The sequence below is a fragment of the Siniperca chuatsi genome, linkage group LG1 (genome assembly GCF_020085105.1).
Source record: "Siniperca chuatsi isolate FFG_IHB_CAS linkage group LG1, ASM2008510v1, whole genome shotgun sequence".
NCBI lineage: Eukaryota > Metazoa > Chordata > Actinopteri > Centrarchiformes > Sinipercidae > Siniperca > Siniperca chuatsi.
This window is the reverse complement of record NC_058042.1, coordinates 28,327,495-28,440,086: the sequence shown is the minus strand read 5'-3', so window position 1 is coordinate 28,440,086 and position 112,592 is coordinate 28,327,495. Positions and strand designations below refer to the sequence as shown.

Here is a 112,592-nt window from a genome sequence, read left to right as displayed (position 1 = left end):
GGTTGTTTATCAAAAGTGTAGTGTCCAGTGTTTTGGGGACATGACTCATACTAGGTGCTAAAAGTCAGTATATTATGCCGTCTGCTGCTTTGATGAACTATATTCTGACACAAATACACAAACCAACATTTTGGAGTACCAATAATAAGCTAATTAAGGTCAAGGCCTATAGTTTGACCCCAAATCATGATCAGTGCTTTTAAGACTCAGACAGACTGACCATAGCACAGTGTTGATGTTTTAGTAAAAATACTGACTTTCCATTTTATTCCTTCATAGAATCGACTATATTTACTTTACATTAATGTAAATACGCATTTGTGGTACTTCTGTGAATTAGGTAAAACGCACTGTTGTAAATAAAAGAGTTAGAAAACAAATATTTAAAATGATCTTAATAAGATTATAATTGTAATTTGTCAAATCCAAAACACTTACTCGCTTACACTTGCAGTATGGTAGTATGTCTAGATGAGGACCTATCAGCAGATTAGATTTAGAAGCATTCGGCTATCTCCGTCAGTCACGTGACCCGCATCGTCCTCCTCGTGTTTGTCCGTCCAGGGTCTCTCTTTAGCAGTGCACACAGGACAGTTAGCACCTACTGCGGTACCATGTTCCGAGCCGTGTTCCGACTGTCAGCCACAGGAGCCCGGAGTCTGGCTCGGTCACGACCCTGTTACTCAGGTAGGACTGTCTGCTTTACACCTACCGTGAAATTAAATAACCTCTGTAATAAAGATGACTACAATAGCTTGCTCGGTTAGCTGCCTAGCTTAGCTACTGCTGTGTGTGAATGTGAAAGCTAACCTAGGGTGACATTGAATTATTTTTCTGGCTAGCTGTCCTTGTGGTCTTGAATTGAATATTTTCCTATATTTCCACCTTTCATGGAGAATTTAAAATGAAGAGGCGCGAAATGAATTTTAGTAAAAAAGTCACGACCTTGTGATGACCCTCCTTAGTTAGTTCAAGAGTGTCAGTGACCGCAGTTTATACGCAGCTGATATCAACAGGATGTAATGACCAACTCAAACCATATAATTTATTATGTATATAGCTATATATTTATAATCTACACATAGTTTACGATGGAAGTCTAGCATAATTTAGTTTGTGACCTGTTTTGATGATAATATTCTCCCAAATGAACTGTCCTGAACTCCCCTTGTTAGCTCACAGAATATGGGTATCAATGCAGACTATGTTACAGCTGATAAGGTAAAACCCACGCTTGTTAGTTCCAAGACATTGTATGTATATTTTTTTTATTTTAAAAATGTGATTCGAATAAGATGAGTTGTCAGCGTCAATGTGATGTGTTGTGGAGATGAGATAGAAATGAACTTGGACATATGCTGCACAGAGTATGAAATTAGTTTAAAATTTTAGTACCTACAGAAATGTGACTGAAGCGCAGAATATCGAAAACAGTATTGAAGATTGAAGGGTTAGCACAGAATGCCTGGCCAAATTCATTATCTTGTTTAATAAGATATTTACTCATTTAAATCAAAAGCTGGCTAATTTAGACAGGCAAACTTCTTGTATTGCTGCTTGTGTTTGGCTTTTGTTTTTAGTTTTAAAAAAAATTTTTTTAGCAAGGCATTTATTTATTTTTTTTACATTACATGTACTCACATTTTTATATAAGGTGATGTAAGTTCTTGAAACTTAGGTATTGTATTGTCACTAGTATTTAAAAAAAAAAAAAAAAAAAAAAGAAGAAGAAGAAAAGAACAAAAAAAGACATGTCAAGACTATGTCTTCCTCCTCATGTTTTCCAGCTCCATTGGCCTCCAGATGTTACTCCCATGGCAAGGTGGAGACAGACGAGGAGTTTGATGCCCGTTGGGTCACTTACTTCAGCAAGCCTGACATAGATGCCTGGGAACTGAGGAAAGGTGAGTTGTTGACAGTTTATGCTTTTCATATTCTGACAATGTGTCTTCGTCCCGTTCCTAGTTCGGTCGTTGTTATGATTCCGGTTTGGATTCATTTGGAAATCATGACCATAACATTCAGTCAAATCTCTATAACAGACCTACGTAAAGTAAAGTTGGCCTAATTATTTGATCATTATAATTTCCCATGTTGTTCAGCAGTGGTGGTAGTGGGGTTTGATTTCCACTGGAACAACCTTTAGCAAAACTGCAAGTATTGTAGAGGTTTAACGGTCCATCAAATATTGCTTTTTCTCTCTGTTATTATTTGCATTTGCTCTTGTTATTATTGCTGATTCTTTGAAGTAATAGGGCTTTTTCCATTAATTTTAACCTAAAGGCATGAACACGCTGATTGGGTATGACCTGGTACCCGAGGCCAAAATCCTGGATTCGGCCCTAAGGGCATGCCGAAGACTGAACGACTTGGCCAGCGCCATCCGCATCCTTGAGGCCGTTAAGGTGAGCGACCGTCCCTTCATAGGTTCACTTTGGGTCTGCCATAAACCTTTTTGCTGAATTTTGTTTCACTGGGGAAGTGTGACTCCCAGAGCTTAATTTACCAGAAGTCAAGAATTTGTCTTTCACTGTAGTCATCAAATCAAAAATGTTTTAACATATACAAACATATAATACAACACCCCTAATAGCAAATTAATAGTAGTACACTAGTTTATATTATTCAAGACTAATCATTACTTAACTGCTCGCAGCCAAGTTTGCAAGGATTGCCTATGACAAAATTCTCTTCATTTGTTGTTGACATTTTTTTGGTGTTTTGCAGGACAAAGCAGGCCCCCACAAAGATATCTATCCCTACCTGATCGAAGAGCTGAAGCCCACCCTGTCAGAACTCGGCATCTCAACACCAGAGGAGCTGGGCATTGACAAGTTATAGACTGTCAAGGTGAGACTGCACTATACCATACTACTAAATGTCACTTGGGAAGGCAGTGTGGCTTTAGAAAGAGAATTGCTTCAGTCATAAGTACTGATGATGTCCAGCGCTGCCTCAAGGTTTGAGGCATACCTCAAACCCTGTATGTGTATGCTGGCCTACTCTATGAATATACAGTAGATCATGAATTATATTGCATATTACTTGCACCTTAGTATATTTTGTTCCTCTTTCCTCAGGTCATAAAGAGATGAGCTCTCCTGATTGTCTCCTGTCAAATATGTCTATATTGTTGATTAAATCCATGCTGTCCTATTGTGTACAAAATGGTGGACCTAATAAAGAAAACCAATAATTGAAGAATGTGTGTTAGGCTTTTTTTCCCCAGGTAAATTATTGAATATTTTTATATCAATAATAGACCATTTTAACAGCAAATGTGATGCTGGTTGCAATCCATTTAGGAGTTCTAATATGTATGCTTCTTCACTGGCATAGCTTGCTGGGCTACTTGAATGGAGTGGAGCCATCTTCAATGTTATTAGTTAGACCTTTGCTTTTCCGGCAATAACAAGTCAAAATGTCTGTTGTGAAAAGGTCTATTGTGCATGTGCAGGTGAGTTAAAGACTATAAACAAACTACAACCAATTCAATTCTATTTCAGTGAATAGAAATAGTAGCACTGCTCTGATTGATGGCCAAACTATGAACGCCAAAATGTCAACCAGTGCTGCAGATTTTACATTTTTACATTATCCTCATTTAACCCTTTTTAATAAATGCAAAATATATATTTTTTTCCACAAAGAAGTACATAGTGTTTGAGGTTATAATTTAAACACTACAGAGTGGTAGACCCCATACCAGGGCTGCTGCTCTTCTGTTGGTGCTGACCTCTGACCCTGTGGAGGTTCACAAGCTAGGTACACGAGAAGATTTACCTCTGAGCATCTTTAGTCTCAAAAAAACTGTTCTTAGCAGTAGTTACGGCCCAAACATTTCAGTTTGAGTTACGTGAAGACAGACCCTTCCTAAAGCATTAGCCACAGATTTTCAGAAAATCTATTTTTTTTTTTTTGTTTTTTTTCAAAATTGGTGTTGTTATTTTATTTAGTCTAACATTACAGAAAGTGAGACGGTCGAGTTTTTGTCCTCTGAGCTCTTCTCTCACCCACCAGATGGAGACAGGAGGCCGGAAATCTTTCTCCTGGATTTAACATGTAGCATAGCAGCACTGGTCTGCCATTCAATACTAGAAGCAATTAAAGCATAATACGGTAGTAATTGCACCATTTGTATATTTTGGAAATGCAGTATCACATCTACTATGGAAAATGGAAGCAAGAGACCATTCTTCACAGTGTTTAATAATTATCGTTATTATTTGCTACTAACTATTAAGTTCTATTTTTTAAACTTGTTATTATAATCACAGTTTAATCATTTCCCAGTTTTTTTTTTTTACTTAATTATTCTAGTATAACGTTACTTGGATAACTTTTCTGTCGTCTATGTTGAACTGCAGACTGAAATGTACGCTAGTAAGCCTGACGGACTTTTGTCACGATGGATTGGTTACAAGAAACTGCAAAAATGCTACTGCACAAAACCAAACACTGCAGTTGAATGATTTTACTTCTTGGGTAACATACTGTGTAACACATACCTTTTGCAAAACATGTTAGCGACGCAGGATTTTATTTTGGAATTTTCACCGGAAGTAGTATAAAACCTGTCACTGATAGCATAATAGCATAGCTAGCTAACAGAAGTGCCTACCTGCTCCTGAAGAAAACAGCGAAGTCCCGCGCTGGTGGGACGCCTCTCATTATGGCTGTGTTGTGGTGTAAATTGTGACAACTAACGCCATCATGATGAACGACATCATAGAGGAACCAGAGAAGGACACTCTGCTGGAAGCGCAGCCGGAGCCACAAGTTTTGTCGGTAATGTCAGCTAAGCTAGCTAGTCCGACTAACGCTAGCTTGCTAACTGACTAGGCTAGCCTGTGATTTTTGACAGTTGTTTAGATGAGCCATGCTTACAAATTAGTGTTGACAGGGTAAGCTTTCTGTCGTTAGACATTGCTAAGTTTGACTGTAAATGATATCGCGTGACATGATTAATGGGCTTATAAACACGTAAAAAATTGATTATTGCTTCCTATAACCCGAAGGACTGCTGGGAAAATTTGGAGGAGCTTGCGGTTTCGAAAATTCCATCTGGCTTGTGAAATTTTGGGGTTTACCACTGGAGACAGACTTTAGCTAACTTATAAATAGATGAGTTACGCTATAAGTGACATACGTAAACTAATTTGTTTCATGACGATTATCACATTGGAGTAGGTTTAATGACTTATTAAGAAACCCCAAAAAACTTTTTCTTGTCATTTATCTATCACATGATGTCATTTAGTTACCACATTAGCGTCTTGTCATTTACTTGGTTACCATACATGAATATGAAATACAGATAATCCTTCTTTTCTGCAACCTCAGGGGCCCAGTAGTGGCACAAGACCTAAGACCGCTGATGGTGGGATCAGACCTGTGGAGAAAAGAGGACCTTACATCATGTCCAGAGCTCCTGCAATCCACCTCAAACTGCGTAAGCATTTTCATGACTTGGCATAACAGAATGACATAAACAGGTCATTATTATGCCAGTCTGTAGGTCAGGAGTCTTTTCATAATTGTTGCTTTTATGAGATCAGCTGTGGTTCATACTGTTGTATGCAGCACAAAATGGGACAGCTTAAGAGTGTTGAATGTGCAGCTAGCAGGGCATCAGAGCCTGAGTCATATGACACTGATGAGCTAAATTGCTCACAGCTTCACACAGACTGTGTGTGAAGAATTCAGTCCATATAGTCAAACTTTTCATAATTAAGTTCACTGCCTACATCCATCACATCTAAGAACCTGATATCTTTGTTATGTAGACCAAAATGTTCTGCTTAACTGTAAGCGGTCATGGTCTCTGCAAACAAACGTTTATGCACTTAATACCTCTGCTGACTGACTGGCGATTCTATTTCTGATATTCATTTGACATCTACAAAACAGTCTTTGTGTAGCTGCGCATTCCTGCATAAAGCGAGACAAATGTCATGGACAGGAGGATTTCCGCACAGAGAAGAGGTGATGTTGGGTTTCATGCACAGTTAAGTGACGGTAGTGTGATGTGAAGCTGTCATGTGAGATTGGAGAGATGCATTGCAAATTGACATATTTCACAGACTGTTTTGTCTCGGTTTTACATATGTTCACACACAGTAAATAGGAAAGGGAAACTGAACAATTAGTGGGACTTAGTTTATCTGGTGGATTCCTAAAACATTATTGACTTTTGGCATCTAATTTATTAAACCCAACTTGAACAAATGTATTTTAATGTGCATTAAATAAACATATTTATTACAACAACAAAAAAAATCACTGATCAACTTTCTGAAGCTAGGAAAGTCATCCTACCTCCTCCAGTGTTTAGGACAGCTGCAGAGCTGCTTTAACCTGTTGTTATTCCTAGTAGGGGGCAACTGGTAGGATCAACACGCACACACATTCTTCTTCATGTTTTAAAATAACAACAGGCTTCTACAAAGGTATTGATTGGACTTAAACTTCTAGTAACAAATTCTGTCAGCTCAGGTCTACTTGGACCGTGAGAACAGAACAATAAAAGAGCAGTGAAAAAAGAAACAAATGCGCATACCAGCATTTTAGCTAGTAACTCAACTGGTGTAAGCCATTAGAAAAAGCAAATGAAATCCAGTTAATTATATTTTGTTTTCCTAAATCAAATACTTGTCTTGATCAGCCTGTCAGTCTTTGAAATGTGTTGAAGCTATGCCATAACTGCTAAAAAAAAACAACCCTATAAGATATGATGATTGATTTTATTTGATAGGTCTGATTATCATAACACAGAGATGTCAGTCATTCTCAAAGAACTTCCACTTGCCTGCAGTGTGTGTAGGAAGATAAGCTAAGATATTTTTCAAGATATGGTGTTATTAGCACAATAAACGTCTTACGTGACCTTTGCTTTGACCGTCATCCAGTCAGTCCTAGTCAACAAAAAAATTATTATTCACAGAGAAACACAGGGAGATGGCGAGGAAAGCACTGAAGAAGAAAGCCCTCTCACTAGGACCTCCAGTGATACATCAGCCCAGACAAGGCTCTAAGAGGTAAGGAGAGGAGGCATGATGAGGAAAGAGGAAGCTGCTTTTTGTGACGTCACCATAATGCAGGGGAGACGTTGTTTGTTTTGCACAATCTTTACAGTTTCTAGTTCTCCTTTTAGGATGGTGAAGTATAACAAGGGCTACGCTGCTTTGAGTCAGCACGCTGAGGACTCTTTGGTTGCGGTGGACTCAGACAGGTAAGGTTACACCACATATATACAGGTGATAACTATGTTGAATTCCCACTATATGCAGTCAACTCAGCACTGAAAAGTGGTTTCCTGTTGACAGATTTAAATTGTTTACCTCAGAATGACCTGACCTGTCTTACTTGTCCTTACAGTGATGAAGAGATTGATTTTGAGCAGTATTCCTCAGGATACTCTTCAGCTGAGGTGAGTTTGCCCCACGGGACCTTCTTCAGATGCTCTCAGAATCTCAGCTACCACACAGTCTTAACTGGCTGGGTGACTATAGCTGTGTGGGTGTGCATTTTTTGACAACAACATATGTTGTTCAAAGATCATTTGTGTTATCAACCTGGGCTTTATTTTTCCATTTTGTCCTTTCATCTTTGTGACTTCTGTGCGATCTTTCACTAACACATCGGTCCGGCTTGTCAGGCCAGCATGCACAGTTGAAAACCTTGCCCTTCACCTTCCAAAACCTTCACAATGCAAATATTTAGTACCTGTGGAGAAAATAAAATCTATCTGCGGGACAGAAAACTGGCCATTTATTTGAGGGTTTTTGTAAGATAGTTGCACCACCAAATTATATTAGTAAACAGGTAAGGGGTTAAAAGCTGTAAGTACATCAAACCTTTGGAATTGGAGCCAGATCTTGTCTGTGTATGAATGCATTTATACATATTGTAGGAACAGTATATACTGACTGCCTGTGCATGAGGAAATGTGAGAGCAAAGGATGTGTTTTATTTTTGACATTGCCATTGTTGTTCTTCAGTCACACACATTGAGCCTCTGGCTTTTTCTTGACTTCAGATATGTAGTCAGGGTTGTTTATGCCGCCTTTTAGCTTAAATTCAGTCTCTTGTTTTCTCGCATTGCTATTGAGTAACTAGAATTTTCATCATAGCTAAGATACATACAAAAATATATTTAAACTTAAACAGTTAGTTCATGGGTGGGACCCCATCCCAGCTAAATATTTATATACTGTATTTGAACGGGACTGGGTTTGGGTGATTCAAAAGTAAATGTAAAAGCAAAAGGTTTACTGCCACTTTAACATGACTTTGTAGTTGCTAACAGTGATTAACGGAGGACTGTTGGCATCACTGGCAACCTAACTTGAACCCAAAAGCCAGTTGGATCTTTCAATAATTAATGTCCATTTACAGATTATATTTTTCTTTGCCTGGCTACTCAAGGAACTTTGTTTCATTAAAGTGCCTTAGAACAATTTAGGTGAGCTCATAACACAATTATGAGAATCCTTATTGACTTCTGTAGCTTATTTCCATTGTAAACTACATAGCTGCTGTGGCTTGTTTGACTTGTTTCTCGTTTGAATATCACATTATAAACTGTATTGTGTTAGTGAGGTCTTTTCTCTTTGCTCTCCAGGTCCATCCTGATTTAAGCAGGCAGCTGCTTCAGGACGGCTACCGTCTGGATGAGATCCCAGATGACGAGGACCTGGACTTGATTCCGCCCAAAGCCATGGGCTCCTCTGTGTGCTGCTGCTCCGAGGGCCCGTCCTGCTCCATGCAGTGATGCCGGTGCAGTGACTCGAACCTTACAAAGGCTTGGCTCCAGTTCATGTCCCTGACTTTAGTTACTGGTGTCTGAGGCCTTCTTTCTAACTAAGCTCCACTGCTGTGCTGCCTGAGGACTTCCAGCTCTGAAGCCAAATTTTCCAGTTCATGCAGGACTGCGTGCACAGAGATCACTCAACCTACATGAAAACGCGGATGGACGTAAGAACCAGCCTTATCCACTGTGACCCCAAAGCTTAACGCATTTTTCTTTTTATAGAACTACATGAAATGCTAACTATGCCACTGCTCCAAATAGAGTGGCAGAGTAATTCATTGTTTAGAATATGTCCTCCTTGACCCAAAGGAGAGCGGGTTTCTGTCTTTTCTGCTCTGGTGAACAGGTCTGCAGCCCTCTAAGCACAACATGCTTAGATGTATGAGGTATTGTTGTTTTAATGTTCCAGGTGAATTAGAATTTTTCAGTTATTAACTAACTGCTATATGAAGGCACCTCACTTGACCATTGACATTCCCTACTACTGTTGCATTAACTGCCTGTTTTTTTTTTGTTTTGTTTTGTTGTTTTTTTTTCTTCCTCAAAAATGACATTTGAGTTTGATTCCAAAATGACATTGCCACCACTGGGAAAAAATATGACACCTATTCCAACATAAATAACATGTTAAAAGATATGTTTTTTTACTATGAAACAGAGCACTGAATTGAAACAAGTGTTTTTCAGAAGAGAGTCATTACATTTTAGTGTAGTTAATTTAAGTTGTCATTGAGGAAACTGCTATATACCAAGAAGGACTCACCCTCTGCCTGTAGAAGATATACTGTACTGACAGAAAAGCATAATGAAAAGTTGTCCTACAAAGTTACCCACTGTTTGGAAGAGTAACACCGACACTTACCAAATGTTACACTACTGTATATGGAACAAAATGTAAGCAGAGGAGTTAAGTGCTTTGGTAGACGAACCAATGACATTTGATGGACTTTACAATCTCTGTATTGTAGAAATAAGTTTCATTCCAGAAACCAATATCTGTCACTTTTAAAAAAGCTATTACAAAAAGATTGTAGGCATAAAAACAAAATAAATTACAGATTCCCATATAAGTGATCTTATATGTCTTAAACATTTATTTATGTGGTTAGATATGTATACGTTTATAATTTAAATCCTCTGTTCTTATTGATATGCTTCAAAAAACAATTTGGGATGGATAGGAATAATTCAAAAATAGATTTACAAAATGCCAAAAATGTATATGTAGCATTTTGGATTAGAACCCTGTCCAGGATCTAATACAACACTTAAAAGGGATATTTCATCCATAACACATCAGAGTGTGTGGACGGCAGATTTGAGTTACATTATTTTATTTATTTATTTATTAGTATATTAGGGACACTAAAAATAGTTGTTACAGGTTAAAAGCAGTAAACTGGATTTGCATTAAGATTGAGGCATTTGTCTACCCTTGTTATTTGTAAACCATATATCAGTTTAAACTGTGTATTTTCTGTTTGTGTTATGATGTGTCTGTTGTTTCCTACACAATAGACACATGGATGTGCTGAAAATGGAAATTGTTAATTTAAAAAAAACAACATATATATTATTTTCTTTTTCCACTTTTAAAAAATGTATCTGTTCACTCATGTTACAGTCTGGTTCATATTTTACTATAAATTGTTGGTGTTCATTTTGAAACTGTGCATTAACAAAAATGTTTCAATATCAGAGCAAGTGACAGTGATCACTTTCTCAGGAGATGTGTTTGTGTGTGTGAGTGAGTGTGCAACTAGAAAGTAATTTGCCTTTCACATACATTTGTAAAATACAATAAAATTGCACAACTGTTTAAGTGCATAGAGGTTTCAAGTCAGGATAAATGTATGGCTGCTGTTTTACTTAACTGCAGACCACACTGTTATTTCTCATGCTGTGACGTTGGTTGTTACAAGGCGTAACTCTCAGTCATAAATAAATGGTATAGCAGACCACTTAACCACCATAAAGAAGTTAAGGACTGGAAAGAGTATGACATTGTTTTCCAAGAAAAAGGAGGAACCTTGATTTGTACTTCACAGAGTCGGGATCAATTCACTAATTCAAATTCAGAAAGTGGATTTTGTTAAAACCTTTGCAATGATAATGCTAGGTGTTGAAAATGAGTAATGTACACTCAGTCTCCTCACAGCACTCCAGGTTTGTAATGTGGGTGATTTAGGAATAAAAGCTGATTCTACTTTTACACTAAGTGTGAGTCACTTGATGCAAGTGTGAGGTAAATGCTTTAGATGTAACAGCTGAATTTAAAGTGGATTGACTCCGGCCCTGGCTCTGCACGATGTTTTTATGTACACTAATATTGCACTTAACACCAGTGGTCAGTAGCAAGTACACTTGACTCACCTGTACTATGCAACTATTGGGACAATCTGCTTGTTATACAACATTGTGACAATATAGTGTTATTGAGTGCTAAATGCAATAACTTAAATAGTTGTTGTATAATGGTAAACACTAGCCCTTTTTTTATTTGATTGTACCGTTTATGGGTTTACATTATTAAATACAACTATTATCTATACTTTCATGTGTATGACTGTGATTGCAGTTATTAAGAATTATTTCCGGTAGTGCTTGTTTAAGGAGGTAGTATGCCAATGAAGCGTTTTAATTATGGGATGTAAAAGAGTTATAGACAGTAAACAGCATGTGGTTGATAAAAAGAACCAACCATTATGGTAGTCGTTGTTTCCGCAAGGGGGCAGCATGGAGCTATGCTGTTCACGATGCAACACCTATTGCACTTCACTGTCAGGCACCTGACCATGAGGTTTTTGTAGTATGTTTTGTAGTCATTTAAACATTGCTTCATTGTCATGTTATATAGCATTCAGAGAAAGGTGATAAATAGGCCATGTGTAACTTGTCCACGCAAGTGTTTGGAATACTTAGCGAGAGACCAATTGGCAAAAATATACATTTCCAACCATACAATTGGGCTTTTAATGTATTCAGTGATAGTATCAGTGTCAATCATACATGTATATTTGTATTTGCAGATCAATAGATTGTGTTGATAAATGCGTTTGTCAGTTTATGACTAGTTCGCAAGTTGAACGTTTTTAAACGTAAATGTACTTTTGCTTGAAGCTATTTATTGAGATTATGTGGCGTAGAAGGCTACCCACAGGTACTTGCATAGACCCATCTACATTACAATGCAACTAAATGCTATACTATACAAATGAAGAAATGTCATGATAAAGACAGGAAAAAATTATAGGTAAAACTACTTAATAAGAGTGTCATGAAACTGAAAAGGCTGTGAGACTTGTTGCTGTCGCTGGGCGGGCCTAATGCAGTTGTGCGCACAGTCTGTGGTTGTGCGCCATGCTGACGGGGAGGGAAAAAAACGACTGAAGGGAGTTACCTCAGCGCACTCTGAGATATGAGATCGGGCCATTTTCCAGTCGGTGCCTTTTACTATTAAAGAAGAAAATCTCGAAAATCAGTGGAGGGGAAGCAAGAAAGAAAGGAACACAGTCACACTTGGAGAGGTCGCCCAGAAGAGAGCATATTGCACCTTTCGGGTAGGCGGATCAGTCGGAATCTACGGTGCGTGCACAGTATATCGCCCCCTGTGCGCGCGCGCGTGTGTTTACAAGTGTTTGAACGAGTGCCACTGCCACAGACGAGGGAAGGAGGATAAAGACAAGAAAGGAGGGATGGTGGACAATTCAGGCAGTAGTAAGGCACAAATGGTGAGTCGTGGCCCCGGTCGAGGTCCCTCTACATTCTTCTAGTCTGTAACGAGCTAAAATCCTCCAAAAGACGCTGTTTGTCCGTCTTTCATTTACGAAAAAGTCTAGCTAACTTTACGTTACGTTTTCCAAAAGAAAAAGAAGAAAACACTTTCAGAGCTAATTGACCTTTATGGTAGGTTACTATTCAACTTATTTTACAATCATAAGACAACACTGTATTACATTTTTAGAAAATGTCACAACGTTAGTAGGCTAACGTTAGTTTTGCTTGTTTGAACGGTAACTTCTCCTAAAACCTATTACGCATAACGTTAAGTTATCCACGTAATTCGATGTGGCAGCTAGTTGAATGCGGAAAAGGTGTACATTTTTGGAAAGTTTTAACAGATTTTTTTTCACTCGGGTGGCTGCTTGCCTCATTAAGATGACTGGAGGTCCTCCTTTTTAATTTAACACTGAAGTTTTTTTTTTTTTTTACTGGAGACAATTTTCAAGCAGTTTACCTCCCTCTCGGCTTTGATAAAGGTGTTTAAAGGTATAATAGGATTTCGTTAGTAGAAATCATTGTGCTACTCCTACAAGAACTCATAGTAATTCTTAAAATTAATTACTAATATTTTCAATTGTTTGTCTTCTGATTTTTTTCGTGGTTGGCAGCTGTAACTTAGTGTCTGTGTTTTCACGTTTAGCTGTGATATCAGTGTTCACTCCCTAAAACCTTAAAAGTGCTCTTTAGAATTGCTTTAGTCCTTTTTGCAAAACTACTTTGTAATGAGCCGGTTACATTACGATGGTTACAGTGATTTTCTTGCTTCCTTGTTTCTGGTTTTACACATGCTTTTCTTTTTTCATATTAGCATATATAGTTCAGATTTATTGCTATGATGCTGAGGATTTTCCAACTTTTGACTCGGTGGCACTCAGCTCAGGCCCCCGGTTCAAACATTGACAAAAGTGACTGAGTGCAAGGAGTTACAGCATAGCACGTTTTTACTACATGAACCTGATGAAGAGAAGAGGAAGAGGGATCCCTCCTCTGTTGCTCTTCCTGAGGTTTCTTCCACTTTTTCCATTAAAAGTTCTTTTGGGGGGAGTTTTTCCTTATCCAAATTGAATGTCTAAGGATAGCGGGTGTCTTATGCTGTACATATTGTAAAGCCCACCGGAGGCAAATTTGTGATATTGGCTATATAAATAAAATGGACATAAAAATAATGTGGTTGGATTGTCAGTGTTGTTGTGTGTGAGTTTATGTTCAAATCAGGCTCCTTTGTTTCCATTGTAGCTTTGATTATTTGCAGGGGATGCATGTGCCTTCTCATTTCATCCTGTATAATGAGATAAAGGGGTCATTTGATTTCAGTATTTGGTAGGTCATCCCTGACTCCTTCTCTTCCTCCCACAGCCCAGCATGTCTCAGGAGCCTGGTGTGGCCTTTCCTCAGAGCACCTCTACAGGGGGGATGAAGCTGGAGGCAGTAATGGAGCAGCTCCAGCGGCAGCAGCAGGCCCGACTGGAAATGGAGCGCAAGGAGAGGAAGCTGCGAGAGGCCCACATCATGTATGCTCAGCAGGTTGCTGCCCAGCAGGCTATCCTGGCAGCTGCCCGGGCTTCTGGGGCCAGCTTCATGGGCAAAGGCCTGGCTGGAGTGGTCCCTGGTGGCGGGTTGCCTCTCCGGGTGTCCAATCAGAGCAGTGTGGACTCGGAAAGAGAGGATGATGAGGACAGAGGCCGGGATTCTGGGGATGAGGATGATGACAATGAGATGATGGAGGGGGATGAGGGCAGTGATGAGGATGAGGGAAGTGCCAGTGGTCTGGAGTTCCTCCGCAAGCAGACCCTCGCTTTACAGCAGAGCGCCTCCCGCGTCCCGGTCCGTCCGTTTGGTAGTTACTCTGTGTCGGCCCCTCAGAGGGCTGCATCCCCACCTATCAGAGTGAAGCAGGAACCTGACGAGGGCCTGTCTCCTGCAGGGCCACACTCTGCTACCTCTCCTAACGGACAGGCAGACTGGGGCTTTGATGATCACTTCAGACAGGTCAGTGCCCTGCCTTAGCTCCTAGCCACACCGTTTCCTCCTTATTACATAAATTCCTGTTTTGGTCTTTTCCCAGTTATGTCTCCCAAACATTGCCCCTCAAACCAAAGCTTGCATGCATATAAATCTGAATCAGAAATACAAAAACCAGGATTACTCTATCTTGATTTTTGGACATCACTAAAGATTTTCAAAAAGTCCTAAAAATTGTCCTGTCTTTCCTTAAATTCAGTGAATCAGCACAGAGCTGCATAATCAAAACACTATTGTTCATTATGACCCAAAAGCATAAGGTCTTTCACTGTTCACCACCCTCCCGTTGAGTGTTTTGTTTGATTTCTCTGTCCAGCCCCCTGCTGTGAGCAACTGCTTAATCTTGACTGTGGGACAAACCTCTCCAGCAGTATCTTTGTGAGACACTTCAAATCTCTGTAGATGGTTGTCTGCCGATTGTCTTTTGTGGCTAAAAATCCTCCTAAGTGAGTCCTGGCAGAGGGCCAGGCTGGAGCGCAATGTGTTCACATTCACTAGTTCTCTCTCTCTGCGCTCACATTCTGTGTGTGTGTCTCTCTCATTCTCTGTCCCTCTTGGCACTTTGCTCAGGCTCTGGTTTGGCTCTGATCCAGCTAGAGGCGTAAGGCAGGGCAGGGGGCTGCTTTGAGGCTGTGGGTGGTTGGCCAGGTCAGCATGAGGATTTTGGGTGGGTGGGAAGGTTTGATGTAGTACACAGTAGCAACCCATCTCACACCCCCATCCACACACACACACACACACACACACACAATTTCGGCTGTGTGCCAAGTACACTTTCCCTTGAAGTAAATATTGCCTCAGCACAGTGTTACAGAATGCTGGAATGCCAACTAGGAGCCACACCGAGCTACATGTGGTTAAGCATCTTAGCTTGGGACATAACAGGTTAAAGAGAGCTCAGCAGCCTGTGGGTGATATAAAAAGCCTTAGTTGCACAAGAGTGGCTAGTGTCAGAGGACCTATCTGAGATTGATCAGTGGGCTGAGGGTGCTGGACTATCATGTGTCTGGATTTTATTACTGTCTATTTAAAGGCAAATGTCTTTGAATGGTGCTTCTCTAGACCACATTTCCAAATTTGGGGAAGGCAGTAGTATAGAGGTGGGAGGAAGAGCAGTAGTAGTTGCATTTTTTTATTGTATATCAAGTAGAGCCTCTGCCCTCACAGGGATCGACTGGAGATGATTAAACACATCACACTATTGGATCTGAGCATTTTATGAAATTGAGTTTCACTGCATTGTTTGGGCTGCTTATTGTTTCCAGAGGTGTCAGGAAGAGTGGAGTAGTATTATTCTGTGAGGTGGCCAGGCTTTGTGTGAACATTGTCAGAACAGAAGATCACAGCAGCAAAGTTGTAGCTGACCAGTGCCCTATCTGTGGCCTGGTGTCTTTTATTAGGAGAGGCGGGCTGAGCCTGGGGGTTGGGGGAGGCATTATGGGACGAGAATTAGTCTGGCCTTTTTTTGTTTCCTCTCTTTTATCTTTCCTGTCATTATGTCAGCTCTGCAGTATTTAATGACGGCTCATCTCTTCAGGCAGTTTCAGGTTGCACCACTGTAGGGGGGAGGGGGACAGTGGAGGCAGGGGAACAGTTTTTTTTTTTGTTGTTGTTTTGTTTGTTTTTTTTTGATGTCATTGTCTACGAGAGGCCAGAGACAAGCCTGGCAGATACCGACCCCTGTAATAATGCGGGGAGCACATTTATTATGTTCTAAAAGCAGTGACAGAGGGGCGATGGGATGACTAGCTAAAAGTGACAAATGTATGGAAGACAATTTACATTTCATGTTGCCAGTCACATTGGGTGGAGGCTTTTACCCAAAGCACCCTTTGTGCGAATGCTGTGACCACTCTGACAGAGATGCTGCCATGCTCTTGAGCCATAGCAGACCATATTTAAATAGTGTGGCTCTTACAGAGAGACAAGCAGGATAATAATGTCCATTTGCTAGTTCACCAACATTTCAAGTAATAGTGATGATTGCAAAGGTCAGACGTAGCTCCTAGACAGTCGGTGGAGCCTAACGTGCCAGAATAAGAACAATCAACCAGTGCATATCCCTGTTGTAACAAAGTAATGTTTAGTTGTATTTGCCTCACCCAGCAGCAACACTTGAATGACAACCATTTGATTAGTCCATCTTGTAGTCTTGTAATCCTGAGTGTATGTGAGTGGTGAGGGCCTATACAGGTCAAAAAGGGGTGGAGGGACATGGGTAGCCAATGTTTTCATGTCAGTGATGTATGTGTAGTGACCTCAGCCCTGTCCTAAACAGCAGAGTAAATAATTGTCAAACAAGGGGATGGACAAAGGCGTTGCGTAGGGAGAGAGCCAGGGCGGGCAGCCGGCCGGCCTCAGCACTCTGGCCTCTACCGCAGTGGGACAGAGGCTGCATGACCCCTGTAATCTACTCCCCAACCCCTCCTGCTCACATACACACACACACACACACACGCCATAGACTCCTCTGCTCCTTGTGATAATCCCTCTGTGATTAATAGAGTTTTAATCATGCCTGCAGAACACAGCTTGTGTATCATGTGCCACTATATTGGTGGGGACATCGCTTCAGTTAGATTAATTAACTGAGCAATGTTGTGTGGTATGCTACAGGTGGTATGTAAGTGCAGTGGGTTTTCGTTCCACAGGTTTACAAGTTTTATGTTTACATGCTGTTCATTCCTGTGCAACTCCACCAACTGACAAATGAGACAAAGTGGAGACAGTGAGCAGAGCATGTCTACATTTGCACTGCTGTGATCACAGAGGGAGAGAGATGACAAAGCTACAAGACATAGAAACCGATATGAGTACTTCTCTCGTCACATCACAGAGCTGAATAGTACGTTTTAGGAGTGTTTGCCAGGCATGAAACTAGGCATCAAGTTGACAGATTGCTGGCAACATTTTAACTGTTTTCTAATTGAGGTGTTTTCTGCTCTTGTTTAATGGTATCTCATGGTTCAATGAAGAAAATCATATTAAGAATACTTAACATTACACAATTTGGTTCTCTTTCATTGTGTCACATAGACTAATAACCAAGAACGTTGGCCTAGTAAATTTTGATTGTACATTTGCAAGGTCATGTATTTAGCAGGCTCAATTACTAGAGGCTGGATAATTACCCCCTGCACACCCTGATTAGATTTGTAGTTTGCCATTTGGGTCAGATCAGAGACATTTTTAATCTGGAAATGCTGCAAACCAGGAAAAGCTGGAGAACTTGGTTGTTTCATCATTTGAGAGTAAGTAAATCAGTGCAAAAGTAGAACTCTCATTTGCCTTGGCAGAACAAAAGAAGGTAGAACTAGTCTACCACTTGGGTGAGGGATACATTTGACACAGGAAAAGTGGTGGCCAACAAGGGCACCCAGCCCACAGTGGTCCAAATCTGGTTTCTGCGGATAACTGGTCATCTGTTGCTGCTGAGCCCTGCTATCATTGAGTCCTTCATCTGCTGCTCAGGCAGTGAAGCTTGTCTGAGCCAGCGCTGTTGCATAATTTAGCTGTTGCCCTAGCAACACATCAGCCAGGAAGTGGGGAGCTGCACGACTGCAGCGCAGAGATCAATAAGGACTGTGTGTGAGCTTTTAGAGTCAGGAATATTTGGCCTCGTTTATGGTTCATTTATGATAAATGAGGAGGACGTTGTATTAGCAGATGGACTCAAGTGTAATGTGGAACAACTCAATCCTGGTGCTTCAGCTCACCGCTGCAGTGTTGTTGGGAAGGCCGCTGGATGTGTGAAAAACGTACAACAGTATCACCATGTCTGTCAGCTGTGTTGCGGTGGGAGCCAGGAGGCCTCACTGCCTGGTGTGCATGATCTATACGCCAACCTGACCTGGTTTCTGCTTTCTGAATGTTATTTGGTGTCTTGCATGCCATAACTGTCACTGGGTTTTAAATGGGGTACTTAGTCTTATTCTGTTTACTGGACTTCCTGTTATGCTGATGTAATGAGGCTGGAATTACCGTCTGACCCCTGTTTGTACAAACTGCCTGCAAATGGAGGTCATTCACATGGGAAATAATGAGGAAGGCTGAGGTCCATTAAAACATGTTGCAGTGCTTGTTCAGAACAAGAAGCGTGACTAATGTGTGAGACCTGTATTGTCTCTGCCATGCTCAAACTGTTGAGCTACACATTGAATTGAAAACCTCAACCCTGACTGTTAACTTCTGCTGTAACTAATTAATCCACTGTAATCAAAGAAAATGAATGACTTGTAAATCATCAGAAATACGGTTACTTGACCTTATGTGTCAAGGAATATGTAACTTTAATTTAAATGGAATATTTCTTCTTGTGAGAATGCCTTTAATTCCTCACCAGGCTGTTTGTCATCTGGATGACTTCATGCCTACAAAATTTAATTAATAATGGCATTTGTGATGAATGGTCTGGACACTAAATGGTTAACCTCATTTCTAAATGTGCCCCCTTAGCTACCACACTTATCTCAATCCAGATTAGGCTGGCTAAAGGTGTCTGATCGACGCAGCTGCGCCGTGATTGCCGGAGGTTCGGTCTGAATTTTCACGTGTTTTGGATGCTGCACAGAGGAGGTAAATGTCACTTCCTGTGTCTGCTATGTGGTGTTCAAGAACACCCACTAATTACTCGTTAAGTTCCAATATATGTGTGGACCACACCCTGAAAATTTCATGTAAATCAAATGATGCTCAGTTGACTGCGCAATTACTAAAACTCCTAATTGGCATGAAGATGTGCTCAGGCCAGGACTCTTATCAAACATGTGAAATTTGGGGCAGATTGGACAATGTACACTCAAGTTACAACAACTTCCTGTTTCACAGCGAATAATGCGTCGGTGTTTGATGGAAATTCACAATCTTCACATTGAAACAATATCAGGGTCTTTGCTGATGCAAACGCCATGCCACAAATATGCAGTTCAACAAAAACTCAAGCTTTTGAAAACTTTTCTTCGCCAAATTTTGTACATTTGGTGAAACGCGCCGCAGGGGCTGCTCTCTAGGGGGTGCTATGGAACCATTTTGCCACACCCATGCGCAAGACCCATAAAACATCAACGTTATCGCCACGTCTAACATGTGCAAAGTTTCATGAGTTTTCATGCACATTTAGGCCTTGAAAAATGCAAATGAATGCAGCAAATAAAAATAATTCCTTCAGTTTCAATAGGGACCTCGCAGCAGTCGCTGCAAGGGGCCTAAAAATATATTATTTTTAACAGACTGAGGTGTTGTGTGGTGTTTACACATTCATGTATATGGTGCGTTGCTTTGGGTTTTTTCAGTTTATGTTTGTAGTTGCTGTATAAACCTTGCTTTGCCTTATTAACAGCAGGTCTTGGCTGGTTGGGTTGGATAGAGGCGACTGGGCTTTTGACACTACTCTGCTTAATGTGGCCCAACTGTAATGGCTATGGTTGAATTTGTGTCACGATGGAAACAAATAAGGATGTACAACTGCACGATTAGTGATGTGTAATTATATGTTGCACTTCCAGTTTCTAGTAGAGTTGGTGTATAGACAATAGTGGAACATTTAAACTAATTTAAATTATTCTGTTGTATTTAAAAATAGTTACATATGAAAGGTCAACAGTGATTAATACAATTCTGTTCTTAATTCATTATCACAATATCTATCCTGTGAGCTGTTTATGCCAATAACCACATTATGATAGATTCATTTGAAAACTTGCACGTTTCTGCTACTTTTAACCTCCCATCCCCACTAAGCTGGTGACATTTTTGGCAGCCACTTAATATTAACTTGGATAAACTTAAAATCTCCAGCATCACCTAATAGTGTGGCAATGCTTACTACTTTTTATGCCAATTTGTCATGTGCTAAAGTGCAACACTGCTGGCTCAAGTGACCTGATCTTGCTCAACTGAGAAACAATTTTCTATGGTTTTTGGTACATTAGTGTGGATGGCAAACATCTATTAAAGGACCCTAAAATGTCTGGGTGGGAAATTTTTCACATGCAAATGACAGTTTCAGATTAATCTGAATTACTGTGTAAGGTGTAATCATGCTGGCATAGACCAAGCTTTATTTTGTGCTGACCTGCTCTTAACAGCCAAGTGTGGACGATTCCCCTTGCCCAGAAATAGAGGTATTGAATTTAGTAGGGAGATGAAGGGGGAGGGAGAGGGTGGAGGAGATGCTGTGGAAGGAGAAGAGGGGTTAGTGGTCTGGCTCAACACACTACACTGCCCCACCCAGAGGAAACATTCCAGACGGAATTAAGAGTTAACTCTTCAAACAGTGAACATTCCCACTGGGGGCTCCCAACAAGAGACAGGGGGTTTGATGGGGGTGGGTGGGTGGGTAGGTGGGTGCATGTCCGTGTTGTAGTCGGGTCCCTGATTGGTGATCTTTCAATTGATTTCACTCATTGTCGCAGGGGCTGTAAAAGAAAAAAGCCAAAGGGCCTGAATGGGAGGAGCTGGATGGGAGGGCCCGCTGGTGCAGGCAGAAACACTTTTTTTATTTGTCTGAGTCCCAAAGGGCACATCTGCTGCTGGCAGGCGGGGGGAGGCTTCTCATGGTGTGTCCAGTCCCCTCACCTCAGCCACACCATGGCTTGGTCAAACACAGCACTGACAGACTAGACACTAATTGGCAGTGTCTAGTCTATCATGATGATTCTGCCATCCACACACAAGACTACTGGATCTAGAGTGTGTTAGGTTATTCATTCATGGATTCGCTGTCCTGCATGCTTGAGGGGATCCTACGGTGTTCTCCATCGAAATGAGGAATGGTTTACACTAATAGTTACATTTTCACCCTACACCGGTAATGTGGGTGAAATATAAGCCACACAAACATCCTAGATGGAGAATACTTGGACCAAACTTCTTTCAAATTGAGCTCTGTGGTCCCATGGTTTGAAAACATTTGGCAACCTGTGTTTCAAAGTATCTGTAACACATCACATAAGCGCTATGTGTTGTCAACTAAACAGTTTTTCTGGCATCATATCCGTTCAAAGGCATGTTACATATCCAAACTTGGATATCAAATAAAAACTTTCACTGCTCTTAATTGTATTACTTTACAAGTGGCAATTCTGTTGTGTATCATATTTGGACTTTCCCCGTTCCTCATGTCTATACCTCCTTCAGAGAGATAGAAGATGCAGCTGTTGCGACGTTGAAGTGCTCATTTCCTTTTGTGGTTTTATAATCTGTATGCTCTAGTGATTTGCATTGTGGACATGTTTGCGTAAAGTTGTGCCCCTTGAAGTCTGAGTGTTCTGTACTCCCGTTCAGATCCCACTTCACATGAAGTGATGGGAGGTGCAGCATGAGCAAGAAGTATGTTGTGGTCCTCTCAAAAGACCCATTTCATTTAACTTTGCCAAGTGTACCTGCTAAGAGCACATGTTTTCTTGCCTTTGTATTTGATGTGTCTGCCTTTCAGCTAAAGTAATCGCTCCTGCAACATCATGCAAATTACTTTATGGTTGACCCCTCATGCGCATTGTCACTGAGGGCCACACTGCTCGTCTCCATTTAATTGAATTGAAATGCAAAAAGGTCTCACATTTAAATGCAAATGGTGCATGTCCATTAGAGTTGTCACACTTTTCGCCCAACTCGACCCTGGAGGATTGACTTCCTTGCTTCTAATGGAAACTGAGCTACTGGTGCCTGCTGTAATTTGATCAGTTGGTAGTGAAACCACAAGCCCCCCTCCCCACACCATTGCTAGTTCTGTTCGTCCTTTACAACCACTCCCACTCAGCATATCTCAACACCTGCTCTTTAATGAAGGCAAACAGAGAAAGGGGAATAGCCAAATGAAACAAAGACATCCACCAATCCCTTTGGCAGCTGTAGGGAAATAGAACCAAAGTCATATGACACTGTTGAGCAAAGTCTCCTTGAGTTTTATATAGGCTGACTGCATATAGTGATATATACAGTACACATGTATATAGACTACTGTTCACACTGTTTGTTGCAGTGACCCTTGGCACAGTATGTGAGGTACTGTTGTCCTTGTACCATGTATAGTCTCTTATATACTTGTTGGTCTGTCTTTGCAGTGCTGCTCACATGATTCATTCTTTGCATGTACTTGGTATTTAAAGGGATTTTGATGATCTATTTAAAATGTAAAAAACACAGCTTAGCTGAGTTTTCGAGCATGAAACCTTGTCACACTAAACATATTTCTGTGTAACCATCCTCTTACATTATCTGCCTCTCAAATATTTTACAACAATATAATCATTAAAGGTATTCTCATACTGTCATCACCTCTGATTTCGATTTTGACCTAGTGTCAATGCGATACCTGCATTTCGGTACTGATACTAAATGACACTTATACTGTGATACTTTGAGGAGTGTAAACAAACCCTTTTTTCACTTTGAAAAATAAGCCAAAATTCTCCAATGTTGTATAAAACCAAGCAGCGCTAGAAAAACTTTGCCTAAATAAAATTGGCTAAATAATTATTTAAATCAGAAATCAGCTTTTGTTACTTGACAGTTGGTTTTCGGTTTTTACCAAAACTATTGAGGTTCGATACACTGATTCCATGTAAAGTGACTTCACTAACATAACCATTTACAGTGGTTTGTGTTAATGGCATGCCAATCCAAAGACCTACCAGACAGCAGACAGTAGGCTGTGTCATATCAGGGACATAAAGCAACGTGACATTTATCAGAATGTCTGTGTTGCAGACAAAAGATATGGTCTCTTTGGGTTCTGGCCTCTGCTTGTAGAAAAGGCCAGGCTGTGAGGGGGTGTGGAGGTGATGAGTGAGAGTCGTCTATTGTTAGTGGCTTTCTTGGCTGTCCTCTGCCACTGCTTTGCGCTGAGCTCCAGGCTGATGTCAGGGGCCCGTAGGTGCTAACTGGGCCACTGTGTCAAGGCCCTTGGGTAAACACAGCAGCTGACTGGGACCTTCCACAATGCAATGCAGAGGAGAAGGAAGCTTTCCTTTCACTATAGCCTGCCTGCTATTCAGTCTGCACACTCATTGCACCGCCTGCCAAAATCCCATGCAGTTTATAGTAGCATGTGGCCAGGTTGTTTTTCTGCCAAGTCTTCAAACACAAGCTGAGCGTAATCATGTGCTTGTAGGAGGGAGCTACCAGCAGAGGAGGAAGGAAGAAAAAGCTCCTGGCTGCTGCCCAGGAAACGTCACATTACACTAAAAGCAATGTGTTCACAGCTCAGCTTCCAACATTTACATTCTACATTCAGGGCTGTACATCCTCCAAAGCTGCTCACTTCGTGATTCACAGTGTGTCTGTCAAAGCCACTGGCTAGTAATCCAAATGTTGTGCTCATGTATGCACATCTTTATATAGGGGGGGAAAAAACATTCCCACTAGCATGAGCAAAGTCCTGTTGGTAATATAGTGATTCATTGACACAGTATATTGGAGAGGGGAGGTATGTTGAGAGTATATGAAGATAATACGATTTTCTTTTGGATAAAATCTGTTTTGCAGATCAAGTGCTCAGAGCTTAGATGGCTGTGCTTTTCTGGATAATGTTCTGAACATTTCTTAAATATGTGACATTTGTTGGTATATTTACATAAAGTAATGCAATTAAACAAGCTAAACTAATAGATGTTGATCACATTGTCATATTTGAGGGGTTGAAATAATAATCAGGCTTCGCTGTTAATACAGCATGCTGCTGCACGTTATGAACAAAGAAGAAATACCGCAGACTGTGTACTTCATTTCTGTTATCAGTTTATGTATTTAGCATTATAGAAGTAAAATATTTGAGAGTTTGTAATGAGAAAGTGGAACATTTGATCCTTTTTAGATAAATGTTTGCATTTGTGTCAGCAGCACACAAATTGTTTGATTCACCACTTGTATTGAATTGAAAGGCTTGTATTGAATCATTTCAGATGAAAAAAACACATTAGGCTCTAACCTGTAGCTGATCTGGTTAATAGACAATCACACTGTGAATAGTACTATGGACCATGTCAGCTGCAGTCAATAATTTCAAAAGCCACGTTAGTAAATGATTAAAGAGTGACACAGAAAATTGAATTACTAACAGCAGGGACTACCGTGAATGTAGGTTATTTTTAAAACTATATTTTGTAGCTTGAGGAGGTTGTAAGAAATGTTACTCCGTTGTTTGGTATCCTTCCATGTGATGGAGATGTAGTGTAGAATGTTTCCTTTGCACTTCATTATTTGACAACAGAAATACAACCTTGCCTTGCATCGTTAATCTTAAGCAGATACTGAGTGTGGTTCTCTGTGTCTGAAATTTACACAGTGTGTATTGGACCACAAGGGTTTTTCTAACAAACATCAGCATATTAATGTGGAACATGGTTCAATAATGTTTGTGGCAGATTTGGGATGCCCCAACCCCCAGCGGAGCCAGCCTTGATTAGCCAGCCATCTGGTCAAACAAAGACATCTCAGGTTTTCCTGCTTAAATAAATGTGATTAGAAAACCTGAGGAAGCTCCACGCTTTCAGCACAGGGAGAATGTGTTGTCATATCATTTGTTTAAAAAAAAAAGTAGTAGTCTAATGCATTTGGAGGGAGTGATGTTGATCAGTTGATCACTAGTACTTTGGAATCTGACATTAAGTAATGCATGTGCACTTTGCATGAGTTTGCAAGGCAAATCGTCAAATAGTTGTTGTGCTTTATGGAGTTAGCATGGTTGAAAAACATTCTTTATAGTGTTTGGTTGAAACAATAATGGCATATAGGCTAGCTGCGCACCATAGGAACTGAATTCAGTTTAAATAAGGGTGAGTGAATGTGAACTATGTACTGTAAAAACATCTGCTTACCTGTAAATCTGTCATTGGAAACGCTGTGTGTGTCTGCATTTATTAGCCTTACTATTCTCAGTATGGGCTTTTGGTGCTGTTGTATTACATTCAGTATGGTCTGTTTGCTCTGTTATCTGTATCTCATTCCCTGCTGCTGTAATAACCCAATTTCCCCATGAGAATCAGTTTTATCTAATCTGATCATATATACCAGACTTCTGTGATGTCTGTTTATGGACTGAATTGCAGCATAGAGTAGTATTAAGCAAGCATTTAAGTGGGTTCTCTATCTTGAGGCTGTCAACAATTTAAATATCTAGTTTGACTAAGCATAATAATTTACCTGCCAAATATCATTTCCTCTTAAACAAGCTTATGCAGAAAGGAGACTTACAGAGTATATAACATGATCTGTGTTTGTATACTTAGGTTAGGTTGGCTAAAGGTAGGCTATATATATCAATTGATATGTCAATGATTGATTAATCACTGTTAAGAATTTGATTGACAAAAAGGGGTTGGTTTTTTTTCTTGTGCAAACGACTCACCCCTGACCATGCTCATATTCTTGTAATAAAAACCAGTAAGACTTGAGATCAGCTCATTTTATTTTTCTTCTTCATTAATACATTTATGAGCTATAGCTTTTTTTCCCCGTCATACTAAAATGGGTTGAGCTTTGTTTTAAGTGGCCTGTCAGGTGAAACGAATATAGCTGACAGACAATTACTCACAGTGATATCTAGTACCAGTGCATATGGATGGTTAACACTATTCAGGGCCGGTTTGCAAATATAGAATGCCTAGACGCTGTGCGTTTTGTCTGTTGTAATGATGAATAGTGCTTATTAGCTCTGCTGATTAGCTACGATTAGCTTCCGATGTGATGCAGACATAATTTATCGTTCATATTACCATGGCACATAATAACTACTTTGCTGGTCACATACAAGTACAGTGTTGAGTTACAAAAACTGTTTTCTCATTTTCAAACCTGTCAAAAATTGTAAATGACCAATGAAAAAAGTTCTAAGGTATTATTCCACAGGATGGCTAACATGTTAAACTCGTGAGATTGATAGCTTCTGGCTAATAATAGTTGCATAATGATTGCATGACTTCTACAGCAATGACAGTGAAATAACGCTCTGAAAGTTTGTTTTCTTAAGTTTTGGTTCAATGGTTCCCACACTAACCATGCGTTTGGCATAGTTTGGATGTTCTTTTCAAGTTTTTGGGTGTCTCTGCTGTCTTTTGAGCATCCAGTAGAGATGTAGTGGTTTGTCATCCCCTGGAGATGAGCTCCAGATGCGTGACGGGCTGCACCATCCCAGCCTGGGTCCCTGGGGGGTACTGGCCTGTCAGAGGAGGAATGCCCCTGCACACTTAACACTAGCTGAGAGAAAACAGATACCTCTGGCTCTGAACAGGGAAATCGCTCCCTATCGATTAGACACTACAGAAAGCTGCGCTTATGGTTTGAACATTTGATACTGCTGATTCAGAGAGATAGTCATAACACTAACTCAAGAAACCATGAGAATAACAGGACTGATTCCTAGTCCTCCCATACCTCTCTGCCCCACCATCATACACCAGACAAAGAAGTCATTTACCCATCTGACTGCAGGCGTTGTGACCTCTGTCATTTCATATGTAATTAGATGTGATGTGTCCTAATAGTAGTGAAGGTTTTTTGTTGATTGTGAATGTATCAAGTTCCTGGTGCTGTCAGTATAACGAGAATGTATATAAAGGCCTATCAGGTCTGTGTGATGTCTCCAGCTGCCATTAGCATGGGGGTGAAGTGGATGCTTGCTCTTTGAAAGATGTGAGATATGCAAGGTATTTTTAGCTAAAGCTTTTAACCCAGAAGAAACAGCTAATAGCAGCTTTGGCCTGAATGCAGCAGTATAGCTTCTTGCTCAAAGCGGCGTTGATTACAAAATGTAGTTTTATTGTACAATTCTTTTAGCCTTAATGCGCTGTAAGGATGTGTATTTGCGTGTTTGTGAAATGATAAGTGCTTTGAATAATGGAGACAACTTAATATATGTCACTGTACACTTTACAGAGCAAAACTAATAGCTTCCAATCAAATTATCAGTGAGGGGGCCCCATGCAAGTCTGTGCATAGTTAAGTTGGAAAATCTAATCTCTGAGGTCTAGTTTCTTATGGGCCTGAAACACTATGGGAAAGGGTTAACTCATGGAGTACTGTATGTGGTGGCACAGATGTGATTCACTAAAATGTTTGCTCTGCCTGTGAAAGAGTCTTTGAACCAATGAGTGTGAACTTCTGGCCACACCAGCCTATAAATGTTTCATTTGTGTGAGGCAGTGAAAGGGGCCAGCTAGTGTAATGGGGGATGGGGCCTCTGCCTGTGGAATGTGGTGTCTTGGTGAAAGGGCTGGAACTGAACAAATGCAGTCAGTTTATTTGGCAAACCAGACTTGCTGGTCACCAACAAACGTGTTTACCCAGGAACTAAATATGCAGATCCACCCCTTTCTTTCTTTTACAGCTCTGTCTCTGTCTCTGGGTATGAAATTGGACGAGGTGAAAATATGTGTGTGTGTGTGTTCTGTGTGTAGGTTTTTCTTCTACATGCGTCTGTCTGCCTGCCTATTTTCATTCTGTCTTTCTATCTTTGACCCCCGTCTCTTTTTTCCTCTGTTTCTCTTTTCAGCTTTGTAATTGGAGTGATTAATGGAGGGAGGGGTGGTCTTGCCTGGAGGCCTGTTTTTCAGTGGCCTTTTTAGAGGTGCAGCACCGCGGAGGCTGGGGCAGGTAGCAACACGTTCTCCCCCTGGACGTTTAGCCACTTGTCCATGCCACTTTGTCTGTTCCCTCAAAAGCCAGAAATCTCTTCCAGCTACAAACATGACCGGACACTCAGAGGCAAGAATGTCCATGGGTCCTGTTCTCTGTTGCCAGCCTGCTCTCATGTCATATGTGACCTTTTTTATGCTACATAATAATTCTTAATGAGAGCAGAGAATCAGTAGTGGATCTGTTTGTAAGTAGGAACTCTACCATATGCTCCCGAGTGGCAGTGAGATTTACTTCCCTCTTGTCGCACATGGGATCACGATTAGCCAGAGCCTTTGTTGGCGGTAGCGTATGGGCAGCTCACCATGAGATCCTTTACAGTAGTTTGCAGATAAAGGACGCCATCCGCTCAGCCCAACTCCCAACACACCCGCCCCTCACCCATCACCCCCTCCCCACGGCAAGAGGCACTATAAATGATTCCTGGAGTCCCGCTGTGGGATTAAGGCCCCAATTATTTGATTTGGATTAGAGATTGCTACCCCCCACAATGCTCGTTTTTACAGGCATGCTGAGAGGAAGCAGACTCGCTTTCTTTGAAAGCACGAAGGCGACTTTGCAGATGGACTTAAAGTAAAGGCATCAGGGCTCTTGTTCTCCAGTAGATGAGTAAACAGGCTTACTATTGTTTATGTAATCTGCTTTAATCACAGATCCAGTTCTTTTTACAAATAGGTGTACAAAGCGAGTACCTATAAAGTTGTCTTTATATCTAGCTCAAGTCTCTACAATACATTTTTAGAAAAAGAGGATCCTGCACCCTGAGTAGTTTTGTAGTTTTCATGGCTTTTTAGTCAAATGTACAAAATATGCAGGTTTAACTACTAAGCATGTGTGTAGCCTCTTTTCTGGTTATTTGCCATTTGTCACTATTGTTGGCTGCAATCCAGTCTGCTGCTGGAGGCCTTGATTGTGATTAAATTACTGCCGCTGTGTCTGTTTAAAAGATTTCCCTCGCTGAACTGTTTTGACAGGCAGCAATTTGGCTAAAAAAGATTAGTCCGGGAATGAGATGTTAAGAGTACCTGTGGGATGAGAGGGGCTCTCCTGTTATTGTGAGGTCCTGTTACTGGTGTACAGGAATGTTGGTGAATTTCACTAAAGTTACCCTCCCTCCTGTGTCTATTCTGGCAAGCTCGCACTGAGAGCACAGTTACATTTTGTTACCCTTGAGTTACTGGCCATGGTTGCTATAGGGATTTGCCTTGTATGTGCATGTATTTTGTTTTCATTGAGGATACGTGTGGCTGTTTACACTGTTTTTTTTTGTAGATAACTGCAATTTGATGAGGGTTTCCCATGGAAACCTTCACTGTGTTAGTCAAAGTTAGGGTGTCTTGTTGGAGGTGGAGGGGTTAGGTCACCCTGGGAGCTGTGATCCTGTCCTCATCTCAGTTTCCCTGGCATGTGTTCCCGTGCTGTGAGATTGCGTCCGGAGGGGGCTGGGGACTTCCCTGTGTTTGCACATCCAGGGCTATTGATTTGGACCTCTTGTTCAATGTCTGTGGCCCAGGGGACTTGGTCTGTAGTGTGGAGCTGTGTAGGGTGGGAGACAGAGAGCCATGACAGTAGCTCACAAACAGGGCTCTAATATGGCAGAATATAGTGCGCAGGATCATATTTGCAGGAACTGTTTTCAGGTCTACTCCACATTTCAGATGAGCCATGGTGTCACTTTTTTTTTCTGCCATCCCACCAGCCTGTTATCTAGCCTTTAGTATGAATATGACCTACTTCACACACGCTGCCTACACAGTATGCAAGTGGCTGCTGACCTTTTTCAAAGCATGTGTGGAAATTTACTAGATCCAGTTTTTCCCCTGCTTTTATTATCTTGAGATGATTCCCAAAGTGAGTCTAACACAATGAATATTCCAATAGCTCAATGGTTGCTATTTGAGCCCGCCCAACCTCCTACTTGAAGAGTGAAGGCAAATCACATGATGCTTTTATTAAGAACAAGCCTCTTCATCTAATAACAGCTCCACTATCAAATTGGAGAAGTGCTGTCAACATCCTGAGCAATCAATGCCATCCATCCCCCACTCTGCAGCAGCCATTAACCCTTCTTGTTCTGGCATGCCTGGCCTCACTAAAATGGTGGCTCTACTCCAGACATCTTTCTATAATGGCTGCGTAGAATTACCCCCAAGCTATGCATGGACTTGTGTTGTGTAGTTTGTCCGATGCAGATGGAGGGTTTTGCAAAGAATGTCAACTTGTTGCAGACAGAATTGTCCATTTGTAATATGTGACAATAATGTCACATGAATACACAATCCAAATGCATGGATTTCACAACTCGTGCACTCAAAATTGAGTGATTTAGAGAAAGGAGTCACAGTGAAATATAAAATAAGCCAAATCTTCCCCTTTTGAAAAATGACAAGAATGTTTTGATACATCATAGAACTGCACAAATTCATTTAATGTCAGCACTAGAATAATAGTGGAGGGTGACTTATGACCCATTTGAACAAACTCTACAGAATAATACTAAATTGAAACATATGAATATTATGTGGTGCCACCTAGGCACCTCACATGAAACTCAGAGGACCCCCACTCAAAAACCATTTCCATAGAGAGAACCCCCAGCGATGACCAGCTACAGCTCACTCCTGGTTATCGACCTTATTCTTATCCCTGATTTGGCACTGCGCCAGTCAGTCATGTATGGCCATAATGTGATTAGGACACTGCCGGGCCAGTAAGCCTGCTAACAGCATGAGAGAGACGGACAGGAAACATGGCATGTTTAAACATATGATGGCTTCTGTTCATCCTACACCCAATACACACTAGCATGCGCAGGCAAAGATACAGAGATATGTTCAATGCTTTATTTGAATATTATAATTTCATTTGACCTAATTGTTTGGATCAATATACTCTTAAATGTCTGGCTAAAAATGTAAAAGTCAAAAATCTGTACTGCAGTAACAAAGGTACTTATAATACACATATATAAACATAAAGACGCACGCTTAATTTGAAACCAGCCAAGCCCTGTACGTCCCTGTCATGAGTGTAGTTAGGCTGTGGGAATTTCTTTTTTTAAAGGAGTCATTTCTGGGTGGAGTGCTGGATGTGATGAAGGGGCTGAGGTGACTGATCATAAGGAGTGGTCCCAAAACATCAGTATCCACTCTAACTTGACAAAAAGCAACATAGAGTTAACATTCCTCAGCTGACCAAGGTCCCAATTCAAGAGCCAACATGTCTATTCACGGTTAACGGCTCCCATGTTCCAATTACTATGCTTTTTTTAACCAACTAGGGAAGCAGACCATTTTTCTATAGATGCAACTGAACTTATTTGCGTTATGACAAGTGACAGCAGAATTTACACTCCCAGACCCAATCGCAAGGAATCATTGGCAGTTGTCCCAACAGTCCCATTGGTTTTGAGACCAAATGTTTAATAGCAACAGCATCAGCATCCCATCAGCCACATGGTGCAGACATGTCTTTGTTGCAGTCACCTTTTTGGTTGTTGTTGCTTTGGTTAAGACTGTCGGTTAAAATAATTGATAATAGCTTGTAAAGTTTATCCCTGTTTCATACTTTGTGCTCACATAGCAGTTAGTGCGACAGTAGTTTGGTTTTATCTTTACCGCCATCTGTCCTTTTCATCATACCAGCCTTTCAGCCTCAGCTTGCCCTCTATACTTTACTGCAGTTGAAGAGGATAAACTGACAGTCCTTGTTCAGTACAAGAGGGCACTCCACAGTTAAGTCAAAGTGATGCTACAGTAGTCAGTCGTCTGTCTGTTGGATCAAACTTGAGTGGATATGTTGTTTTGTTTAAATGGATGGCAACAGATAGTTGCTGGGAGAGTAAGCTATCACAGTAGTAAAACAATTTGACATTTTGCTATGTGATTTTGAAAATTGTAGTACATTTTCCAACATATATCAAGATAATGCGTTGATAATTACCACATTATTAATTTTGTCTTCATTTCCCACCTCTATCTACAAACACCCAAATTTTAAAGCAACATCTCAGATTTGCTGTAATAGACCTGTGTAGCATCATGTGACTTTTGGCTGAACCTTGGAGTACTTTTTGCACTGAACAAGGATTAAAGATTTGGTCCCTGTAACTGCGATGACTGCACCATGAAGAAAAGCATGGCAACCGTCAAAATGAAATTGCTGTATGTTCTACATGATCAGTGAGAGGAAATGTTCTGAATTACAGTATTCCTCTAAATCTGTGTAAAATCTGTGGTAATTTCATTTATTTGAAAATAGGACAGAAAATCTTGTTTATTACAGGCACTTCAGAAAATGCTGTTAAAGCAGAGGAGAGGATGGAGCAGGAAGCCAAAGTCTGTCTGACACTGTCAAACGTCTGACACTGACTGGACAGCGGTGTTCTGTCACTTTCGACCTTTGTTCTCGGTTGATGTCAGGAACACCTTGACCCCTGCACTGCCATAGCAGAGTGTCCCTCAGGGAGGCAGGAGTTTTCTGTGTGTGTGTTTGTGTGTGTGGGTGGGTGTGTAGATGTGCATATGGTTTGTGTTTGTGTGTGTGGTGAACACATTTTTGTTCACCAAACAAATCCAAGGCCATTAACCCAGCAGCCACTACCTGCTTTTGTAGTTACATCTGATTCTGGTGAGTTAATTCTAGTGTTGGTCACTAGTGAGTGCCGAATGCAAAGTTTTATCATGCAAGAGCAAGCATGTGAGATATCTTTTGCTATAATCATTTATAATGGTTAAAGGTTATCATATTGTCATATTGTGTGCAAAGGTCTATAAGGCCTCCAAATGTACCTTACTGTATATTTACCTTCACATGATGATCCTGTTGTAATATCTATATCTATGACATACTATATATATTCAATTCAATTCAAACTTTATTTCAGACTCACAAGAGGGTCCATAGCAAGAAAAATAAAATACACAAGATAAAACCACAACAGTTCATCATTCAATTTAAGAAAGACTTCATATGTAGGCTATCTTGCCAATGTTTTCTGAGCCCGGATGAGTACCAAGAGCAGCTCTTCCTAGGGCTGGTTAAAGCCTTTATGATGCTGTTCTCCTGCGACTCATTCAAGCGACACATGAAATTGTACATCAGATGTCTCAGAAATGCTTCACATGAAGGGACACCAGATAACACAAACAGTTGACTATACCATCTAGGAACCTGAAGCAGCAACCTCATTGCATCATTCTAAGCCAATATAAGCCTCCGCATACCACTTTTCCTGTAGCTGCACCAAAGATGAGCTGTATACATAGGTGTGCAGAAAGCTCTAAATAATGAACATTTTACATTGACAGAGCACATATTAAACTTGCAAAGCAACATATTAGCCTTAGCATAAAGTTTACAACACTGTAGATAAATATCTGTCATCATTCAAATCATCAGTGAGAAAATGGCCAAGGTATTTTATTTCTTTGCATGTTGTGAGAGGAAGATCACTGAAGTGATCACTGAACTAATTTCCTGTCCTCTCTAGTTCTGACATTTAATTTAATGTCAGTCATTGCCATACTGTGAGCACACCTTCAGTAATTGCTGCAGCCCTGCACTATATGGACTAAAAATCACCAGGTCATCAGCATACATAAGATGATTGATAACAGAGTTTCCAACAAGACAGCCAGTGTTACACCCATTAAATCTTTTCGATACGTCATCCATATACACACTGAACAAAATAGGAGACCATGGCGAACACCATTATTTACATGAAATGGGGCAAACATTGTTCCATATAACCCACAGTGTCTGATGGGCATACCAGAATACCAGTATTCTAAGTATATACTTTGGAGCACCTCTAGCAAACAATTTCAGAAACTATTTTTCTAGACTAATTTTGTCAAAGGCCTTGGATGCATCAATAAAACACAAATACAGTGGAATGACAGGCACTAACAATACAGAGGTGATAGAATCTGGAAGGACACCATGAACTATGAAACCAGTCAGAGGACAAAGCCTATAACTGGAATTCTTTTAGATGTTCTGCAGTAATATAATCCATACCACAAGCCTTGTTATCATCTAGCATCATAATGGCATCATAAACATCATTTGACCTGATTGTCAAGGTTTCAGAAAGATCAACATTTTCAACTACAACTCGAATAAGTTACAGTAATGCTCACGCCACACCTGAGCTACTTTGTCTGGGCCACATGCACCCTCAATTTTGGATGGTAAGGGAGTTTTACAGTAATTCATAACTCTGATCTCCTTCCAGAAGTCATAATGGTTATTATTCTGCAGCTTCCTGGTAAGTGATTTAGCTCTCATTGTATTCTTGCTTTTAATTAAAAGAAGAGCATGTTTAAATATTGCATTATTTAGTTTAGTTTAGTTAATTTAGTAGAGTTTAAAAGCTTCTCTAGCTGCAGCATGTTGCTCAGCCATCCAGGTTTAATGTTATGCACCTTGTTTTATGTTTACAAAACGGCTTACTAGAGGCAATATGTTCATACAAGGCACAAATTTCAATATCATGATGTGGGTTTTTACAGTTTATATTAAAACACATCAGAGCATCCGTAGGCAGTTCAATATTAATTAGCAAATTATCAGTTACGGTGGAATATCTGTTAATCTCCTCCTCAGTTACATTTATCCAGTCCAGCTTCCCTGAGTTAACATCATTACCAATAACGGCCAGCACAGGTATATTCTAAACATTTAAAGAGATAATAATTGGTATATGATCAGAGGTGGCCATCCCATAGTATATCTCTATATTATCCAGAGAGGCATGAGCATCTGCTGTGCATACACAATGATCAAGCCAAGCTTCACTAATATAAGTAAAGCTCTTACCAGGTAGGAATATTTTAGTGGATAAAATAAGATTTCTGTCATTACAAAACTGCAACAAGTGTTTTGCAAATATAGAATTTCTATCTGAAACAGAATGAAAGAATGAACAAATCTGTTCAGAAATTCATCCTCAGACTGGTAAGACTCAAAGTGTATGAATATTTATGATTGTAAACGTCTTGTTGTTATAATTAATCTCTAGCCCAATCAACACACAGTCTTACTACTTTTACCAGTGGGTCGTATTTACAGTTCCCAAGTATTGCCACTCCACCTGGTATCCTACCTTGGACTATTTTTGTGCAGAGATCAGTGGTGGACTCCCCAGCATCATGAAAATCCTTATGCAGTGTCTTCAGATTATCTAGGTCTTGTTTGGCAAGCCAAGTCTCTTGAAGGCACAGGATGTCTCACACTTCCAGAAAAGTGTGTCAACCACCAAACGCTTTGTTTTATCTGCAACACTGTGACGCAGACCACGCGCGTTGTAAGATACAACCCAGATCGATTTTTTTGTTTTAGTTCCCCCCCCCCCTCTGCGCTCCCTAGAGGGGATCTACTGCCCACTGATCCCTGTCGCATCATCACTACATGCAGGGTTCTTCTGAGAGCTGGGGTTTCCTTCTGAACCAAGTGAGACACCTGTAGCAGTTCTGCTACTTCGTTACATTCAACAGTGGCATGAAATGAGCTGAATCTGCTACGTGCCGATTCAATCTTTCGACACATAATCTCCCGACCCAATTTCTCTTTTTAGATAGTCACTGAGAGTAATGGCATCAAGGCTTGGATCAAACTTCATTGCAAATACACTCACCGTCTTTGTTTTGACGGTATATTGCTAGCCATACCAGTTCCAGTTATGTCTTCTTTCACTCACATTTCGCTGTAGCTTGTGACAAGCAAGGTTTAAGTTGAGTGGCAGAGTTGAGGCGATGTCCTTCCCTCACTACAACGCTCCATGAGGGAGACTGCGTTTGTCCTGAGCTCCAGTGCAACGGAGCAGTACCAGCTGTAGCTGTAGGCTGCCCCGTATTACTGTCAATGATTTCACCAGTTGTTTGCGACATCCACCCATCAGCCTTAACACCGCCGGAGTCCATGGTAGAAGGACCGCGTTGCTTCTCCATAGCAGTCAGCCGGTCATCAAGGGCAGCAGTCACCGCCCACAAACTCTCGCAGGTATTTGTTTGAGTTTCCAGGGTTCTTTTCATACAGCAAATGTCATTATTTATTTGCTCCATTCTGCCTTGAAGCATCAACATCAACGTGATTTAAAGAAACAGGGGGAGCTCATCTAGGTAGTGCGAGACAAATCTTGGTATATCCTCTCCGCACTCATTTAGCACTTTCAAGCATATTTTTACGTTGTTAATATCCTTCTGTGCACCTTTTGTGAGAGACACAGTGTTGAGACGTGTGGGAGCAGACTTCAAATAGAATCTTTTTTGAGGACTCTCTCGCTCAGAGCTGAAACTGTGTGTTACCAGTAAAACAATTTCATTGTGAGTCAAGGTTCTCATCTTAACCTCAATAAAGTTCAATAGTTCATCTTCTACTATGACTTTGCCATCATTAGTTCTGAATACCTCCGGTTTAACTTAAGAAACCGCACCACCCACAACACACTGTGTTGCATCAGTCGTCCTATTGCCAAACTGATGACATCATCTGTATGTGATAATGTACGTTGACAGCAAAATGTGTTTTTGATAAAGAATGAGCTGTGTTTGTTGTACACTAATTTTCAACACAAGATATCTGCTGAGAAGCCAGTGTGATTAAAAATAGCTTTTTTTAAAATGAGTATAACTTTTTAGAGGATAGCAATCTACTTGTATGTCTTTGAAAATGGATAACATTGGACTTCAAATATTAGTTTTTCCATACTGGAAATGTAGCATTTTGTAACCAAATCTGTCATGCTAGTTTGAGAAGGAAAATAACATTTTTCACATTTATCAATGTTGTCAATATGCAAAGTTAATTTCCACCCTTATAAAACTCCTATTTTGGAGAGTTTTTTATTTTAATGTGTAAGAGAGGGTGTTCTAAACTGTTCTAAAAAGCACATCTCATTTTGTAACAAAGTCTTTCAAGTCTTAAAGTGTTTAACTCCACCCTTAAACATACCATTTGCAGTGGGTCTGCAAGTTGATGGCTGATGAGTATTTGTTTAGGGAGCATGAATGTTGACAAGCGTTACACATACAGAGAGTGAGAGGGTGAAAATGACTGGCTCTCAGGGGCCTTGACAACCTTTACCCTGCTGGCTCTCGTTTCAGGCCTTGTAATTGCCACTGACCAATGGGCTCCCGTTTGAAACTAGACCCTGGGCTGCAGCTATTAACGTCCCCCCTCCAAATGGATCTTGTTTTGATTCCTGATGCTTTTATAGGTTTTGTCTTTAGGAGACATTCCTGGTCGGCACATACCATGCACCCCTTTCTGCCCCTATTTTCCTTCCTTCCCGTCTTGTGGGGCCATTGCCCCCCTTCCTGCACTCACAAACATACACACAGCCTTGATCAGCCTTTGCGTGTGTGTGTGTGTGTGTGTGTGTGTGTGTGTGTGTGTAGCTAGGGCTACTGACCAGCCCACCTTCCCCTGGCCCCTCCTGACAGCCAGTTACACTCCATGAACTTGGCCACCCGTCACAGCTGCGTTAAGATTGAAGGATGGGGGGCCCTTGTATCCAGCTGGGTCGGAAGACATGGGTGGGGGCAGGGCAGGCCCAGATGCAGATGGTTTAGGTCAAATGGAGATGTGTGAGGATGAAGGGGGAGGGGGACACAGGAGCTCAGGGGCACAATAACTCCAGAGGTTACTCCTCCAACCCCTGAAAAATGCACTCTTGGAGTTTCAGTATATATTAGTTTTCATGTGTTTGTGTTGCAGAATGCAGTTGATGTAACTAGCTTAGCGTTTACTCCGTTTTTTTAGCCCAACATGAACATCTTGACCTACAGTTAGTGTCAACCTGATGGGATACTTGCAGGTAAAAATCAAATGAACACATTTTAGAAAAAACGTTGGAGGTCAAAGTCCATTCTTAAGAATTACAAATTTGCAACCACATTAGCTATGGAACCAGCTGACGTCCCCGGTTCGGTTCCGGCCAGGGACCTTGTTGCATGACACTTTTTTTCACACTCTGTACCTCTACTGTCACGATCAAATAAAGGTAAAATACCAAAAGAATAATCTTAGTAATAGATAATCGTGTTACTTTTGAAAGACTCATAGGTAATGATGTGAGACCACTACAGACTGGATCCCCTCTGTACGTGTTTGTCTGTTTGTTTGCTAACCATATCTATGTTTTCTCTCTTGTCTGTTGTAGAATGGGAGTGCCAGCTGGGCGGATGAAGCCGACAGTAGCAGAGGAAGAGGAGAGGCGTCCAGAGACTTTGCTAAAGTAAGCCTTTGGAGAGTGTGATCACCGGATGGCTTCAGTGGGTTCAGTCAATAAACAACCAAACCAACAAACAGGAAACCGTTGCACCAATCACATAATAACATTAATTCTTATCAAAGTCAAACTAGTGGAAATTGTTAATCAGTTTTAACCTTTTGAGGCATTCTCCAGACTGATGGATGCATTGCCTCATTTTGCCTCCCATCTTTTGTTAAAAGTGGGTGCACCACAAAGATAACATCCAATGGTCAGCTGGCCGTTGACATGCATGTATGTTCTGTGCCTATGTGAGAGGAAATATCTAAGTATTTGTACTACAAACAACATTGCAGAGACAAACAAAGCAAACTAGCCAACCATTTTCATGCCACTGTGAATCTTATTAAACAGTACAAATAGAGAATATGTCTGATTTAAAAAATAAAAAATAAAAATAAAAAAAATAAAAAATTGCAAGGTTTTTCTTTGCTTTGCACTGGCATTATCAGCCATGTTGGAAGATGAAAAGAAAGGGCAGAGGCTAAAAATTAAACCTGCACTCAAAACTGCACAATGAACTATCCCTTCCAGTGATAATATAACATGCTGAATGGGCCGAACGACTAGAGCCAACAGTGCCAGAAGCACAGCAACAACTACAGGTGACTGTTGGCTACATGCGGTGGTCAACTGACAAGTTCGTCCACCAGACCCTAATAAGCTTCTGTTTTCTCTTTCAGCTGTATGAACTGGACACTGACCCCAAAAGGAAGGAGTTTTTGGATGACCTCTTCACATTCATGCAGAAAAGAGGTCAGAGTGCTCACCAGAAATCCACATTATATTAATCAGCAGCTGCCTCTTCAGTTGCACTCTCCATAACAGAGATTTTCTTTTACGTCATCAGATCAAGCGGTTTGGCATACACTTAAAAATTGGAGATTCAGTTGGGATTTAAATGAGATTCAAGTAATTCTCTAAATATGTAAGGGTCATTTTCTACAAACATGTTTCCCATTAGAGTTTTTTTACATGTTACAATTTGCTGAACATTTTTGTGTTGAAGTGTACTTTGTCAGTGGGTTTCCTGATTAAAATGTCTGGGTTTAGCTCTATGGTTTCAGGCTTTATATCTTGTATGCAATTCAGTATGAATTTTAAATTCAAAACTACACACCTTTACACAGCTTTCTTAACTCTCAAGGCATGTACAGCGTTTTAAATCCGATAGAAATACTTTTTCATTATGAATTGCAAGAGTTGCCACAATTGTGACATTGGTTGGAGTTAATTTCTCACCCTCTGCCTATGTGGCAAAAGCAAATACCATATGACTTCCATTTTTTAAGAGTCATTTCCTGTCTCAGTGTGAGGAGCGGTTGCTATTTTGTTTTACAGAGCATCTGGAATTTCACTATAGATTGATTGATTGGTGTTAGGCCTACAGCACAAATGGTTTATGTGGTCATACAATTGAAAGAGGCCATATAAACTATGCAAGGATAAAAGAACAAATATATTAGTTTTCCTTTGTGGCTTTGGTCTTCCAAATGTATTTACTTGTCCCATGGTTGTCAAGTGTGCCATGTCACTGATCAACTCAAAAGCATGCTGTAACTCTCACTGGCTAAGAAATCCTTTACTAATTCCCCTCCCCAGAGTAAAGGCCTTAAGGGGTCAGCAGGTGAGATCTGCCTCTGTTGATCCTGTGGTTCTGCAGTATCAGAGCCAAGAGGATCTGGCAGTGGCCTGACTTATTCAGTTGGCCAACAGCCGGGGAGGCTCAGCTGACCGCGTGCAGCGTTGACACTGCCTACAAGACCCCTCTGACCAGGGCAGCTATTATGCACTTAGGCTTTTATCAGACATATCTGTTGCCAAGTAAGTTACATGGCTTGAGCAATACCTCCCAAGGTGAATCACAATGTTATTACAATGGTGCATACTTTACATTATGTTTTGGCAGGCTATGATGGGTGATGATGGTCTGTGAGTGTGTGTGTGGTTCACACTTCATTATGTTTTGTCACAGGCTATGATGGGTGATATGATATGTAAGCGAGTGTGTATGTGATGCATAGTTTGTTTTGTCAGACTGTGACGGATGATGATGATGGTGAGTACATTTGTGTAGATGGGTCCATGTGTGTTGATGTGCATGTGTGTGTACTTTTATGCATATTTTGGCGAGCTCACATTGACAGGAGCAGCAGCTTCTGAGTGTCTGGTCTGGTCTAAGCACCCGGAGGTCTTGTTTGGCGGGTGATGAATTAAGCCAAGTCAGAGAGAGGGAGGTACAGAATCTGTCGGGGCCCTGTTAGCATCTCTGTCCAGTGGCTGACGCTGGGAGTGGTTGGCTGACCCTTTACTCATGCTGGTCAGACGGAGAAATCCATCAAGCTGACTAAAATGCCGCCTGACCGCAGATAACTGGCTGATTACAGCAAGCCACATCACATTATTTTCACTAAATTTACATGTGCTTAAGGCATGAAAGAATAGGTTGATTTTTAAGTGAAAATAAGCATGTCTTTTTTTTTTAATCGTCCCATTGTGTTCTCAGCGACACAAATATGGAATGAATTATAACATTGATTTAAAAAACATAACAAAAGACAGATTAGCTTGTAAAACTATCCCACCTCAAAGCAAAGAAAAACAAAATGCTGATTCGCTGATAACAATTTGAATTTGAACATTAGTAGCCTACTCTTGTCATTTACATTTTGTTTAAGTTTGAGTTCTTCACCCCTCTCTTTAAGGCAAGAGGCACTTGGCTGACCTCTGTTGTCTCTCAAACCGGAGTCTTAATCACAGGGAACAAATTGCTTGGCTGGATTCCCTTTTTGCTGTTAGTGCCAAGACTATGAGATGAAGAGCAAGCCTTGCCATGCTCTTGTTGATGGCACCCTCTAATTACTGTGTGTTTACTCCTTCAATTTCACTTCATAGATATGGGGTCAAGATTATTGCCCTCTTTCTTTTTCCTTTTTTTTTAATGAAAGGGTACTTAGAAAGCCTTTATAATTTAATGTCACTATGTGGAAGCTTAAAAATACTACCTCATTTTGTGAAGCAGATTGTGCGGTTAAGTGAAAGCCAGTGGAATCTCTGGATGGAGAGAGACAAATGGTGAAGTGCTTTTCCCACCTCGTTGTGGGGCCTCAAGGCCTTGAGAGGAAAGCAACAGCGGAAGGAAAACTTACGAGGGATTCCCATTTCCTGCCTCTGTGCTTAAAAAAACGTGTGTGTGTGTGTGTGTGTGTTAATGGTTGAGGAATTTTAGCAGCTGTCCTAAATCCTGTCTGTGCGTAAAGGGGCCCATTGATGGGCTCTGCATCACAGAAATGGCAGAAGACACACATATGAACCCTCTCTACCTTTACTTCCTTGGCTCTTAATTCTTTGCTGAATACTCCAACATCCATTGCTGGGCCCCCTTTGCTTACACCATCGACATCCGTACTATTTGTTGCTTGTAATTTTAAGAACTTTATTCTGCTGGAGAACATCCTGTCATTCGCTGCAGATAGAAACATCAGCTAATGGCCATGTAAATGTAATGTAACAGCTCATGTTGGAGGAGTGTGGGTGGAGGATATTAGCCTTCATGAGTTACGCCGACATCACTGTTCATCATATCCATTACAGGTTTTGCTGTTTCACCCCCTCTGGGAGCGCATAGAAAAGCTTTGACGCTGGCTCGATGCCATTGACCACCTCAAAGATTTCGATTAAGCAGATGGGTGAATGTTTGTTTTGGTTTGACACCCGGCCACTTTCTCATTTGGGGTTTGGGGCAGGAGGTGGGGTTGTGAAGAGGTAATTGGGGGAGCAGTAAGTGAGGCTGCGGGAATTACGGGTGCGCGATAAAGGGGGGGAAAAAAGAGGAAGAAACTAAAAGAGTGATGCAGCCAACTGCCTGTCAGCGCTGTCCACTTGAAATGATTAATGGCCACAGGCTGTGATGGACAGAGCCAGAGAGAGAAGCTCCTGATCACCAGTAGAGAAGGGATGGGGTAACAGGGGGGGTAAAGACAAGTGTTTTAGCTGCTTCTACTCTAGCCAGAAAACCCCACACGTCGCGGTCAGCAAATGCTAGATCAATCCCAGTGTGACACTCTTAATGGGAAGTGTAGATTCAGCTTAAGAGGGACCACATGGTGTGCTATCGCTGCTTTGGAGTTATTTTAGGGGAAAATCCCTACATAGTAGATTTAGGTCTGTTAATAGTACTAAAGTGGTAAGCCAGACTAGTCTGTGCCATTAAGTTTCAGTGGTCTTGATGGGGCTGGAGAAAGATGTATAGAATTAGAGGAAGGAGTAGGATGGTAATGATTATAATGAAGATGTCTCATTTAGCTGCAGCTCCACAGTTAAACCCACTGGCAGTGGCTCTGCGCCGTTGGTTCCTGTAAATCTTCACTGTGGCTGCCGGTAATGTTTTCAGGGGCCGTATAACAAAATAGCATACATGGGCTTTTGTTTGGTCTGTAATTAAAATTGAGCAAGTAAATAATTTAGTGTCATATTTGTCCTTCAGAACTTATTTTCCTTTACTGAAAAACAAAACAAAAACAAAAACCCTGCCATTTTTTATTTGCTACAGACAAGATGAGAAGGGCAGACCACTGATATTCGAAAAACAAGAAAACTAATTAAAATAGCTCTGCCAGTTTTTTCAAATTGTAAGAGAAACAAGAATTTCACGTCCAGGTTAAGATGGATATTTTTTGCAGTATTTGTGGTGTGGGAAGAATGGCCTCCCAGCAGGACATTAAAGGAAGTTCCCTAACTGTAACCCTGAGACCAAGAGCTCTGTCCACACCAATTACACCATGAATGGGCTCTGGGGGATCCATGTATGCATTATATTACTCCCCTGGTCAGCCTCACACTGGCCCTCGTAACAGGCAGGCCCTCTGTACAAACACCACACTACAATAGGAACATTCTCTGGCTCTTTGATATGGCCTCATTTTCCTTTAGTTAACACCCCACAACTTCTGGAACGTGGCAGCACCTGGTTGGTTTAACAACAAAAACACTGGGTATTGTGAGCACATATGTCCATTTTTGATAATGCTGGATTACAGGTGAAAAGATTTTATTTTTAGATTGAGCTTTTAAACTGCGACTATTATACAATGTATAATAGTCGCATTATTAATGTAATAGCTTTCATCTGCAATTAGGGGATCAACTAAATTCAAGTAGTTTCTACATTCGCACTCATTAGGGATGCAATTCTCAAGATGGCTGTCGTTTTCGAGACCCTAGAAGCATGCTTTACATACAATGCAAAAATAAAATGTAGCTAGGAGATAGCATTTTGTCCTCTTCTCTTCCTTTCTTTCTGTCTCCATCCCCGTCCTACTCCCTTGCCCCCACCCCATTCTCCTCCCCCCTCTGTTTATTGTGCTACAGTTACAACCACTGAAACTTGATAACACCATGGGGGATAGGGGCGGAGGGCTGCACTGTGGCCTGCTTGGTGAGGCCGGGGGGAGGAGGGGCTGGATTAAGGGGCCTCCTGTCCTACACGGGATGATTAATGATCTCCAAATAAGTGGGGGCCAACCTTTTTGATAGGGCAACGATGACAGACAGCAGACAAGGGAGGTGACCGTCGCATGTCTGTATGTGTGAAAAGGGAGAAAAGAGAGGATGAAGGATGAAGAGAGCAGACATGGAAACCACAGTAGGAGATGGGGTGCCAGGGTGACGGAGGGGGAGGATAAGGGAGGCATTGGCCAGCTTGTGTAGAAACAAGGCCATGCTCTTTCATGTCCCCTTGAAAGCACTTTGTCAGTGGGCTGAAGCTGACCAAGCTCACCATCCAGACAGTAAGAAAATCAGGCAAATGTACTAAAAGACCAGCACTAGCAGCAAAGGGCCCCTACTCTTAAGAAAGGGTGGGGACCCAAATGATACACAGATTCCAACCACCGCTTACTAATCATTACCCCAAGACAGACTCCAAAAGAAGAGGCGAAACTATTCTTATTGGACACACCCTCCCTTGCATTTGTGATCAAAGATTTTGTGGTTACCGTGTTGTTATATTTGAGGGCTGAGATTATCTTTGCCTTCGGTAAACTCCACCCGTTGGCTGACAAATTACAGCCCTGCCTTTGGGGAACGAGCACATTTACGGTGGTTATTCTTCTCTTCCTTCAGAACAAAAGGAAATGGTAGTTTTCCTGATGTTTTGTGTGTGTGGGTCTGTTGGGAGATGTTAGATTCAAATCTTTAGACTTTTTATTTTTTGTTTTTGTTTGTGTCTTACCTACTACTCTTTGTGTCTCTTCCTCTCTCTGTCTCTTCATCCCAACCCCCAATCCGCACTGCCTCCCTGTTATTTCCTCTGTCATTTAGCCAGACTGTTCCACAGCCCTGGATTGCCGCTGTGCTGTCCATCTTTAATTACGACCATACTGTACAGGGATTTGAGTCTCTAAGCTGCAGAGCTGGGAGATTCTTAATCACCAAGCTCATAAGTAAATGAGCAAGGAAGAGGAAAATGCTATTATATTCGTACAAAAGAAGTGAAGGGGCTAGTCAGTTAAAACACAAGATATTTTATGAAGACCGTGTTGCACCTTACACCAAAAAAGTGAAATATGGCTAAAACTGAAGCAGCAAGCATTCTTTCCCCCAAACAAACAATATCTTTGTGATGCAGGAACTTTCTAAAAGGCATAATGTGAAAACAACCTAATGAGGCAAAAGGTATTTAGCTTTCAGGGAAAAAAATGGAACATATTCCTGCATAAGTTTTACATGATTTAATTATTTTAATGAATACAAATTGTAGGAAGAAAACAGACAAAAGTAATAAGTATTGTTTTTATTAATTATAAAAGCAGTACAAAGGTATTATGGACATACCCTTGGTATTAATTTGATTTATTCACTGTAGATTTAGGTGAGTCAGACAACTTAAGCCAAGACTAAATATTTTAAAAATTTTGGCAATTTTTTCAAAATGTTTTACACCTGCCTTTTTTCCACCCAATTTTTTTTGTGGGGGCTTTGATAAGCTGTTCCTACATGAAGCTCTTCTGCAATCAACAAATTTCCTAATCTTCTGCTATCTCTGCATATCTGTGTGTCTTGTTTCTCCATCTGTGTCCTGTGTGTGCTCTTAAAGCAATGTTTCCTGGCCTCCACACCCCTCTGATAAATGGTATGAAATACATTACAGCCCCCAGAGGAGCCCTACACCAATACAATAGCCCTGAGCTCACTTCCAGTGCAGCTCTGCAGCAGTGTTGCATAAGCCACACAGTAACGGAGATCTGAGTGCAAAGGGGCATAATGGAAAACAAGACGCTTGATTTGAGGGAAGAAATAGACATGAAAGACACAGCTGCCAAATGTTACTGCCTTTTTGTTGATGTCATTTTAGTTAATGTGGTTTGTTGTTTGGGATACATTATTAGATAAAGTTAATGGTTAAGTTAAGTTAGATGAGTGTGTTTTCATCTTTCGCAGCTAGGCTTAAAACTTTTCATGGTGTAGTATACAGTATGTCATGATCCCGCTCCTGATGTTGCATTCTGTACCTTGGGGTCCTCAAAAAGTATTGAAAGCTCCTAGATTCTTAAGGCCTTAAGAACTATTGATTGTTTTGAATATAGTAATTAGCAGTCTCCTTTTTTTCGATACAGGGTATTGTTTGTAACAAAGGCATTAAAGCATATTCTGCTGTTGACCTCATTTTAAGTCACTCTGCATTAAGAGCATCAGCTGAATCCCTGAAAGGCAAATGTATGACCCACTGTCATGGATTCCAAAAGCCCAAAGTAATTAGCATTGATGGGAGTTAAAATTTCCAAGATGAGTGCACAACCCCCCGCTGTCTCTTTGCTTGTTTCAACATATCCCTCTTTCTCCTTGGCTTATAGCAGCTGATGTCTCGTGTATTGATCCATGATGCTGGGCCCCAAATGAGGCTCGTCAGCTGATGGCTTTATCTGTCAATCCAGGTGTCAATTGATTGAAGCAGTTAGCTGTGTTATAAAGCTTGCTAGAAGGGAGAGGGAGACCCTCAATGTTGCACCTGCCAGTGAAACTATCACTGCCACCTACTTACCCTTTAAACCAGCAATACCCAGTCTAACCAGTGAACTGTGAACCAGTGTGGGCCACAGATTACCTCATTCTCAATGACGCGATAGTGTAGCTTCTAATTTTTACTTGTATACTTCGATAGCCTCTCTCTTCCTTATGGTCTACTAACCCTTTCTTGTTCTTTTTATTCATTCTAAATATTACTCTTGCCCTCGTTCTCTCTCTCTCTCTCTCTCTCTCTCTCATTTGTTTTAGCTGAATTTCAAGCTACTCGAGTGGAAAACGTTTATCTTAACCTCTGCAGCTTTATCACAGGAATCTACAGTTGATGCCGAAGCCCATCCCCCTGTTATGTGTACAATGTACCATTGTCATGCTACTATGACATTCTTAACATTTCTGCAAAGATCAGAGATGGCTGTTTACAAGGCCAAGCTATTGGGTTACTTTTCTCTCACTTGATCTTCCAGTCTGATGTAAATATAGAGCACAGGTCATTCACTATTAGCAGTTTTAAGACATTAGCTGATATATTCTGTCAGAACATCTTTTCTTATAGAGGGTTGATATTTAGTGTTTAATATTTGATGCAATAAATTTAAAAACATTCTAAAGATTTTGGTAGCAATACTCAATGTTAACAATACATCATCAGTGTTTATAACCACTGCACATTAACAAAGATTTTACCTCCCCCTCTTCCAACAACTACACACTGTAAATCTCGTCTTGCTGTCCTCTGCTGTCCACCGTTGTATCTAAAGCTTGCTCATAAATTTCCTCTTCTCTTCATCGTCTTTAAAGCCAGTTCAAGCAAGTAGGGGAGATGTACTTCAGATGGAGGGGTGAGAAGAATGAATGATGCATTTAAACTGTCATAGCATGGGTCAACTAGGTATCCAACCTTTAATAATTTACTACTGGAGTACTGGACAAATTATGTCTGTAGCACAGAATATGGAAAACATGGATTCAATAATCGTAGAGTAAGTGTGCAGATTGCTGGCCTCACAATAACATACTCAAAGCACTGGCCTCTGGCTAGTACACTGCAAGTTCATCAGACACATGCACAATTTCACTGGTCAATTAGATGCTATCGGACGACAAACATTGACGGATAGTGGTTGGTTACCTTCAAATTTGGCTGCTGGGTGGAGTAACTTAATGGGTGGTGCATAAATAAATACATAGTAGACACAAGCTGAGTCGGTAATTTTTCCTTTTTGTCAGGCACAAAACAGAGCAGAGGGAAGTAAAGTTCACCTATGTAGGGGTGATAGTCTCCTACCTATCAGGTTCCCTTCAACCATCAAATGTCTATCCCTTTCTTTATTTATCTCCATAACTGTTCTGTGAGTTTCTGTCACAAAATTGAAGCATTTAATGGCCTAAAACTTGTATTGCTTGCATTTTAATTGGTTGAAGAGTTTTCTTCACTGGGCTGGGCTTGTGAGATCCACATCTAATGAAATGATTTTATGCAACTATTAGTAAACTATATTGTGGTGTATTCCTGTAAAGTGACCCATTTTTCTTAATATGAACAGACATCCTGGGAAAACATCAAAAAACAAAATTTTCCCTGTCCAGCATACACCGCTCAGATGTCCTGTCTCTCTTTTTTTGAGATCCTTCAGAAATGGAAAGACCAGTGACCTTGAATAACAATGTAGCATGAGAGACATCAACCATCCTTCCATCCATCTATACATCCGTCCATTCATCCGTCTCTCTGTCAGCTCCATATCAGCTGGTGTTGATTGGGGTCTAGTCAGTTGATCTGCCGGGTCTCTGGGGATTGAGGGGACTTGGGTTACAGTTGGAGAGGCCATCTCATTTTTCGCGCCATCCAGCCTTTTCAATCCCCCTCCCCCTCTGTTTCGCCAGGTGACCCATCTTCATGACCCATGGAGAAGGAGTCATGTTTCTCTTTCTTTTTCTTTCTGATCGTCTCTCTTATTCAGTTCAAAGATGCTTTACTGGTATAGCTGTCAAAAGATTAAGGCTGGACAAACGTTAACAGTACTTTAAACATCATATAAAACTGTATCAGGTGTGTCAGTGCAGAGATGTATTGCTTAATTACACTTGACAAACTTCTAATCGTGAAATTCAAGTTCTAATAGTGTCATTAGTTGTAGTCTGACAGCCTCCCCAGTGTGTGAACAGCACCCAGTGAGATTTACAGCTACTGACTATTGTTTGGAGCCTCGCCAGTTTTGCAAGGCTGTTTTACACCACAGGCTGAATCAGTTGACAGTGCACAGAAGACAGCTTCTTAATATACTGGCTGCCTGCTCATTGTAATAATTCTTGCTAAGAAACTACTCTCACTGTTTCCTGAGTAACTATAGCTTCAAGTGACTTATCCATCATTGATCATACAGAAGGAACCGCCATGCTTTCCCCCCCCCTTAGTATTTGTTCTTTTTATTGAGACTGAAGGAAAACGAGGACAAAGAGACAAGAGAAAAGGTTCTTTTGGTATTTGATATTCCTAAAATAATGAAATTAGTCTATTGCATTTGTCAGACCTAGTAAAAATTCTAGTCAAAGTGGCGCTACAAAATAAGAGACAGTTTTTCTCATATCAAGATAATTACTTAAATTCGATTCAATTTTATTTATATAACACAAATTCATAACAGAAGTTATCTCATTGCACTTTTCCTATAGAGCAGGTCTAGACCGTACTCTTTATAACTTGAAAGACATTAGTTTTATTCTCTATCTAATAAATAAAGGGACACATAAAGTGTGCTCATGTGAAAAAGCCCTAAATGTTTTGAGCTGATCTGACATATGTACAGTTGCTTTGTCACTTAATTGCACAGATGATGAAAACACAGTACTTTCCTTTTGTGTTTCCTTACATTTGTTAATCCCTTTATTGGATTTGTTTCCCTGTTAAAAGTTTTTTTGGGGGGAGTTTTTCCTTATGGGAATCGAGAGTCTGAGGATAGAGGGTGTTGGATGCTTACAGATTGTAAAGCCCCTTGAGGCAAATTTGTGATTTGTAGTATGGAACTATATAAAAAATGCCATGGTGTGACTTGATAATGTTGTAGCATATTGTCTTTATGTCTTGTAGATGGATACATGTGGCTTCACAGGACCCAATGTTGTTTATTTTGCAGCATGTCTTTTATTTTTTAGTTTAAACTCACAGGCCAAGGGAAAGACGTTTTCTGTACCTTTTCATCATGGTTAGGTACAGTTGGCAAAAGATAAGTCATTTCTTTCTATTTCCTGTATTGCCTCTCTCCCTTTGTCTGTCTCTCTGCCTTTGTCCCTCTGTCAATTCACATTAATTGCACTTCATTGACATGACAGGAATGAAACCTATGCAGCTATAGAGCATATCGACCGACATACATGTATTATAGATTTTATTAGACGACTGTCCCCCTATTTCTATCTCTCTGTCTGTGTCTCTACCAGCTGTGGCTTAAGCTTCATGCTTAGAATAGCAATGTCTATATAGTGTAATGTTACATTTAACTTCCCTTATGTGGAGGGGACATACCTTAACACTTGATATGAATTGGTCCGTCATGCGAGTGGTGGCTCTGCCTGGACTAAAGATAGCAAATTCCATACACTTGAGGCTTTTTTGCCTTTTATGTCCCTGTCCATGCATTAAAAATAAAACAAACATGCCCCAGCGTACAGCAGGGTCCTGACAATATGCTGCCCCGATGCACGAACATGTAAACTAAACAGTCAGGGGCTGCCCGACATAAAGTAAACTTTTAGCATGTGCAGTCCAGACACTTGTCTCTCCTGTCAGTGTCTTGCTGTCCCGTGTTAATGAAGGGTTTGGGCTGTTCTGTATTGATACTACCTAAATCAAGCTACATTTTCCAAACCATGAATGCAAGGTGGCAAACATAAATTACTTGAGGTTGAATATAAACAAAACATGTAGGTGTATCACCTACTATATTAATCTTTTTCTCTAAAACGATGCTGCACTGAAACATTTTATTTAATACAGCGTATAACAAATAGTGGGGCACGTAAACATACACAAAAAACAGCAGTTTATGCCTTCAAATAATGTACCTTCTTGACATGTTTTAGTTCAGAAAGTGTTGTTGATAGTGGACATTTTTTTATATAGCTTTGGCATTAGAGTTTCTTACTAACAGTAAGAAGTAACAGTAAGTAAGTAACAGTAAGCCAAATAAATGTACTTAAATTAAACTGAAGAAATGGTCTGAAGTGCATAGACTGAGATGTAGCCCTGGGTCTAATCTGGTGTGTAGATATGGTAGTTGAGGTAGGGAGGAGGAGGAGGAAGGTGTGGGTTGGTGGCTGGGGTGTCAGTGCTCTGAAAGGACTCAGACACTGCCATGAGGCCAGGGGCTGTTTGTGTTGGCCGACACCTTCCTTACAGCAGTAATCCATTCTTACTCCAGCTGGCTAGCTACTACACCTCCCCCTTCCTTTTTTTTCTTCCTTCCATCCTTCCCTCCTAAAGGCAGCAAAAACTGTCTCCATCTTCATGCCTTCTTTTTTCTCTTTCTCACATTTTGTCTTTTTATTTATCTCTGCTCATCTCTCTCTAATCTTTTCTCTACACTGCTCTTTTTTCTGTGTTTTTCTGTCTTATGCTCTCTTTGCATCGGCATTCATGTCACTAATTTGAGTCCAAAAAAGTAGAATAATCCAACGGAATAATCTTCAAATTGATCACTAGAAGTAAAGCAACCAAAGACCATGAGAAGGTGTGGTGTTTCCTTCTCTGCCTCTCTTTTTCCCTGTCTTTCTTCACTGTAGATGGCAGTGAAACCTCAAACCAGCCAATGCTCTCATACAGTAAAAAATTCATTTCCTGTGTGTTGTCCTTTGGAAGGCTGTCGCGCTGTCACTTAATTACTTAAAAAATGGCCATCATGTGAAGTCAGCGATATGTAATTTACCACTACTGGCGCCAGGGGAACCCAATTGATTTATTATAGAGGCCCTTTTAATGTGAACAGCTGTTTCCTACTAAAAATAGAGGTCAGAGGTTAGATAAAATGACCTTGTTCCTTTTTAAAAAAAATATTTTTTTGTCCTCACATTGAGATAGAAAGCTCAGTGTGAAGTGGGAAATGTTAATGTTTGATCCAGATGGACAGTCTATCTCTGTCACAGTCTGTTTGGTTTTGCTCAGTGTAGGGGCCAGTATTAGTGATCACAAATTGTGTATGGTCTGATCAATGTCTCAAGCCTCTGAAATGATGGCTAAAAGGCTTTTTACTTGATTAGTTATTGTACTGCGTAATTGAGTTTGCATGAACGTGCTTTACGATAATTTTGTTGTGTGTCATGAAGATTTATTTTCCCATAGTGTAAATGTTGTAAATTATTTCTACACTGCTGGGAAATCATCACATGCCTGACATTTATTAAATACAAAGATATTGATTTACTGCACAAAATATCAGCTGTATCACCTAATATCAAAAGTATTATCCCTGAAAGGCCTGTATTTGTCAAACCCTTTTCTTCCTCTGTCTGACGCTCTATCTATATTCCTTATCATTTGAAGTCTAGCCGTTTGAAGACTTGCCGTGTGGCTCTTGTGTTCACTGTGGAAGTCGGAGGAAGGACTTAGGGAGTGGTTCAGAGGCCCTCAGCCGCGGCACTTCCCACCAGAGCGACCTCTGACCCTTGGTGTCATTAATCACTAGGCTCCTGATGGCTCTGTCCCTGGGGGAAAATCAGTCCGGGGCAAAGGATGATGGGAGGTGAAGCCTGCAGCCAATTACAGATTGGCTCAGAGCAGCCGAGTGGACAAATCAGGGCTTTACAGAGAGATGAAATACCCAATAGTTGCCTACTCGAGGCCTGCATGGCCTAATGCCATGAAGTGGTTCTCGTATCAGATCATGATGTCTTTAGTCTTCTCTAAAGGAAAAATAAGCAATAAGGTTATGTGTGAGGCAGAGGAGTTGTGCTGCTGTGATCAAAAGAGATTTTTTGGACCGGTCTAATTAAGCTTGTTAGAGCTAAATGTCTCCAGGGTTGGAAACGGAGCAGATGGTGGACACCAAAGGCAGGCGGCACGTTGATTCTCTCAAATTATGGAACTCTCTAGCTAACTGCCCAAGTGTTGCTAATGTGATTTTTGGTCAATTACGATATTATCAAAGGTGCTTTCCCAGTGCTTTCATTTGCGGTCGGGCCATGTTGAAATGTGAAGTGTTGACTAATTAATGCTGTTTTAAGTTTCAAAACCACCTCTGGTTCACTTAAGATATATAGATAGTTTTTTGTTTACGCTCATACATACACACACCACACGCACTCCTGTGTTTTTTTGGCTTGCTTTGTATGGTGATCTGCTCTAAAAATAGTTCCGTGTAAATACATTAAATCTGATCTGATTTGACAGCAGATACTGAAAAAGGAGTGAATAAAAGCATAGGCATGAATTAAAGCCTAACTAGCTGCTGGCCTGTCACTATGGGGCTAGTGCTGTTGTGTCTCGTTTGTTGTGCTCTCATTGTTCACATTCAGGCCAGTATGAAAACATAGCTTTCTGCTGACCTGCAGTTTAATTCACACATCAATAACCCCTGGCTGATCTCTGACCCCTCTAGTTGTACTAATTGTTTGATGCAGGACTGATGTCCAACGCTGCATTAAATAACTGACGTCTCGTCAGTTCCTGCTGGCAGGAAAGCTGTACCTGGTGCTTTGATCCACTGCGTGTTCTGGAAATGTTGCTACTGCCCAGAGATATATCGGAGGTCTGCAATCTACATTTAGTTTACTATGCCACCTCAGAACAAAGCTTACTCTCTTTTCAGTCTGAACGGGACCTTTTTAAATTTAAAATGTATTGTACAGTTGCCCATTATACTATTACATTACTGGTTGTAATTTTACACATATATATATATATGTATGTATATGTGTGTGTGTGTGTGTGTGTGTGTATATATAGTTAGTTAATTAGTAACTGGTTTTGAAAAGGTATATCAATATATGTTTGGATTTCCTTCTAAAATTAAATGGCTCCAATTTGAAAATAGCTACCACCTACTGTTAAAACTAATTTAACAGTAGGTGGTAGCGGGTCTAATTTCACCTACTGGATAAACTAAATGGGAATAGGTTATGTCGGAACTATGAGTAGAAAGAAAATAGTTCCTACATAATACTGCTTACAACATGGTCTGTGGATTATGTTGAGTAACCGAGTCATGATTTCTGGAAAGAGACATTGCTGTTGAGTTTTTCAAATGTATTTTTTTGGTGCTTTGAGCACCACAAGCTGAGTGCCATATAGTTCCATTATATTAAAAAAAAAAAAGCAGACATCTCTAAGGCCGCTATCTCCAAAACTCGGCAACTCGCACCAAAACAATCTAGATGGATAAATAGCACTATAGGTAAGAGGGAAAATATGTAGTTTGGATTTTGGGGTGAACTGTCCCTTGAACAAAGACATTAAATACTAAATCATTGTTCCGCTCTGTACATAGCTAATCCAAATTATCTGTAAAGAAAGCTGGCATCTGGGCAAAGGCCCTTTTGTTTTGCTAATTGTTAATTGGCTCTGGAGATAAGATGGCTGTTTTCCCAGAACAGCATTTTCTGCAGCTTTAACAAGCTGAACAATATTAACCACATACAGCATCCTGCGGTGCTGTGGTTAAGTTTATTTTACAGGGTGAGAGGAGGCCTTACAGGTCTGTTCAGAGGGTTGTATTTGCTTCATGTTTGTATTTTTTCATTTAAATGTGACATCTGTTTTCTAGTTTAATTGCTTCATTAGGTACACCAGTACCATCGAATCCAATCTAATACAATCTTCTAATATTTATTTACGTGAAAGCAGGTAAGCATTGTAAACTTGACAAACGTAGGATCTTTTGCAGGGTGGTTGTATTTGATTGCATTCGATTTTCAAGGTGTATCTAATAAACTGGTTCCACTGTACATATTATATTCCTCCATGTATTTCCGCTTTCTATTTGTTTTTCTGATTATAGCTATCTGATTATAGCTGCCTATAATTACTTGCTGGTCTGTGTTTGAATATATAGACCCTAGCCATAGATACCTATTCTCTTTAGCATGCAATCCTTAAACTTACTCATGTCCCATGGTTGCAATGTTACCATGCAGAATGAGGAAACCATGGTGCCAAACAATGATTGTCCAATGTCGCAATGTCTTCGGCTTTCCCAACCCCTGTGTAGAGAACTACTGCTCCGTAATGACAGGTTACAACTCTCTCCCACCTTACCCAAACACAGGTTCCGCTTTTGTCTTCTAGAAATCTGCTATATTTCTAGACAAACTTTAAGAGTGATTTTCAGTTAACACAACAGTAGAGAAACCTGTAGTTCCTACACCACCAACATTACAACCAATATTAAGTAGTGTGCCTAACAGGTCAGAGCCATAGTGCCCTAACAGTGCTGCCACACCTTCCTGATCTCCACACTTATGTAGGTCCATGTGTTCACCTAGGCCCCTTGCACATGGCTTAAAGACATGTTGCTAACTTAAGAAAATGAATCGGGGCTAATCTTCATGGCCTGATCACACTGCTATTTTACAAAGTCATTAATGAGTCAGATTCCAGGTTAAGAGCAGCCTGTGGAGGGGCTGAAGGATTGGCTGGCATTAGCTGTGAGGGCAAATCTGTACGACTCCCCTGCGCTGGGCCTGACAGCACTAGCAGCGGAGGGGTGTGGATTTACCAAGTACAATCCTCTAAATGAGCTTCATTATACTGGTCTATCCAGGAACCCCCCACCCACCGCAGCCCATGGATTATCAGGTCGTCACAATCCCCAGTCCCCTTCGCCCGCTCCATGCTTACACTGTTGCACATTGCACTTTTTGATTCTGTTGCATACTGCGAACCCCCCCCGTTGTCCTCCCTCCACCTCCTCCCCACACGCTCCCTGCAAGCTTCACTGCAGATAAGCTGTTGACAAGATTAATGCATCTGTATCAAAAGTCTAGAGCCGCTTTGCTTTGTGTTGTTTGCGAATCCACCTTTCTAGGTCAAGCCAGATTGCCTTAACTGGGCTAATATGTTTTCAAGCCAAATTTAACAGCCGTGCAGGAAACAGGTCTGCCACCCTTGTCTTACCAGCATCCTGACAGTACTTAGATCAGTAAGTAGAGGTCACAAAATGATCCTGTGTGTTTCAACATTGACTGGTGGATGAATTAATACATAATGTGGATCTCATTCTGCTTTGTAATTTTCAATGTAGCAGCTTTAAATGTATTTTCTGTGTTAGGTGCCAATATGTCTCAGCAGAGGTGCACACAAGAGAAATTGTCAGCATTATGGGTTCCATTCCGGTTGGGATTGTCAATGTTAAAAATACATGCACATGTGATACACAAGTGCACTACAATAAATTAATCCACCATAAAGCTTTCATTGTGCGCAACTAATCTATTCCAATTCAGATGTATGATTTGTACTGTATTGATTTATATTATGGTTTTCTTCTTCTCCATAGGAACCCCAGTCAATCGCATCCCCATCATGGCCAAGCAGGTCCTGGATCTGTACATGCTGTACAAGCTGGTGACAGAGAAGGGAGGCCTGGTGGAGGTTATCAACAAGAAAATCTGGAGAGAAATCACAAAGGGACTCAACCTGCCTACCTCCATCACCAGTGCAGCTTTCACCCTACGCACACAGTAAGTCTTTGTATCGGTGTCACAAAACAACTAGCAAAATTCATTTCATTGGCTGTAGTAAGACTGTAAAGCTATAAATGGACTGTTTACACCCAGATACCTAGTCTGTCTGATGTTAATCTTATGTAAACTCTAATTTAATTTACTGGATTTATATTAAGTGTGCGATTTCTCAGCTGGAAACAAGCACCTTCCTTATGCCGTGTGTGTGTGTGTGTGGTATTACAGTATGTGGATTTGTGTTGGTATGAGTGCGGATGTCAATACTAACCCATGCCTGTGTGTTTACACACATGCAAGTCTGTTTCCTCCACTAGCCCACCTTCCCTCTTTACATTCAATCCCTCCGTCCATTACATCACACATAGAGCCCATTGATTCCAATAGATTTATTGACGGGATGTAGGTCAGAGTTCACAATGACTAAGGTGGGATTTGACTGACAGCTTGTACGGCGAGCCTCGACAAAAACTCTCTTGCTACCTTGATGGAAATTCTTCAGTAGATGTAACCCCTCTCTACCCTGTCCACTAGCAGGTTTCCCTAATGAACCTTTATGTATTTTTAATGTTGGTGGGCTGTTGTGTAGCAATGCTTCGCTAGCTCCGGCTAATGGACGCTGCTCTTAGCTGCTTATTGATCCTCTGTGCTGCTATTCCACCATTATGCGATGAGCATGCACAATACTGTATGTTTATTTTACCGTATGTTCTCATGGGATGGGGGGGAAAACAGCTGTGACTGAGCCCCTTTGATGTCATCAATGCTCATACCAGGATTTATCATTACATTCTGTGAGATTACATGCACTTCTAACTAAAAAAGTTTTAAGAAGGGTAGGGGATTAGAGAAACACAGCTAGATTTCTGCTGGGAAAAAAAACAGATTTTTTGGCCACGTGTATATGTTTAACCAAGTGTCAAAAAGGGTTTTTACATCTGTGAATGTGCATGAAGGATCTGATGTATTGCTTTGTGTATGTGTGTGTTCTCCTCCTTAAGGTATATGAAATACCTGTACCCGTATGAGTGCGAGAGGAGAGGCCTCAGCTCCCCAGGTGAGCTTCAGGCTGCCATCGACAGTAACCGACGCGAGGGTCGTCGTCCAAGCTACAGCAGCAGCCTCTTCCGCTTCTCTCCTTCTCCCAGCACAGCTCCCCACATCCTCTCACCTCCCAAGATGCACGTTTCAGTTCTGGGGGCAGGGACCTCAGGGGCCCTCAACGGTCTGCAGGCCTCACCAGGACCCTCTCTGAAGAAAGGTAGGAACCATACAGTCGACAACCGTACATAGAGACTTCTGATGGCATGAACAAAACCTCTGGTCTGTAATCATAGGCGAACACTGACCTTTATGTACACAACTCACATTTAAGTCTAATATAAACGTTTTACTTAAAAAGACGGTAACCTCATTACTTTTACACCACTGAGTATAATATATATTCTGAAAATAATCACAAAGCTTTATGACCGCATAAAGAGGAGGCTAATCTTTGTTTCACAAATAAAAATACGTTTATGGTATGTGGGGGTTACCTTCGAAAACAAGCCTGCTGCAAGTAAACAGGCATCTCTCAGCTATTCATTTGTGTAACTATGAAAAGTGAAGAAGGGTGTTGCTGGAAAAAACAAGCATATATGCTCAGATACCCTTCTCTGGATTGACTGAGGTTATATTAAACTGGGTAAATGTTTACTTCAGAGACTGTAGCCTCTCTATACTGGTTGGATTGAACTGGAGTATTCCAGTCACAGATGTGCTGAGACTTATTAGAGAAGTATTTATAGGGAAATACTGCCCTCTGTTGCAATTTAGAAAAGCTACATGTGGTCATAGCAGTGGATAAACACATGAATGGAACAGTACTTACAGATTTAAGGAGGCTTTTTTCACTATCAGCATGATTGCAAAGCATTTAAAAGACATTATATATATCTGACAATAGACTAAAATTGTTTTCATCAGAGCACCTGCTCCTTTTTTCTCAAATGTGTGTGATTGTGCATGAATGCATTTGTCTTGGCATGAGTGTGTGTGTGTGTGTGTGCTATTACATTTGTGTATCACATTCTCACAACAAGTCATGTTCCTTCCCTCCACTGTATCCCACCGTCAGTGCGTGTGTGTGCATTTTTAGTGTTTTTATTTGTGTGTGTGTGTGTGTGCGTGCGTGCCTGCATGTGTGTGTAGTCCATCCAGGTGTTTAAGAGTCCATGTGTGAACCAATTTTGCCTTGGGCTGCTGAGAGCCCTCATCTTTACTACTGATTAATAACATGGTTCCCACGCTGGGGGGACACTTTATGAACTTTGAAGCCTTCGGTCCACACAGCAGGATCCTGTTGATAACTGTCATTACCCTGCTGTCTTATCTGGTGTCACCGGAATGTGACTCTGCTGACAGTATCCACGGTTTAACTTGTGTAATGCACTGTATTTTACGTGTCACTCACTTTATGTGGTCATGTAGGATGGCACGTGGTTTGACTGACCCAGTCACTATTGATGTGCGACTGCTTTGCATACCCAAGGCCAGCTCTGTTTTGTTTTTATTTAAATCAGTGATACTTAAAGTGGGGTCCTGGGAACCAGCAAGGGCCCTTGAAGGAATTTAACTGGGGGGCATCATCAGTTTAATAAAGATCAGTTTAATTTGACAAGAAATAATACTAAGTAGAGAATGCTTGAAGGATAATTAGGAAAGTCTGTGCTGATGGTCTATGTAGTCCATTAGAACCAAAATCACTTGCAGTCACTTATTTTGTTTAAAAAAATTAAAGGTGGGATCAACCTGGGATCAAATGATATTATGACTGACATGCAAATGTCATTTTATTTAATGTGATGAAATATTCAGATTCTCCCATAGTAAAATATGGTAGATAATCTAGCCATCTGTAATACCCACTTATCCTATTCAGCATTGCATGGACTGGACTATTTCAGGTCAGAGGCGAGGTGCACCCTGCAAAAGGGCTGCACATAGACAACCATTCACATTCCCCCTTAAAGATTCCTGAATTAATTTTCAGTCCATGTAGATGGACTAATGGATCCATTAGAATTCGTAAAACAAGCCCTCCATTTCTCTCTTTTCCAGATGACCTGACCCCCTCCATCATGGCGGTGAGACCCTCCATGGCGCTGGCCCTGGGTCAGCAGCAGGTTGCGGGTTTGGCAAGAGCCGCCACGCTGGAGCAGCTGAGAGAAAAGCTGGAGACCAGCGGCGGAGGAGATGGGCCAGAGAGGAAGATGGCCCGCCTGGCGGAAGAGCAGCAGCGCCTGATGCAGCAGGCTTTCCAACATAACCTGCTGGCCATGGCTTCCCAAATGCCCATGAACCTGCGCATGGGAGCCCCCACCATTACCACCAGAGGTCAGTGCTACCAAGTTTGTCAAAATACTGTTAGACGAACCTGGAAATGATGCAAATTCAGTGTGTTTCCATTCAGTAGGAACTTGCCACATTTAATTTCAACAAAGACATGCACCTGCATGCAACATCTGACTTCCCTTGTTGTGTTTCACATCATTTTTTTTTATCAACATTTTTCCACAGAGGTGAATTAACAAAATAACTCTGCCGCAGCAACCTCCAGTGGATATTAAATAATCAACTAAAAAGTAATGTCAAGTTAAGTAATTTAGTTTAAAATTGGTTGAAATTTGGCAGCAGAGTATTTGTAAGCCCACCATCACTGGATATGTATTACTGTTGGGATTTTGAAGAAAAATATGTCACGTGAATACACTAAAAAATCCTCAATGCACTGTTATTTCTGTTTCTTCAGATGAGAAGCAGCAGGACATGTCTCTGAGCATCTCAACCAATGGAAATGCCAGCATCACTGTCTCAGTGGAGGTCAATGGCACAATCTACTCAGGTTTGTATGGGATGGGGTTATTAAATGTTACATATCATTGATAAATAGTAATGGTGTGGTGAATCCTTTACTTCCATCTGTTCCACCTAATGGTAATTTCCAAGTTCAGAAGTTTGTTACTAGGAATTTAGGAGCTGCAGCTTCCACCACTTGTGATTTCTTTTCGTCAGGTTATTTAGGTCATTTTCACTACCTAAAAATGTTACCCTTGTAGTGATAAAGGCACCATGATGTCTCCCGTTTTCCTACAGGAACCCTGTTTGCCCAGAAGTCTGGAGGGGCCCCTGGGCCTGCTGTGTCGGCTGCTGCTGCTTCAGCCTCCCCTGCTGGAACCAGCACTAGCTTTGGCTTCTCTGTACCTCTGGCTCAGACCCTCAGCCCCGCGTCCTCCTCCTCCTCCTCCAAGGGTCCCAGCTCGGCTGAGCCGGCTCCCAGCGGGTCACCCTAACTCAGGCTGCCCTTTGTACCTGCTCCCCAGGCCTCTCTTTCGCCGGGAGGCCCAGCAAGAAAATACAGTACAATGAGAAACCGATAAGAATAACAAACTGTTGCACAACAAATACCTCATCAACCCTGTCAACCTCTTGGCTGTCCAATCATGAACACAGAGCCCAAGAATATTATGTGGCAACACGTGCCCAAACGCACAGCTATGCATTTTATTCAACATACAAACACATACGCATGCTACACTACAAACACACACAATTAACATATACAGACACACAATCTACACATACATACACTTGTTAATCCTAATGTACATGCTAAACACAATCAGCTCAGCCAAAACCCACTGACAGGTGTAGTCACAACTGAACTTGAAAAGTTTTATCTTAGGACATTTTGTTTGTTTGTTGCCATTTTGTTGTCTTTTTGATTTTGTGTTTTAGAATGATTTTGTTTTTAGTTTTTCTCTTTTTACATACCTCAAATCAAGTAACCTGCAGTGGTGTCTTTACCTCAGGAGCTGTACTATATTTAACCTGAATCAACTTTATTTTTGTATTCTTTTTGACCTAGTTGCAATCAGGGGAAGTCGGGTAACTCTCACCAGGGGAACCTCAGAGCACCCACCTCACAGTGACAAGCCTCCGACCCGGGCCGCTCAGGTTTCTTTAACACGCTGTAGCCTCTTGCTGAACTCAAACTGGTGAATGATCAGATGCTGTAGATCAGCACATTATATACCTAATTTCATAACTCTGCCCTCAGTTCAGATCAAATTAATCCCATTATAATAGTTGGAAGGTTAATGATGTACACAAACCTCCCAAACTGTAAACTCTCTCTAGCAATGCACAGGATGGATTTTTATGTCCACATAAAATTCAACTTATTGCAGGTCTTCACAAAGTTGGGGGAACAGCAACTCTAATCCACCCACACCCACCCGAGCAGACCCTGAGCTCATTTCTCCACCCAGCTCCTGTCTGTTACAGAGAGGTAGTACAGAATCAGGTTTGAGTTTGTTGTCCCCCATTTTGTTTGTGCATCCTTCCTCCAGCTGCAGCCACAGAGCTGAATGTCAATCTGACGGCGTCATCCTTAATGATAGTTCTCAGACCTCATACTGGCCTCTCTGCTCTGGAGGGCGTCTTTCTCAGGAAGGAATGTGACAACTGCAAGGAATCACTGTTAATTTAAAAAGGAAAAAAAAGGATACCTGAATACCTGAAGAATGCACAAGTCTACATGACTGTTCAAGAATACCTCATCAGACTCTCTCAAAAAGAGAGCTACACTACATACCTCATACGGCCGCAAAGCCATCGAGACTTGACACCCCAACCCGGGATGGACCAGGTTCATACCTGAACTGAAACTGACATGAACGTGTTGACACGCTGCTGCTGCTGCTGGTGGTTTTTGGGGACAAACAGAACTGGGATGGTAAACAGATGATATCTCTCTCCTGTATTTACTTGTAGAACTTGTTTTATGCTTGCTTCCGTTTTCTTTCATTTCTTTTTTTTTTTTTTTTTTTTTTAGTTCCTCAAGTTGTTGTCTGAGAAGAATGATGTATCTGCATTTTTTTTTTCCAGGGAAGAGGAAAAGAAAAGTTAGTTCCTCACAGACACATATAGATCTGTAGGATTGTTAACAGGTTTACCTTACATTTGACTGCGAACACCTAATTCGCAGTTAACACGTCTTCTTTCACGACAGCGGCGAAATGATATGCATGTGTACAATCATGTGACCAGTGTTTTAACACCCTAATCTTCTGGTTCACGCTAGCCTCTGGTTATTGCACAGCTAGATACCAAAGACTAGCCAGGTCACTCCTCTTGATTGATCCCTCGTACAATCCTGCTGTGGTGCACAGCAAGGCAGGTCAAGGTCTTTTTTGGACTGCAAAAAATGTTGCATCTAATCTCATTTAATCCAATTTTGAGTTTTTTCCTAAAGCAAGTGAAAATATCTTTAGGTGAGGTAAATTCCCTTATTTCACATTTTACAGCATGACTTGATTATTGGAAAGTTACAATGGAAATATGTAATTTTAAAACTGGCTTTAAAGACTCAAAATCTGATTACATAACATGTACAGCTGGGCATTTTTGTTAGCAGATATTTAAGTGTTTTATCCAGAGTAGTAGCCCAGATGCTGTGGCTTTCCTGAGCTGTTTCCCTAATTTAATCTTTTACACTTATGGGCTCTTGGGGCTGGTTTTTAACACAACACCCGGTGTGGACAGAGGCCCACAAGTCTGGCCTCTGTATGAAAACACCCACTTCTTGATAATCCAGGAACACCTGGATTAGCCCTCCAATTGTATGGAATTTTTCTCCCTTCACAGTAAATTTTTAGCATTTTGGAATACCACAAGGGATGAAAATGAATTTTCCATCTTTATCTGTGTTGAATGTGAGGCATTTTAACAGTTTAGAAACCTCTTTAAGCCCAGTGTGATCTGAGGGGGGCAGCCTTTTTGCTTTTATTAAACTGTATTTTAGCCATTACTTGTCCGGTTTTGCAGACGTTTTGCAGTGCAGATCACAGGTGAGGGTTTGAGGACTTTGAAGTCCTTTTGGTGTACCCTTCAGAACCCTGTATGACACAGAACTGTATTTTATAAAGGTGAGAACTGTAGATGCTGCCTTAAAGTAGTTGCTGGTGAGATCCGGCCAGTGCAGGTTTTACTACTCAACTGGCTGGGAAAATGTCTTCAAGCCTAATCCTTTGGAGAGTAATCACTTTTTATTTTGGTAAGCAATTCAATCAGACGTTAGACACCAGTTGTCATTCATGCTGTTGCGTTAACAACTGAGTTTTGCTATTTATTTGTGGGGGTTTTTTATTTCATTTTATTCCTGGTGGACCTTGTTTTTAGTAACAGTTAAGCTTAATCATTTAGGCTGTGTTACTAAAATGTTTTCTTGTTTCTAAGTCCAAGCTTTCTGTTTCATCTGCTTAGTCTTAGCAATGACTGTTCGATAGTGTAGCTTCACTGCCTTTGTATGTTTGTGTGTGTGTGTATGCGTGTGTGTAAGCAGGTTCAGTATGTACAGTATGTGGTTGCAGTTCTACCATGTGGAGTACCACGCCTGCATACACTTGTAATAACATTAAGGATACTGCAGGTGGCGCAACTGCCACGTCTAGAATATCATAGGAGGGGGGGGGTTCTCAGGCATGAGTTTTGATGACACTTTTAAAAACTTAAAACACTTACTTAAATGGGGAAAGTTCTCTCCAGCATTAGCCTCCCATTTTGCTCACTGGGAGCTACCCATTACACCCACAGTCGTCTTCTGCTGTTGAAGGGCACTTTGCTGTTCGTTGTTCGGGAGTGGAAAGTGTGGAGGGTTGGTCATTCACTTCTCTCTGATCTCTGGGTTCAAACCAGCAACCCTCTGGTCACCTCACTAACCTCCAGGCTCCTGCCACCTAACTTGCTGCGTGGATGAGTATATATGATGTGTTGTACCTGTAAGCCTATGTGTGTGTGTGTGTGTGTGTTTGTGTGTGTCTATTAGAGACCGCCCCTACCTCGTCATACCACAATACCTCAGGGCAGGGGGCTGCAGTCACTCTTGCGTTCGATGTTGAAGCCGCATTGAGGGACGAGTACTGACGGAAGCTGTGGTCACTTAGCTGAATGCTACTTCTGTTTTGGTGTTGCATTTTTGTATTTTTGTCGTCAGTAACTGCAGGCAAGGTTTCGTCTCTCAGGAAGCTGTGAAGTTGGAAGTCTGCAGAACCTTTTGTCTCTCAGATGATTTTGGAGTTAATTCAGTTTTAAATTGTTTAAAAACTAACCTGATCTGTGTAAAAACAGGCGCATATGCAAGTGGTTATCGAATACCTCATTTATCAATTTTATGTTGTTTTTTGGCTTGTACAATGCTCCGTATATTAATTCAACTGTGGGGTTTGTGCATATTTTTGTACTGTTATTATTATGGACATGATAATAATGATATTACTGATATTATAGTTTTCTCTTTGACTAAAGCAAACAAAAAATAGGACAAAACACATGAATGCTTGTAAAAACTGGTTTGTGCTGATTGTATTTAAGAGGAGCACTTTTCCAAAGTGGTTTTCACACATTCAGTTTTGTTCATATTAGTAATATAAAGATATGGTTCTCAGGGCTTTAAACTTGTATGTCATGATAAAGTTTTACTTTATATCTTAGTTTCATGTGTGTTTGTTTTATTTCCTCTTTCAAGTGTCATGGGGCCTCTGACTCCACCAGATATGGTGCTTGCAAACCTGCGGTTCACACCCACTGCTGATTATCAGTGGAGCATTTTCACATCCTTTTAAAGTGGACTTACCAGTAAGGCGAAAAAAGCATTCATTTCCTAACTTCGCCGGCAGGTTTGTGTGTCACAGGTTCAGCAAGTTCCCTAACAAGAAATACCTCCTCAAGGCTGGATTATAGAAGTCTTTCAGTTTGGTTATTCCTCAAGAACATCACCCCAGGCTTTTTATTCTTTTATTCATTCTGGCTTTGGCAAGTGCCGATATTTAAACATGATCAACAACATTGAACATTAAAGTGAGCTTTATGTGACAGCAATCCCACTGCAAACCAATGTGTTCCTAGCACATCATGTTCAGGAAATGTTACAATGCAAGTTGTGAAAATCAACCCTGTTTTTTCCCACGGGTGATTGTTCTGGACCATTTACAGCACGGGTCAAGAGCCAGTAGTTTTTCTTTGTTTTTGAAGGAAACTGTCAAATTAACCTTGAGATTAAAAGTGCCTTTTCTGGCAGTGGTAAAGAAGCCTCTGTGAAAGTAAAATGTGAAGTGGTTCATGTAGCATGCTGCTTTCATTTTACAGTGGTTGCTTTTATGAGGTTTGAAGAACAGTTACAGTAAACTACAGGATAAAAAGATTTGCATTGATGTGAAAAAGGAACAACGCACATAGACGGATACATGGTTTATAATTTTATTTTCTTACCTTTTAAAAAAAAATATATATTATTTGCGCATTACAAAGCGCCAGTATGTACAGATCACAAGAGAAATGTTGCGGATCATGTAACAACTATAACAAACATGGCCATGTAATAGTTTACATTAAAAAATCATTGATTGTATTCATCAAAAACAATCAGCAGCACTGTAAAAGTAGCTATTCTCTTCAGAATGACATTCTGTTTACAGCCTCCAGTTAAATAAGAGGCAGTGGGCATTGTAAACAGCAACCGGGGCGCATCTGGGAAATCTTTAATGCAGTGAGGCAGCATTCACCTCCATTGTTTGGTGTGGAGGCAGAAATCTGAGAGATGGATATATCTAATAAAACCAAAGCTTCTTTTTTTTATTGCTTCATTATTTACTCTGAGGGACAATGAGAAAGGGATTTTCCTTTTTACCAAATTTGTGTCTTTACTTGCAATTACCAGTCAAGTTCAAGAGATTTATTCATAGATCTGCACAAAACATTGAATCCAAACGGTAATGTTAAAGATGTGTTATTTCAGTGAACCGACCCTTTAAAGATAACAATTATCACATTTCTGTGACTTTTCTATCTATCTATCTTTGTTTGAGTACCACAAAGGGAACTACAAAACAAAATCTCATTATACAACCCTGCGTTGTAAAATAATTAATAAATCGATCATATCAAACACATATCATACAAACAAATAAAGTGCTAAAACTCCTTGGCTTTAAGGTAACTGAAAGCAGCAGTTAGAAAATACTTGTGGGCGGAATTTTGTATTAACTAACATTGTGGCTTAATTCGTATAAGCGCAAACATTTGGCAATATATAGTATACGCTGTCGCGGCAACCACTCGCTGTCTGAAACACCGTAAAAGGTCACAACTGCATTATCTCTACTCAGATTCATACTTCACTGACAAAAATAATCATGACTATAAAAAGGACCACTCAACTTAGCATTTTCAACATCTCAGCAGTATTTCACAATATGAATGTGATACCTTTAACTTGACTAACAGAGAAGTCTTAAATTACAGAACATGGCTCAGTCTGTTGTAACCCGAAAGCCTGTCAAGCAAGTCTGAGGTAGTATGCAAGAGAGGAAAGTACAGCGAGGAGAGCATGTCAACTCCATTAGGACAGAATTTCATATTATAGGAAATGGATGCAAAACACTTAAAGAGATAGCATTTCAAAATAATGCTACTATCATATCGCAAGACCCAAGTTGCTTTCCTTTTTACCTGCATCAATGTGTTTTCAACATTTTTCAGGCTACCCAACACAGGTTTCCTGCATGCGGCACCCTTGCCCCAGTTCATGTAGTAGTATTATTACATTCCAGTTAAGCACCTGGTTTTCTGAAAAATAATGGCAAACTTTCAAAAACCCAGAAGGTCGTTTAACAGCTTTTAACACAGTTTAGATTTTTAACCAGTTTCCCAAGTTGCAACTCTACATGTATTGCTTAATCCAAAGATGATAGCGGAGGGGACATTTCTTAATATATCATAGCTCAATTTATATGACACCGTAACAAAATTAAAAAAGTTGAATTATCAGTATATAGTATATAATACATGAGAGGCATGAACTGGGGCTGGCTCCATACAGTAGTTTTGCATTGAGATAGGTATTAGAACGGAATTATTAATAGTATAACAATCAAAAAGTTTAACTTAAATTACAAATGACAAAATATTGCATCACTGGTTACATTCTGCTACAATTGTAGCGACTTTAGTTTCCATAATCAATAAAGCAGACGGTTGGCACGACTGAGACATCTGTTTTCATTAACAATGTCCACTCTACTGACGCTGATATGTCAAGATGTTTACATAAATACCAAAATTATTTTGTTAGTTAAATTACAGGAAATAATTACGATTTGGACTCGCAGTCACAAAATCTAATCAAAGGATTTTCATTCTAGTTATAATGTCGCAGCCCTAGCTACTGCATGTCTACAGACACTTAGAAGTGGGGTGATTCTTCAGTATTATCCTTTATCGTATTATGTTATTTACTCGGGACTAATGGGACAAACTCTTGATCAGAACAGCCATTAGACAAACCCAGACCAGTGGGCTGGATGAATGGCCCGCCGCCCTGCTCTCCAGCTGTATTTGGTACTGTGCCAGGACTCTTCTGTAGCCCATCTCCTCCAACACACATTCGTAAGTTCCCACCTGCTCGGGACCCATGCTGTTGATCAGAAGAAGGCACTGCTGCTCCCTCGAGCCGCAGGATGTGGAGCTATCAAGGTGATGCCAGGTATACTGGGCATGATGGGAAGACACCGGGCACTGGAGGAAATACTTGGACTGAGAGGGAAGCGTGATGCTGCCCTTGGCCTTGTCTGCATGTGCATCAGTGGAATATCTAAACACTGAGAAAAGAACACAAGAACGTCTGTTTATCTTTAAGACGGATGTTATTAGTTTTATTTGTTGAACCAGTATTTAACCAGGCAGGTTTCTTATTTCAATTAGAGCACGTCCCAAATTTGAATATAGGATTTGGTAGGCTGACAAGACAAACCTGCTGATATCATGAGAGCGCACATACACCACTCCCAAGCCTGGCAGTGCTACTGACTTACTGTACCCACTGAGCTACTCAGGCACACTGTTTGCATGTACATGAAGTTAATTCTTTTGCATCCTATCATCCTATTATTCTGTCTTGTGTTCATTTACAAAAAAAAAAAAGAAAACGAGCCGGCTCCCATTGTTCATTGTGTTTGCAACTGACACATCACAAATGCGCTAGCTGCACTGATGCTCCAAAAAGGTTGCAGGGAATTTAAAAAAAACAAACAAATAAAGCCACCTAAAGAGAAAAGGCAGACAGGTGCGAGAAAGAACGCAGTCTGAAGGAAAACAACAATGAACAAAATTTCTTCAAAAGCAAGGTGAGTGAACACAACGTATTAGCACTGTTTTGAAATGGTTTCATATTAGTGTGTAGATTCAATCTAGGCAGCTATTATTATAACAGGTAGCTTGCTAATAAGGAAGTGATATCACCCTCAGTTTGAGAAAGTAAGCAGCAATGGAAATATTGCTTTTTAATATTCACTCTCCAAACAAATGGCGTAATAATAGTGTTACTCAGTAATTCTACAGTATGAAGAGAGAAAAGGGCTGAAATGTGCTGGAACTTCAGATTGTGCAGACACTAAAAGTAATAAATGTGTCAGATTTGTTTGACTAATATTTTCTTAAATGCCGTATAAACAGTTCATTATTGATAGCCCTAATAACCACTACAGATTCATGTGTTTAGTTGTTGATTCGGGGTTTTGTACATGCATGAGGACTGATGTATTAAGGTGGGAGGAGGCGCACTGTGACTACATAGGCACAGCGCCGAGTTTTTCATACAGACTATTAACATGTATTGATGTTAAGGTAGCTTTAGAGGAATAGTTTGACATTTGTCTAGCTGTTTCCCCCTGTTTCCAGTCTTCGTGCTAAGCTAAGCTGACCGGCTGCAGGTGGTAGCTTAATTCAGTACTTAGTGTACAGACATGAGAGTGGTATCAGTCATCTCATCTAACACTAAAGAAAGCAAATAAGCGTATTTCCCCAAATGTCGAACTACTCATTTAAATGAAAACATATCTCTTTTCAGTGTAATAGATTTGTGGACTTTCCTTAACAACTGTGAAATACTAAACTGGAAATTTGTTTTTAGAAGAAACTACAAATGGCAAACAAACATTTTACCATTTGCTGAAAGAAATGAGAAAACTTTCAGAATTACACAAATCACATGTTAGGCAAATCACCAGGGTTAGGCACAGACACTTAATAGTACTTTTAAAAAAAAAAATTATTTACATTTCTCATACATCCAGCTAGGCTGTAGTTCAGCTGAATATGTGCTTGTTTTGACATCACAGTCATATGAAATTAGCACATAGATTCTGTCTGTGGTAAACAGTGGTTTATCTGATCCTATTAGAAACACTGGTGACAAACCAACAGCCCTGCATAGTTTCATATAAAGTATGTCAAACTTCTCAGCTAACTGTGTAAATACACCTATAATTTATTGGTCTTAAACAATACAGATTGGGCTTTTTATGCAATAAATAATAATAATCATGCAACTCATAAATATCTTCATACCTTTTCCAGGCAGCTGAACCTTTGACACAGACATGCAGACGGTATGGTTCCCTTGCGTCACATCCTGCAGTGTATCACTGTGAAAGGAAAGGGTATCAGAGGGTATCAGAGAAAAATCTGCCAGTTACATTTAAAGACATTGTGAGTGTTAGCAAACCGGGGGACTACATAAAAACTCACCAGCCATCTGCCAGCTCATGCAAGTACATCTGACATTTAAATTGTGTTAGCGCAGAGTACTTGACTCAATGCTTTACACAAGATACACAACACACTCGTACAATGGATTCTAGGTAACATATGTATATATAAGATCATTAAGTATTATTCCATTATCCCATTACTTTGTGACTGAGCCTAATTATGAAACTAAAGGCAATCCCCACAATTCAAATGAAAGTGAAATGATTCAATAACTGCAGTCATCTGCATATAGTACTACTGTTCTCAGTAGCATATTGTAAGGTACAGTCCCCTATTTAGTTTGGAGTTTTGGTTGTTTTCACTAGATTCTACATTAGACCCACACCAGTATGACAAATCAGGTAACAACTTCCTTTCTTCACTCAAGCCATACCTAAGGGGACTCCTCCAGTCATTGCACTGCACCTTTACTGATGCACTACAAGTCAGACTATTACTCAGAGTAAGAATACACACATCTCCAGTTTTCATTCTTAGTCACCCTGTCTATGTGTGGGCAACAGGATGCATGACTGATATTTATGAATAGGAGTTCAATGATCAAAGTCATCAACCACATCACAGAATGTGAGCGTGTGCAGATGTGCTCATCTGTGCTGTATGTAGAATGTGTTGCTATAGGGGTGGAAATTAGTGGGTTTTAGGGGGTGGCAGGGTGGGGTTGTGGTTGTGTTTCTGTATAAAGGTGCCAAAGTTTACCCCTACTTCTAAAACCACTCTTGCAGCACAATCATGTCCTCCACTCCTCCTCTATGCTCAGTATCCACTAATGTGTGTGTATATATATATATATATATATATATATATATATATATATATATATATATATATATATATATATATATATATATATATATATATATACACACACACATATAATTTAGCATCATTTAAAATGTCATATTGTGATGGTTTGTTTTAATGGTAATGACAGAGGCTTATAAAGACTGATGTCATCTTGCTTAGACCAATAAAAGTATACACCATTGTCTCTTGATACTGTGCTCACAGCTGACAGCCAAAACAACTGACAGCAGTGGAACTAAGAGTGTTGTGGTGATAAAGGACTGCTGGTACCAAAGTGGTGCTTCTCTAAAGGTTGGTACTGTGTACAAAATAAAAGCAGGACAACTGTACTGTAGAATGTGTAGATAACAAGCTGTCCGTACCGGTTGAGTGTTGAAATATTTCGGTGATGATTTACATCATTGTCATCACAGTTGCTCCATACTGGAAGTGAAGACTCTTTAGCAGGTGTAGTTTGTAGTGAGTCAGCTGTAGCAAGCTCTACATTACACCATAAATCTGATGAAACAACGCTAATAACATTCCACAAGGGACTGATGTTGAGACATTGTGTACACACTGTGGGGCTGGCTTGGATAAACCTGTTATACACGTGTATGAATTAAAGGGTCCCTGTGGAGTTTTTGACCATTAGTAGCGCAAAGGAGCAATGTTTTTACGAGTGGATCCCCGTTTTGTTTGCATCGTATACACGTGATGGTAATAGGTAGTGGTGGTAATGTGGCAACAAAGGCGGGAGAAGGTGACTGCATGCAAGCAAAATGGCTGTTTGTTAGACTTCAAGCATACACACACTGTGTTTTGGTGAGAAACAGTCAATGTAAACATAGCTTTTGTTGGTTCACAACAGAGCACCTTTAACAAAACTTTTAAGCTAAGGCTGCTACATGTAATCTTTGGCTATTTAGATTAAGTGTGGTCTTACTTTGTCTCAGGGGTGCAGTGGGTGCCGTTCCAGCCGCAGTAGGGGTCTCTGGCTAAGATACATTCCTCACAGCTGTCTCCATACTGGGCACAGTTGGCCACATCCAGTTGGACCAGTTCACTTCCAGAGTTCACATACAGCTTCTTCTGCAATGATACACAGTACAGAGGTTTTCTAATGGTACAGGGCCATTACTGACCTTTTCATTTTAAACACCAATAACCTTGTAAAAGTTTCAACTTTATCCAAAAAATCTAATTTGCACACCCTTCTTTAGAAAGTACAATAATTTTCCTTTAATTCACTATAACCATTATTTCCATTTGAATAAAAGTCTTCCATCTTCCCACTCTTGTGGCTTGCTGGGAAGAATAGTTGTGTAGGCAGCGCTGTCAGCATTACTCACAGAGGAGGGGTGAAGGGTGATACTGAAGATGATGGTCTTGTGGTTGAAAGGTTGATACTCAGCGATGACAAAGGTCGAATTTTTATTCTGCATCATCTTATGAATCCCCCCATTATCTGTATAAAGACACATGAGGAAGGATGACTAAACACTTAAACCTGTTTAAACACACCATGCAAACATTAACATCCCACTCTCATATTTCATCACCTCATATCACTCTTCCAGCAAAGCCTATCAAATGTTTTGATAAAAAATTAATGAAATCTGTTGAGAGAAACTTGTGTGAATTTGCGCTTACTTAGAGGCTTTATGACTTGCCTTTAATGCTTGCAGTAGGTTGGTTTGTCTACAACATTTATCACATTTGTTATCACAAGTTCTGTCATGTGTCTTCCCCTTTCACATGGGAAACTGTTCAGTTGGCTCAACAGTCTTCAGTCTTCTGCTACTGAGAGCATGGACCGCTATAAGTGATGGTAGGGGTTGAAGAGGTTCAAATCTGGTTTTTGGTGTTAAGTTCAAGACAACTTGTACCACATACTCAAGCCCCTCAATGAGTCACACCACCCACCCACATTTGGCCTTTAGGTGAGGGCTGCTCTCTACAACAAAGTCCTATTCAGTCTTGTGCTGCTGCAAGTGTCTGCAGGCCTTTTTTCCAACCAGATACGCAATACTAGCGTTCACTGCTGCAGTACTGGGGTCTGTCTCACCTACTATGTTAAACTGAACTTTTCCTGCTTATTTAAACTGTCAAAAATAGGTTGTTCAAGTGCTTTTCACCCAGTACAACAAACTATTTAAAAAGGAACCCGTGTGTGTAATCACCCTCAAATGTACACTAATATACAGTGCAATGAACTATTCTTTGTATCAACTTCCCTAATTCATTTTAATGTATTACTCACATAGAGACAGAAACAGAACCGGGTGGTGATCGTTCCTCTTGTGCTGGGAACTGTCAACGTGGATATGAGTGTAGTGGTGGTGATTAATGAACAGTGGGCCAGAGTCGTCCACAGGCCGGACCCATTTCTCCATCTCCGAAGTCATCTCGATCATCCTCAGGGTTTCCAAAGGAATCTTTGTGCTGTCTGAAGCACACTGAAGAAAGAGGCACATGTTTTGGTTTTGGTTGTATACCAACTGACCGTTTCCTGTCAAGCTTTGTGTTCTCACATGGCACATGTGCAATGTGCAATAATAATGGTGGCAGATTTAACATCCGAAAAGCTTAGCCATTTTTGAAACATTGGCTTTCAGACAGAGGTCGACAAAAGCAGGTTTCTCATTTCTAGCTGGTGACAATTGGTTTTGCCAGCTGGAATGACAACTGTTACGGGCAGATTTTTTCAGCTGGAGCTAGCTAGCTAATGAAGCTATCATTAGCTCTCATCATTAGCTGGACATTTTCATGGGTACGTAACTCATTTGCAGTCACCTGACCTTTTGAGTTAAGTAAGTCTCATTGTGTGTGATGTTACTCTTATAGAATGCAGCAACTCAGAACTGCCAAAAAGTTTTATTACACAAAGTATCTCTTTATGTTAAGACACGTTTTTCATTACAATGAGAAAAGTTTTTCATTATAATAAAATTTGTAAAATATGCAATGGACCTTTTAGAAGGACCCTCTAAAAGTGATGGCTACATACATCAAATTTAGGTTGACACTGACATTAAAACCAGGGATGGGATGGCGTAGCATCGGCATTGCTGTCGGCCAGAGTATCTTTTTTGATGTTACCACTGGGGGTGTAAAAGTTGGGAATTTCTACAACTAGTAGCTTTAAAATACAAAAAAGACAACAAGAATAATACAATTATTTGGTATTGTAATGACACCAGTTTTACTTCAAAGCTACTAGAAAATATGCAAAGGGCCTAATTTGAAAAATTTGTCAAAACTGAGAAGATATCAAGTTACGTTTCAAGACACGCTGAAATGTTGATTTATCAATAAAAAGACTGCATCGGAGTCATGTTTATTACTCAGAATTAATTACTTTGCAACTATATTTAAGCACATGGTTTGAAAGATAGCAGCCATAGTAATGCCAGGAATCATTTTTGTGATGAGACATTTTTTACCTCAGATCAATTTGAAAGACACATACCGTTCTAGGCCTCTTCCCTGAGTCGACTGTGCTGTAGCCTTTAAATGGGGAGGTGGTGAAGATGTTGTCAATATCTCGTATTGTGTAGACACACACAGCACTCATACCCCTGCGGAGAGACACACAGAGCTCAGCTGGTCTTCACAGAGACATCTGCAGCAACAAGAAACCGTTGTGTATAAAGATTTCAGCCATGCAGGCTAAAAACAAAGAAACAATGGCAGTGGGCAGCGTTTAGGAAGAGGAACTGAATTAAACTAAAACCCCAAAGAGGAAGCAAAAACAAAGCACAGGGAAGACAATGTTTTGCCCATTTTGTTTTACTTCTGTGTAAACAACGAGTCTTTATTCCCATCTCATGATGGTTTGAGGTTATGTACTTTGGTCTGGTTATATTGGCAGTCATAAGATACTGCTGTTTTACATAAAGACACAACAACAGCCAAGTCATTGTGGCTTTCACCTTACATCATTGTGGATGACTTTAATTTTATGATGCTGGAAAGTGTCCAAGTCAAAGAACTTTGCCAAAATGTGTCACCAGTCAAATTTGATTATATTTTAAAGATTAAAGATTATATTTTTGGAAAAAAACACAACACTGAATCAGGCAAATGCTTAAATTACGAATATGCTTACTATACTATACTATACTGGACTGAACTAATGTTTGAGAACATCTCTTTTACCCCAACTCGATTCAAGCTTGGAAAATAGCTGTGTATTTACTTTACAGTATCCTTTCCACTCTTGCTTGAAAGCAGAAATGATAAGGGAGTCGTACCATTCATTTGTGAAGAGTGCATAAACCCTGGTATCCTGCCACTGATCTGCATGCACAGTAGCCACATCTACCAGCTCAGAGAAGTGCTGTCTGCTGGCAGGGTCTCCACAGAAGAGCCTTGCATTCATCTGGGACGTCCAGCTAAACTGCAGGAGGTTCTTGGGACCACCAGTATCTGCCTAGAAGCAACACACAGCCAAAGGATCAATCATTCCTTCATAATGCAAATGTAATTATTTGTATATGCAATGGATATGGTTACACTTCTTGTTTACAGCAGGTACTTTGTGCACATATCTGATGCTAAAGATTACTTTTTATTCATACAATCTAGCTGAAATGTTTGTGGAAGTTATTTAATCCTAATTTATCCATCATGCAGGCCTTACCATGCAAATCTGGGTCACAAAAGGGAGCCACATTTCACTGTGCAAGCCCGTGTCTCTGTTTTTCTCTTTATAGAAGGCATAAACTCTGTCCTGCAAGGGAATGTCTCTCCGTCTGCTGAGCACCAAACCCACGTAGTGCTGCTCTAAAGACAGAAAAACAAAGTCATTATTTGACTCTATAGTTTTAGGACATATGAATGTTTAAGGGAACATCAAAATAAACTTCTCAAGTCCTTATAGAAAACCTCTCCATGCAAATACCTATATAAACTTTATCACGGGTTGCTGGTCTAACTCGGTTTTTCCCAAACTTGTGGATGCCAACATACTCTTTAGATCCAGAGTATGTAATGTAGAGATCTGCACTTCCTGTTGATTCTGCAAAGACAGAACAAATGATTACAATTGTCTTACTGTGCTTTTGGTTTGCAGCAAGCATCAGTTCACCTTTCATATTCCAGAAGCCAGTTTTTCCTGTCAGTGATAGCATGAAAAACAGTTTACTGATAATCAAAACCTGTGTGAGACACATTATATTTCTGTACTGGCTTTAATGCCAGTGGGAGAAAGTGGAGTCTGGAGTGAGTAGTCAGTACACACAGGAAACAACAGTGCAACCTCATTATAAACAATGGTAGCGAAGAAATAAACATTAATAAGCATTAGAAAGTGTACAGCTGATTAGTAGTGGTGAAAAGGGCATAGATATTCAGCAATCACCTGCCCTGGATAAATAGGTAAGACATATTAACCTTTGAGGATTCAAAAAGTCAAAAGCCATTATGGAGAATCATAAAGCAGAAATTCATCAGGAAATGCAAAAAAAAAATCCTGTGTTTACAGAAACTCACCCACGAGGGCAGACGGTTCCCCTTCCATTATGATAAAGTCCTTTATGCTTTCTTTTATGTTCCTCAGTTTTTCCGAGGGAATGCACTCGGGTGACTGCTCTGAAAAATTCTACAAGAAAACACAGTAGGTCTTAAAATATCCCCGCTATTCTCCATCACGGGCAGCACAAATGTGATTTATTGATTCACTATACCCAATTCATAAAAGCTTAAACATGAGCAGTGATAGCCACTGTGACCCGACAGAAAGGAGCACAACCAGTGACTATTCCTAATGCTTATAGCAAAACAGACATTTTCGTATTTCCCCTCCATTCTCAGTAACATATCCAGTACATCTCCGCAGTGTCCTACCATGTCGCAGCATACTGTTTCCCTGCCATTGGTTCCACACACAAACATCTGGTTGGCCTCTTCCCTCTTGTGGACCACAGAGATTTTATAGTTGCAATCCTAAATGACAAGAGCAAGATTTTTTGTTGATATTTCAATCAGATCTGACCAACATACCAAATGCTCTGCTATTAGGTCATGTTATTTTACTGCTCACGCTTTCTGAAGGTTTGCTGCATTCTTCCCACAACACACTTCTTTCCACAGGAGTCTGTGAGGAGAAAAAAATGCAGGTCTATCACTTTCTCCACATCACTATAAATTCATGCTATCTGCTATTTGATTGCAGACTCTAGATATTTACTTAAGGCCTGAGAGACGTAATCAAACACGGTCAGAAATGTTCACTACCTTAGGATTTTGAATGTTGAATGAAATAAGGCTTTTTTGTCCAACAGCTGTGACGGTGTCTCCTTCCAGAACGATCTGTACGGGTGCATGGTGTAGGTAACCAGATAAAGATAACCTTTTCATTGCAGTCTCTACAATAAAAAAAAAAAATATACATATTGAATGACAAACAGGGTCTGTGCATGTGCATTGGGTGTGCAATGGAAAAGGTCAAATTGTCGTTGTACACAATACAGTACACATTAACACCTTAATCTGTTTTTAGCCAAGCTAGTGTGGCTCTACAGTTGGCAACGTCACCCCGTAAGCCCACCACTTTGATCCAGACTGAAATATCTCAACAACTATTGCATATATTTTGTACAGACATCCATGGTTCCCCAGAGGAGGTTCCCTATCTTTTCCGCTAGTGCCACCGTGAGGTTGACATTTTTGTTTTTTGTGAAATGTCTTGAGAACTGCTGGATGAATTTCCATGAAATGTGGTACAGATATCCATGGTCCCCAGAGAATGAATCTTGACAACTTCGGTGATCCCCTGACTTTTCCTCTAGCGCCACCATAAGGCATTTGTTGTTTTGAGTGAAATGTCAACTACTGGATGGATTAACATGAACTTTGGTAGAGACATTCCCCTCAGGATGAATTGTAATAACTTTGTTGATAATTTAACTTTTCATATAACACCATCATCAGATCAAAGTTTCAATTTGTCCAATACTTTGGTTTATGACCAAATACTTGCAAAACTAATGACATTCCCATCAGCCTCAGCTGTACTTTGAGTTTAGTCCTAATTAGCAAATGTTAGCATGCTAACACACTAAACTAAGAGGGTGAGACTGGAAAACATTTTACCTACTGAACATCAGTTAGGATTGTCATTGTGAGCACGTTAGCATACTGACGTTCGAATTTATCTCAAAACACTGCTGTGCCGAAGTACAGCCGCACAGAGCTGCAAGCATGACTGCAGACTCTTAAGGAGCCAGTATACTTCGTCAGAACTGCTTAGCATTGCTGTGTAGCCTGGATTGTCAGTTGGAGATTGGGGGCACCTCTAATTGCTGACTGACTCTTTCTTCTCTGCTGCCTGCTAATTAGTCCAGTCCTCGCAATATTATACAATTAGCTTTGGCTATACAATGTAAACATAAGCCTCTAGGCTATGGCTGCAGCTTTATGTCTCAAAATAGTAAAATAAAACCTACAGGCCTACAGCTTTGTGGCTCCCCCAGATTTCCTTTTATATATTTTCAAATATAAAATTATTATTTATACTATGGCTTGGCTGAATACTTGGTTGTTATTATTTACTGAGAGATGTGCATCCATATTACCCAGTATGCAGCTTACATGCAACATTTTAAATTCAATATTCAATCAATAGTCAATGTCAATCCATTGCTTTTCATCTTGCATTAGTCCAGAGTTGTAACTAAACCTTGACTGAGAGACTAGATAATCATTGTCTTGTTTTAAAATGATATGCGTCTATGAGGAATGCCATTACGCCCATACTTGTATATTGTCTGGACCGGTCTTCACACAGGTTGCTGCTGGAAAGTGCGAGTTTCATTTCGTGTACGTGCATATAAAGGCATGTTCACGCGTGACGCAGTTATCTTTTCCGTTGGTGTTTATCAAACGGTTCTATGCACTTCTATTAGAGCAGTTACCCACCCAAAACCGACCACTTAAATTAAATATAGTAAACAGAAGAGGAGTTATACATAAAAACCTAATAAAAATTAACACCACCACAAAATAGGAGAATTTAAGTGTGGACTCTTAAACATCAGATATCTGTCATAAAGTTGTACTAGTGAACAATTTAAAGGTGGGTTATGCGATTCTAATCCAATACACATCTTTTTGTCAAATTCAGCGAATATCTCCTCAAGGTCCTGGCTCTCTCTCATGGTATTTGTCATGGTATTGGATTTCTCCAGAATTGCATACCCCACCTTTAATATCAGATTGTAATGTTGATATGCTATATATCCCTATAGCCCTCAGTAGTAACGACTTAATGAGCTTCTTTAATGATAAAATTGTAATTATTAGAGACAAAATTCTTCACCTCCTGCCCTCAACTGGTACCAATTTATCTTCAAACACAGGAACCTTATAAACAGATGTAAAACCTGATATATATTTAGACTGCTTTTCTCCCATCGACCTTCAACTTCAACGATTACTTCATCTAAGCCATCAACCTGTCTCTTGGACCCCATTTCAACCAGGCTGCTTTAAAGATGTTTTACCCTTAGTTAGCACTTCTTTACTAGATATGATCAATCTGTCTTTATTAACAGACTATGTACCACAGTCTTTTAAAGTAGCTGTAATTAAACCTCTTCTTAAAAAGCCCACTCTTGATCCTGGGGGTTTAGCCAAATATAGACCTATATCTAACCTTCCCTTTCTCTCTTGAGAAAACATTCACCAATCAGTTGTGTGACTTTCTACATAACAGTTCATTTGAGGATTTTCAGTCAGGATTTAGAGTATATCATAGCAGAGACAGCACAGGTGAAAATTACAAATGACCTTTTAATTGCATCAGACAAAGGACTTGTCTCTGTACTTGTCTTGTTAGATCTTAATGCTGAATTCGACACAATTGACCATCACATCCTATTACAGAGACTGGAACATTTAATTGGCATTAAAGGAACTGCACTATGGCTACATCCACACTACTACGTTTTCGTGTTAAAAACGCAGTTTTGCTACGTTTACGCCTAGCATCCACACTACTGCAGCGTTTTTGAGCACCGAAAACGGATACATGTGGAAATACAGCTGGCCCCATTTTCGTTTGAAAACTCCGGGGTTATGTTCTAGTCTGGACGTGCAAAAACGGAGGCTTTTGGAAACTCAGACACCCACGTTCGCTTCTTGATTGGGTCAGTCACTACGTATCCTTCCCTGATTCATCACGCCCCTATCATGTGTCCCTTTTCCGGAAGAAAACAAAGACACCAGCCTCAACTACCAGTTGCTCATTCAACATAACGAATAACGAATTACAGGCGTTGCTGACCTTGTTGTCTATGCCTCATCGTCAGGCCAAGCAAAAAAATGTCTGGTCTTTCTTTTCGGCATTACTGTTACAGTATTTACTATAACTGAACAACCACCAGCAGAGTAAACAATCTGCTTCCTGTTAACACAGGCCCGCTTGGACCAATTCTATTCACCTTATATATGCTTCTTTTAGGCAATTAGGAAACACTCCATTAACTTTCATTATTATGCAGATGATACCCAATTATATAAATGTCGATCAAGTCAGATGAACCCAATCAGTTAGCTTAACTTTAAGCATGCCTTAAGGACATAAAAACCCGGATGGCCTGTAATTTTCTGATATTAAGCTCAGAAAAAGTTATTGTTTGCACTTATTATTATTAGTCTTATAATAATAATTATTATTAAGGGTTCTGCTTGAAGTTTTGTGAAAAGGAAGTCTTTCCTTTTTCCTCACCAAGTTCTTGCTTATGGTGGGAATTATCGTAGAAAAGGTTTCAGTCGTAGTCATCTGGACACTTTTTCAGAATCAAGACGTTTGGCTCCCATCCGGAAGTCATTCACAATTGTGAATGACTTCCGGATGGGAGCCAAACGTCTTGATTCTGAAAAAGTGTCCAGATGACTACGACTGAAACCTTCCTAAGATAGCACACTCCTGGACGAATGAGGGACTACACCGTCTTATGGTGGGAATTGTTGGGTCTCTGTAAATAATATTGTAAAGAGTATGGTCTAGACCTGCTCCATATGATAAGTGCATTGAGATCACTGTTATAAAATGGCGCTACATAAATAAAATTGAATTGAAACTGAAGTAGCTAAATGGAATTCAGCCATCATCATTATATGTGTGTTTGCTACTGTGTCAAAATGTCTTCTGTTAAAAAAGCCTATTGTTCATGATGAAGTCACAACTTCCCCTAATTGGTTCAACCCTGTTTTTGTTCCCTGAAAATGTCAAAATTAATTTTATTCTCTTAATATTCTGTAGCCTACATACTTTTTAAATCCTGTGTGGTAGTTTCGATATTAACTAATATTCATATGGTGGCTTTCTCCTGCAGTTATCTAACACTATCAAAAGTCCTGTCTTGAACTTCCCAAATTGCTAAAAGTTATTGCCAGAAGAGCACTGGTGTTTTAGTAGCCTACAGCGCCGCTACTTTTGTATGTTTAAAATTAATCGAAAACACCTTCACAAACATTATAAACAATATTTCCTTGTCTTATTTTCTTGGGTACACGGACGTTCCGCGCGATTTCAAAACTATTTAATGTTCTGAAGTTGAAGAAAAATGCGAAATATTTCATACCTTTGTCTGTGAAAATCATCCTCGGTAAATGCCTTGAGTTCGCCTCTGTCAAACTACTGAGGCATGAAAATAACAAATATACCGTTAGAACCATTTTCCCGTCTAACTTGTCAGACATCGATAGACGTACTGCTGTGCTTCTCCTCCTCTGGAGGAGGCGCGTCCCTCATTAGGCTATATGTTGACTTTCAAAATTATGCAAAAACAAGACAGGGCTGGACTGGGAATGAAAAATGCCCCTAACTAATGTTAGTATAGTATCAATACATTAATTATATCATGTTAGTATATTCATATAATAGTATATTATATACCACTAGTATAATATTAATTCCAATTGGACAATATGGCTGTTTAATTTTTGTAGATTTTGTTCCTTTATTAAATCCTTGTACAAGACAAATTGTTAGTCTTTTAAGTTAGACAGTTGATCCAAGACCAGTTACTTTAATTGTTTATCATTGTGACCCCTCTGGCCTGTTTAGTTGTGCCTTCTTTGCTCTAGTGATGTGTGCTCACATTTAATTTGGCAGAAAAAGAAATGCATGACAACTAACATTAACATTTCTGAACAGAGCAGATTTTTTTTTTCACATTATATCATTCAAATTAAACTGAAATATATGTCTGTATAGAGTTGTGTCATTATTTATTAACCATGCAATTTCATTAGTAGTGTTATTTTTGTTATACAGCTAGTTATTCTTGACATATCCCACTTTTTAACCATCAATATGACAGAATATTTCAAAGGATTGGAAATGATGAATGTTCATCTGCAATCCATTGAAATATGGATTAGAGTCTACTCTAAAAAAAAATTAGAGTCTATGGCCCCGACCATGGCTCTGAAATATCAGTAGCCTAACTGTGCTGTGTATTGATAAATCCCCCCTGTTAAAAATGAACAAACACTCTGCCTCTCCCCTCCTACAGCTGACACCCACCCTGTATCACCTTCTTTTGCTTTTGCACCACACCACCTTTACCATACATGCATGCACTGCTTTCAGTGCTGACATGGCTGATCTACACACTCCATTGTTCATTTGTGTTAACCTTAGTTTTAATAAATGACTCTTGTTTTAAGTAAATCTCTTGTGTGGACTCCCTGCTTGTCACATTCCCTGAGCTAGTTTGTGACACTACTTTAAAACAAATTAAACTGCTGAGGTCGATTTATATCACTTTGTAAGTGGATGTCCCACATGGCCACATGACTCAAACACCATCTACTGTTCTCAATAGAACCTTGAAATGTAGACTAGTTTTTTATTTGAGTAGATTGTTAAGATATTTACATTTTGTTCAATCAGATGAGTGCTTATTGGTTATTTAGATCCTCGTGAGTTGTCACCTCAGAAACAACTGTTGTCCTGGTGTCCATAAAGGTCACACAATGTATTCTCATGGAGAAATAGCAAAGACTTTTACTCCATCACTCACAGAGTCAACCAACCAAATTATGTAAAATTACTCATAATGATGCTTGTTGGCTGAAAGACTGTTATTACTGCTCTGAAATCAAAACATTACAAGCTTGATTTAAAAAAAAATCTTTCTGGTCTTGTGTTAAAAGCCAAAAAGAAAAAAAAAAGGTAAAACTAAACAGTCACTGTATTATCTAAAGATTTCTAGCGTTTGCGGTTGTGTGTGTGTCTTTGGCCAAAAGCTGAAAGCTGACTGCAGTTAATAATCAGAGCAGGTGGCTGAGCTAACTCAACTCATACTCAGAACACTCAATCGAAGGATGCCACCATGGAAAAGAACAGAAGGAGTGTAGTATAATTACTGTTACTCACACTGTAATGATTTCATCAGCCAACAGACCAACAGCCAATGGATGCTGACTCTGATGAGGAGTGGAGATGCTCAACACGCGAGTCAAATGTTTAATCTTCCTGCAGATCAGCTGGTCTGAATATGAAGCAATGCTTCAAATTTCTAGTCCTGAGTTGTGCAACATTTTACAGATTACCACTCAAATAAAAATATACCATATTGAGACTGAACATGTTTTAGACTGTGAGGAAGAATATGGAGAGAAAGGAGGCCTGCAGGAGGTGCTAGTCACATCTCTTTAAAGTTTAAGGACCCTAAATAGGGACACAAGGCTAAATTCTATCCTCCAGCCAGTGACATATCTCTGTTTGTGGAAAGGCATTCAGAGAGTGAGTTACTAAATAAACCTTGGCTGAACACTCACTATGGCCAAATTCAAAAGCAAAAAACAAACAAAACATCCGATCTAGGATCATGTAAAAAGGAGTGCCCACCCGTGAAAACCCTGTGCCCCCTTGCTGATAATTGTCTTGAGCCGGTGCTGGAGGCTTCACATCTAAAAATGCCAGGAGAAAACAAAAGCGACATTTTGTGTAGCTATACTCTATAACAATACATTTTTACTGTACATAGTAATCAAGTACATGTGTATCGGTTTAGCCAATACATCTATGATAGTCCTTCATTAATCAGTTCAACAATATATATTCACTGAATCACATATGTATCATCAATATAGTGATTACTTCCATTTAGCTAAGAAATACACTTTATACCTTTTATTCAATTCCTTCCAAGTATTTACTACATACATGAGTCTGGACAGACATGGATGTAAACTGCAACTTCACTGGTTGGCGGAGGCATACAACCCAATTCTAGTATCTTTGAGCCATGAGAATGTCACGAGTGTTGTGTATGAGGCAGCGGTGGAAGGATCCAAATGCAGACTATAGAGCCAGGCAGGGAGAGTTCAGTGAGTTTATTGTCTAACGAGAAGACACAAAAACTCACAAGCATGGGTGGCAAGTCCAAACTGTCCAAACAGTAGTAGTTTAAAGTCCACAGGGTTGCAGAAGTCCAGACAGGCAGGCAAGCAGGTACAGAAATGGTACAAGTCCAGGTAACAGGAAACAGAAAATAGAAGCTCGAAAGCAGTGACAAAAACAACAAAGGGGACAAAGGATCTGGGCCGGTATATGAAGTAAGCGGGGATATGGGTGGGGGAGCTCAGGTGAGGGGAATGAATCCGAATCAGAATCAGAAATACTTTATTGATCCCAGAGGGGAAACTCTTTCGTTACAGCTGCTCACTATCATGTCAATGCACACTTGAGAATAGAAGGAATAGAAGTATTAAGCAAATCAAAATATAATACGCTATAATTCAGAAAAGATAAATTAAGTACAAAAGTGGATATGAAGTATAAAAGCTAAAATAAGTGTAAGTGGATTTAGAGGTTGATAGTATGTATGGTATAATACAATGTAATAATATAAGTAATAAGTAATAGTGCAATAATGAGTACTGTCAAGTTAAGTGTAGCTTATTAAGATAATTATGAGACGGTGGATATTGCACAGCAGTAATAGAAGTATGAATAAATATCAATAAATTAAACTGAAAACAGAGTATATTGCACCGGAGTATTAAACAGAGAATATTGCACAATATTTCAAGAATTGCAGTGATGTTAATGATCCAGTGTCCAGTTTAGTGACTTAGGGTCATACAGACTGACACTTAGAGGGAGGAGTTAAAGAGTTTGGGGCCACAGGCAGGAATGACTCCCTGTGGCGCTCTGTGGTGCTTTTTGGGGGGATGAGTCTTTCGCTGAAGGTGCTCCTTTGCTTGACCAGCACGTCATGGAGCGGGTGGGAGACACTGTCCAAGATGGCATGTAGTTTGGCCAGCATCCTCCTCTCTGACACCACCGACAGAGAGTCCAGCTCCACCCCCACAGTGTCACTGGCCTTACGGATCAGTTTGTTGAGCCTGTTAGTGTCCGCTACCCTCAGCCTGCTGCCCCAGCATGCAACAGCATACAGGATAGCACTGGCCACCACAGACTCATAAAACATCCTCAGCATTGTCCGGCAGATGTTGAAGGACCTCAGCCTCCTCAGAAAATAGAGGCGGCTCTGGCCCTTCCTGTAAAGAACTTGAGTGTTCTTAGCCCAGTCCAGTTTATTGTCCATGTGTACTCCCAGGTACTTGTAATCCGCTATAATGTCCACACTGACCCCCTGGATGGACACCGGGGTCACTGGTGCCTTGGCCCTTCGTAGATCTACAACCAGCTCCTTAGACTTTGTCGCATTGAGCTGCAGATGGTTCCGCTCACACCATGAGACAAAGTTACCCACCACATGAGGTGATTGCAGTGATGCAGGGCAGATGGAAGTAGCAGGATCTGGAGAGCAAGGAGAAAACTATGAGGGCATCTGGTGGACTGGTGAAGAATGGCAACTAAGGGACCTGGGAAAGTGGGAATGCAGCTGGAGGAGCCAGACTGTGACAGAGAATAAAGTATGTATTTTTTACGATCTCCAAGTCCATTACAATTATAACTGGCAATTCCTGTTTCTTCATAAAGATGATAAAAAAATAGTTTTGTTAAGCCACATGCACAAATATGACATTAACACAAAAGACACAGTATAAAACCAATACAGTCCACTTTCCCATGGGTTAACTGCATCAACTAAGGCTCCAATGAACAGAATAAGATTAAATGGATCAAATAAAAATTTGAAGCATCCAAATAAACACAGTATGTTTGTTAAATGGAGCTGACGTACATGCGTGTATGTTTTGGCTGGAAGTTGTCATTTCTCTACTTTTACACAACAACTGATATTACTGGTGTCAGCTCTACATCACACTATTGTTTAACTCCCTGAACAAATCCAACCATTCAATCAACTGATCAATAAATAGATCAAATGAAGTTTATTGATTGGTTAATATTAAGATAAAGTATTCCAGATGGATGGAAATGTTCTGTGGAATTGAACATGTTAACTATTAGGCCTAAATACTCCTAAAAGCTGGATTGGAGCACCAAAAGCCCATAATTTAGTGGAATCACAGGACTAAAAGACAAAACAGAAATAAGAACAGTACCAAAGTGACCAGCACTTGGAGAGAAGGTGTTATAGGCTCTTAGTCATATATTTTATGTCTATAGCATTGCTGAATGGAGTACAGCCATGCTGCAACTTAATGTGCCACTATTCTTCCTTTTTTTCTTGCCGAAAAGGCCATTTTGTACTCATACATCAACAACACAAATGGCTCGTTTTCTTATCTTTCACTTGTAGATGAACCTTTAATTTGTCACATTCATTTGAACATTGCACATCCCCAACCTGTTCATAGCCACCTTCAGTAAATGCAAGTGAGAAAGCTGCTCCGCTCAACACCTCTATAACAAAATCAGTCCAGGAACCCCCTTAAGTCTGCCAAAGCATGTGAAAGAAGTGATGCTAATTGAGCTGAGGAAGGAAATCATGTAGAGGGTTTTTCTGGGTGTAGGTTCAGCTGGTTTGGAAGCAGATCCTTAGGTAAGGGGGTAAGGGGATTCAGGTTAGCTTTAACTAAAAAAAATCATCCAACTGAAAAGACTTTTCTGGAGAAGATTTCAGTTTCAGGGTATCGCCAAAGTTATTACAATTCATCCTGAGGAAGACATGAGTGCGTGTACCAAATTTCTTGACAATCCATCCAATAGTTGTTGAGATATCTAACTGTAAAGGAAGGAATCGATGGCTGTCTGTATGTCTGTCCTTCAATTTTTTTTGTCAACCGTTCATCCGATCGACTTCACACTTGGAGGGTGTATTGCTGAGGACCCATGGGAGTGCATTTTTCACCATTTTGAATTTTGTCCAAATCTTTTTTTCGCTACTCCTCCTCCTACAAATTTTGAGCAATCATCACCAAATTTGGTACAGGATGTCTCTGGACCAAGTTGGAAAAAGTTACTTTTTCAAATTTTTGATATTCCATATGGTTTGCTATAACTGGCCCTCAAAGTTTGCTCAAATGCTGTGGGCAGGGCTTATATTACAAAAAATGTCATATCTCCTGAACGCTTTGTGCAATTGCAACCACATTTGGTGGACATGTGTAGATATGATGTCTGAGTGACCATGACAGATTTGGTGCCATTTGGCCAGTAACAGGCGCTGTAGCAGCCTCATCTAACTATAAAGGAAGGAATTTGTCTGTCTGTCTGTCTGTCTGTCTGTATGTGTGTATGACTGTCCTTTGCATATCTTGAGAACCGTTCACCTGATCGACTTCACACTTGGCGGGTGTATTGCTGAGGACCCAGGGGAGTGCAGTGTCGAGTGTGATCCATCCAATAGCTAGAGATAGAGATATTTCAGTTTGGACCAAAGAGGTGGACGGACCCACTGACTGACATTAGCATCCCTAGAGCCACGCCGCATGGCTAAAAATGGTAAGGGGCCATGGCTGTGGAATACTCTACTATACTGATAATACACTTTGAGGCATTCCAAAAAATAATGAACTTTGCAAAGGGAACACCACAAAGAAACATTTCTTTTATATTGGTATGCTCTTATAATGGGACACCTTATCATACATTATCACTCACATATTTGTTAAACAATATAATATAATGTAATCTTTTGTAAATATATACATTTGTGGAATTATTTTTTTTTAAATGAATAACAGTCAGGTCCTCAACAACTTCCATCTTCCTCAACAAAAGAAGATACTATGAAAAATGCCTAATTTTCAGACTCTGTGGGTACAAGGGCTTGTCGCAGTAACTCAGTGTCAGACCTAATAGGAAAGCAAAGCAAGAGATATGCACATTAGGTGACAAAACATAATCATAACAAAGTTTAATTATGCTTTAGTTGCTGTGGTTATTATAGGGAAAACAAATGATATACTTTATCAGTGAGCACTTCTAGCCCAATAAACAATTAATTAAAAACAGTTAATTATGTTGATAAGATGTGGCGTTATGTTTCTCATAAAACACAATGTAAATGAGTAGTATATACATGTAATTTTCTATGTGAAGGAGAGATTCAGAAGTGGAAGTTAGTGGGTCCAGTGTATAATGTATCATGGGATGCTCTCCCAAGGCCATAGAGTTGAATGTATGGACATTAAGGAGCACTCATGCTTCTGAACTTACCAAACATATTAGTTGATGGGCTTAATGGGCTTACTCTTTCCATAGTGTAGTTGCATGCATTCATTTTTTTGAGTCACATCTCAGGATTTTGATGGCAGCAGGGTGAGAAGAGCAGCCCAAATTTCCCTAAAGGTCCCAGATATATTCACTCCAGCATGTCCTGGTTGTGCCCTGGGGTCTCTGGTCGTACCTGCTACACTGTCATGTGCCATAGGTTGAATGAAAGTTACGTTAAGTTAAGTAGTGAGAATGCGAATGTAGAAACAAATTGTTGACAGCAGCAATCCCTGAACCCCACACTCCCACAGCACCTCCAGAAGAATATCTTTTGGAACAAATTCCTATGCTTCTCTGATCATCTGTGAGAGCATCAAAAGCTGATCCACTGGTCTGGAAAAAATCTGCACTGTTCCTCCTGTTTCTGATATGTAGTAAGGGGAGAAACAACCATGTATCCAATACGGAATGATTCAGTGTAATATTTTAGTAAAACATACATGGTGGAAGTAGCGCGATGCTATCTTGCTGCAAAGTCTTAAAAATCACACGTTGTTTTTGGAAAGCTAATGCAGGATGAACTAATGCAGAATGAATTAACAAGAAAAGCACTGAATTGTTGACAGGCTCTCCACTTTAAGGACAGCATCTTTGCAGCCTGTTTCAGTGCCATGGAGATGTTCTCAGCAAATCAAACTCTGCATTTTATAAATGAAAAAGAAACTGGAGGGGGGGAAGAGAGCCAGTACATGTTCACAAATGTATACATGGTCTTTGTATATGATGAGGAGTGACTCACCCTCTCGTTTTGTTCGTACGACCTTGTGGTGGATGTGTAGGTGGTAGATCCAAGACAGTGACCCGCAGTATGTGACCCGCACTCCAAAGGAAATACACACATTGACAACATAATGACTATGGGAAGAATGTTTATTGTGGAAGAGTGCAGTCCAAACAGTATGACCTTCAAAGGACATTTGATCCAATTATAATGAGTTGTGCTGAAACAATTAGTTGATTAATCCATTAGTCGACACAAAATGAATCATCAACAACTTTGACGTTCATGTTGTTGATTAAGAAAGAAATGTAAACACTCACTGGTCCCAGTCTCTAAAATGTGGATTTTCTGCTTTTCTCTCTTTTATATCATTTAATATCTTTGTAAATTGAACATTTTTGGATTCTTGGACTGTTGGTTGGACAAAACAAGCAATTTGATGATGTCATCCTGGCCTCTGGGAACTTGTGATGGGTGTTTTTCACTGTTTTCTGACATTTTATAGACAAAACAATTAATCGATGAATGGAAAAGATAATCAACAGGTTAATCAATAATGAAAATGATCTTTAGTTGGGGTCCTATTTTTTCCCCTCCAAATGGGCACTGCACTAGTTTTACAAAAATCCCAAAATTTTAACCTTATGTTGGCGCTAGTGGAAAAGTCAGGGGATCACCAAAGTCGGTAGGATTCATCCTCTGGGGACCACAAATGTCTGTACAAAATTTCATGGTAATCCATCCCATAGCTAGAGATAGAGATATTAAGAGGAATCTTTACTCTGCACAAATGTCTGGCCAAGATTAGTAACTGCATGTCTCGTCATTTTCTTCAACTAAATCACAGTAAAACTGAAGTTGAGTCATGTACCCTATTCTGTTTTGTGTGTGTTCTTTTCTTTTAACCTTTTATCCTGTTGTAAAGCACTTTGTAACCTAGGTTTTGAAAGGTGCTATATAAATAAAATGTTACTTACTTAGTTTATTTTGGCTGTCTTAGCTTCAAACTACAGGACCACAATCATATTTAACTTCAATTAAAACATGCCACCAAAATAAGAGTACTCGCAAGCAATAATGACTTAATTTATAACGATCAGCGAGAATCCCAGGAGGTTGCGTTTGAGGTTGAGCACAGTTTACAGATACAGATTGTGAAAACACTCGTGTTGGTCTTTACAAAATCTTCCTCATCAATCCACTCTTTGTTTACATCGCCATGCATGCACAGACTCACAACAGCAGTACACACACTAACCCATGGAAGTTGTATGGTGGTCATTTCCATATCCTTCTGAGACTAAAACAAGCATGAGGCTCAACATCTATTATGTTTAAAAAATAGTCTGAGTCCTATAAATGACATTTGTATACAACTTACTTACTTTTGCAAGTTATGATTTTATGGGTAATGTAATTGCTGCCTGTATTATGTTCACTGGCGCTTTGGTTAGGGCTAGGGAAAGGTCATGGTTTTGGTTAATGTTAATAAGTAAACATGTTGTGTATCATGCTTTAAATCACTGCTGACTTTTTCAGTATTAAACCAAGAGCAAGATCTTTCCCTAACCTTAAACAAGTGCTGTGAGTGTCAAAACATATCCATAACAAAGTTTAATCATGCTTTAGTTGCTGTGGATATTGTAGGGAAAACAAATGATGCACTTTGCGACAAGCCTAATCCAATACGGAATGATTCAGTGTAATATTTTAGTAAAACATACATGGTGGAAGTAGCGCGATGCTATCTTGCTGCAAAGTCTTAAAAATCACACGTTGTTTTTGGAAAGCTCATGCAGGATGAACTAATGCAGAATGAATAAACAAGAAAAGCACTGAATTGTTGACAGGCTCTCCACTTTAAGGACAGCATCTTTGCAGCCTGTTTCAGTGCCATGGAGATGTTCTCAGCAAATCAAACTCTGCATTTTGTAAATGAAAAAGAAACTGGAGGGGAGGGAGAGAAGAGAGCCAGTACATGTTCACAAATGTATACATGGTCTTTGTATATGATGAGGAGTGACTCACCTTCTCGTTTTGTTCGTACGACCTTGTGGTGGATGTGTAGGTGGTAGATCCAAGACTGTGACCCGCACTCCAAAGGAAATACACACATTGACAACATAATGACTATGGGAAGAATGTTTATTGTGGAAGAGTGCAGTCCAAACAGTATGACCTTCAAAGGACATTTGTTCCAATTAAAATGAGTTGTGCTGAAACAATTAGTTGATTAATCCATTAGTCAACAGAAAATAAATATGATGTTTATGTTGTTGATTAAGAAAGAAATGTAAACACTCACTGGTCCCAGTCTCTAAAATGTGGATTTTCTGCTTTTCTCTCTTTTATATCATTTAATATCTTTGTAAATTGAATAGCACATTAGCTAGCCGGTACGGAGACACATGGTTGTTGTCCTATGCACCTTTATGGTCCAAATGCACTTTTTAGAACTATTTTGACGTGACTATTAAATTTATTTATTTTTTTCAGTAAATCTCGAAATAAAAGCATGAAATAAAATCTTGGGCAAGTAAAAATGAAAGACCCTCTTCGGCTCTGCCAAAAAAAGTCAGACTATCCCTACAGCAAAAAGAAAGACAAGAAGAAATACATTATCCTCCCTCTTTTCTGACCCCACATACCCACCTAATAATTTTCGTACAGTCCCTTACTTTTGCCTTGCCTTACTTTATCTGTCATTTAAGTTCGCTATAGAAATGATATTGGAATACATATTTGTGTCACGATTAGCAGGTGTTTATCTATTGTTTGGTCTTTCTGTTCTGTGACTTTTATCATTTGTCCCTCTTGAGACACACAGTATCGGAACTTAACGCGTAATTACTGTAATAAACTGACAGTGAACGGCAGAGCTGGTAGGTTTAAGTGTTTTTAAGAAGGCAGTGGACACTTTCTGCCTGCCACGCACAGTCAGTGCGACTGAAAGAAAAGCTCAGTCACCCGATGAAGCTATTGGCTGGAAGGCTTCAGGTCCCTGCGCACTGGCGATGGACCGCTCTCATAAACAGCCCCTCACACTGACTCAACACACACATCAAACTGTGTGGGAACATGTCGCAGTACACTCTGGGAGGTAGGAAGCCTTAAGTGTTCTTGAGCGTGTGTGTTTCTTACTTTCACTGATTTTGTTTAGTCTGCACTCTCTGTCAGTCGGTTTTGTTTTAATTTGTAGCCGCCTTGTATATTTTTTTCCGACAGAAAGAAAGAAATGCAAATATCAGGATGTAGCACAGACTTCATTAAAAAAAAAATCATTATCCTGCTAACTTCTCCTGTTATACAGACCTCAGATATTAACAAGAGCTGGAGTCGAAGGGCAGAAGGCTGTTTAAGGAGAGGGATTTTTATGCACTTTATGACAACTGATGCGTGGACTGTGGTGAGAGGCTGCAACTCATTGGGGAGGTGTCCCTAATTCTGTTGGTTTTAGATAACTTTGTATGAATTAGGACCAAGAGTTTGTAGACAAATAAAATAGATTATTTAAGCCCAGAGGCTAGAATAAGCTTCAAACACTTGTCTATGTAAAGTAATTGCACGCCGTTTCCCATGTTGTTATTACTATACACATGATTAAGTGAAGTCTACCAGCAGCCTATACACACCATAGCAGCAAAATCCAGACAGATGCTTCAGCACTAAGATTTCTGCATAAACTGCTGAATGGGCACAGCTCATGTTTCACCATTACCTTACTTGGGCTATAATCATGTCCTCTGGCTGAGTCATTTTAGAGCGATTCCATCAGCCTTTATTTTCTCACATCACTGCTGCATTCAGCCCTTCTGTACTTTTCATCTCTTAATGGAGGCTGCCTGAGGAGCTGCCTGCTCCTGGACAGGCTCTCTGACAGCGCTGGATCTGCACTGACAGTTAGCACTCACTTGCTTTGATAGTGATCGCATCTTTATAAGTATACACCTCAGGCAGGGTGCTTTTACTGTCTGATAAGGCTCTTGTGATGAGGGCCACACCCCTCATAATGCATCCTCCTCTATTTTAGACAAATTTATGAAAAAAATCATAGCATTCCTCCATAGTAAGTGATGGATTTTATAAAAGTATATGGTGTTCTATGATAAAAACATTCAGCTTTTCTCAGTGCATGATTTTCATTCTCATTGATGGTCACTGGCTGAAGCTCACAGCTTTCCAACATTGTTTTTTTACCACTATCTACCAGTGTGCCTGATGCATGAGTCATCCCCAGTACACCCTCATTATCTGACATTAAATGGACATCAGGGTTCAACTTTAACGGCTTCAATCTCAGTAGCTCTGGCAGCCCCGTCATGATTTTATACACTTCTATGCAATTCTATTCAAGATTTCGTGTTTTTAAAAAGGTGTTAATTACAGTATGCTAAGCTTAATTTCAGGGAAATCTGAAAAAAATAATGCAAAAGGTATTTGCACATTCTAGTATATAACCGTGATATACAGTAGCTTCTGTGGAGTGCTGGAACACACATATACAGAATAAATATGTTGTCAATGTGTGGGAAAATGTTTTATCCAACTTGTAATAGATTTTTTTTTTCTTCTGGGAATATATCTGACAACATTAAAGTTTAACTGGTAAAAATCACAGATCTGACCATGAATAAATAATTTAATCAGCAAAATGCTCGAATGATAAATACAAACACACACGTTCACAATTTGATTGCCAGGAAAATTGACACCAACGCATTGCATGTGCACTGCTCCTGCTTTGGATCAAAGCAGCAACTGTGACAATGCCATTTATACAATTATTATTATAACCCTGAGACATTTCCTCTTTAATCTCATCAAGGTTGCAGATTGCAGACACAACAAGATCACGTTTAGAGTCAGATGTCCTAAGATCTTTCATAATGAATTTGCTTTGTTTCATTTTTTTCTTTACTGACAGGTCATTCAAAAGCACAAAACTAATTTGATTTGTTAGTTTGTGACAATTCTATCCTCAACTCTTGTGCCTCTGTTTTCCCTGTTTTCTCTCTAGTTATTTCTCCCAATTGCTTTCTTTTTCCTGATCACTCACAGATTCACTCCATCTCACTTTCTCATGCTCCTCATTAATCCCACTAACACTACATTAAACTGTGACCGCTTTGTTTTCTGTCTGTCTAGTTCACCTGCAGATCCTGCTGGCTGTGGGGCTGGCTGTGTTCTGCTACTGTCTGGTTCTCGGTTGCATCCTTTGCTGTCGCAAAAGGAAGAGTGTTTCATCGAAGGACAAGGAGGCAGTTTTCTTGTCTCCTCATCCTGCTGAGAGCGTGACCGTGACATTGACTCCATCTCCATGTACCCAGCCCGTCAAGCAGCAGTACGAGGAGCTGGATGGGGACGTGTTGGAATTTCCTTCCTCTAAAAGCAGCTCTTCTCCCTCTGAGGATGACGTCACTGCTCTGCCCTTTGACCTCAGCCCTACCAGATCAGCTGAGCTGGTGCAGTCTCATGGGTCTTCTTTTCCAATGCGACGCCTCAGCACCCCGGCTGTTCCCTGCTCACCCAATAAACGTCCAAGTCATGGCAGAGCCTCTCTGCCCTCCCTCACTAAGTTGAGCCTGGTGTCCAAGTCCCGTCGGGCAATGGGTCGACGCAGCACTGTGAGCGGTGAAAGCTTTCTTTACAGCGAGAGCAGTCAACTGACCGCTGGTACTGCCGGAGCTCCCACCCAGCGGGGGGAGACCTGTCTCTCACAGTATGGCTCTAACTCTCTCTCCATCCCCTCCAAGCAAGCTCCTTTCCTGCACTTCTCCTTGCTCTTCTCCTCTGTCTGTGGCACCCTGGTGGTCAACATCCTGGGGCTCTCGGGGGCCAGTCGAAGGCGCAGCGGGGTGTTTGTCCGGGCCAGCCTTCCTCCCCTCTGCCCCTCCCCACAGCAGCCAGCCTCTCGGCGCCGCAGCCTCAGCCCAGATCTCCACAGCCAGAGCTTTATTCTGCAGGTGGGCTCTGTGGAAGAGCTCCGCACCTGCACCTTGAGACTTGCTGTCTACAGCAGGGACTTCTCAGGCCTAAGAGAAGCTGCGCTGGGGGTGGTGGAGCTGCTCTGTGAACAGATGGATTGGGAGCCTGACACCACCACCACCTACACCAGGCAGCTCAGCCCAACTAAAAGCAAGCTAAAAAAGGTATATGGTAATTGGATAATTTCATTCATTTGATGTATAAATTACAATTAAGCTTTCAAGAGCAAAAAGTCTATAGAGTAAGAAAACACACAAACGGGCCCTAAAAAGGGCAAAAGTGCCTGCAGAGTCGAGTAAAAGTGATGATAATTTTCATCAACCTGTCACCAATCTCTAACATGATAAGCCATTCAAGTCAGTAGAGTAATTTGACTGGCTGGCTAAAGATGCAGCATGTGTTGTTGATGTTATGAGGCTCTTTCTCAGGTCTTTTTGGGTCCTGTCAGATTCAGTCAAAATGTTGCTCAGACCTTAGACCCATGGCAATTTATGTCTAATCCAAACATAGAGAAAGTGGACTAGAACGTGTGGAGGAAAGACCTGGTAAGGATCAGGTCAGGTCCGGTTGTAACTGCTTTTTGGGGCCACTGACTGTATGCACTTTTGAACTGCTCTCCCTGATATTAGTGTATGTGCTATGTTATTTCTTTCAAAAATCTTTTTAACAAAGTCTGCATTTTCAGTTGATTTAACAGATAAGGAAACTACGTACGCGGGTCTACAGTATAAATAGCACATATCATGTTTTATCCATGAAGGAATGTAGCATCTAATCATTTCTCCCATTAGCCAGTTTTCCACTGTTGTTAGTCATGGTGACGTTGTTGTTAGTGACTGCAGAGCAAACAAGCAGAGTGCAGCAAATTGGCAGCGCGCCCACGCCGTGCCCTCTGCGGTTCTGTTGAAACACTGCCAGAGGGCATTAATAACAGGCTTTTGAAAGGAGGGGGTCCTGATGATTCAGTGGACATTACTCAGTCACCCTGATTTTTGCTAAAGAGACGTGCTGTGTGCTTGGTGGGGAGGCCAGTATCATTTCCCCCATTTTACAGTTATGTGAAAATGAGAGCCAGGCGTGCTTACCTCTGTCCCTCCTTTCATGCCCATGTATGGTTCATCCTATGGTTCATTCCACACACACACACACACCATCACCTTCCTCTTTCTCAATGACAGCAGCTGCCAGGTTTGAATGTGTGTAACTGTGTGGTTGTGGAGCAGGAGGTTGCTGTGAAAGAGTGGGGGTGCCGGGGCTGCTTAGCAATCCAGATAATTCTTTAAAGAGTGGGTGCGTACACGGAGGCTGTGCAGTAGTGACTCCATCGTTTAATGTGGGCACTTCCTGGATTTATAGTAAAACACCAGATTTTGTGATCATTGAAATGGAACCAGCCGGAGTACTGATGATTATTCATTGGCATTACATTACTTGTGGGTGGGGTGAGTTGGCAGCAATTTGAGGACTGTGCATTTTATCACAAGAGGAGCCTGATCACGACAGGGCTGATTTTCAGGCTGATCAGCATGAAGTTTTCTGAGCATGCAGGCTCTTTTTTTTTTTTTTTACAGTCATACGTTATTCCCGGCAAATGGCCACTAACCTCATCTTTCTATTGTCAGCCAATGAGCATACGTATAAGAATAACATTGGGAACGCATATATTTAGGAACGAGAAATTTTTAATACATATAAACTGATGACAGAACTGGGAATAAGTGATTAACATATACAGTAAATATTTTTTTATTTTATTTCCATATTTTGTCCATAACAAACATTTTTATGATCTGTTGCTTCTGGGTCTCTTTGGCCTGCTAGTTGTTCACCTTTTATCCTGGGTTGCTCATTCACGCTGGACTTTAGCATCACATTGGCTTATTTCAGGTTGTGGGCTGAAAGCAGATGCCCATGGTTTATAAAAAACAGCACTGATTTAGTTTGTTCGACTGGCAAGGCGAAAAGAGCCAAAAGTCACACAAGGCTGCCCGAGTTGGAGTTTGATACTTGACGTTATGAGCAATCATTTCACATTACCGGGAGTCCCCCACCAGGGTGCAGAAAGTCTGCAAAACACCCGCAACCCTGAAATACCGTTGGATTATCAAGCCAGAAGGAAATGTTGTTAATGAACATATCTGGCGAGATGAAAAAATGTACCCAACATATCAGTACAATGTTCACTGACAACGTATTTCATTTGTTTTCTGCCAAAATATCCCATCTTGCAATACAATATCTGCTTGTAGCGACTACAGCATTATTCAACTTTTTCATGGTTATGTTAAGGCACTGGCAGCACAAGGTTTAATGTGGTCTGGTTAAATACAGAAAAAGTGACCTCAGACACAACGTGACAAGTGCTTTTGTCGCTTAAACCTAACCACGGCTGGGACTCAGGACGCAAACGCTGGTCTCTGGTGTCAAAGTCCTGCGCTTTGTACACCCACCATCCACTCCCACCACCTTCTTGTGACTCTGCTGCAGTACATTAATGATTACTTTTGTCACCACAATGTAATTGGGAAAACAATTTGGTATTATGTTACCGTAATTTCTAGCTTGGGTGAGCAGTATCCCTGATCCTGGATGGCTATTGGAGACATCCTGGACAATCACTAAGGCATTAATACCATATGTTACTGAAAGAATGTTAAAAATACACACCTGATGGGAAGTAGTCTTCTTACCGAGTTGTATGATAGGAAAAAAACACATGCATAGAGTACTGTTCAGCAACAATACACTCAGGGCTGCCACTAGTGGTCGGACGTTATATTGCAACAATACTGATTAAAACGGTAGACTCATTTATGTTATAGCTTTCAGCCACCAGTGCCACCATAACCCTTTATTTCACTGTATTGCCCGCAGGTGGCAGTAACTTGGAGGTTATTAAGTCTGTAATTGAAAAGTTTGCATCTCGAGAAAGTGTGTGTGAATGTGAAGTGGCTGATAGAGTGTGAATGTTCATTCAGTCATTCCTGCATAAACAATGGTAAGACCACAGGGAGAAGTCTGGATGAGTCATATAATTAGTCTGTTATGTAACCTAAGATATCCAGAGTGAACAGAGTTACCACATAATAACAGACCTCTGCAGTAGCATTGCAAAAATAAGAGCCAGAGGCAGAGGATAAGAATGTTCTTCATGATTTTTTTAACATAAAAGTAGAACTACTTTTTGTAGGTATTTTGTGAACTAAAGATACACCTTTAAAGAGGGATGCAACACAGTTTTTACTGGTCAATGAAGACTGCTACTTCTGTGGGTAGTTGGTTACCCCAGTGATTATCAGTTGTAAATTATGATTTATGAAAAAATATAAAAAATGCATTTCTTACACAGATATGACATATCTCTTGTCTTTGCAATAAATGCATTTTGCTTCATATCAAATCACCTTTTCTTGTAGCTCATAGAGTTTTTCAAATAGTTTATACAAAGAAGGTGTGATGTATAAAAAACTAAATACTTGGTGTCAGATATATTCATCCTGAGTTGTAATACCTCCATTGCTTCTTTACAATTCAAAATTATGGTTTACAGTATGTGAGTAGGTTAGCCTCCACAATTTTTTTTTTTTTTTAAGTTTCACCATTAGGAAGCTGCCTCTAAATGGCCTATGAAGTGACTAGTATGAGCTGGAAACTCAAGTTTGATGAAAGGTTGAAAAGCTTTACTCCGCTGAAAAACAAATCTCTTGCAATAGCTTTTAGGTTTTTTTCTTGGCAATGTGTGTTTGCAGAATAACGTCTCTGCTTTTAAAAGGCTGTGTAAGTGTGAGTGGCGGTCTCTGAGGCAATGTGCAAGTGACAGACAGAGGCAGTGAACCGAAACTCACTTGTTGGATGAAATCGCCTACACACTGTGCTGCCCGGCCTCAGCAGGCCGCTGGCGGGCTAACAGTCAGCCAGTTGACAGCAGACTGTGACTCACCAGACCCCAAACAATGCAAACTAATGAGATCTGACATGGAATTACCATCATACTTACACATTAGATATTACTCTTATCCAAAGTGCCTTAGTGTATCAACATGTGTATTATTTTAGGATGGGTGGTCAAATTGGCAACAAAATGCTTAACCCTGACAGCTACATACAAATACTTGAAGTGATTGAAAATGTGGTACAGATTTAGCCCAGCTGAGCTCCTCAGGCAGGTCAATCTAAAATGCCTCAGGAATAAAAACTGATTATATTTTGGCTATATCCTTCAGATGAAGAAAAAACGATTCAGATTTAAACGCTTAACTTTTTCATTTACTTTGACAGGCAGTGATTCACGGCGAATCCCTTTGAAGGGGAACTGAAACATTGATTCTGACAGCATCAATGCCTTGGTCGACCTATTCACTGACAGAACTGTGGGGACATATTAATGAGCTTTACTTTTAAGTGCTTTACAGCTCGAATCTGCTCTATTCTCTTGGTTTCTTTCCTTGGTTTCAATTGATTCCCAGCCTCCCAAATGATCAAGTGAACATCTGCTGAGTGAAAGAAGACATTTCCCCCCCTCTTGCTAAATCTCTCACGTTTTTTTTCTTTATCTCTCGGTTTTCCCCTCCTTTCCACCCCCAGAGTGTGAGTTCTCAGGAAACATTGGGTCACAGGAAGAGCTCGGTGTGTGCGCCGCGGGCTTTGGGCCAGCTGTTCATCCTGCTGCAGTACCAGACGCTGGCCCAGCGAATCAAGGTGATGGTCCGAAAGGCTGAGAATCTGGCGAAGCTCACACGGATCCCTGGAGCTCCAGGTAAAGACCAAAAAATCCTCATACTCAAACATTAAAATTTGCCTTATGTAATGCCCCATATGAGTGTTCTCTGATCTGGTGCACCTAACAGCAGGATTACATGCCCAACAACTCCTTATATTAAAAAGACAGATGGTTAAGGTAAGATAAGTTGTTTGGCCGTGCCTTTGAAAACAAGCCAAAACAACCCATCTGTGTGGGTGGTGTATTTTGTGCTTTTCCTGCTTCAGGTGAACAATCACCTCATCCACCCAGCGGCTATGTAAAGGAGGAGGGCAAGGAGGGATTTCCAATTGTATAGAATGAAGCGTCTTGCTTAAAGAGTCTAGACGGCCTGGGCTCAAGAGACATTCAACTCACTATGTGCCACACCAAAAATAAAGAATAAAGAAATAAAAGAATTCGGACTCTTTATGATCAACCAGTGGAAACCAGTGGAAGGTGTAACAACATCCACAAACCTCCACACATGTAAATATTGTTAGTATACTCCCACTGTAAGCTGCAACGTACATGAGCTGACATGTAAACTGCTCATCAGTTTACAGCCTCTGTCTGTGTTGTCTGTCCTCTATTGCCTCAGCCACAGTCAGACAGACCGGATCCCTGATTGGTTTGTAGTATAATCAGATTAGGAACCGATCAGCCCGGTGTCATTTCCCCTCCTGTCTGTATCATATCTCACTGCATCTGATTTAAAGCTTTGCTTTGATGATGGTGAAGAGGAGAGGAGGAAGGAAGCGGGAGATTCTGTTAGAGGAAAACAACTTAGATGTTTTTGTCGTCCGGCACCTAAACTGACAGTTTGACTCACATAGGTCAGTTATGTGAGTTTCAGGATCAAATTGTTCCTGAAATCTGTCAGGATACACACTCTTTGCAGATGCATGATTCTTGTCTGACGGTGACACATTGCTTTTTAATTTTAGTAAATCCAATTAGCATGCTAGAATGGATTTACAAGGGAAGTCATATTTTGCAAGTGATGATGCAGATTTGGAACAATGACAGTGGAAAAGTGTTCAGAGAGGGTTATGAGGATGTAGATCAACATGTGTAGACCATTTCATAGATAAATGAATAAAACAACACGATAAAATAAACAACACACAAGGCTGAAGTGACTGCACATTCATTGAACAACACCGACCAAAAATGTTAATGTCAATGATTTTGCTGATCCTTTTTTATTTGATTACCCTTGTAGAAAGAAACATCTAAATATGACATAAATAGAAAAAAAAATCTGAAATAAATGAACAAACTCATGACTGTGGATGTCATTTTTCCCCCACAGACCACTACGTTGTCATCAACCTGCGTCAGGATGGGAAAGTAATTGGTACCAAGGAGACCAAAGGGGCCAGCGGTCCAAACCCTGTCTGGAACGCTCCATTCCTGTTTGACCTGCCCTCTGGTGACATCACTCAGCTACCATTGGACCTTGAGTTTATTGTCATGCAGGTAAGAAATTGTTTGGCAAAGTTCCTTATAAACATTACATATGAAACAGCGACATGCAGTTTTATGTTAATATGCTGAAATATTGGTAAGTGAATATCTTCATACTTAAATACTTTAAATTCAGTTATCTCTATGTAACTACAGGGCCGTCTCTACACTAAGAGCAGTATTCTGGGTCGCGTGTTGATTGGCAGCGATGCTTCAGAGGCGGGACAGGGACACTGGAAGGAAATGTGCAGTCGGGGTCAAACTGAGACGGCCCGCTGGCACACCATCCAATCAGACTGACTGAGCTGCTGTTCCTCCACCGCCCAGTGAGTGAGAGTTGGAGTTAGGTGGGGTGCACACGCCTCTCTCGCTTTCAAAGTATTTATTTTCAGTTTTTTTATTTTTAGGTCTGTTGTGCATTTTTGGTAGCTATGGCAACTTTTTATCAACAGAAAATGTTCATGAATTCAATAACTGGTAATGCTGTTTTAGGGAGAGACAAATATCAGACAAATATCCAGATAGTCCGTGAGTATCTACAGGGCTTTAGAGGGAGAAGCACTGATCACTGTATGGAGGAGGGATGTGCCGCAGCTTTCTCCGTATCAACAGTATTCTGCATCCTGATGCTTGCCTTTGTGACTATTTCCACCGTGACTTTTTAAAACTGTAGTCTGTATAACTGTATCATTCTGGTTGTATGCAACTTGTGCTGATGTTGTGGTATTGTTTGTATTGTGCTCAGAGGCTACAAATGTTGATTGACCACGACTTGTTGGATTCTCAGAAATTTGACAGTTACAGAGCATATATGTTGCCACTCTGCTCGTGGTTTGCCGTGGTGTATTACTGTGCCAGTATTTGTCCACATACTGTAAATACCTCTTCTTACTAATATTTATGAGGCCGTTACAGTGGCCTCACTTTGTGTGGCATGCCTGCTGAATTATTGTTTTGTTTTGTTCAGTTCCCAAGAGGATTTGTTCTCTTTTTGTCCGCAGGAAACAATAAACATGTGGGAGCTTGATGGTTCACAGATACCGTTGCTTAGTTTTAAATAGATACTGACCTGGTTTTACTGTATAATGTTTAGTTGTCTGCATTTGGCATGCTAATGTGCAGTAAATGCATAAGAAAATATTTCTATAATAGAACTTTATTCAAAAATAATGCAAAACAGATGGATACAAGAAAGAAGAACCACTTTACATTGTGTCAGCTGTGTCAGGTCTTTGGCAGCCAAATGATTGTGACCAAGCAGCAGCATTACCAAATAACATTACTGACTGTCTATCATGCACTACTCATCCACTGTGGCTCCTTTGCTATTGGACTTTATTACTGGACACAATCTGCAGCAGTTTCTCAATTTTTTATTAATGAGGCCAACACAAGAGAGGCCCCGATGAAGAATAACATTAAACTTGATTGCATGATAACTTTGGAAAACAACTGTCTCAGCATGGACTGACAGTTTTATCTGCAGTCAATGGAACACTACAAAATAGAAACGGAAATAGATGTGGTCTATTTTAGACAGACTTGTAAATCATTCAGCTAGTTCTTTTTTGAAGTGAAGCTGGATAATAAAGTTGGACAACTGAAACAATAAAAAAATGTTACTTATTACATATTACATTGTATTTGACATTTGACTGGTCTCTTGTTGTCAGGATTAAAAACAACAAGAGTTTAAAGGTCTTAGACTAAAGATGTACGAAATATCGTGTCAATATTTCTTTATAACACTTTAATTTCAATATTTGAAAAATGTGACACCTGCTCTAACAAAGGGTTTGAACATAACAAGTCTTAACATTTATTCCACAGCCTTCACATATATGATAATGACAGAAACTTTAATGTGTTTTTAATAGTAACATGTAACTTTTTTTTGCTTCCAGAAAGGAATTGTTGTGTTGTGTTTGTATTTATAGTATATTGACCATGTTGATGCCTGCTGGTGGCATATATTGTCTCAAGTGTATATGAATGTCTTTGCTTTTAAAAGGGAACAGTTTCAAAGACTTTAGAATAAATTGATATATTATATAAATGGATTTTGCCAAACAGATGTGGACTTTATTGAGTTTTAGGTGGTCCTGGTATTGGGCATGCTAGCTCACTGTCACACTTGGACGGAACAGAGCCATCATTAATATTATAAGTAACACCCATGCTTTTCCTACTTTGACAAGTCAAAATGTCTGCTGTGAAAAATGCCGATTGTTTCATATTGGCTTTGAATTTCGGTCCTTACTAACAGCTACACTGCCACATCACACTTACATAACTGAAACAAAAAAAAGAGTAAAAATGTTCGGTCTAAAACATAACCCATCTAAAGCAACATTTAAACCAGTCCACTGGAATGGACAGTCTCAACAAGACTGAGCTTTTAGACAGCGAGCAGTTGTGATTGTGAACGCACACGGCTATTTGCCACTGTATTTGGAGTTTATGATGGTTCAACTTGCAGTCGCAGGTTGCCATGTGACCATGACAACCAGAGAAACCATAGCGAGGGAAATGATACAGGAGCAAATCTGACCAGTATTTCAGTTCCCTGACTCCTCTTTACCAACAGAGAACAAACAGCTTAATGAAACTATCTTGGAGCAGCATCAGCTTCAAAGTTACTGATATTAGTTAGCTAAGCTTGCAATATTAATCGTGACATATTGTTAACCATTCAGCCATGTTAATTATCACGTTAGCATGCTAACATTTGTGAATTAGCGCTAAACACAAAGTACATGGGTATTAGTTTGGCAGGTATTTCGTCATAAAACATTTCACTCACAAACCACAAATGTCAACCTCATGGTAGGACTAGAGGAAAAGTTAGTGGATCACCAAAGTCATTAGGCATCATTCCTCTGGTGAACATGAATGTTTGTATAAACTTTAATGGCAACCCACCAGATAATTGTCGAGTCAGTAATTGTCATTGTTTCCTGTTCACAGTGGGTGACATCCCTCCCGATAGTTATAAATATCCATAGGATGTGCAATCCAGAGATGATGTAATCTAACTCCTAGGGTGATCTTGTGTTATATCAGATCACCAAACAAATGTGACTACTGCCACATACACACACATAACAGTACACCCACACAAAAGGTCACGTCTCGGGTCCTTCTGAGTCGGAAAACCATCACAATGTGCAAAATGTGGAAATGTGTGTCTCATGGACCCAGCTGGATGGAAAACACATTCTCGCACTTAATTACACTCATCATATTAAGTCATGCTTCTCATTCAGCTTTTTTTCTTCCATTTCAATACAAATTCATGGCTCCTTTCCTCACTGTAATTTGCACCTTCTATTGGCATGAACCATCACTGCTGTCCATGAAGTGAGATCCAGAAAAGCTCCAGATGTGCAGGAGGTTACTCTAGAGGGTCCAGAGTAAAGTTAAAAATAGTTTCATTTCAGTGTTGTTTTATTCGGTGTATTTATTTTTATGTTAGCGCAATACAAGAATGTAAGAGTGTGTATTTTTCCCTTCATGCAGCTGTGGTTTTCTTCCACCAAAAGCATACGCTTAATACATGCAGGCTGTAAAATAAATATATAATCCATATAGGGGATTATTTGTATTTCACAATACTGACTGAATTAAAGTGAATTTGAGCAAATATTTTCCCAAGATGCTTCTGTGGTGCTTGGAAATAAATCCCATAAACATGAAAGCACAAAATACTCCACATCCTGTTTAGTGTAAAGGATATAAAATACAATTATAAAATAAAATTCCTGGCATGAGGCTGTAAAGCATTTGACACAGACATGCCTCTCTTTCTTCATTCCTCTGATCTGCCCTCCTCTCCTGGGGGAGGCTAAGTAAATGAGATTTTGTCGATCTGTCCACAGTGTAATCTTCTCTGTGTGTGGGCCTGCAGTGGCTGTGTTACAAAGATGCATCAAAGCAGCTAAAAGGAGAATATGGGGGTCGCAGATGCTGAGACAAAGAAAATATATACACAACCCACACGCAACTGCACCGCATGTGTAATGTGTATTTGCATTTTTGCACACTAAAGGAGTATTTTCTGGTGCCACAGTCTAATAAATCACCCTTTATAAATGGTTTATAAGTTGTAACTAATGGCTTTATTAAGAGTTAATAAATAATCTACTGATGCTTTATAACTTTTGAATTACCAGGTTGTGAAACATGTCTCTGGCTGGTGTTTATCCTCTTCCAACAGGTTGCTTTGTCTTTTTAGCTCTTTAGTTCATTGGGCAGACCCCTCCAATGGACTATTTTACCCCTGACCTTCTGGAAAAGTGCTGCAGAGCATCTGGACCACAATCCATTTATTAAAATTATTAACATTTACAACTGTAGACTTGATGTTTTTACGGGTATAAACAAGTACAAATTTGTTATCCCGATATGAACAGATAATGCACTCTGAACACATGTGAAGAGCATCCGAACCTTTCCGATACTATTCATCCCTCATGATCCAGTATTGAAGGCTGGCACCTTGCACGACTTGACCGTAGACAGGTACGGTCACATGTAAGAGGGTTTTTTCCACAATCTGGCAACCCAAAAGTCGCTCTTGATAACTAATCTAATTATAAAGCATTAGTAAGTGATTAATTAACTATTAATAATGCTATTAGTTACAATTCATAAATAATAAAGGGTGCCTTATGTAACAGTGGTACCAGTTGTTGCTATTTCATCAAGCTGCTCATTATTGTTTCACGTTATACTTTGTTTGACATAATACTACACAGCGAACCACAACAGAATGTTTCATGTTCTCTACTGTGAGAAATCAATTATGTAAAATAAAACTACCTGGACACTGAGTGGACTGGACACAGTTCTCTCCCATACAAAGACAGCAAAATAAAACCGGAGCTAACTGTGTGCACTCCAGTAAGCAGCAGTCCCTGACTCACAGAGACTGTCGACTGCGTTTTGGCACTATTGATCCACACGTGCCAGCTTGTCTACCTCTCTGTTCACCTCTCTGATTGCCCTCTGGGTAGAAGTGAGTAATAATTCCCCTCTGAAACAGTGTACAGATCATACTGACAAAGTTGTATTCATTTGTGTGGGGGAACAGGCATCACTAATGGCGTGTGTGGGAAAATATCATGTGTGGTTTATAAGCTGTGGAACATTAGCATAGAAACTATCATTGTTAACCATTAAATCTGGCTAATGATTTAGGAACTAATGATCTCTAGCCTAACAGAGTTCTAACATCATCCACACTGCACTGCAGGATGCATCTGTGACTCATTCCTTTAGTCTTGCGCTGCCTCTGTTGCCTTCACTAGACCCACGGGCTGACATTTACTGCCTGTCACTGTGCACCTGCTTTCATCTGAGGAGACAGCAGGGCCTTTCTGTTCTGGGGTAGAGGGGACGTGTCCTCCACTACGCTAAATTGGATGCTGAGGCGTGCCACCTACATGCTCAAACCAACTGTTTTTCAGTGCTGCCATGACAAAAAGATTACAAACTTTTAGAGTCTTCTTTAAGAACACAGCACAAAGTCCATCTAGACTAAAAAAACAACTTCCCACACAGTGCCTCACCACTTGTATTCACTATTGAGTTTTGTTAGAGTGCCATGGAAGTCTAATGATAAAATGATGACCAAAACTGTTTAATGAAGCAAGGGGAAAGAGGGAGACAATAAGTAAATCTTACAGTGTTGCCTCATTATGAAATCCAGCAGCGTGGCTTTAATCCAGGCTGAAACATCTCAACAACTACTGAATGGATTGCCAATAATGTTTGTACAGGCATTCATGGTCCCCACATGATGATTCCTAATGACTTGACACTGATCCTTTAAATTTTCATCCATCCATCCATCCATCATCAGGTCAAAATTTTTACTTTGGTTTATGATCAAATACTTTCAAAACTAAAGACTTTCCCATTAACTTCACTGTACTTTGTGTTTGAGTGCTAATTAGCACTGCTATTAGCATGCTAACACACTAAACTCAGATGGTGACTATACCTGCTTAACATCAGCATTCTTAGCATTCAAATCTTAGCACAAATAAGGTATCAGGTATGAGCTCCATTCTGAAACAGATACGGACAAATAAATAAATAAAAGGCAGAGTTGTGAACATTACCTCAGTGCTCTCTGTGTCTCTCCCCATCTTGGTCACATATATTGACTGTGCTCTGCTTCCACTTGGCACCCAGATCCACCCAGATCAATAGCAGTGGTGAAGCTTAGGAGTGCACAGGCTGTCAGTAACCTCTCCTGTCATCCCAGTGTAGTTTATGTAAATGGTTAATGCACTGTGACCCCATTTAGAAGACTGCAAAACACTGCATTGCACAATCACAGACAGAATACTATATAAATAAAGAACATGGACGTTTTCCTCTATTGTTTTCTAAAACTTTGCCCCAAACTAAAAAAAACAAACAAAAACAACACATTAGGGTATAGACTTGTATATTACACAGTTCAAGCTGGCTGGATGTTGATAAATCACAATGGTCTCTGAGTACAAAAGCTTCATCTTTACTGTTACTCTTTGTTTTTAGAGACAGATTGGTGTGAACAGAGTAGGTATAGTGGTGGACTGTCAGTGTGTGTCTCAGAAACTCACTGGTATTTTATATTTATGAAGGCCTGAATGGATAGTAGGTCTTACCTGAGATTTGTAATTGATTTGGTACCTTTGGAGAAGCAGAAGCCATTCATATATGAGTGTGTCAACCAACACCTTTGGCAGAAACAGTATTTATTAGTGTATTCAGTGATTTAATTGCATCTGACAATGTTTACAGTTTAACTAGATTTTTCTGGCACAAACGAACAGTCTAAAGTCTTCAGTGTGATTCTGATGGTTGAGTCACTGGACTCAGCGTACTGTAACTCAACTGTTTAAGACACACATCGTGATAATTTACCACGGAATACACTTTTTGTGTGGGGGAGCTATCCAATTGTAAAATAAAGCTCAGGACAATCCATATACATAAAACAATTTGAACTTTTTAAGTGTGAGAAAACAAGGAGCAGTTAGGAGCAGCTGGGGAGTCCATCACTGACACTGTGTGCTCTCACCGGGTGAAACTAAAACTGAGAAATATTCTTGTACGTATATTACTATGTAAACAACACACAGCTCTATGTCTATGGACACAGCTCCATCCTATTGAATATTGGGTGGCTCAGAACACTTTATAATATAATGAGTAAAGCTTGTATCTTTAATAATCAACTTGATTTAATCATTAAAAACAACAATTGGTGAACAAGAAAATACCATACCCAATGGTATTAGACTTTCACCTTCTGAAAAATAAAGGCTATCCATCATAAAAATATGTTTTACCATCAAACATTTAAAGTTTGTAACAGTAAGTGGATATTACATTTTGGAGCACTGTTTAAAAAAAAGTAAATAAAAGGTGCATTTTTTAAAATGTTTACGGTAAATATAAGTGCTTTATAATGTCTTGATTTGACATATGATTTCCTGGCCAGACTGTGAGAACTATGAAACTTTGACCATGATTCCTAATAAAACTGCTTGAACGTTGCCCTCTTGTGGGTCTCTGAGGTACAGCATCTGAAACTGACCCTAACTGAACTAAACTAAACCTGGAAAACATGACTTTGCTGTTGACACACACACACACACACACAAACTGACTAGATGGCCACATTTGTACATTATGTCAAAACAAACACACCCTGCCTCTCTGCTCTTTGAAGGCAAAATCCTGCACATGATTTTACAAAATCCCTGGTGTGTGTGAATGCATGGGGATGTTACGTGCAAGACAAATCGTGTGCATGGACCTGTGTGTGTGTGTGTGTGTGTGTGTGTGTGTGTGTGATTCCACTGTCAGCCCTCACATCTGGAGCCCACTACAGACCTGGTGGAGGATCAGAGAACCATAGCTGAGATCAGATCTGCCTCTTTGCCTTTATTAGTACTTTCTGTGACCATGATTAATGAATGTTCCGTCCTGATTAGACCAGCTTTCACGCCCACTTGTGCCAGTTCAATACTTTAACCCCTCTGGCTCAGGTTGCTCAGGGCCCTGAAATCATTGCACGGTCAGAGGTCTCGAGTCTGTCTGCACTGGATCAAATGCCTGCTGGATCGAATAAGACAGGGACGCCGTTCAGGTTGCTGGGAGTGTGTAACTGAGAGACAGGCAGGGAAAACATGTAAACATCTTAACACTCTTACATACATGTGTTTTTAAAGGCCCACTCAACCATATAATGTGGACAAAATTAATTTCATAAAGGCATTAGGGACTGTACAAAAATGATTGATATGGAGAGGGGGCTGAAACTTTTATTCAGTATTGAATTGGTACAATTTGTTTAACCAATAATAACTAAAAGATAAAGTATTTAAGATGGTGAACTTATTTGAATCTAAGCCACCAAATTGTACAATAGTAGAATTAGCTATTGCCAAAGTTATGGCAAACATAACAAAATGGTGTGTCTTCTTTATATCATTCCAGATGCTTTTTAACCAAAAGCTAGTAAATAAACTGTTAGCACTGTCACTTTTTTCACTTCACCCCCGATTACATTTATTAAAAATAAATATGAATTGGATCAAATTACGTTGTAGCCTGATATGTTTAAGAATAAAATATAAATCTGGGAGGAGGAAAAGTTAAAGGACCCTACCCTGTTCTCCCAAAAGAGTTAGACTACCCTCCCTTCAGCAAAAGCAAAAAATATATAATCCTCCCCCATTTCTGACCCTCCTAATAATTTTCATACAATCCCTTGAGTTTTTTTCTTCTTGAAAAGCTGCAACCTCACCACTTGTATCAGTTTGATTTTACATTCCTTAATGAACAGTATTGATTCAGATTATAAAGCTTTACACAAGTCTGAAAAAGGGGATTATTTTAATCAATTCAAATAAAAGGGCAACAAAGAGTAGGATTCACCTGCCACTATATGCCACCACTGTAAACTTTAGACTCAAAGTTAAGATAGCTGATGAAAGAAATCAAAGAGTCCGAATGGAAATGCAACAGGTGTTACACTATACACTGTATATTCATACACATATCGACATCACAACAGACCGCCCCTGCTGTGCATTCAGTGGGACAACATGGTGCAGGACTGCAGCTGCAGGGGAGGGTTGGCGAGAGCTACAATGAAGATGTGTTAAAGACTGCGAGGCCCAAATATTCCAGAGCAGCTGGACTCAGTGTGCCTCTCTCTTCTCCGTGTAAACAATGGGCCAGGCAACGTTAAGCAAAAACACATGAGACTCGTTTCTGTTCAAACTATCTCCATTGTTGTGTTTGCTGACAGGCCCTTCTGCACGAAACGCATTTTTGAACTTTTGACGGGTGTGAGGATGCTGTGAAAGGGTGCAATTAGTGGTGTTTCAACCCTGGAGAATTTCAGACCATTCAATGACCACATTTCATGTGCTAGAGCCTTATTTTCTAGATACTTTCTTATAAAAGAAACAAAAAAAGAACAGGAAAAACTGGGACAGTGACCACATTCAATCCAGATTAGTATTATTTGAACAGTATGGAGCCAGTTTGATGTCAAAATCAGCAGAAGTCAATGATTTTCCTTGGATGTTCATAAAAGGAACATACACTGTGTTTTCTCATTCGATATATTCTGAGTGAAGAAAAGCACCATAACTGCATGGCCTTTCACATTACCTATCAATTTTTCCCAATTGGTAGTTTTGCATAGTTCTGCAAGTAAAAATGTGGAGGCAGAGCTTTTAATGGTGCATCATGACATTGCGGTATTACTTTTATTTACGTAAGGACTCAACACTACACAAATACAATTCTAAAACATCCACAAAGCAGTTCCATTGCAGAAGATTGGGATTAAATGTCTTGCTCTAAGGAACCATGGCAGTATTTGTTTAATGACTTTGTCCATTCAGATTATTACAGCTGTCAGGTGTCAGTTGACTGGTGGTCTTTGGGTCACAAGTCCACTCTTATTGAGATAACAGTTCATCTTGTGGAGGAAAGTGAAAATTGAAGTTACTAAATAGCATACTTGACACTAAATACAGTGGTGTTTCTTACTACAGGATCTACATTCTACTCTAAAAATAACTTAAGAATCAGAAATACTGTTAAAATATAAAACATAAAATGTAAAATTTCCAGGGAGCATCAGATCCTGGCATTTCTGATGCAGTACAGTAATGTACCAGCAATTATTCACATAATACATGTATGCCCTATTAACTGTGAAAGAAAAGAAAAGGCATAGGAGAATGATAACATGGAACAAAGGATTGATCAATACTGATACACATACTATACCTCTACTTTTTTAATCACTGCAGTATGAGACATGCTTTTTACTCCACCACGCTGTCCTCAGCCCTAACAGCTTGATCCGTGTACTACAGTACACACCACTCCCAGCCAGCACACTCTGCGTCACCTTGGCTCTGTTTGCCTGCCAGGGGAAATAAATAAATAATGGAAGTCAGATGATTATGTGACAATGATGTTACGGGAAACATTTCAGGCTCCACATGTGATGCACAGAAGGTCAGCTCTGAGAGTCTCCAATGTGTTATATATTGATTTATAAAAAGAAAGAGAAAACAAAGAATTACATATTATCTGACATCTGCAAGTTCTTAATTAGGAGTCTCAGATCCAAGTCATGGCACCCAGATAAGGTATGATGTTTCTGTGTCACACAATAATGCACGACACAGAGAGACCAAAGATAAAAAGCTGAATTTAAATTGTTCTGGCTAAATCAGGCACTTAGTGTGGCAGACTTTGTGTCTATCTTCATGACTATGTTCCTACAGACCTGAAAGAGCCTGTCCCAGATCCTATTAACCCCTTTGTTCCTTATCAACCCCTTTTCTGCCTTTGCTCTATATCACGGTGGGAGGTGAACGTCAGGCTGCACAGGAACACAGACCACACAGCTGTGCCTATTCATTTGCAGACACACACACACACACGCACACACACACACGCACGCACGCACACACACACACACACACACACACACACACACACACACACACACACACACACACACACACACACACACACACACACACACAGAGTTGCCTGTTTTTCATAAGAGGTGCTAAACTCTCAAAAACAGCCCTTTCTGTGATGTTTATGTAATCAACTTCACACAACAGTCCTCATGTGAGAATGCTATCTCACTTTGACAGAACTGGAAAAGCCCTTATTTTCTCCCTTTCGGACACAAAGAACCTTCTTGTAAGGCAAAGATTGTGTGTTGCTAATAAAATAAGAAACCAGCAACCTGATGATTAGAGAGGAGGGCATGTAAGGTATCGGGCTAAAATTCTGACAGTGTAGGTAACAGTATAAGACAAGAAATAAAGAAATTATAGAAACAGTATAATTGCTGCA

The 112,592-nt window shown here is 40.3% G+C and overlaps 5 protein-coding genes across 7 annotated transcripts; 4 read left to right on the top strand and 1 right to left on the bottom strand.

Annotated features, from left to right (window-relative positions):
- Positions 1-529: 529 nt before the first annotated feature.
- On the top strand, positions 530-3,201 carry LOC122879974 (cytochrome c oxidase subunit 5A, mitochondrial-like). The gene is made up of 5 exons (XM_044204702.1): positions 530-687; positions 1,788-1,904; positions 2,284-2,405; positions 2,728-2,850; positions 3,081-3,201. The coding sequence occupies exons 1-4, from the start codon at positions 615-617 to the stop codon at positions 2,839-2,841; spliced, it is 426 nt and encodes a 141-aa protein (XP_044060637.1). The 5' UTR covers positions 530-614; the 3' UTR covers positions 2,842-2,850; positions 3,081-3,201.
- Positions 3,202-3,317: 116 nt separating this feature from the next.
- fam219b (family with sequence similarity 219 member B) lies at positions 3,318-11,363 on the top strand. Of its 2 annotated transcripts, none has more exons than XM_044204575.1 (6): positions 3,318-4,788; positions 5,344-5,452; positions 6,944-7,037; positions 7,154-7,231; positions 7,378-7,429; positions 8,624-11,363. In XM_044204575.1, the coding sequence occupies exons 1-6, from the start codon at positions 4,714-4,716 to the stop codon at positions 8,771-8,773; spliced, it is 558 nt and encodes a 185-aa protein (XP_044060510.1). In that variant the 5' UTR covers positions 3,318-4,713; the 3' UTR covers positions 8,774-11,363. The 2 variants fall into 2 exon arrangements, with proteins under 2 accessions (XP_044060510.1, XP_044060417.1); XM_044204482.1 differs by having other exon boundaries at positions 7,142-7,231.
- Positions 11,364-12,152: 789 nt separating this feature from the next.
- Positions 12,153-64,756, top strand: LOC122879787 (AT-rich interactive domain-containing protein 3B-like). 2 transcript variants are annotated; one of them, XM_044204264.1, is made up of 9 exons: positions 12,153-12,543; positions 13,952-14,584; positions 38,418-38,492; positions 39,212-39,284; positions 56,039-56,222; positions 57,224-57,483; positions 59,325-59,600; positions 60,016-60,108; positions 60,360-64,756. In XM_044204264.1, exons 1-9 carry the CDS (start codon positions 12,508-12,510, stop codon positions 60,554-60,556), a joined length of 1,827 nt encoding a protein of 608 aa, XP_044060199.1. In that variant the 5' UTR covers positions 12,153-12,507; the 3' UTR covers positions 60,557-64,756. The 2 variants fall into 2 exon arrangements, with proteins under 2 accessions (XP_044060199.1, XP_044060279.1); XM_044204344.1 differs by lacking the exon at positions 12,153-12,543 and adding an exon at positions 12,550-12,718.
- Positions 64,757-65,508: 752 nt separating this feature from the next.
- Positions 65,509-81,415, bottom strand: LOC122879687 (semaphorin-7A-like). Its single transcript, XM_044204180.1, has 14 exons — positions 81,251-81,415; positions 76,899-77,029; positions 76,705-76,758; positions 76,509-76,607; positions 76,155-76,263; positions 75,565-75,681; positions 75,304-75,446; positions 74,915-75,093; positions 74,131-74,239; positions 72,922-73,117; positions 72,011-72,126; positions 71,605-71,750; positions 69,669-69,745; positions 65,509-67,921 (listed from the first exon to the last, which is right to left on the bottom strand). Exons 1-14 carry the CDS (start codon positions 81,366-81,368, stop codon positions 67,566-67,568), a joined length of 1,950 nt encoding a protein of 649 aa, XP_044060115.1. The 5' UTR covers positions 81,369-81,415; the 3' UTR covers positions 65,509-67,565.
- Positions 81,416-91,956: 10,541 nt separating this feature from the next.
- LOC122879929 (synaptotagmin-4) lies at positions 91,957-103,249 on the top strand. The gene is made up of 5 exons (XM_044204561.1): positions 91,957-92,096; positions 94,142-95,145; positions 99,566-99,737; positions 101,035-101,201; positions 101,346-103,249. The coding sequence occupies exons 1-5, from the start codon at positions 92,075-92,077 to the stop codon at positions 101,487-101,489; spliced, it is 1,509 nt and encodes a 502-aa protein (XP_044060496.1). The 5' UTR covers positions 91,957-92,074; the 3' UTR covers positions 101,490-103,249.
- Positions 103,250-112,592: the final 9,343 nt, after the last annotated feature.

Bases quoted from the DNA above. Each gene is read 5' to 3' on its own strand.
- LOC122879974 (XM_044204702.1), top strand. From the start codon at position 615: ATGTTCCGAGCCGTGTTCCGACTGTCAGCCACAGGAGCCCGGAGTCTG. The intron at 688-1,787 runs GTAGGACTGTCT...CATGTTTTCCAG, and splicing joins GTCACGACCCTGTTACTCAG to CTCCATTGGCCTCCAGATGT. The intron at 2,406-2,727 runs GTGAGCGACCGT...GGTGTTTTGCAG, and splicing joins GCATCCTTGAGGCCGTTAAG to GACAAAGCAGGCCCCCACAA.
- fam219b (XM_044204482.1), top strand. From the start codon at position 4,714: ATGATGAACGACATCATAGAGGAACCAGAGAAGGACACTCTGCTGGAA. The intron at 5,453-6,943 runs GTAAGCATTTTC...TATTATTCACAG, and splicing joins TGCAATCCACCTCAAACTGC to AGAAACACAGGGAGATGGCG. The intron at 7,232-7,377 runs GTAAGGTTACAC...TTGTCCTTACAG, and splicing joins GTTGCGGTGGACTCAGACAG to TGATGAAGAGATTGATTTTG.
- LOC122879787 (XM_044204264.1), top strand. From the start codon at position 12,508: ATGGTGGACAATTCAGGCAGTAGTAAGGCACAAATG. The intron at 14,585-38,417 runs GTCAGTGCCCTG...TGTCTGTTGTAG, and splicing joins TTGATGATCACTTCAGACAG to AATGGGAGTGCCAGCTGGGC. The intron at 57,484-59,324 runs GTAGGAACCATA...TCTCTTTTCCAG, and splicing joins AGGACCCTCTCTGAAGAAAG to ATGACCTGACCCCCTCCATC.
- LOC122879687 (XM_044204180.1), bottom strand. From the start codon at position 81,368: ATGTCTGACAAGTTAGACGGGAAAATGGTTCTAACGGTATATTTGTTA. The intron at 76,264-76,508 runs GTAGGACACTGC...GTTTTCTTGTAG, and splicing joins AAACAGTATGCTGCGACATG to AATTTTTCAGAGCAGTCACC. The intron at 75,682-76,154 runs GTGAGTTTCTGT...CTGTCTTTGCAG, and splicing joins GGAACCGTCTGCCCTCGTGG to AATCAACAGGAAGTGCAGAT.
- LOC122879929 (XM_044204561.1), top strand. From the start codon at position 92,075: ATGTCGCAGTACACTCTGGGAG. The intron at 92,097-94,141 runs GTAGGAAGCCTT...CTGTCTGTCTAG, and splicing joins GTCGCAGTACACTCTGGGAG to TTCACCTGCAGATCCTGCTG. The intron at 101,202-101,345 runs GTAAGAAATTGT...ATGTAACTACAG, and splicing joins TTGAGTTTATTGTCATGCAG to GGCCGTCTCTACACTAAGAG.